We start from the raw sequence: 144,179 nt of genomic DNA, 5'->3' as shown, positions 1-144,179 counted from the left end.
TGGTACAAAGATTTAATGATATAACGTAGTTAGTTCTTACAATTCGTAACTAGGATACGGTTAATATCCGATTGTGTGGTCGTAATGATCGATATTTAAAATTAAAGAATGAATTTGAGATCCATAAATGTGACAAAGTGTGTTCATCGCTAGTTTTAGTGAAAGTTTTAAAGATATGGATGTATAGAGACCAGAAAATGACCGATGAAAGATAAAAATATAGATTATGGTCCGGCTTATAATGTTTGTAATGTTGACTTATAATGATTTTTTTTGTATAAAACACTCACACATAAAAATCAAGTTCTCAAATTTGTCATTAATCGAGCAATATTTATTAACAAAGTACTAACTAGTTCAATTCCAAATGTCAGAGATAAAGTTTCCAAAAAGACAAACGGTGAAGGTAGTCATCACTTGGTATTTAGTGTATTAATATCGTATTCGCTGGAGATGTGTTGACATAACAAGTTAACTGTCCCAGCTTACAAGTATCAGTTTAATAGAGAAGTTCCGACATTACCGCCCCACTTTGTAGTCACGATGTTAATATCGTATTCGCTGGAGATGTGTTGACATAACAAGTTAACTGTCACAGCTTACAAGTATCAGTTTAATAGAGAAGTTCCGACATTACCGCTTCACTTTGTAGTCACGATGTTAATATCGTATTCGCTGGAGATGTGTTGACATAACAAGTTAACTGTCACAGCTTACAAGTATCAGTTTAATAGAGAAGTTCCGACATTACCGCCCCACTTTGTAGTCACGATGTTAATATCGTATTCGCTGGAGATGTGTTGACATAACAAGTTAACTGTCACAGCTTACAAGTATCAGTTTAATAGAGAAGTTCCGACATTACCGCTTCCACTTTGTAGTCACGATGTTAATATCGTATTCGCTGGAGATGTGTTGACATAACAAGTTAACTGTCACAGCTTACAAGTATCAGTTTAATAGAGAAGTTCCGACATTACCGCCCCACTTTGTAGTCACGATGTTAATATCGTATTCGCTGGAGATGTGTTGACATAACAAGTTAACTGTCACAGCTTACAAGTATCAGTTTAATAGAGAAGTTCCGACATTACCGCCTACTTTGTAGTCACGATGTTAATATCGTATTCGCTGGAGATGTGTTGACATAACAAGTTAACTGTCACAGCTTACAAGTATCAGTTTAATAGAGAAGTTCCGACATTACCGCCCCACTTTGTAGTCACGATGTTAATATCGTATTCGCTGGAGATGTGTTGACATAACAAGTTAACTGTCACAGCTTACAAGTATCAGTTTAATAGAGAAGTTCCGACATTACCGCTTCACTTTGTAGTCACGATGTTAATATCGTATTCGCTGGAGATGTGTTGACATAACAAGTTAACTGTCACAGCTTACAAGTATCAGTTTAATAGAGAAGTTCCGACATTACCGCTTCACTTTGTAGTCACGATGTTAATATCGTATTCGCTGGAGATGTGTTGACATAACAAGTTAACTGTCACAGCTTACAAGTATCAGTTTAATAGAGAAGTTCCGACATTACCGCTTCACTTTGTAGTCACGATGTTAATATCGTATTCGCTGGAGATGTGTTGACATAACAAGTTAACTGTCACAGCTTACAAGTATCAGTTGAAGTTGCTGGAAATATGTTGACATGTAACAGGTCGAGTATGATAACATACAAATTTGGACTATTTGTTAGTGTTCACAATAATTTAGATTTCCAATAGGCAAGTCGATTTTGAATTATATTCGCAAATTCCAATTAAAGAGTAGTTTATTTTTAATATATCGGGGAATAATTATAAATATATATATATATATATAAATATATATATATATATATATATATATATATATATATATAAATATTTCTCTTGGTAGACTCCAACACTCAATAGTTGATTAAATATTCTTATGATTTGTAATCCAAGCGATTATTTTTTGCTATTTTATTTTTGAAAAAAAAAGATATTTTACGAATTAATGTGCGTTATGTTTTCACATATTTGTACAACTTTTAATATATATTTGTTACAATAAAAGCGAATCGTCCGTTTAATTTGACATTTAAAATATTAAATTATGGTTTTTACACCTCGTCATGGATAAAAAATAATTTAATTTGATATAATTCTTATTGCTGATTTTTGCAGAACAGTGGTAAGTGCGTAGTTGCAGTAGGCTTCACATTGAACGATTTCTCCATAATAATGGATACGATGGTACTTCAAATCAAATCAGAATTTTATTGCCGGAACATTCTATAATGCATGGCAAAAGTCAACTGTTTACTTGCTAGAATTTTGTCATACGCCCCACAATAGATCTCATTCAGACATACAATTTACAAATTTACATACATCCATTCATTCGCCAATGATTCCCACTTCCAGCGACGGATTCAGTCAGTCTTTTTAATTGGTGGTCTCCCAATCATATGCTAAAAACTCGTCTACATTATAAAATGCTTGTGACACTAAAAAGCGTTTCAAATGAGTTTTTAACACCTTGGGCGTAGGAGCGTTTTTTATTGAATTTGGTAATTTGTTGACGAAATGAACACCTGCCTGTGAAGGCAAGCGTTCATAAACCACCGTTCTGTGTCTACCAGTTCGGTAGTTATCTCTGCCTCTAGTCTCATACGCATGTATGTTTCGGCCATTCGTCATGGTACATTTAGACATACAAAACAGAGTTGTTTCCAAGATGTAGAGACTGGGCAGCGTCAACAGTTGTAAATTTTTAAAGGCTTCCTTGCACGACTCTCTAAATTTCAACAGAGCGATAATGCGGATCGCTTGTTTTTGCAGCTTGAACACTCTCATAAATTGATTGTTTGCACAAGCTCCCCACAACACCAACCCGTAAGTGAGATGGGGGTAAATCAAGCCATAATACGCCATCATTAGAACCTGAATAGGACAGTATTTGGCTAGAGACCTCAAAACATAAATGCCTGAGGCCAATCTGGAGCAAACGTGATCGATGTGATTATTCCAAGTCAACCCTCGATCTAGGTATATTCCCAGGAATTTCGAGCAGTAGACTTCTTCCAGCATTGTGTCAGCCAACATAACAGCTGGCTCGTCATGCCTGTCTACTGATCGCAAAGCAAAATTTAGAAAATTAGATTTTGCAGAATTTGTCTTAAGATTGAGGCTGTTGAAATGTTGGACGCAGTTGTTGATCTCAACAAAACTCTGCTGTTCCAGAATCAGTTTTGATTTGCTAGTGAAACAGAGAGTCGTGTCATCAGCATACTGCACAAGTTTTCCGTGCAGAAGTGATGAACCTACGTCATTGACATAGATCAGGAAGAGAATTGGACTGAGAATTGAGCCCTGTGGGACACCATAGCTCAGGTGAATTGGTTCAGATAATTTGTTTGAGATCTGGACAATTTGGGTTCTGTGGCTTAAAAATGACTTGAGCCACTGGAGAGGCACGCCTCGGATGCCATGAGTTTCAAGTTTGTCAAGCATTGTAACATGGTCAACGCAGTCGAATGCTTTCGATAACTCTAGGAACACACTCAATGTGGGATCCCGACGTTCTAGCCCCTCTACAACCATATCGACTAGACGTACAACTGCGTCTATTGTCGACTTACCCTTCCTGAAGCCAAACTGGTCTTCAGATAGCTGGTTGTGCTTATTTAAAAATTGAAGCATTCTTACCAAGAAAAGTTTTTCGAATATTTTGCTCAAACTACTTGCGGTCGTTACCTATTTATAGCGGACGAGTATCTCAATACGATATCGTTAATATTTAGAGCTGAGGCCAGAGAACCCGATGTACCCGCTGCGATATTTTTCACGTTTTGCTACAGCGATACAGGTCAGCTAATTGCACGTGTTGTCGAGAGGCCACGCCACAGAACCCGATGTACCCGCTGCGATATTTTTCACGTTTTGCCACAGTGATACAGGTCAGCTAATTGCACGTGTTGTCGAGAGGCCACGCCACAGAACCCGATGTACCCACTGCGATATTTTTCACGTTTTGCCACAGTGATACAGGTCAGCTAATTGCACGTGTTGTCGAGAGGCCACGCCACAGTACCCGATGTACCCGCTGCAATATTTTTCACGTTTTGCCACAGCGATACGGGTCAGCTTAATTGCACGTGTTGTCGAGAGGCCGCGCTTGTACTGCAGCTGCATTATGTAGTGACTGTTGGAACCCCACCTCTGATCGGAACCAATAATATGGTAAGCAGGTTCCCACTTCAAAGCCGATAGTCGTAATAACGGAGCTGGCTTGTCGGCTTGTTGAGCTTGTTGTGCCTTTATTGAATAATCTACTTGCATTAGAATAGACCAGGTATAGTACCAGCTCAATATCGCCCCGTACAATACCGGCTGTGTGCTTTGGCGTTTGATTAGTCCACACCGTCCAACACGGTCAATCCACTCAGTAATTTGTTTTATATTTATAAACCAATTATTATCACTGAACTGTTTGCTTGTTAAATTCTGTATTAGTAATCTAGTAATTAGTTGTATTATTAAGAACAAAATACAGAGTTAGGAAATATACAACAGATTTAAATTTACTCTATCCCATTGGAAATTATTGGTGGAATATGATATAAAAAAATCATTGTTTACTTAAAGTAATTTACCTGCTTGTTTAATGTCAGAACTTTCTTGGTTTTAAATGGATCCTGTTATAATCAGGTGCTACATTGTTGTGCAACTTTTTGATATCAGATGTGCGACATTAATTATCTCTTATGTGAACATGACTTGACTTACGGTGTACTAAGAATAAATAAACAAACATAAATTGTGTTATTTTGATAAAACCTTTAATTTGGTGTTCAAAAATTTGTCCTGCCGCTGTTTTACATTTACTCTTCACAGTTAATACGAAAATAAAACGAAGGCAGATTACTAACAATGTTTTCAAATTTAAATGAGACATTTTTAGTTAGGGTTAGAGCCAACAGATTTAAACCCAAAACTGACAATAATACATATTCGCCGATACAAATGAGTCGGTGGGAGCAAGCTATCTTCACCTTTACTCTTATAATTTTCTGTGTATATACAGGGTGTTTGAAAAGTATGGGTACGGCTTAATATTTTAAAAACCATAGGAGATAACATCTATAAACTTTGCACAGTGTCATATGGCTATGTAAAATATTTTTCCTTGCTATTACCATGACATATATCTTAAATTGAAGCATGGGTCGAGTGATAGCTCATTTGAAAGAGCTCACTTAGTAGAGTTGAATGCCGCAAACGCATCTCAAAAGGTTTATCCAATCAGAAATGGGGGTTGTTTTAGGTACACATTGTGAAGTACATTATGCGCTGCCATTTCTGACTGGATCGTCGTATTCTGATGCGGTAGGCGGCGTTTCACACCCAATGTGTTTTCACTGACTTTTTTTAATTAGCAAATTATGTTATAAATTTATAACACAATAAATGAAGCAATGGGTACCGATGTTTTTTTTAGTGATAAATTTATAACTAATTTGCTAAAAAAAAAGTCAGTGAAAACACATTGGGTATTAGAGTTGAATGCCGCCTACCGCATCTCAAATACGACGTTTATCCAGTCAGAAATGGCAGGGTTGTACTTCACACATTGTGTACCTAAAACATTATGCGCTGCCATTTCTGATTGGATCGTCGTATTCTGAGATGCGGTTTGCGGCGTTTCAACTCTACTAAGTGAGCTCTTTCAAATGAGCTATCACTCGACCCATGCTTTAATTTAAGATTTCCATGTTTTCCTCTGTGGGCCGCCCCCCCCCCCCCCATGGTTGGCATGTCATGGTAATAGCAAGGAAAAATAGTTTACATAGCCATATGACACTGTGCAAAGTTTATAGATGTTATCTCCTATGGTTTTTAAAATATTAAGCCGTACCCATACTTTTCAAACACCCTGTATAAAATTTACACTATTTTTAGCCATATTGTTATGTTTTTCTTAGTTTATTTATATCTAGCTTATTAACTGCTGTTATCTTAATAGTTCTGAATAATTTATATTTATTTAATTGTACCATTGTGACCGTATTGTCATTTTTTTAGTTTAAATTTTGTTAACTAGTTGTGAATTACTTGCTCATATCGATGTTTTTCTTTGAAGTGGTTTTAATAAATGCAGAACTATTATGCTAATCAATCTCATTTCGTATATTTATTCACATTTTACCAACATATAAATATTTCTATATTTTCACTATTACTGCAACAAAATGTATTTTAATATTATTTTCATCATGCCGACTTACTGTATTTATTCAGTTTGTTGAACATGTCATGCAGCACATTCTACGTATTCTACTTTTATCAATGTTATTTATTGTAGCGTATAGGAATAATGAATAACAAAAAATAATGATAAAGCAGTTTCGAGTTTGGACAACCTATTATTTATTAATGACCCTGTTTCCATTTAAGGATGTCACTGCACAACTTAAACAACAAATATTTCCTTTAATGTTATCCAATGTCTACGACACGGAAGCCATAATAGATTTATTTGTAAGCCCACACCGCTCACTTCGATATGATTTCTACATAACAATGTGCTTTAACTAAAGCCAGAATAGTGATAATCACTTTCCCTTTACTACAAAGTTCCTTTTTAGGCATTAAATAAAACACAGAATCTGAAATATTTTAGCTCACGTAAACCCGTATTGGACGTTGGATATTATTTATTATTATTATATATATAGAAGTATTTTCACCAAATATATATTAATTGAAGTAAATTTTAATACGTGTTTCAAGAGTTTAAATATTCAGACATTTATTGACCATCTACCATTTAGGAATAATCGATTAAACCGGTTTTACGGACCTGAATCACTTTAGCTATTTTGAAAGTGTTTGGAAATTTCCAGTCTAAAAATTTAGTCAATAATTGCAGCATAGGTTGATAAAATAATACATATTTTTTATAAAATATACTGGGACGGAATCCCAATCATAGAACATTGCACCTTGAATAACACTCTAGCAAGATCAATGGCTTTCTTAATAAGTGAAACATCCACACTGAGAGCATTTACCGAACCGGTGAGCCACCAACACTGAGAGCATTTACCGAACCGGTGAGCTACCAACACTGAGATCATTTACCGAACCGGTGAGCCATCCACACTGAGAAAATTTACCGAACCGGTGAGCCACCCACACTGAGAACATTTACCGAACCGGTGAGCCACCCACACCTAGAGCATTTACCGAACCGGTGAGCCATCCACACTGAGAAAATTTACCGAACCGGTGAGCCACCCACACTGAGAACATTTACCGAACCGGTGAGCCACCCACACCTAGAGCATTTACCGAACCGGTGAGCCACCCACAGTGAGAGCATTTATCAAACCGGTAGGCCAGTCACACCGAGAAACATTTACCTAGCCAGTTAGCCAAATATAACTAAAGCATTTACGTTACCGGTGAGCCACTCACACCGAGAGTATTGACTGAACTGGTTAGCCACCCACAACGAGAGCATTGACGTTACCGGTGAGCCACCCACACCAAGAGTATTGACTGAACTGGTTAGCCACCCACAACGAGAGCATTTACCTAACCGGTAAGCCACCCACACCAAGAGTATTGACTGAACTGGTTAGCCACCCACAACGAGAGCATTTACCTAACCGTTGAGCCACCCACACCGTGATTAATTACTGAACTGGTGAGCCACTCACACTGAGAGCATTTACCTAATCGGTGAGCCACCCTCACCGAGAGTATTGACTGAACTGGTTAGCCACCCACAACGAGAGCAATTACCTAACCGGTGAGCCACCCAAACCGTGATTAATTACTGAACTAGTGAGCCACTCACAACGATGGTGAGCCATCTACACTCAGAGCCTTTACCGAAACGGCGAGCCACCCACACCGACAGCATTTACCTAACCGGTGAGACACCCACACCGAGAGCATTTACCTAACCGGCGAACAACCCACACCAAGAATATTTTTTGAACTGGTGAGCAATCCACACCGAGAGTATTTACCGAACCAATGAGCCATCCACACCGAGAGTCTTTACCTAACCGTTGAACCACCCACAGCGAGAGAATTGACTGAACTGGTGAGCCACCCACGCCGAGAGCATTTGCCTAACCGGTGAGCCACCCGCACCGAGAGCATTTAGCTAACCAATGATCCACCTACACCGAGAGTATTGACTGAACTAGTGAGCTACCCACACCGAGAGTATTGACTGAACTAGTGAGCCACCCACACCGAGAGCATTTACCTAACCGGTGAGCCACCCACACTAAGAGTATTGACTGAACTAGTGAGCCACCCACACCGAGAGTATTGACTGAACTAGTGAGCCACCCACACCGAGAGCATTTACCTAACCAATGATCCACCCACACCAAGAGTATTGACTGAACTAGTGAGCCACCCACACCGAGAGTATTGACTGAACTAGTGAGCCACCCACACCGAGAGCATTTACCTAACCAATGATCCACCCACACCAAGTATTGACTGAACTAGTGAGCCACCCACACCGAGAGTATTGACTGAACTAGTGAGCCAACCACACCGAGAGCATTTACCTAAGCAATGATCCACCCACACCAAGAGTATTGACTGAACTAGTGAGCCACCCACACCGAGAGCATTTACATAACCAATGATCCACCTACACCGAAAGTATTGACTGAACTAGTGAGCTACCCACACCGAGAGTATTGACTGAACTAGTGAGCCACCCACACCGAGAGTATTGACTGAACTAGTGAGCCACCCACACCGAGAGCATTTACCTAACCGGTGAGCCACCCACACCAAGAGTATTGACTGAACTAGTGAGCCACCCACACCGAGAGTATTGACTGAACTAGTGAGCCACCCACACCTAGAGCATTTACCGAACCGGTGAGCCATCCACACTGAGAACATTTACCGAACCGGTGAGCCACCCACACCTAGAGCATTTACCGAACCGGTGAGCCACCCACACTGAGAACATTTACCGAACCGGTGAGCCACCCACACCTAGAGCATTTACCGAACCGGTGAGCCACCCACAGTGAGAGCATTTATCAAACCGGTATGCCAGTCACACAGAGAAACATTTACCTAGCCAGTTAGCCAAATATAACTAAAGCATTTACGTTACCGGTGAGCCACTCACACCGAGAGTATTGACTGAACTGGTTAGCCACCCACAACGAGAGCATTGACGTTACCGGTGAGCCACCCACACCAAGAGTATTGACTGAACTGAACTGGTTAGCCACCCACAACGAGAGCATTTACCTAACCGGTAAGCCACCCACACCAAGAGTATTGACTGAACTGGTTAGCCACCCACAACGAGAGCATTTACCTAACCGTTGAGCCACCCACACCGTGATTAATTACTGAACTGGTGAGCCACTCACACTGAGAGCATTTACCTAATCGGTGAGCCACCCTCACCGAGAGTATTGACTGAACTGGTTAGCCACCCCACAACGAGTGCAATTACCTAAGCGGTGAGCCACCCACACCGTGATTAATTACTGAACTGGTGAGCCACTCACAACGAGATTATTGACTGAACTGGTGAGCCATCTACACTCAGAGCCTTTACCGAAACGGCGAGCCACCCACACCGACAGCATTTACCTAACCGGTGAGACACCCACACCGAGAGCATTTACCTAACCGGCGAACAACCCACACCAAGAATATTTTTTGAACTGGTGAGCAATCCACACCGAGAGTATTTACCGAACCAATGAGCCATCCACACCGAGAGCCTTTACCTAACCGTTGAACCACCCACAGCGAGAGTATTAACTGAACTGGTGAGCCACTCACGCCGAGAGCATTTGCCTAACCGGTGAGCCACCCGCACCGAGAGCATTTAGCTAACCAATGATCCACCTACACCGAGAGTATTGACTGAACTAGTGAGCTACCCACACCGAGAGTATTGACTGAACTAGTGAGCCACCCACACCGAGAGTATTTACCTAACCGGTGAGCCACCCACACCAAGAGTATTGACTGAACTAGTGAGCCACCCACACCGAGAGTATTGACTGAACTAGTGAGCCACCCACACCGAGAGCATTTACCTAACCAATGATCCACCCACACCAAGAGTATTGACTGAACTAGTGAGCCACCCACACCGAGAGTATTGACTGAACTAGTGAGCCACCCACACCGAGAGCATTTACCTAACCAATGATCCACCCACACCAAGTATTGACTGAACTAGTGAGCCACCCACACCGAGAGTATTGACTGAACTAGTGAGCCACCCACACCGAGAGCATTTACCTAAGCAATGATCCACCCACACCAAGAGTATTGACTGAACTAGAGAGCCACCCACACCGAGAGCATTTACATAACCAATGATCCACCTACACCGAAAGTATTGACTGAACTAGTGAGCTACCCACACCGAGAGTATTGACTGAACTAGTGAGCCACCCACACCGAGAGTATTGACTGAACTAGTGAGCCACCCACACCGAGAGCATTTACCTAACCAATGATCCACCCACACCAAGAGTATTGACTGAACTAGTGAGCCACCCACACCGAGAGTATTGACTGAACTAGTGAGCCACCCACACCGAGAGCATTTACCTAACCAATGATCCACCTACACCGAGAGTATTGACTGAACTAGTGAGCCACCCACACCGAGAGCATTTACCTAACCGGTGAGCCACCTACACCAAGAGTATTGACTGAACTAGTGAGCCACCCACACCGAGAGCCTATTTTTCAGATAACCTATTTTAAATGTCTTTGCCAAGTAATTGTTCATAATGTAATTGGAAATGATATGGGATTTAACATTTTTTTTAATTTATCACGAATTTTGGGGAATCTTAAAAAGAGCAGATTTTATCCAAAGGTTTAATTTGTATTTTTTGCCGTACGCTCAAAATTGTTTTGGTACTTAAGTCGATAATGGCTCTTAATGTCACAGTCGCAACGTAAACACCTCCTTCCACTACAACCTCATTCGAATTTTGCATCGATAATGAAGCGCAGAAATTCTCCCGATCTGTCTTGGATAAATCGTCCTGACTGATTTTGTCTATTTATTAGTTTCCATAATTAAAAATACGGGATTAGGTAACTGTGATGACAGCTGTACTTGAAAATAACAGATTTGAAATGTTTATAAAAGTATCCAGACAAGTGTTACTACTACTGTGGCTTGACACATGGTAGTAGCCCGTATCATGGAGTACTCCCATGTAACTCTCTTTCTGATAACTCTGTTTTGAGTGGGGAATGTAGCTGTTTATAAAAGTATCCAGACAAGTGTTACTACTACTGTGGCTTGACACATGGTAGTAGCCCGTATCATGGAGTACTCCCATGTAACTCTCTTTCTGATAACTCTGTTTTGAGTGGGGAATGTAGCTGTTTATAAAAGTTCTGTAGTTTTGTACTCAGTTGAAGGTCAACTGATCAGGCGGTGGGTTGGGTTGGGTATTCCACCCAGCAACAGGTGATTACAGGCCGGATTGATTATGCTTTTGTAGGATATAACATGCTGTGCCCAGCATGGTATAAGAGGTTGATTACATCATAATTTAGGCTTTGATTAAAATTATAGATAATATGTCAAACTCATGTCCATAAATATACATAAATGTTTCCTATCCTTCTATTACGAGGATCATTCAATAAGTAACGATACAAATTACTACTCCTCAAAAAAAAAAAAAAAAAAAAAAAAAAAAAAAAAAAAAAAAAAAAAAAAAAAAAAAAACGGTTGATCCATACGAAACTTTCAGGACAAAAAGTTCGGAACCATGCGGTGACATCTGATCAGCTGTTCAATCATCCTAAGATTTACTCAGTTAACGATGGCGAGCAACTTCGAGAATTGCACCCTGGAAGAGCAACGTGCCGTGATCAGCGTTTTAGTCGCGAAATGTAAGAAAGATTGTAAAATCTGATTGTAATGGGTAGTACAGCTTCAAATAGCAGTAAAAGTGGGTAGTGCAGTTTCAAATAGCAGTAAAAGTGGGTAGTACAGTTTCAAATAGCAGTAAAAGTGGGTAGTAAAGTTTCAAATAGCAGTAAAATTGAGTAGGACAGTTTCAAATAGCAGTAAAAGTGGGTAGTACAGCTTCAAATAGCAGTAAAAGTGGGTAGTGCAGTTTCAAATAGCAGTAAAAGTGGGTAGTAAAGTTTCAAATAGCAGTAAAAGTTGGTAGTAAAGTTTCAACTAGCAGTAAAAGTTGGTAGTGCAAGTTTCAAATAGCAGTAAAAGTGGGTAGTACAGTTTCAAATAACAGTAAAAGTGGGTAGTGCAGTTTCAAATAGCAGTAAAAGTTGGGTAATACAGCTTCAAATAGCAGTAAAAGTGGGTGGTACAGCTTTCAAATAGCAGTAAAATTGGGTGGTACAGTTTCAAATAGCAGTAAAAGTGGGTGCAGGGATGGGTGCCCAGACGACTTACGGACGCTCGTAAAGAAACACAGCTTGAAATCAGTTAACAGTTGAAAAATCGATGTTAGACTGAAAGATAAGGTCTGTGAAAATAATTGTAACGTGTGATAAAACATGGATCCCGAGTGACCCAGAGTGAAAACGACAGAGCCTAGAGTGGAAGGATACGACTTCTCCCACTCGCACAAATTTCAAGACCAAGTCATCTGCCAGTAAGGTCATGCTTACAGTATTCTGGGATTTTCAGGGGCAAATTTATTGTGATTTTCTTAAAGACCGAAGAACAATCAACAGCCAGTACTGTTGGTAAACAAGATAAGACTTGACATTCGAAAGAAAAGCTATGGCCTTCTGGCTGAAGGCGTTATTTTACTTCATAACAACGCCCGTCCACATACGGCACAGTTGACTGAAGAAACACTTCAGAAAATGAGGTAGGGAATCCTTCCACATCCCCCTAGATCCCCTCCATGAGATTGCAGTGTTTAAACCCCTTAATGAGGGAAAAATTTTCAATCCAATGAAGTGGTCAAAAATCAGGTAAAAAAGTGGCTTCGAGATCAACACAAGAATTTTATGCCAAGGACATTTACAAATTAGCAGAAAGATGGGACAGGTGTATAAGTGTTGCTGGGGACTATGTTGAAAAATAACCAAATATTTGTACTGATCGAATAAGAATAAGAATAATTTATTCACATAATAGAACTCAAAGGTTTTCTGTGCAAGTCAAAACGTCAGTATCAAAAGTAGTTATAAAAAAGCATCAGAACAGCATACAGTTTGAAGGTAAAAAACAATAAATTCTTGTAACATTTTAAAGTTATTCCTACTGCAAAAAACCCCAAATCGGTCTAATCAAGACATGGGTATCACGAGAGCCTCGCGGTGACTGTAGAAAGCCTTCCCAATCAAGTAAGTCTTTAAATAATTTTTGAAACTGTTTAAATTTGTTTGAATTTTGATTACATTTGGAAGTAAGTTTTACAGTTTAGGACCAAAATAAAAAATTGAGTTTTGGAAAAGGTTGAGTCTGAAACGGTCTGAAATTATGTAATTTCTGTGCCGTGTGTTATGATCATGATTTAAATTTGGAAAAAGATTTTTATTTTGATAAACAAAAATTGTCGAATGAAAAATGAGAAGGGAGGCCAAAGTAAGCATCACACTAGATCGGAAACGCTCTCTAAAGCTCTCATCTGATCTCATTCCCCAGACGACCCTCAACGCTCTCTTTTGAAGAGTGAATACTCTAATAAAGTTGGTGACACTAGAAAATCCCCAAAATATTATTCTGTACCTCAGTTTTGACTCAAATAAGCCTAAGTAACCCAGTTTAAGAACTTGTTCTGAGGCAAATGTAGAAAGGCACCTCAGGGCGAATGTAGCTGAATTTAGCTGCTTCGACAATATGTTTATATGAGTATTCCATTTCATGTCAAAATCAAGATGGACCCCTAAGAACCTTAAAGAAAAATTTCTACTTATTTGATTGCCACCAAATGTATTGCCACCAATATTAGGAACATTTTGGGAGGGTTTGGAATAAAATTTCACAACGTTTGTTTTAGAAAAGTTTAAGAACAGGTTATTGGTGCAGAACCAGTCAGAAATCAAAGATGACATTGCTGTATAATGTTCTAACAGGGTACTAAAGTGACAATTATTTAGAATAACGCTAGTGTCATCCGTGAAGAGTGACAGCAGGTTTTATGGTTCTGTTAAAATGACTATCAATGTGTTTTGGAAGATCATTAATGTACATGAGGAAAAGTTAATAAAAGTTTTTGAGTAGTAATTTGTCCCGTTACTAATTGAATGACCATAGTAAAAATAAACTATCGAACTCTATTCTACTCAGTATTACAGCAAAGATGGAACTATTATACCTGGTACTATTGCTGGTACTATTTGGAAAATATTACTTAATTCCGATGTAGATCTGTAAAAGTTCTGCAACTTACCAGAGAGTGTTCTATTTTATCGTTAACACAAATATTATAAAATATATTAATACTGCAATCCAGTGTGAAAATCAGTAGTTTAAAATCACTAGACATTTTATATTTTAATTATTTGCAGGCAGTTATAATAGTAATGATACTCCAAATAGGAAAAGAGAATCAATAAATAATTGTACAATGAAATGAAAACGATAGAACATTGTTGTTATCGGAAATGTGAAATGAGAATTGAAGTACAAATTCACAGCATACGAACATAAATTGTGCAATCATTCCAAAAATAAAAATCAGAAATATATTATAAAATTACTCTCCTATTAATGAAAGAACATTTTGTTTTATTTAATACAAAAAAAAAGTAAGCTGGAGTGGTAAATGGGGTATTATGTCTAGTATTTGGGTGTAAATAACGTGTTATCAAGTGGCCTGATGTGTATAAAACACGGCAGATTGGAGTCACAAGACATTCTGTGTAGAAACAAAAGACGTGGAGGCCATCCTCGACAGTGTTTATGGCGGGTCGACATGGACATTGACCATAAAAACAAACTGAAACAATAAAACTGAATTCACAAAACAAATGTTTTTCAGAAACGTCAGTTATCATAAATATCTCAATAAACATTAAAACGACAAAAATGCAGTTTTAACATAAACCCTTCGTTTGATTTATTACAAATAGTATAATTAACCAACTTAAATTAAACATTTTGCATCAAACAATAAACATTTCAATAACAATAAAATTCGGCATAAAATCGATTTCAGCTAAGATCATGAAGACCATTGTTTGAATTGTCAGCATAGCTTAAACCTGTCTTATCAATGAAAAAAAAACAATATTATGACCTTTTATGATAAATAAATTTTACATACAGCATTATTGTTTCGGAAACTAATTCATTTAACGATACCAAAATTATTATTAGTGGTCTATACTTACACTTCTTTGACGGGAGCTTTCCTAAAACCTTGTTTCCGATTAAAAACTTACACTATGTTAAATACTCCTGACTCCACGCAATGCTTGGCAACATATTCATTTATATTTATATGGAGAAACAAAAGTTTATTATGAAACAAAAATGCCATTGGATTTATCCAATGGCATTTTTTATCTGAATGAGTTTTTGTCTCGTAAGCTTCGATGAATGAAAACCTAGAGATTGATCTGCAAAGAAGACGTTCTTTTGGTCATCTATATCTCTTATACACCGGAAAGGAATAAAAAAGGTTAAGTATCCTACAGAACTGCTTTTTTTATCATTATCATTATTTTGTATCTAAAATAACTGGTCAATAGCGCAGTGTAGTGGGTACGGCGGTTATCACGAGATGTTGCTTGGATGGGACACCGCTGAGCGATTCTTTCCTTGCAAGCAGCTCGCCTGCCCGCCCATTGGTGGTTCGGAAGTCACCTTTAGCCGTTGGTCCTCATGTTCAGTGTTAGAGAGGGCTCAGATGACCGGCCGGAAGTAGGCGAAGCTCCTGATGGAACGGTACAACCGCGGGAGAAACGATAGGCGACGAGTGGAAACACAGTGTCGTCATTGGCTGAAGGGTTTCGAAGCTCATCACTCGAGAGGTTGGACAAGTTTCATTTCTGTCTGTGTGTCCACACGATACCTTGAAAAAAAAAAAAAAAACTCACCTATAGTCATGAAAGTTTGCATGAAGCTTAGTTATCACATGGGCAACACTGAGTTAGAAGACGGTGCATGTCACTCCATGTAATTTGCCTGAGCGTCAGTGAATATTTTTCCATTGTCTTATGGGTAACCATAATGGCAATGGGATTAAATAATTTTTTTAGAAACTGAGTGTAACCATATGAGATTTTAACATCGAGTTAAAGAAATAATATAATTTAAAATAAATGTTAATGATTTTGTTTTAACGCTATCTTGTGTTGTAGTGCCATTCCTAGGTTACTGAAACTTTTATTATTTAACCACTGCTATGGCATATAACTTCACTAACAAAAGTGATTGCATCATGTGTTGGTAGATATTTCGAGAAAGATTTCTCTAAAAGAGTTCTATGATGGTTCATGTGCGACCGTGGAATTTGGCTTAGTGACGTTAAAGCGTGTCACTTAGGAGGCTGAGACTATGTTTCATTCGCCTATAGGAGGTAGTAAAAATTTTTATTCTGCATGGTTTTGTACATGTATGTCTATTCGAAAAACACCTCAGGAAATAAATGAGCTATAAGTATTTGAAAATTGTCACTGAACCTCGGTGAAGCTCGTTATGTGAAAGGTGGTGTGGGGGGGTGGCGTACCCCTACCTTGTTTATCGTGGTCTTTACCGGTATGGTTATCCTTTGTCTAAGGATTTTTGAATACTCTGTATATAAACTATTAACTCAGGTAGTTTTACTATGGATACACAAACAATTCGAGCTAATAAGAGGCATATCCTCGGTCGACTGTCATTAATATCAACATTAAATCTATTAGCTTTAGATTTATTTTAAGTACTCCTATTCGGGTATCTTACAAATCGCATAAATATTTTAATAACTTTAAATGCGATAATCAAACGTATATAAGCTATATTTTGTAGTTTTAAACTTATATTACAACGTAAGTATTGCAATTGTAGTAGATTAAAATGTAGGGAATACGACATAAAACTTGTTTACATGTGTCCCTTCTTGCAGTGATTAATAATGTGCTACACGTTAATAATGGCATAATATACAAAGTGAATGTTTCAAATTAACCTTACAGTTTACTTCAAAATATGTGTACTGGCGCAACCATTATTAGTAAATATAGTCCTCTTTATCACTCAATAAAACTATTTTATTTTATATCAGATACAATTCGGTACTTGTTAACCGTGCTTCAGCGAATAAGTAGTCTTCATAACTGAATTGAGCATGGTTGAATAAACCAACACTCAGTAAGCCTTGCAAGCCTTCGACGAAGTTCTGTAATAAATAATATAGAGTTCCCTAGAACTTTGTCTCATTCACTCCTTCGCCGCCGGTCCAAATTTATCCTAAATGGAAGTGGAAAAGCAGCTTAATGTACTCCTTGTGCAAAATTAATTAACACGAGGAAAGTACCTTACAATACTAAGACTTTCAGTTTTATATATATGTCCATTAAATTTAGCCCGGTGTAACTTATATGGTACAAGGTAGAAGTTACCTCTGAATTCAAAACTTCATATAATTTTATTCATTCTCATAGGTCATAGGTCACTAGATGTCCGGCGGACATACAGGCAAAATGACGCATCATAGATATATCATGCAAAATTAAAAATATACAAGCGAAATATTTTTCGTGGTATCTTGCCACATGATAATAAATTCAGATTTTTAGTAACTAAATCATGTTTCATGTTCATGTTAAACACTGATAAGTGTTTAAATAATATAATTCTACAGACCGTCACTATGAAATGATGTGTGTGTTCGTGTTGGGATAGTTAGGCTACATGTGTTGGGATAGTTAGGCTACATGTGTTGGGATAGTTAGGCTACATATGTTAATACGTCACATTTTTGAATCTCTTGTGGGTGCATTGAGTTTATTTACACATTTTTTATTCTGTATGTTACTGTTACAACCTTGGTTAATCGTAAACCCTATGTAAACATATTAGTTAACGCACATCAACGTTCCATTGAGTGACATGCACCATTATGGAACTTAGTGTTTTTCATATAGAAATAAAGTTTCACGCACAATTTCAAGATATTTCCTTTTCCAGATATTGTGGACAGACAGTTATGAAATTTGTTCAGCCCGAGTGATAGACTTCAAGCTCAGTTTATAATAAACCCACACTTTTACTAGAAGTACTTGTCGATTAGAAATACTGATAGGCTACATTTTGAACGTTATTAATTTAGAAGGAGTGTAAAAAGGGTGGTATAGATTTCATAATATATGACAAGCAAGAGTATTTTTCAACTTTTGTAGTTTGGTTATGTTAGTTTGTTTTAAAAAAGGTAACTAGCAGGTCTCCTGTAACGTATAACACGAATAAATTTTCACTTTATTGGTTACTGTTTATTTTTTCATTGAAAAATAAAGAACATTAAATGTAGATAATTATTTGAGAAAATCTTTTTGGTTTATTTTAAAAACGTTATTTATTGATTTTTACAAGATATGATAAAAAAATGTCTGAAAGGAATTGCTCCCTACCTTTCCTATTTTGGAGAAAGGTAGTACTAAAACGACGGGAATACCCAAATAGCCTTCAGCTTGTTTCTAGAAGATATCACAAAGTTTTTTTTAAATATTTTAATTAACTTAATAGCTACTATAAAAGACTAGAATAATTATTTATAGTTTTAATTTCTGATAAACAAAACTCTATAAAGAGAGAACATGCAGAGTTAGTCAAGAGTACGGATTTAGTTACATATATTCCAGATATTCCATTTGTGGACATCGTTTACCCTAGAATAAAAGAAAGTGCATAGTCAATTTATATGTAACTTTATACCTACTTTTGGGCTATGCCCGCACAAATTGTTTTAAAATTGAGTTGGATATCGATTTTGTGTACTGCGATGGGTTAGTACCTAAGTTTGAACAATATTAACAACTTTTAGTTCTATCTCATTTTAGGAAAATAAATTTATTATTGTATTGGACACAGCGTAGACATTTTTTTATTTCCAAACTTTGAAGAGGGGGTATAAAATATTCCAATTAGTATATCATTAAATAGTTACTTAAATAATCACTTCCAGTCCTGCTTGTAAAGTCGGGTTTACTTCACTTCAAAATGTAAATCGTTCCATTGAGATATAATTTTTATGAAATGTTGCCAAGTTCTATCTGTACTGAAGTTACTTCACTTGATCCAGCTGTCGGTGTTCATGGCATAGACACGGTCACTTCGCTGATTTAGTAATGCCAAATCAAAGTCACGAGTGAGGAGGTGCTAATTCAGGTTCATCACCCTGTTGAGTTACAAACAAAAATTGTTCAAAGTTAGTAGATAACTGAAGTTCAAACCTCCATTTACAATTGATAAGTTTAGAACTCTAAACAGAAGTAATAGTTGGTGCCTCTTTGAACTTAGCCTTTACTATAAAACATATGCCTATATAAGTATTCACACAATTTTCATGTTCTTGCATCATGGTGCACTGTTAATAATGTTTGTAAAATTCCAACATTGTATCAACAAATACTTTTCAACCGTTGCTTTTACGAATTCGTTATTTAAGAATCCTCAGTCTCACGGAGGAGAGACTGGGGGACCAGTTGCGTCCATGGCTTTGGCTCCTGTGTGTGAAGACGAGGTAGCACGTGTCATACAGAGACTGAAATCAAAAAAGACCGGTGACGCCAATGGGATGTCAGTATGGCTACTCAAACGATGCTTCAAGCACATTTTGAGTCCTCTAACAAAATTGATCAATTTTTCGTGGGAGACTGGAAGTTTTCCATCTCTTTTAAAGACGGCCAAGATCACCCCAATTTTCAAAAAGGACGATCCTTGTCTTACAAGCAATTATCGTCCAATATCAATTCTTCCAGTGTTCAGTAAAGTTTTTGAAAAACTTTTCTACGAAAGGCTTGAAAGCTTTCTGGAAGAATTCGAAATTCTGAATCCAGAACAGTTTGGATTTAGAAAAAACAAATCCACAATTGACGCTGTGAACAACCTTTTGGACAATCTTGTCGATGGTTTGGATAGACGAGAGCATGTGCTTAGTATATTTCTCGATTTGTCCAAAGCCTTTGACTGCGTGCACCACGAGACACTGTTGCACCAGTTGGAGAAATGTGGCATTCGGGGTGTCCCGCACTTATGGATCGGTTCTTACCTTAAGGATCGACATCAGTGCGTGGAGATTTCGAGCGTCATTTCAAACAAAATTAAAATAGCCCACGGTGTTCCTCAGGGTTCTATCCTTGGGCCTCTCCTGTTTTTAATTTATGTCGGCGGATTGAATACAGTTATCCAGCATGGAAAACTGGTTCAATATGCCGATGACACGACTCTTTGTTTTAAAAGTAAATCAATAGAAGAACTAGAAATCACCTCATTCATGGAACTGAACACTTGCATTCAGTATTTCACTGAAATGAATCTGAAAACAAATCAGTCAAAAACAATCGTAGTAAATTTCGGCCTTCGTCAGCATGATCGAGTGGTGCGTCCGGCCGTATTTATAGATGACGACCTTCTCGAAGAAAATAACTCCACAAACTTTTTGGGAATGATTCTAGACAAAGGACTGACCTGGAGCGATCATGTTGACAGGGTCTGTGCTAGAGCTACCTCAGGTATATATGCTCTGCGCAATCTAGCAAAATTTTGTTCCCCAGAAGTTTTAAAAATGGCCTACTATGGCCTAATCCATGCTCATTTTGCGTATGGGATAAGACTTTGGGGAAGTTGTGCAAAAAACAAAATGGAGCGCGTCTTTAGACTCCAGAAAAAAGCTGTTAGAATCATTAAAAATTTAAATTATAGAGAGTCGTGTAGGGAATCTTTCGGGGAGTTGAGATTGCTGACTCTGCCTTGCCTCTATATTTTTGAGGTGATCGTGTACTGCAGATCAAGGTGCACTTTGATTCGTGGCGGGGACGTTCATCAATATGAAACTAGAGGCAGGGACAACTTTCGCACGCATCAACACAGATTGACATTAGCGCAAAATCTACCGCAAGAAGTTGGTGTCAGATTAATCAACAGGCTCCCTGAAGAAATCAAAATTTCCAATAATCAAAATCAATTTAAAACGCGTCTCAAGCTCCTTTTGGAGTCCAAGGCTTTCTACTCTGTTGATGAATTCATGTCAAGCCGCTGGGATATTTGAGATTGCTGGATCTGAGGTCAATGCGATTGTGACCTGAATGATTGCAAGAATTGTGAGTGTGAGGTTGTGTGAATGTGTGGATGATCTCGTGTAAATGGACTTATAAAAACTGTTGACGATTGCGATACGATGTAAAAATTGTTAAAAGAATGCAATAAAGAGATTATTATTATTATTATTATTATTATTAGTCCTAATAAGGTTGTAGGTTCCTTCCAAACCACTGGTATACAGTTTTTACTATACAAATACCTGTCTCTTCATGTAACTCTTATTTTTATATTTATTTCACGAAAGAATAGAAAAGGACTTAATGAGTGTATTTGATAAGTTTCCAAAAGAGACAGACGATGTAAAAAGAGCATTGTTGTCCGTTGGAGTAAACAAAGCACAACTATAAAAAGTTTATAAAACATGAATAATAATGAGAAGTCATAGATCAATTATTCCATTAACTCGTTATTGTTTTAAAATAGTAATTATATAAATTAAATTTTAAGTAAATTATGTGATGTAGACATGTTGTTACATGATTGTATACACGTTTCACTCTGCGGCACACAAAAAATAGTGTTTTATATAGAAAACCAATAAAAATCATTTAGATAAAATAAAATAAACATTAAAATTTGATTACTCTAATTCTTTCAATGTCGTAAACGTTTTCAACCTAACATTAATTTTTAAACAAAGTAAAAAATTTCGTATTTATTTCAGTATTATAATAAAAAATGAGAATTAAATATCCTACCTTTTACTCGTGGAGGGGTAACTGGTAGGACCGTAGGTAACCGCTGCGTACCACTACCATCGTCAGAGAACAGGCAGAGACCGACTACGGCCAACGTCTTCAACGTCCGTTTACCAATAAACACATGATAGCAATCGCGGCTCCTTCCGTGTTTCAAGGGTCAACACGCTTTAAACGAATAAAACGCCGTTTTGTAGTCTGTAAAAACTAGCCTGGAGCTCAGTACGTGCCTAGCAAGTTTTACATCATTACAGTAAAACTTGCAACTCCCTGAATCGATCCGTGGATTTAACGTCCGCTTGCTGATCAAAACAAAATTGATCAACTCTGAATCAAATCCAGATCTGAATTATGTCCATATCACCAATTTATTGAGATGTAAATATGTGGTAATATTTTCATTTCGTAAGTAATCACAAGAAAGATAGTGTCAATTAACGATAGGGCTCAGTGCTTCCAATAAGCTTCTGAACTGGACAGATACATTCCTCAGCAAATAACAATTATGCAGTACGCCGGTGATATAAAACTATATATTTTAGATACAAAGGAATTGTCCAGATTCATTATTCATTAAAACACAGATTGAATTTTGATACCTAAGGTACTGGAATAGGAGAACGCTACCAGTCTATATAAAGCTGCAGACATAGATTAGTAACAATGAGGGTGGACGTTACTACACTCACTGATGTCACTTTAAACCATCTTATGAGTAACAAAATTCTTTGTAATAGAGTAACCGAACTACATTCTTTATATGTTATAAATTTCTGAAAATTATTTGTAAGTTAGTTGCATTTAATTATAATAAAACATTATTTATTCAGTTACATATTTAATAAATATACTATATTTGTATATTTACACAGTATTGTACATAATACGAATATTATTTAACTTAATAATAAGTTAAGTTACATACTTATGTTATCTTCCTGTTATTATGAACTTATTAATTGTTGGTCCTGAAAGATATTTTGCTGTTTCATGTAACGTCCGTCCCGTCCGTCCCGTCCGTGCCGTCCTAGACAGTTGTACTCGCGCATTTATAATTGAGGCACTCATGAGAATCTATTTGACGGATTTCTAATTTTTACAATATTATACATAATTCTTAAAGACTCTTCGTATGAAATATTAAGATACACGATATTCTATGATATAAGAGAGGTTTAGGTATATTAAAGTGGTTGTTTTGAGGCATCGTGGATATTTTGTAACCATGGAATATTGATCGTGACTTCGTCTCCTGGTTTCAGTTTGGATGGTTGTTCTTGAGGCATCGTGGATATTTTGTAACCATGGAATATCGATCGTGTCTTCGTCTCCTGGTTTCAGTTTGGATGGTTGTTCTTGAGGTATTGTATTTTTTCTGAGGTTGTTGATCTTTTCAACATATTTCTGAAATTTATTTTTAAATTTCTTCAATACTTTCTGATGTTTTGACGGCATTTTTGTATGCCTCTGGGTGAAGATGGAGGCTCCTGAAGATGCAATTGAATGACATGGCCTTTATTTTCAGGAGGTGGAGGAAGGACTAATGAGTCCTCTCTGTCAATCAACTTCATCGCGGAGTAATATAATAAGATGCAATACTTGCAAATCTTAATTATTACTTAACAAAATTTCCTCATTCACACTTAACCCCTCGCCACTGCCAAAGCACCACCAATGCACAAACCAACCTTAAGCCTTGCCCGAATGCCAGTGCGGTTTTCAGTGCTTTTGTTGGTATCAGGAAGGAAGTTCCACAGCCAAAGAATTGTATAAGAGTTTCTGGAAATAGTTGTTTGATGGACAGAAATTGACTCGAGAAGACCCTTGTCAGGTAGTGTGCGACGTACAGAAGATATGAAGTCTCATCACTTGAACAGCTGCAGAGGAGTAAGGATGTGATAGTTACGCAGCTCCCTCAGTTTAGCAATAGATAATTGCTTAAAATATGGTCACATGATCACATCATCTTAGATTAAAAATAAAACGAAGACAGTAATTTTGTGCGCGTTGAAGCCTGTCCGAGAGCTTAACAGTCAGTTTGGGGGATTATGGGTTATCCATTACCTAATTAAGGGTTATCGAGTCCTGCCTGGAACTTGGACATGATCCAGTATGAACAAATACGGAAATCCCTTACGATCGTAGTTTCATATCCATTAAGGATTATCGAGTCCTGCCTGGAACTTGGACATGATCCAGTATGAACAAATACGAAAACCTCTTACGATTGTAGTTTCATATCCATTAAGGATTATCGAGTCCTGCCTGGAACTTGGACATGATCCAGTATGAACAAATACGGAAACCACTTACGAACGTAGTTTCATATCCATTAAGGATTATCGAGCCCTGCCTGGAACTTGGACATGATCCAGTATGAACAAATACGGAAACCACTTACGATCTTAGTTTCATATCCATTAAAGGATTATCGAGTCCTGACTGGAACTTGGGCATGATCCAGTATGAACAAATACGGAAACCACTTACGATCGTAGTTTCATATCCATTAAGGATTATCGAGTCCTGCCTGGAACTTGGACATGATCCAGTATGAACAAATACGGAAACCACTTACGAACGTAGTTTCATATCCATTAAGGATTATCGAGTCCTGCCTGGAACTTGGACATGATCCAGTAAGAACAAATACGAAAACCTCTTACGATCTTAGTTTCATATCCATTAAGGATTATCGAGTCCTGTCTGGAACTTGGGCATGATCCAGTATGAACAAATTCGGAAACCACTTACGAACGTAGTTTCATATCCATTAAGAATTATCGAGCCCTGCCTGGAACTTGGACATGATCTAGTATGAACAAATACGGAAACCACTTACGAACGTAGTTTCATATCCATTAAGAATTATCGAGCCCTGCCTGGAACTTGGACATGATCTGGTATGAACCAATACGGAAAACCCTTACTTTTGTGAGAAAATTGAATGATTTTTTCCGAATGAGTATAGTTAAAAGGAAACTCGGTGTTTGATTTACTTGTAATTTTATACGCTTTTCCGAGTAACGAATTGATGTACCGCAGTTATGTTATAACGTTGAAGAGGATGTAAAACAAATTATCACAGATTCATACTGTGTATTTGACTTAGCTATGTACAGAAATGAAATTAAAAAATCTCCAACACGACCTTCAATAAACTGGGAAATCGAAACAAGTAAAATAAATAAAAATGTTTGTGGGCAGTATTCTACATGCTTGTCGGCCAATGTCTATAGACCGTTCTCTCTCCTGCGATAATGAACCCTTCCTTAATTAGTCAGTGTAAGTATGGAAGAGTGAGACAGGAAAGCCTTCGGCCAACAAGTTTGTTCCGTTTGCGAATTTCCGCCGGTAACTCCAGTGTCTTGCGGTCCTTATCTCCGCGTGGTGTTTACAAGTATTCATCCTTACTCTCGTTTGTGCAGTTCACTCTCGACTGAATATATCACCTTTCATATAGTGAACCCTCACACTCACTAATATATCAATTCCCATTCAACTTCAATGCAACATTTAAAATCTTTACAAATTTCAAGTTCCAGTGCCTGTCAGCAAGCATCTGCAAGGTTTTAATTTAACGGAATAAAAGCAATAAAAGGCCAGTAACATTATTTTACATTTCAAATACATTAAATGTAATGTGATTTTGCTTTATATCAAATATTAAAAGAGGCATAGGAAGAATGCCTAGTGATTGACTTGAATTTTAATCTGATGTTTTAATCAAATAAAGTGTTACTCTTTCCCGCACGTGAAAAGTTTCATTTGTTTTTTTAATGCGAAAGAACATTTTTAGTTTTAAATCCATAAATACTACGATTCTACTCTTTTCAAAGCCTCAGCATCTCTACACTTCATCTCTCATTTCCGTCCTATCTCAGAAGGCGCCTTCTTTCCCCCTGGCAGTGAGGCCCTTATTCCACCCATGCTCTTCACACTCTGATCTGCTCAGCAAGTCACATCTCTACACTTTATCTTATAGTCATTTCCGTCCTATATAAGAAGGCGCTTTCTTTCCCCCTGGCAGTGAGGCCCTTATTCCACCCATGCTCTTCACACTCTGATCTGCTCAGCAAGTCACATCTCTACACTTTATCTTATGGTCATTTCCGTCCTATATAAGAAGGCGCCTTCTTTCCCCCTGGCAGTGAGGCCCTTATTCCACCCATGCTCTTCACACTCTGATCTGCTCAGCAAGTCACATCTCTACACTTTATCTTATAGTCATTTCCGTCCTATATAAGAAGGCGCTTTCTTTCCCCCTGGCAGTGAGGCCCTTATTCCACCCATGCTCTTCACAGCCACAGCCTGATCTGCTCAGTAAGTCACATCTCTACACTTTATCTTATGGTCATTTCCGTCCTATATAAGAAGGCGCTTTCTTTCCCCCTGGCAGTGAGGCCCTTATTCCACCCATGCTCTTCACAGCCTGATCTGCTCAGTAAGTCACATCTCTACACTTTATCTTATGGTCATTTCCGTCCTATATTAGAAGGCGCTTTCTTTCCCCCTGGCAGTGAGGCCCTTATTCCACCCATGCTCTTCACAGCCTGATCTGCTCAGTAAGTCACATCTCTACACTTTATCTTATGGTCATTTCCGTCCTATATTAGAAGGCGCCTTCTTTCCCCCTGGCAGTGAGGCCCTTATTCCACCCATGCTCTTCACGCTCTGATCTGCTCAGTAAGTCACATCTCTACACTTTATCTTATGGTCATTTCCGTCCTATATTAGAAGGCGTTTTCTTTCCCCTTGGCAGTGAGGCCCTTATTCCACCCATGCTCTTCACACTCTGATCTGCTCAGTAAGTCACATCCCTACACAGTGAAAAAATCAGTAATATGGAAATCAGGCATTTTCATAGTTTTCAATATATATCTCAGCAACTGTTTTTATGCAAGATAATGTGTCACATGTTCATCCCCAGCAGTATAGGTTTTACTACCAACTCTGTCTGTACAAGTCTAGAGCTGTATTTATCGACTTATCAAAATTGAAGATGGTGTCCGTTCTTCAAACTAAAATTACGCAAAGTATCAAACGGTTTGATGTTACAGACGGTTATTGCGAAATTCTTAATTAAATACAGTAAATTATCAAACGTAATTTACTGTTACATGTCACTTTCAACATTGCAATATGAATGAATACATTTTATTTTCTGAATTCGTTGTTTACATGTAACTCCTATAAATAAACACATCTCATTTTATTTTTTTAATTGTATGGTTTTACTCCGTGTATTTATTACATATATATATATTATATTGAAAAAATACACGCAATGTATTTCATGGAAGTAAAACAAAATTTATATAACATATGTTTAAAACATGGACAAAATAGGATCTGTAGCACAATGGAAAATATTGGATAGTTAAACATGTTTCAAGTTCAAAAGTAAGTAAGACTTCCATTTAATTTACTAGACTTACACGTATTAGTTACCTCAAAGAATAATTAAAATACATTAAAAATAAAACAAAACAAAGTACTTTTTTATATTACAGTGTATTAGAGGAGGAGGGCTAAACAAGTAAATAAATAAGAAAAACATCAAAATTATAAATATGTTATAATTTTAAATTGTATATTATAATTAGAATGATATGAAGTACCAGGTATGGTGTTATGCTCTTTAAATCCTATTTAAGAAAACACTGTTGAATATTTCATTGTTTCAATTAGGCTTTATCTTATAACAGTGCGTGTCAAACTGTCTTCCTCACAGGAAAACAGTGGCTAAAAGTTGAATGTGTCAGAAACAATATGTGCTACAAAGGTAGGTTACAATTACTACTTTTGACAGCCCAGTGATTGTTCAGCCTCAACTGTAATGGTCAACTGAAGGATCCTTGAATCTATTTTGAACATAGTTGAATAGTTGATCAATGTATTTAGTTTTACAATTACCTTTCATGTTGCACAATTATTTATTTAATAAAAAACAGTTATTTGCGTAAATCAGTTATGTAAATAAAACTGATATATGAATACATTAAAGAAAGAGTTTTCATTATTTCCGAATACAAGTGTTCACGAGAAATTCTATACAATGTTTATCCGGCTAGGTATCATGTTAATCCCCTCCTATTTGTTATTACAATGAGAGATGTACTACAGAAGATCTGCTTTATAGTACATTACAGTTCTGGAGAGTCCAGTGACTAGCACTTACTTTTGAATTTAAAATGTCACGGTTACAGATGCTGAGAGCGGAGGTATATTAGGTAATGCAATTTATTTTTAGGTTAAAATAATGTTTTGAATTAAAAAACATTTGTTACAACTAACACTGTTTCGAAAGAGAAAAATTTAAATTGTTTTAATTATTAAACTAGGAATGGTAGAAATTTGAAACGTAATTTTGGAACATAATATAAGGAAAGCAGTTGAATTAGAGATATTGAAGTTTTCCAGTATGTACATAAAATGTGACAGGAGGGTGTAACATATTTATTTTTCTACAAAAAAATTAAATTTCCGCAAGGAAAGATATAATCTTCGTCAATTACATTAAATAAAAAATAAAATTTTCTTAAGTAATGCGATCAAATATATCATTAAATTAAATTCTCCACCAAGGCTCTAAATTACATAATGAACAATATAGCAAATATTATTTTTCACTTCCGCCTTCCCAGAATCGTGTTCACCTGCGACATTTAAACAAATTTTCCAACAGATAGAAGTTGATCAGTTAATGATCAGAGCTTCCAGTTAATATACTGGCGAGAAGAGCAGACACAGCCCTTAAAAATCTACCAGCCTAAAACCGTCACTCATGGTATGAAATGTTCCCCATTTTTTGCGAATAAATAAATTCAACAGCTCATCGTAGATGAAGGACACACTCATCCATCAGCTGCTCAGGATCTCCAAGACAAACGCTACGACGACGAGCTTCTAGGCAGCGATACGGAGGAAAACGCCCTTCTACTCCAGCAAGATATTTTCCAACTTCTCAAAAGGGTGGCTTCGAACTTCGCAAGTGGGCATCCAACAGCCAACTGCTTCTCAACTCGGTGTCTCAAGACTTCCAGGAACCTCCGCTTCAATTCAACTCGTGAGATCAACCGACTTTCAATGTTTTAGGGATGAAATGATCTCCTCAGAATGATGTATTTTCCTGCACAACTAGCACAACTAGCACACCTAGCACACCAAACCAACCCCATACCAAACGCGCCGTTCTCTCGGCTATTTCGCGTATTCATGATCCTTGCGGCTGGCTAATACCTATTGTACAGTGGGCTAAAGCAATCATGCAACGTAATTCGCTTCATTAATTGCTGTAAGATAAGGAAAACACCTGGTCCGCTAACTTCTACCGAACTTGAAAATGCAACGCATAAAATTTGCTGCAAAAATTATAAACACGTTTTAACTTATAAACACTGACATCCCGCATTGAGGCAATCTTGAACTCAAGACCCATCTTGCCGCTCTCTGCAGACCCGTTATGACCTCTTATCCCCGGGCACTTCCTGGTTGAAGGACCCCTCACATCCATCGTGGAGCACCAGCTTCTCACTACACCTTCAAAAAGACTGCGAAGAAGGCAGCTAGTTCAGCCGTTCGGCCAGCGCATCTGAGACATATGACAACAAGATTGCCTCCAGACGCTACAGTCCAGATCCAAGTGGAATACTCTCCAGGACAACCTCAAGATTGGAGACCTAGTAGTCATCCATGACTCCTACGCATTACCTCTGACCTGGAAACTCGGTCACACCATCGTAGCATTTCCAGGAGCTGACGGCGTAGTTCGTGGTATCCAGCTGAAAACTGGAACGGAAACTTTTAGCAGACCTGCTATCAAAGTTTCACGCTTACCTCTCAACTAGAACCAGGCTCAGCATACCCCCCAGGATCTTTATCTTTATTTATTAGTCCTTATTATAATGAGCCGGGGCTCAGTTTGGACATTTTTGTCTATTATTTTTCCACCTCGGCCACTTTTGTCAGTCGGTGGGGGAGTGACCGTATTGATTATTTTCTGCCTGGATGGACTGATTGGTCGAGGTCAGGTGGTTGACCTTGACTGATTACTGACCAGCTGTTTACCGGCCAGCGGCTACTGATCGGAGCGGTCGGACACGTTTCGGCAGAGGCGACGTGATTCTCTGGCTGTTGACTACTCGTCCTGATGTCCATGGCTGGCTAATTCTACTACTTTCGGCAGGTAATTGTTTTTTTTCTTTCTCTCTCTTAACTTAATATTGTTGGCGGTTTTTCTCTTCCACCCAGACACATATTTTCGTAGTTTAGTTAAAAGTGCTTATTTATTATTTTGTAAATTGTGTTCCTTGTGTACGTTTCGTGTCACTAAGTGTTCTATCCTGTCTTTTCGTACGTTCTAAATTGTTAATTTTTTAACTATGCCAGTTAAGTTTATTATATTTTTGCACTAGTGCTTTCTAACTGATCCGTTCGGCGAGCGGAAATTATTTATTTAATAATCACTTTGTCTTTATTTAGTGTAAGCGAGACGGTACAGACTTTGCAAATATTGTTACCTCGTGTTTTGTGTTGCGTGCAAAATTGGGTGGCAACATTCATGATTCCATTTTATTGTTTAATTAATTATTTGCCTTATAGTAGCGTGAACGGATTATAATTTAATTATTGTTATTTGGGAAATAAATGTTACTGTTATTATTTGTAAATTACATAATTATTATTAGGCATACCTTACAATTAATATTATAGAATGATTAAAATACAGTGAATTATTGTTGCAAGTAAATGTTACCAAGCTGAATAATTTAGTATTGCTGTTCTAGCCTATAAGTAAATGTTTTAAATATTTGAAAATTTGTTTTGTGTGTAAATATTTGATATTGTCACCAAGTAGTGTATCTTATAATACTTGGTGTCTTGAGTTAATTTTGGGAAATAGTCTTTTGATACTTAAAAGGTACTGTTAGTTACAGATGGTTATTTTTAATTGTTAAATTTAAATATTTTATATATACTTTGTGGCAAACATAATTAAGTTTTTATTATTTGTCAGGTTATAGTAATATTTTTTCTGAATATCTACTGGTTATGTTGGGATTCAATAGGGTCCCGTGAGTGCCGTCAGCGGGACTGGTGCGGCGAGTCCTGCCCAATGAAACAGTACTGAAACTAAAATTTGAATGCCCGCGGCCTGCCAGCGCTACTGAACCGTCATCCAACTGGACTGTCTGTATTCACTTCGTCTAGAACTAAGGTTGGATCTAAAATGTTTTTTTACTTCTTCTTGTATTGAACTTGAGAGGATTGGGTTTTAGGGAGCGCTGCCAGATATTATATCTGGAGGAGGGCCAGTGTTAAGACTAGTATGTATTTAGTTTAGTGACATGATCTGAAGGGGAGGATTTAATCTTTAATTCGGATTCGTGGCGGGCAGCTAAGCCCCCGCCTCCTTCGAAAATCGGGTTTAAATATATTTTTTTATTTTTTTGGCTACAAACCTGAAACCAAATTACTTTTTAAAAATAGTGGGCCTAGTAATTCTACAACCTTTTCCCTCCCCTCAGTTCATAATACTTACCAGTTAAAAAATTTACTACTGCCGTACCTGAAATTGTGTTATTTATATACAAAATTTCTATTTATTATGTTATTTATATACCAAATTTCTATTTATTATGTTATTTATATACCAAATTTCTATTTATTATATTATTTATATACCAAATTTTCTATTTTTTTATGTTATTTATATACCAAATTTCTATTTTTTTTATGTTATTTATATATCAAATTGCTATTTATTATGTTATTTATATATCAAATTGCTATTTATTATGTTATTTATATATCAAATTTTCTATTTTTTATGTTATTTATATATCAAATTGCTATTTATTATGTTATTTTATATATCAAATTGCTATTTATTATATTATTTATATACCAAATTTCTATTTTTTATGTTATTTATATACCAAATTTCTATTTTTTTATGTTATTTATATATCAATTGCTATTTATTATGTTATTTATATATCAAATTGCTATTTATTATGTTATTTATATATCAAATTGCTATTTATTATGCTATTTATATATCAAATTGCTATTTATTATGTTATTTATATATCAAATTTCTATTTTTTATGTTATTTATATACCAAATTGCTATTTATTATGTTATTTATATATCAAATTTCTATTTATTATGTTATTGTCAATATTGGAATTCTATTTATTTTTTGTTATTTAGTTTGTAAGGTACTCGGTGCACCGTGGGGCTGCAGTTTAAATATTTTATTTTAATTTGTAGGCAAGGGGATTCATTTTATTGTATGTTGTGTAAAAATGTTTGCCACCTAATTATATCATGTACTGGAAGTTTTGCCTCTCTTTGTCTCTTCCCACTAGTGGCATGTGGTTGTTTTTTTTTATGCTTTGCTCCGAGTTTGGGAGGGGCGCGCTTCCGAGACCTCCTGTTGCGGTTGAAAAGACTTCCGGTGAAGTCTATTTTCGCTAACTCGGGACAATAAGGAGGATTATATTTTAATTTCTGAGGTTCTTATTAAAGCTAATACTTCAAAGGCGGCGTTTTGCGTCGTTTACAGACATTTTTGTACATACTCCTCATTTTTAATGTTAACATTTTCTTTACAAATCTACAACCATTATATGATACACTTCAGATCAATACTGACAGGCCCGGCCTAACTAATGCCTTCCAATAACTGATCACTATCGCCATAACTAAACAACAATAGTTTCAGAAGCGTCTTTAACGGCTTCAAACGGCAACGCCAACTTATCGGCCACATACAAAGATGCAGTAATATTTTATTTTTCTATTTTTATTTTTTATATTGAACCTATCAAAACATTAATTACAACGCGAGTGTAATAATTAAGTCATCACCACATCTACCTGCTCTACAGAGAAAGGGTGCACCCTCCGTCACTTCCAGTTTCAACGAAGGTTAGTGCTACTCACGCCAAAATATTCGTTTAAAATTATTTTTACACTCCTTTGATACAGACAACTACTCTTAAAGACTTCACATAAGTCGTAAATGAATAAAAAAACTCTCTGGATCTATAATTCAAGTAGGAACTTTGACGATTTCATATTTTTATCTTGAGCAGGCTTGATTAAAATTCCTGATTTGAAAGGAGTGTGTAAGTTGTAGACTGCACGGCTCCCCCATTAGCGGTGACATACTAGATGTGATTTATTACTGCCCTTATAATTACCAACGCCGTCATTGAGGCGAAGCAATGACAATTAGTTTGGAAGCTGATCTATAACATGCTGCAATGTGGGTCAGTGCCGGCAGCCCACATGTACAAACTTAGTAACCTTCGCTCAGTCTCTTAGGCTTGGTTCACGACTTCTACTGCATTACCTGTGCAAGTTTGTGTGAATGAGCACCTAGCCACGCCGCGGCCGTGTAACTTTCAGGTACGTTTCCTCAGTCACTTTGACAATTTGAAGAATGGAAAAGCTAAAGGTAGCAAGTGCCAAAACACAAACTTTTTGGGAACAATAAAAAACCAGTATTTTTTTAAAAACAGCAAATATATTTTACAGATATCTTTTTAAGTATGCAGCCAGTTATAAAGCTATCTTATTTCATAGCTTAGCAATAGAATTATGAGGTGGGTCATATTGAATAAATAAAAAATATTAGCCAAAGCTAACAGACCTAAGTGCCATGAGACATTTTCTTCAACAATAACTGCTCATCTTAACTGCTGGGGGTGATTTAGTGAAAAGATCAGTTAGGTCTGCTAGCACTGCTAGACCTCTTGGACACCAAGCGCATTCTGTTGGAGACTTTAGAGACTATATTAAACATTTCTAACTCATAGGTCTATTAGTACTGCGTTGACATAGAATATTTTGCAGCGAAAGAATTAGAATTGTAAAAATGGAGTTTAGAGGTTTTCTAGTCTTGTCATGAACAATGAGGTGAGGCAGGATATAAAATCTGAAAATTGTTTTGAAATATAATGTTGAAATATAGTAGAATATGAAACTTCCTTTCTGATTCCATGGCATTCTGATATTCAAGACGGGCATCTATTAAATTTAAATAAATATATTAGTTAAGTACTTGATAGTGTTGTAGGTATTTTATTAATCAGAGTACAACTTTAGAATGTTTTCCAGTCAAATTATTGTTACATAATTCATATTTCACTGGATAATATATTTTATAAGTATAGTGTGTAATTTTGCCTGTAGATAACCTTTTGAATGTGCATTTTCTCGATAATGTCCAAACTATCAGTTATCTGCGGATTCACTCGCAATTTTGTAGGATTTTCACGTGTATGACGACTTCTGGTTAACTGAAATATATTTACGACGCCAATGTTGAGTTTGCCTTGTTGCGACGATAAAGAAAATATATTAAAAAGTGCATATGTATGACCATGTAATTTATTTTGTATAACGACTTGGAATGTAGATATTAATATTCCAGAGTATTAATATTTAATTTATCAATAAGACATCCAAGACGATATAAAATATTTTTTGATTAGTAAGCTCCTAGTGAATATTAAGTACAATTTATTACTAAATTTGTTAACTATTAGATATTATCTGGTTTGTCTAAAATGAAAATCACAGTTCTAAATAAAAATAATGAATTTATTTTAAACTGGCAAATTAATAAGTTCAACGTTTTAGAATTTTTATCACTCTATTTTCCACAAAGAATTGACAAACCTTTTAGTAAATTTAAAAATTCCTTTGGCAAGAAATAAAAATATTAATCAAATATATCAAACTAAAAATCAGAGCTCTCTTCTGAAATAAAATAATACATTTTTAAAATAAAAATAAAATACCACTTGGAAATAACTAAAATAAAAATGTTCACTTCTAAGTTCACTCAAAATTCAAAATAAAAATTTAAACTTATCTTTCCACTATTTGAACCTTAACTTTCAAGACTCTGCAGTTCAGATTACAACTCTCTCTAAAAATTATTAAAGTTCAATTAATTTCCAATTAATAATTCACACTAAAACAGTTCCAGTTAAATATTAATAAATTACTACTTTTCCAAATCTCAATTAAAGTTATTAACAAAGTTCAATTTTAATTCACTTCTCTTGGAAGCATGAACCAAATGTAACTTGTATGATTCTATTATGCTCTATTGTTCTTCGAGAATAAGTTATTCAAAATGCTCTGTAGTTTCTATGAATTTAATTTTTTCCTATAAAAAGACAACAAAATTAATTTAATATCAGATCAGGAAGACTATTTCAATAAAACGTACAATAAATTTGGTGCTTACCTCAAAAATCACTCGCGGAAAAAAATTTATGAAACACGGCGCACTGTAATCAACTTAATACACGAAAATAACCAAAAGAAGGGCGAAAATTATGAGCGGGCGCTTAAATACTTCCCTTTCCAACCAACTTTTCAGGACATCCGCGGTGTTCTCTCATTGGTCCAGCTGTATCAAACAAGGAGAACAATACTCGCAACAAGACAAGTTCTATAATCAATTCAAGGCAGTCAACCTGCCTTCCTAACAATTTAAAACTACCAGTACTAACTTGCCAAAGGATTACATGTTCGTTTTTACCCTGACATTTCACAATCTAATCTAAAATTAAATCCCAATATTTCGATCCCAAAATTTTCATTTAATTTAAGTTTTAATTAAAAAAATAAATCAATGTAGCTTTAAAAACGCTACATTTTTGTTTTAGAATTTTGTGCTAGAGTTAATTTGGCCTTGTTTCCCAGATCAAGGAAATATATATACATGCAAAGGTCTAACAAGCCTACTTCTGTCACAAGACAAGTAAGATTGGTTTTGTAACAGTTTTTAAATTTATCATAATAGTGAGATAGTAACTTTGTCTTTGATATCTGCATTGCAGTACTAATCAAGCGCTGCATACTTATAATTATTTGCTCAAATGTACACTAAAAAGTATATTTTTACTAAAAATTTTGATTTTCTTACTCTGTGCTCAAGAGTGATTGCAGAATAGTTTGAAATATGTGGTTGGTATGAAACCGTTCTATACTTTAAAGACTATAATATAAATATAAACAAAAAGAAAATTGTAAAGACTTAATTAAACTTATGGTCGTGCTGTCATAAAACAATTTCTGTACTATCTACAATCTATACTATTATGTAATAAATCTTTATATTTTTATATTGACTTTTTTCGTGAACTTTTACAATATTTTAATAGTTATTCTGCTATTCGGAACGGAGACGAATCCAACAAATCAGGGATCATCAGTCCCTGATCAGGGTACAGCAGTTCTTCAGTTTAAAATGGTGTAACTAATTTGACTTTGTTTTATATATAGATTTATATTTTGTATATACGTAATATTTGTTGAAACATTCCACCACAATTCTGTTTTTAATATGCTTTTGTGTATAAATATACAAATTTTTAGTACCATATAAGTCTTATCTTTAAATATACTAATAAAATGTTTTAACTGTATATATATATATATATATATATATATATATATATATATATATATATATATATATATATATAGTATAGTATATACATAATTCAGCCATAAATAATCATTTTCAGAAGTTATTTAGAAATAAATGTAGTTTTAAATCAACAATGTCAGCATTAATGAACCACTAATGAACATTAACTACATTCCTTTGTAAATCGAAGTGAATACTCCCTGTAAATTTCGAGTGTACATTGTAACTAAAATGTACACTGTATAAAATACAATGGTATGTTGTATGAAGTCACAACCTCACCTGGAAGTTTGGTTTTAACCTATTTCTTTGTTATATTTATGATGATTATATTAATATGACATATGGGTCTAAATGTGTTGCAAAAAACCCAATAAACTAAGTGTATTTAGTGTAAACTTAAATGATACATTTATAGATAAATGTACCATTTTGCTGCAGACCCCAATATTTGCATATTATTTAAAGTGATTGATTATAAAACGATATAACCAATTGATCATATATGTTTTGAATATAGATTTAATTGTAATAACATTCTTAATAGTATTTATAAAAAACATTTATTGTTTAGTTATTTTGAGTATATTTATCAAAATTCAATAACATTTTTTATTCTTTGTTTGAAGGTTATTTTTGACGATGGAAAGATTGTGAAGGAAACTGGTCAGTCGTAGGTGGTTAGTAGACGAATGAAGACATATTGTGACCTGTATTCCGTAGTTCAGTTTTAATGATTAGTGTTTTGTATAGTTTTTTATTAAGTGCATGTTTATAGAGTTAGTGAAGTTGACAAACAACATGTAGGTTGTAATTCCTGACCTAGGCGTGCCACAACGCTTTGGTAAGATTTGTTTATTTTAACCTAGTTTGTAATTATGTATTAGGTTAGTTCTTTACCTGAAGAAGAGATCAGATTGCAGATCTCGAAACGTAGTGTTACTGATTTCTTGTTTCACTGAACGATGGCAAATGTCCGGAAAAATCCTGTTTCCTTAATATTTTTTAACCACCTTTTTTAACAAAACAAAGCTTTTTTTATCCAGAATTACTATATTGTAACAAAATATACGTAACGTATTGAAAACACACGTTTTAATATTAAGTGCACTTTGTACAGGTACAGATGTACATAAACATGAACACGGCACAGCATACCTGTAAGTAATAACTGAGCACTTAATCACTACTAACTATAACTTGATTACTCGTCTGGCTTACCCAGCACACGCAATCCATAAAATTTCAGCCCTCTGAGTTTAACCAATAGACAGATCAAATATACAGCTGAACTACATGTACACGCAACCACAATAGGTATCGGAAACTATTAATATAGCTACATTTTTACTGTATACAACATTGTATCATTGGTAGATAAGAAAGAAATGAGACGTTTATTGAAAAAGTAAAACTAAAACGCATGTTTTGTACTACAAATATGACTTTTTTATACTAAGATTAATACAGCGTTTGTATATTAAGATGAATACAGCGTTTTTATACTAAGATTAATAATACAACCACATAAAAAACATACACAAATACTAACGGATAGTTTTAATATTGTTGGATATAAATTAATTTTGTACAAGAAGTGAATGAATACCTTTTCAATTGGTGGTGAATGAGTGGAAGTTCTACGGAACTCTAGAATATTTATTACAGAACTTCGTCAAAGGCTTGCAAGGCTTACTGAGTGTTGGTTTATTCAGCCATTCTCAATTCAATTATGAAGACTACTTACGCGCTGAGGCAACGGTTAAAGGCACTTATTCTTAAGTATTGAATATTGACAAACATTAAATAAATGTTTTTAATTAAGGACGGAGAAGACTATCTGGTATTTACTATTATTTTGCACCAATAAACAAATTAGTTTAAAAGACTTCGGTACAACTTTGGGGACCAGAAACTACGAGAATACAGTATAGATAGTAGGCCTACTAAGTATAAATGTGGTGTTTGGTGCAATATAAACTTATATTGACAGGGAACACAATTAAGAACTTCACAATTACCGCAGATAAAAATATACTCCAAAGTAAATGAGTAACAAATATCATTACGTGTTGTAAAATTTGGAAAGTCGATGGCCGAGCGGTCCATGACGTCGGACTGTGGATGAGAGTTACAGAATACATAGTTTAGCAATCGTAGCAATTTTAATCAGTACAATTAACCATGGTACCGGCTCTCTCCATTATTTTGTCGAGTAAGATCCTCGCACAGACCAGTGGCCCATGATGGGTAAATTAAAGGTTATCCAGGGATCAGCGTCTCTTTGAAAAAACAATAATAATTTTTAATATTTTTCCATTTTATGGTAAGATACATAAATAAGTAGGGTAGTAGCCTTGGACCTACACGATGAGGATGAGTTTTAACCCGATTGCACAATGGATGAGCCGGACATTATTATACTACGTGGGGCACGCGCATGCGCAGCGTGTTACTCTAATTGACCGACTGCTATTAAGACGAGCTTTAAATTGTCATGTTGTTTCCTGTCTGCCCCATCAGGTAGCCTATTGATCAGCTCAACGCCGTCTTATAGGCCACAGTCCTGTGTTGTTCAACTCGCAAGCTGATGATGAGTTTCTGGCATTCGACTGGGAGACCACGCGATGAGGAAACTGACTCCAGCGCCTAAAGTGGGCGTAATTGACATGGAATAAATGGGATGCGAATGTTTGAATGTTGTCAATGTGGCCTTGATTTGGGATGAATTAAAAAACTTAGGTATGCAAATTGACGTTTGCTATGCAATGTATATTGTTAACTGCAATTAAACGATTTGATTTTGCCCCTGCCTTTTGTTCTACACTGGTTTATATTACTGTTATGCATCGTAGCAGACTTAAAATGATACAACACAGTCATCCAAACTACGCGAATCCGTCTTTGCACGTCTTTCTTTGGTTTATCTTTGAAATTAATCCAACAGTTTTCTGACACTCTTAAACCAAAGCAGGTTTTAAATTCCACAAGTCTGTGTTTACCACCGTTACCACAAAGCCTTAGTCCATGCGCTTAGTGCATTAGGCCAAATATGCCATTATTAGGACTTTCAAGGAACATTGTTTAGCAAGGTTACGAAAAGAATAACCTCTTGATGCTACTTTAGAAAAGAACAATTAAACATGTTCCTCCTATGCTCTTGAACCTGGTAGAATCGGTAAGTTCTAGGCCTAATATAATTCATCATCCACCTTGATAGGGGGTTCGTTTATATTAGCATATTGCCTTAGACAGAACGTAATATTATTTGATTTTGAACTGAATTTGTTTATTTGTGAACCATGTTGGACAAAAGAGTTGAATGCAGCAGAAATTTAAATTTAGTACTGGATTTCTTATGGTTTATGAGTTTTCGCTCACTTTCGCCGAGCAGTCTTTCCCCAAACTTCTCCACGTACTAGTGTCCTGCTCAGTCCGTATTTGTATTTATCAACATTAATGCATAGCTTACGATTTTAGTCTGACCCGAATTCTATAAACAATGTTTAGCCTGCGATGTGGGGTATTTTCAAAGTGAATGAAAGTGTAGGCAGAAGACGCAGGGTTGGGGTAAGAAGAAGTCCCTGCAGATTCACAGATACAGTTGTATGTTTAGCCTGCGATGTGGGGTATTTTCAAAGTGAATGAAAGTGTAGGCAGAAGACGCAGGGTTGGGGTAAGAAGAAGTCCCTGCAGATTCACAGATACAGTTGTATGTTTAGCCTGCGATGTGGGGTATTTTCAAAGTGAATGAAAGTGTAGGCAGAAGACGCAGGGTTGGGGTAAGAAGAAGTCCCTGCAGATTCACAGATACAGTTGTATGTTTAGCCTGCGATGTGGGGTATTTTCAAAGTGAATGAAAGTGTAGGCAGAAGACGCAGGGTTGGGGTAAGAAGAAGTCCCTGCAGATTCACAGATACAGTTGTATGTTTAGCCTGCGATGTGGGGTATTTTCAAAGTGAATGAAAGTGTAGGCAGAAGACGCAGGGTTGGGGTAAGAAGAAGTCCCTGCAGATTCACAGATACAGTTGTATGTTTAGCCTGCGATGTGGGGTATTTTCAAAGGGAATGAAAGTGTAGGCAGAAGACGCAGGGTTGGGGTAAGAAGAAGTCCCTGCAGATTCACAGATACAGTTGTATGTTTAGCCTGCGATGTGGGGTATTTTCGAAAGTGAATGAAAGTGTAGGCAGAAGACGCAGGGTTGGGGTAAGAAGAAGTCCCTGCAGATTCACAGATACAGTTGTATGTTTAGCCTGCGATGTGGGGTATTTTCAAAGTGAATGAAAGTGTAGGCAGAAGACGCAGGGTTGGGGTAAGAAGAAGTCCCTGCAGATTCACAGATACAGTTGTATGTTACGCCTGCGATGTGGGGTATTTTCAAAGGAATGAAAGTGTAGGCAGAAGACGCAGGGTTGGGGTAAGAAGAAGTCCCTGCAGATTCACAGATACAGTTGTATGTTTAGCCTGCGATGTGGGGTATTTTCAAAGTGAATGAAAGTGTAGGCAGAAGACGCAGGGTTGGGGTAAGAAGAAGTCCCTGCAGATTCACAGATACAGTCGTATGTTACGCCTGCAGATTTTATTAAGCTGTAAGCGTAGTTGTAGCAGACGCTGAGGGGAGACGTTCAGATAAGATAATGGTAGCCGCTGGGACACATGATGAGAGATTTGATCCGGATCTGACGAAGAGTGGAATGGAAGTATGAGTAAATATTAGGTGTATGGTGAATGTGTAGGCTACCTTAAGAAATAAAATTACTATTGTGATAAAAGTATATACTGTTTATATGAAGTAAAATAATTACTATTATCATTACATCACTGACTCCTGTGTGATTTTCCGTGCAGTAGTCTCCCGGACTCCATTGATCTCCCAAACATCAGATCGTTTTACTCAAACTGACGAGTTGAACAATTCAATGAGCTAATAACAATTTATGAACTAATAAATATATCAGGGAAATAGTTTGATTGGTAGAGTCCTAATTTTACTTACGATGAAAGTATTAAAACAATGTTTATAGGAAGAAAGTAAATGTAATTAACATTGTTACCTGAATAAATAAATATTTTGACTAAGAATGATAACATTTAAGATCTTGAGATAGTTGTAGTCTCATCCGAAGTGATTAAATTGCCGATAATGAAACAACATAAAATCAAAAAACAACATAAATTGTTTGAATATAACAACATTACAACCGATATGCAAGATACAACAACGAACTGTGCACCTGATAAGAGGACAGGAACACTTACTTCTTCACCTAGATTACACTATATTTTGTCTCTGATGTCAATACGATGTAAAAGGTATGTTATGAGCTTCTTCGCCGCCGAATTTTTTTGGATTCAGATGAACATGAATCCAGATTTCAGGAGTGAAATCCTTACTCTGAACCATGAGCAAGGCAATCTGAAGCTAAACTCAACATTTAAACTTCCGTTCTACTGTACATTACATTACACACTGTGATATTAATGGACGGATAATATATAGCATTCTGGATAAAACAACATTGTCTACAGCGAGTTCTGTAGCCCGGGGGCTCCTGAAGCAGAAGGATGATTATGAGGTATGCATAGTTGATACAAACAGCACGAATAGCGGTTCACCTGCTCGGCCGTTGGTCCCCAGGTTAAGTTTTAGAGAGGGCTTCTTAGCCCTAACTTCAAGCGATAAAATAATACGGTCTTTGACTTTTTTGATAACTCGTATACCGCTAAAACAATAGAAACATTTACAGCACCTTTCAAATATGTTCTCCTGATGTCCGACGAGGTTTGCTTATCAGCGCCCGCTCCTTCTGATCTCCAGCCTGAAGGGTCACCGCCCTGAACACTGTAGACTTCCCACTGCTGCCTTTGTCCCGTCCGACCCCAGTCACTTCTCCAGCAGCCCGCCCAATCCTCGCCTTCTGCCGACCTGCCGATTCGAACGTTGGGCACCACCCACTCCAGAACCGAAGACTTTCTCGTGAAAGCCACGCAGGGGCTGCCGCGCAACCTACTATTTACGAGAGCCGTGTACAGGATCTTCCGGAAGTAAAGCCGACGATGAGTGTTGTGACTGGTCTTGGTGATTCGTAGCAGTCATGAGAATCTGTTTAGAAGAAGCAATCGGAGATCTGTCAGTATCTGTAACCATAGTCGCTTTGGCTCGAAAGGTTTCTAACGATACAATTCTATTGACTTTACAAATGAAAATAATTTACACCACTTAATAAAAAATCGGGCAGGTTTTAGTATAGATCACCTAATATACGGGTATGTAAACTGTTTGGATACAAATCGAGATCTTGGCCTGATCATCCAAAAATGTGAATTGTTCACGACAGTAGCGCGCGCCTGGAAAGGCTCGATACACTTTAACATCAGCTTCAGAGTAGCAGAAATTGCCTACCCTCCCACGCGGGCGCCGCAGATATTCTATCAGGCATCGCCTCGGCTGGTAGCTTTTACAATCCATTAGGTGAGTGAGTCTCCACCTGTAGCAGCTTATAAGAGTTTCGTTGTTTGAACGTTGAGAATCACTTGAGCTAGATCCTTTGTATCAACCACTTGGGACAGAGGGTTTATCTTCTAGTCGGGGATTTTCAAAACTTCGCTAATAAGGAAAACGTGTGAGGCAGAATAGAAAATGTTGTAATTAATTTAATTTAATTGTTGATTTGACATAGAGCTGTTTTCTTAGTGTAAAAATGTAAACTCTGATTTCGTGATATGGACCAATTTACTCAATTTTGTTATAACTGGATTGATGTTTAATTAATTCTGAGTTAAACGAAACTCAATCAAACGCAATAAAAGCTGATTAAATATTGATTGTTTCTATAAGAGGATTACTGCTATTAAATAACTGTGTAGGGTATTTACACGGCAGTATTGATGTCAATAATATATTAAGTAGATAAAGCATTCATGAACATGCCACTATTGTCACTGAGCTTCTGACACATAGAGGATGACATAGGTAACAATTTTCTTGATTGATACAAAATAAAACTGCATTAGTCAAACGTACATTAGAGTTGGCTATTACAGTATCCGTCAATTTTATGTAAGTTTTGCAATTACTATTTTTATTGAAGTTTGAATGCCACTAGACTATTGTAACTTCGATACGCGTTTTAGTTGTTTTTAAATAAAATTAGTACTTTATAGATTTTAAAATAATTTAAATATGTTTGAAACGCATTTTTGTTAGCTAAATGTATATATAAGCGGCCTATAGATTTTAACTATTTGAATATTATCTAGCGTATACTTACACATGTCTTCATATTTATTGATTACAAAAATGGTTAATCCAAATTTTTCTTATGTATTGGGATATTTACAAAGAGTGTTACTATTGGGATTAATAAAAGTTGTTCTGTATTCATACTTTCTAAATCTTAAAAACGTTAAAAATATTTCATCCTAATGGCTATGTATGAATTTATACCTTAACTTTAAGTTAATTATGCTATAACTTATTATGAACCTTAAAAATGCTTATAAGAATATCCATGACAGATCTTTTATGAATAAAAATAACATACTGTGGCAGGATATAACCACACACAGGATATAACAACGATCAGGACCCGTCGTCTGCTTTTGACTCTTTCATTGACTTATTTCAGATATATATAAAACAAAGTGAAGAAATATTAACTTTTAATAAAAAAATAAAACAAATAAAACCTTGGATAAATGATTTTATTTGTAGAAAAATTAAAAAGAGAAACTCCTTATTCAAACTTGTAAAAAATCATCCTAATAATATTAATCTGAAAAACTATTATACCATATTTAGAAACAAGTTACAAGATGAAATAAGAGCGCTAAAAAATAATTACTATAAAGTACAATTTGGAAAATGTGAAGGTAATACAAAAAATACTTGGAAGGTTTTAAATGGCATAACTAATCAAATGAAAGTAAATTCAAAATCTGTTGGATTGTATATAAATGATAAACTTGAATACGACTCAAGGACTGTAGCAAATGAGTTTAATGAATATTTTTTGAACATAACTTAGATTTAGATAGCAATTTGCCTATGAATTTTTCAACTTTAAGTTTTAAAAGCTATTTTGACGATGTGTATCAAGTCAGATCAATGTTTTTAGAAGCTATTTTCAAAAAAGACGTAACTATTGCTATAAATTCCTTAAAAAATAACACCTCTCCTGGTATAGATAATATAAGTTCTAATCTTATCAAAACAGTTGCACGGGAAATAGTTTAAATTCTTGCGTATCTGATAAATTCAAGTTTTGAACATGGTATTTTCCCAAACCAATTGAAGCAAGCAGTTGTAATTCCTATTTATAAGAAAGGACCAAACAGTCAATGTAGCAATTATCGCCCAATCTCATTACTTTCCTGTTTCTCAAAAATTTATGAAAAAATAATGGAAAAGAAGCTTTTAAAATTTCTTAACAACACGCGTTTTTTTTAGTCAAAATCAGTTTGGTTTTTAGAGATAATATGAACACTGAAAATGCCCTAATGCATTTCATGTCAAACATTTATGACGGTTTTAAACCTAAATAAATGTACTAGTGGCCTTTTTTAGATATAAAAAAAGCTTTTGATACTGTGGATCATGATATTCTACTTGATAAAATGCATAAATCTGGAATCAGAGGAGTAACAAACAAATGGTTTGAAAGCTACTTAAAAAATAGACGTCAATGTGTCAAGTGTGTGCCACATACAGCGAACCTGGTACAAGTTCTCACGGTGTTCCTCAAGGATCCGTTTTAGGGCCAATTCTTTTCATAATATATATAAATGACCTATGTAATGCAAAATTTGAAGGTAAAGTGACGTCTTTTTCGGACGACACTGCGCTCAGTTACGTAAAAGATAATTTGGCTGATATTCATATTGCTATGAATAAAGATCTGACAGCAATACAGTGGTGGTTCAAAATGAACCATATGTTACTTAGTACTGAAAAAACGATGTATATTAATTTTAGCTTAAGAAAAGATGTATCGTTTGAAACACCCATAATTTATAAATGTGCAGGTTGTATTATGGATTCAAGCTTAAGTATCTGTTTAACAAATAAATGTTCAATCGTTGAAAAAACTAAAAATTTAAAATACCTAGGTGTTATTTTAGATCAAGAAGTTAATTGGAAAAATCATATAACAAATATTAAAACAAAGTTAAATAACGTAATTAGACTCTTTTATTTTCTGAAAAATATGTGTTGCTCAAACATACTTAGAATGCTATATTTTGCACTTGTACAAAGTCGTATTGAATATGGATTATTTCTTTGGGGTGGTACTTATAACATAAATATGAATTCAATATACTTACAGCAAAAACATTTTGTCAGAATAATAACTTCAAAAAAAAATAACTGAACCCTCTCGTCCACTATTTAAACAGTTGAAAGTTTTTCCTTTGAAACATTTATTCGTTTTTAAGATTTTAAAATGTTATTTTAGTATGATAACTTCTGTTCATCAAATTAATGAATACAAAAGTAAACTTAGAAATGCAGATAATGCTGAAGTTCCAAAGCCGAAAAATACATTCTTTACCAAATCTTTTATTTTTATTGGACCTTGGTTTTTTAACAGGCTGCCAAGCCACATTAAAAACTCAACAAATAAAATTGTATTTTTAAAAAAACTAAAAAAGTGGCTCCATGATATAGATAATATAGATATCGTTCTAAATATTCAAGTTTAGCTTTTAATATTATCACTTTGGGTTTTTATATAAATTTTCATTATTATCCTCTTAATCATTTTGACAAACACATTAGTTCTAAGTAGATGTAAATTCAAATTTAAATCAGGTTATACAGATTTAAATATCTTGTTTTGAATAGTTTTATGTAAATATATATTTCTTTTCCTTAGCGAAAATTTGGTTTATTTTTTGTGTGATTTTTGTTCGCTGATAACTATTTGTTTATTTATTGTTTTTATGCTGGAACCTCCGAACAGGCTAGCCTTGGAGGCCCTATATTTCTCTATATATAAAAAGTAAGATGTAGTTGATAATTATCTTTATGTTTTTGTTATCTCAGTATATTTTTTAGTTTCATTCTTGTACTTAGATTATTTACTTTTATGTATTCTTACGAGTAAATTTGTTTAAGTTAAAAAACCTTGTAAACTTTTTCATTGTGTTTGACATGTTTTTGTATTTAAAATATTGTAGATAAACTTATAGTTTTGAAGTCAGTCCTGGCAAGACATAAATACGTAAAACTGTCTACTATACATATATAAAAAAATTGTCAACTATATGTATATTGTATATATTGTGATGTAAAAAAGAGAAATAAATTCTTTATTCTTCTTTTATTTCTTTTATATAAAACGAAAATCTATTTATTTTTTTGTCTCTTCCATGGCGAGTATACTTGACAAAAACCGCGGGTTTCTTTGATTTAAACAAAGCCTTTGACTAAGTGGATGACAACTTATTGCTAATAAAGCTTGACACGCTAGGGATAAGAGGTGTTCCCAATCCTGCATTAACAAGTACGAGTATATCGGCGACAGAAGCTTGTCCGTTAATCCTTTTGTAGATAACGATTGTGTTCCATGGGCTGAATCCTCGTCTGCAGTTCCACAAGGATCCGTGCTCGGGTCTATGTTATTTATTTTATGCATTAATGACCTTTATTTTCTAGTATCAGATGATGACAGTAAGTCGTGTTTGTTTGCAGATGATACATTTCTATCACATGTATCTGATGGTCGGGCAGTACTCAGATATCTCATTTCAGTAGATCTTTCAAAGTCGTCTTAAATTTAATTGAATTTTACACAAATAATAAAGAACAAACTCGCCCTTTTTCCTGTTTAATTTGTGATTCACTTATCAATTCTCCCCATTTCACACAAAATCGTGGAATTTACATGTTAAAATGTTTCAAATTTACTGATCATATTGAAATAGTGTGCAAAACCTTGTTTCCAGAGTTTCAGTTAAGTAAACACGTCCTTCAGCTCAGAACGCAAAGGTTTATCGGCAGCGGATATACAGACTAATTTAAAATGTAAAAATGTAATGTAAAAATCTTGGAATACGAAAATAATTGCAACTCTGGTCTTTAAACTTGAAAAGGGCTGTTTGAACTATTTTTTATTTTCAGCGCATACACAAGGAGCACTGGGACCGCCGCAGCAAAACGCATGTTAGTGGTACGTAAGTGTAAATCGTTTGGAAACTGTTTGCTTGCCATACAGTGTATTGTGTTTTTGTTTACCATAACATTGAAAGTACAGTGTAACATTGATCCCAAAACTATGGGATAATCTCCCTAATCTCTTGTGCTTGGGAGTACTGAATATTTAGGATTGGAATTACTCACTATTACGATCGCCAGGGATTGGGATTACCGAAGAAGGGATCATCAGGGATTGGGATTGCCAGAGTTTCGGTTCACCATCAGTTGGAATCACCAGGGTCCAAACCGGCAATGTTTAATACTATGCACTGCAAGTACTACACCTGAAATATATTGCAGAATACAAATTATTCCACGGAAACTCAAGTAAGCTACCATTTATTTAAAAGTAGGTTTTATTAATACACAAATATAAAATAATTGTTAGTAAAAATTAAAACTTCACGTCTTTCCCGTCTGTAATTTGACCATTTATGACGAAACAAAAAAAAAGAAACATCCTTGTCATTTTTACTGAACATAAGAGACATTTTCTTCTCTATATTAGGGTTTCAGGTGACGGTCTTGTTGCAAATCATGAAATTCATCATAGCAGATAAACGTATTGAAGAGAACATGATGGGATTTCTCTCATATACCAATACTGACTGCTATGAAAAAATTTCAGAGTTTATAACAAATTTCGAAGTGATACTCATCTTAAAGGTGGGAGGCCTGTCATAGAGTCTAGACATGTTGCAGACATTTTATGATTGAGTTGAGGACATGCTCTTATGTTCATAGACATAAAAAGTTATATAAGAAAACATATCGATAAACAAATTTTGGCATGAAGATTTAGAAATTCATGATAATAATATTTTTAATATTTGATCGTTTTAAGGCGTAGGAACCAATTAACTGGCAAGTTTGGTGGGTAAACGTTGCTTTTATTGACATTAATTTCTGTTTTGAGAATTGAAAAATAATTATTTAGAAATATGCGCTTATTAAAGGAGGGAACCTTTTGTGCTTAAAACTTTAACTTATGCCCAATCAAGCGGCAAGATAAAGTATTAATATAACTGGAAGGCAAGTTGTCATCAAAGTTTTGCATGATCTGAAATTTCATCACAATTTTAAAAATTGATAAGTTCAAGGTCTGCGGAAACAATTGAGTGCACCAAGCTTCCTCGCATGCTCTCAAGGTAGACGTCACTCTTGTACTCGCTACAAAATAAGGAAAGATGTACTTATTTGGATGGAAAGAGATACACATAAATTTGAAACTTAGTTGCTCCGCTGTGATTTGGGACTCAATTATGTACTTGATGCGACAATGAAAACACCTCTTCACCTAGAGTCTACTTGTTTTTGTAGTCTGGGTGTCTCTGATATCGAAACACACAATGCACAAATTTCGTTATGAGCTTTTCTTCGCCGAATTTTTGTGGATCTCTTCTAACGAACATGATTCCAGATTCCTGAAGTCAAATCTGAAAAAGCGCCAGGTTTCAGACCCAGCACTGAGCGGAAGGGGAACTGAAGCTAAATTCCACATTCACATTTAATCAACCCTTCCCACTATAGCTACATCTCGTAGACTTTGGGAATATTTTAGATTCTTAAATTTACAACGTCATTTGAGTTGGACATTTCATCCTTATATATTTTTAGTTGATGTAAGAGAACTTTGGCCAAATTAATACTGGAGTACACGGATGACATCAGGTGCTCTCGTGAACTACGGAAGTGTGATGGACGCTGAGGGCTCTGCCAAGAAAATATGGGACATTAGTATCATAAAAACAAAAAAGGTTCAATGGAAATTAATGAGAATATATAATTACAAGACAATAAATAAACATATTGTAGATTATCGGATCTCTCTAGTTCGTGGTGGAGAATGTCAGAAGTACTGGAGATTGATTGCGATCGATTTTCCAATATTCTTGTACTGCATCTAAATTCAAGAGAACTGTAGGGATGGCAGGTTACTATGGTATCGACCTGGTCCCAAAAACATTGCTAAAATCTGTTATAGTCATTAGAAAAATTCCCCGTTTCCGCTCCATAACTCTCATGACTCATCAGACCTGTAATCTTGTGGGTCTAAATATAGTTGTTATTGAAAAAGTTAACAACTGTCACCACATGTTTCAATTTGCAGCCCATATACCCAAATGTACGAAGGGTGTTGAGATTTCGTGTTATTACGATTCTGAAAACATGAAAAAATGTATCTCAATCTGTAGGATTCTTTACCCAAATGACAGCTTTAATAGTCGTTAAAAGATTCTTAGCCAGCACCTAAGTGGAAAGATGAACATGGTAACATGTTCCATGTAATTCCGGTTGGTCGTTTCGAAGATTTCGTGATGATGAATAATTACAAATTAATACGATCGCGGCTTTTCGTAAAATTTCGCAGTCAGCGAAATGTTTGAAATAGTTTCTTAATGATGAAGACTCAGCAACCAGTATTTACGAACATTTTGTGATGCTTTAATACGTAAGTATTATCAATTTTTTTTTCACAAAGTCTCGCGATTGTTAATTAAAACATGCAAACAACTTTTCTTAGGCGTATCTATGGAACTCATGTAGAAATCTAAGGAAATTGAATATTTTAAGATTTGAACAATTATAAGCATGATAAAAGTTTTCATTAAAGATATAGCGGGTTTTTGGTGGATTTCCATGGTTAGGCTATGAAATGTTCAAAACCGTTTCTTAGAGAACACCCAATTAGTATGGCGAATTTCATGTGAATTAGTTCTTACTTCCGAAGACTTAGTAATGAATCAGCTAGTTATAACGGTATATACTTAAGGAAAAGACAATAAAAATATAAAATTAACTTTTAAAATTATTTTTTGTGAATTGGAAATTCTCAGTTATCACATCCGCTTTTCTTTGGACATCAATAAAGCAGCACAAGTGCTTGAATAAAGACATGACGAGAACAAAAATATCTTCAGATTAGTTTTATGTAAAATTTTGTCTTAACTTATGTTTGTCGTAAGATAGCTAACCTGAGTTTATTAAATATCTCTGCTACCTACTGATAGAAGATATATACAGTTTTGTTTTTTATGTTTATTGCAAAATTTAAACAATTTTATCTGCTCCCTTTGGATACAGGTTTTGCTGTTATAACATGTGATTGGACTAATAAAATATATTTATTAGTTATGTACTGATCCTCTGGTGGTGATTCTCCATGACAAATAATTATAACCAGCTCATTCTTCATTAATAAATAATAGTACTTAAATAGAGTTGGTGTTCTGGCAATTAAAATTATAGTCTTATAATGTGACCATTTTTTTGTTATTATCTCGTAGTAAGTTTTAATTTACAATTTGATTTCTGTACAAACTGAACTGGTACAAAATAATACTTTTTATGTAATTTGGTAACAACACATTTTAGAATAATTTTCGAACACTTAAATCATTTTATAATTCCTGAATTTACTTTGAATTGGTATATTCCAACAAAAAAATAAAATTCTTCTGATTAAAATTAACTAAAACAACTTGTCCAGTTTGCTGGAAACTTTAATAAGAAACAAATTAAAAATCTAATTAGAGTTTTATTATCGTTTTAAATTTTATACTTTATTACAAAAAATTAATTTTTCAGCTACTGCAAACTGAAAAGTTTTTCGTGAAGTTTTATTGGTATTTAAAATTTAGCAGAGTAAAGATATGTATGAATTTTTATTTAAGTTAAAACAATTAGTTGATTGGTTGAAAGTTCTAATAAAATGTACATACCCGCAAACTGGGGCCTTCTTTCAATGCAGATCTAACTCTGCCTACAAGGCTAAACTACACTAGAAAGTAAGTAGAGCTCTCCAGTAGTTTTGGTGTAGCAATGCATCACATGTAACAAACTGGGTTTGATTGTTTGCACCAATTAAACAAATATTTATTTACAGTCGATTGCCATTGTTTTAAATTTATAGAATTCAACTTGTCCAATTCAAGCTACTTCAGGCATTGCTTGCTTTAACGTTATATCAATCTTACATTTTATTTAGATTAAACTAAGCTTATATAGTTTACGCAATTATCTCTGCTTCCTCGACATACAGTTATTGATGCATAAAGCATTATGTATATTTTTTATTGCCCAGCGTAGTTTATGAAATTATCTGTGCTTCCTGTAGATAAAGTTGTTGCTGCATACAATTTTGTTTAGCGTAACATTCCCTCTAAAATTTGTTCCTTCTACGTAAAGATAGAGTAATTTATGATGACATTTTACTACAGTAAAACTGTAAACCTTCTTACCTGAAATATACGCTGGAACTTACTTGTAGAAGCTAGGTTGCGATTCGCACAATCAACAGGATAATGTGCTGTAATGAATGCGTTTAGGGAGAACGGAAATAATATGAATTTCTTGTACTTTGAATTTGAAGCAAAACGTACGTATTTTTAAAAGTAAATTTAAAACTGTTTAAATTTAAAACTGTTTACATTTAAACGATTAAATTTTTATCTTACTTTTAGCTGTTGTAATATAATACGATCGAATTCTGGCCTTTTAAATACAATTTAATTTAATTTAAATCGTTCGCTGTTAGATCTGATGCAGCTCAACTCTAGACTGTGTAGTAAGAGAGAAAGAGTAATAGTTTGCATGTTAATTATCTTACAGAACTAATAAGTAGTTCGAAAATCAGTATTATAAGTCTGAAATTTGCTAAAAGATAAAATTAAAGAATAATGGAATATATTTTGTTCTTTTTAAACAACTCTGAAACTGCTGAGAGTAGTCTTCTGTGGATCCCCAGATTGATTTTACTTCAGAAGGAAGAAACCAAACCGGAAGAAAATGTGAGTAACATTCAGCAAAAGGGGGGGGGGGGGTGATTAAATAAAACATCTTAAAGCTTGACAAATTCTTGTATTGTTGTATTCTATCTACAGGGGTGTATACGGCCACAGGGTCAGCCAAAGTATCAAAACAAGCATATATATGTACAAATAGATGTACATGTAGCCTCAGTCGGTCTACTGTACAGCAGAAATGTGAGCAAACAGGGGTTCCTAGGGGCGCCGGGCTCAGAGAGCGCCCCTAGGGGCTCTGTTTATAGCTAGATTACATTCATACATTTATACATCTACATTATTGTAACTAATATCAGTATTGTCATTTAGTTTTGTTGTAACATCAATGTATGATATGCGTATGTACAACAACTGCTGGAAAATATATTGGGAAATCTGTTACCCTGTAGTTTTATTGTATATCTATTCGCAACAAATTTTAATAAGCTAATCTAAAACATAACAGTTCTAGATATTTTCATGCTTACACGAGATCCGATCGTCGGTTCCGATACAACACAATTGTGGGTAAAACCGTTTTGTGGCGAACTGAGGAGTGCAATCATGAACATGATATTAACCGAGCAGACAATGATCGGCTACCATTGGAATCTTAGGACACTGACGACTGCTTTCAACAACATGGACTAACACTGAATTAGAAGATCGGTTACATCAGTTAACAAAAATAACACCAATATTAAAGTTACTTTACAAGAAAGTTTAAAGTTTGCAAAGAATATAAAAAAGCAATAAACGTAATTAAGAATTTAAAATTAAGTCATTTTGAATATTTTATACAAAATTACTCTCTTGTTTGACAACAACAATAGGTATCGGGTCTCCTTAGTCTTATTTGCTAAAATTTCCACAGAATCCAGTTCTAAAAATTAAGCTTACGAAACTGACCAGTAATCATGCCATTGCCGTTATAGATAAAAATTGAAAATATTGATTTTTTTTATAAATGACTAAAAATACATTTTACAAAACCTTTCTTGCTCTGAATATCGACCCTTTGACTAAACACTAACAAGCCGTGTTCATAAAAAATGTTACAAAATTATCATCTAGTTATAAAAATTAATATACTCGTATTATAATTATCAACATTATTTACGTTAATCGTCTATATATGCTTATAAATCAACATCATGATATACACAATTACAAATTAAATCAGCATACTGCACACTGCCGATGTCATTGATTTCCAATATTCACTTAATAATAAAATCATAAAATTTTAAACGAGTTCTATTTTTTATTACGTAAGGCATATTCATGTTTGGTTTTAAATTTCAATTCCAACGAACCGTCAGCGAAACAATGTTTTATAACTTCTCATTATATTTACACAATATTAAAATCTAATTTTGATTGTTATAAATCCACAGCACTATTGTTATTCATTAAAACAAAATAACTGGTATACTAGGCTTAGCAAATACTAAATATGTTATAAAATTCAATACAATACGCTTACAAACACAACCGAAATATAACAAGCATACAGGTATAACAAACAGCTAGACACTCTACAACGTTACGATACAATGACGATAAACGATAAACGATGACTATTGTCGGGGCCGGACCACGACACGAGACACGGCCATCCTAGTCCTACATCTAATACCGGTCACTGAACTCGTCCCAGCGATACAAAAATATATACTACACTTACTTAGACTAGAAACCTAGAACGGTTCGTAAGCTAGGGATGCCACACCCGGCCGGGGAGTGACTAAAGCGTAGTTTCAGATGGGGTAGAAGTTCTTGCACTGCCTGAAGACGTTACGTAGAGATACAGAATTCCTAAAATTTGAAATGTACAACACAATTAAATCTGTACACTCGATGAAAGAAAAAATAGACTGTGCTTTACGTTTATAACGTATTTCTGTCACAATAACACGCTTTTAGTGATCTTTATTTAATTTATAAGTATCGCTTGTATTTAAACAAGCGCACTCTTTAGAACTTATTTAAGACAATTAATTATTAAGAGGAGAAACAGTTTTAATTACAATACTACCACACAAAATTTACTCCAACGTATTTGGTTTATTACTCCACTACGTAAATAGTCAATAATTTTAGGCTGTAAAAATATGCTACTTTTTTGAATTTTCAGTGGACTTGACGAAGTTGAGAACGATTTATGAGCATGAGTTCGACAGTTCCCTACACGAAATAGGTAATCTAAGACTTAAAATATTTGAAGGAGGTCAAGAAACAGTAATACCATTCACGTCATATGGAAATCACCTTTCAACAGTCTGGTAAACGTCTTTTTAAACTGATGATTAGCGAGTGCGTAGCAGAAAGGATTCATAGGGCTGTTAGCGTAGCATAGGAAGTACGAAAAAAGATAAAGATACTCGTTAGTGCAGGGAGGATCGTTACAAAACCCTTCCACCAACGCTAAAATGTGGTAAGGAGTCCAGCAAGCGACAAAAGCACCTAATATAAATGATATCGTGCGGAATGCCTTTCGCGCCCTGTTTTCCGATTTTGACTTTTGCCTCTCGATACCTTTCTTGCCTTTGGCTTTAAGTCTTTTACCGATCGTCTTTACAAAGTCTCTCCTCGAGCCTTCTCTTTTTTCTGAAGAATCCTTTTTCTTAAGAGACTCTTTCTTTATTTCTGGCGTAGGAGGCGCCGATTGTATGTTCTGAATAGTGGCCACGGAGTTGGAGGTGGTCGATATGATTGTCGCTGGGGTCCCGCTGGCGACTTCTGTCGTCGTACATTCTTCCACGGGCACAACTGACGTGACGGGTTTTTGACTTTCTAGAGAATTGAGACTGACTTCAGTATTGACTTTGGTGATCGGAGGTGTCGCTCCTTTCGGAGGAGTACCGCCCACTTGCTGTGCAGCCGCGCGGATGAGCGCTGCTTGCAGAAGAGAAGTGTTGGTAACGGTCATCACGTTGTGAACGGGTGACGGTGGTGCGGTAGTAGAGCTTATGGGAAAGCTCAGGGAAGAAGGTGGGCTTTCCACACCGGGAGAGGCTACTATCACCGAACTTTCGTCCATGTACTTCAGGTCCGAGTTGTCTAAACCGACGAGTATGTCATACGTGACATTATACACACCATGTGTGTTGCTCACTAGCAGGCTTCTAGGCCGATCTGAGCAGATCAGAGACGCGTCTGATCCGGGTGTACTCCCTTGAAATTGGGCGGGGGGAGGAATTATTCCTTGAGACTGGTGACTCTGATGAGACGGATGGGACTGTTGGGATTGTAAAGACTGATGGGACTGCATCGATTGGTGAGAGTGCAACGATTGGTGGGATGGATGAGAACGTTGTGATTGGTGGGAATGAATACTCGATGCGGGTATAGATGACGCTTCTGAAGCCGATTTCACGCTCCTGGAATCTTCCTTGATAAAATCTTCCTTCATCGCCAAGACGGGGGTTAACGTTTTTGATGACAAGTTGCCAGGCGTAGCCTCTGACGGGTTGTCGGTATCTAGTAAGCTCGCTTCTGGGATTAATGGAAGACCACCAGTAGGAATGAACTCAGAAACAGGAGTTGTCGGGTGTGATACCGGTTTTGCGACCGCAGACGCAGGAGCTTCTGGCGACTTTGTGGGGATCGTCCCGTTGAGACGAGCGTTGCTAGCGTTCATGAAGGCCTGCAGGGCACCCGAACTCACGACGATGTTAGCGATGGATGATCTCTTTTTGGACCAATCAATTTTTTGAACGGTCAGTGATTCTTTTGGGACAGCTGTACTGTCTTCATCTGAGTCAAAAGCTGGACTACTGGATCGTTCGGATTTTTCTTGGTCATTTGCTCCATTTTGATTAGGTCTTTTCTCGGCTGAGCTCGATGTGCCATCCGTCATGTTACTGGAAGTACCCGTGATAGAGGACTTCTTCTGACTGGAAGTAGACTCTCCGCTGATCTGTTGACTTACTTGAGAGGGTCCTGACGTATTTCCTCCTATTATAGTAGATTTAGGCTTATCTTGACTTAGAAGTGTGCTCTGTGTCTTGGACAATCCGATACCAGCGGCTCTCCCGGCCATGCCTGACATAGCACCCGCACTCAAGGCCACCATTGACTGCATTTTTCTTTGTTTTGCCTCACTCTTCTTCTGCATGTCGTAGGCTACCTTGTAAATGCCTCCATACAAGATGAACAGCACCACGAGGGTAGTCCAGTAGTAACCGATGATCAAGGCTGTGTTGAACACTGGATCTTTGAGGAACTGCACAGTGCATTGACCTGATAAAGAGAAACAATATTATTGGTTAAATTTATGTTTATACAAACCAGCCATTAAAAAAGTACAAGCATGGTATAATAGAAACATTCACAATTAATATTCGATACTTTGTGATAGGACTTCTAATTTGAAAGACTGGTGGCATTTAGATGAAAAATAACAAATTATAATTTATTTTAAAATAATCTCTAAGTACTTTTTAAAGTACTCTTTAAATATATGTTTGTTTAAACATGTACATGTTTGTTAAAATTGAACTCAAAATAATGGTACAGTCTACTCAATACTATGAAAAATAAGAGTAATTTATGGAAATTCATTACGGAGAAAAACATAACGTGGTTTTAAATGAAGTAAAGCTAAAGATGTTGGAAATAAATTTGAGGTAGTATCATTTTATTTTACAGATGATAAGCTCTTATTAACAATAAACAAACAAAAATTTCCGAAGGATGAAGTGTACTGATTTATATGGCACATTGAATACACAATATTCAATAGCTAAATTTAGGAGGGTTAATTAGGACCTCCAAATAGAATTTTCCAAAAAAAACCGTTTCGTATCGTATTTTATTTAAAGTACTATTTTGACTACATGGTGAGTGCCGTCCTTCAATTTAAGAATGTCACCTCATCCTCCTCATCAAATCCTTATTATAATAGAGGGAACCAAGGTATTTACAATTTATGACCTACACTCAGGGAACAAGTTAGTATATACAGACCTGTTTTAATTACACTTTCTTATATTATATCCTTCAAAATTATTCGTTTTTATTATTGTAACGCGCAATACTTAAGCACAGACATAAAATATGTGTTGCTAATTAAGAGATTAAAACCACTGAAATTGTGTTTAAAACTAGACTTAAACTTTGTAAAATAAAATAATAAACAAGGTATTTCTGCTTATTGGTAAAAATGTGGGCTTTAAAACACGTTAAATCATTCTTCAGCTGGTTTATTTATTTTTAGTTTACTCTTTTACAGCTTTCGGATTTTACTCTGAGTAACTGTCCAGGTGAATTTACAGTTTTCTTATACCGTGTACATGTAAATATTCGTGTGTAGTTCTTGACAATAAAATTGTGTAAAATAAAAATTACTTTAAACTGTCAATTTAAGAGTGTAAATTTGATATTATTTGGAATTTAAAAATAAAAAGGTGACAGTTAAAAAAAACATGAATGCTAGCCCTAGATGAGGATAATCTGTTATTTATAACCTGTTCCGAGATGACAAAAATTATAAGTTTTGTTCTTTTGCAGCAGATGTTAAACGATTGCATTATGGATATAAAATATCAAATACAAAGAGCGGAGGGGATCGTGATATGGAAATGTAAAGTTACCAGTTTGTACTGTAATTTACTAGCTCTTACTCCTGTTTTCTTTTATATATATTGCTTTTTTCCTTTTTTTTTTGCTGTGAAAACAGGAGTAAGAGCTAGTAAATTACAGTACAAACTGGTAACTTTACATTTCATATTTAGTATATATATATATATATATATATATATATATATATATATATATATACTAAAAAAAAATATAAATATATATATTGTAATTTTACTTTAAGCTCAATATGAACATAACAGTAGTATTGTTCGTTTTACTTTTATAAGATATATGCTACTTTCTGTATTTGGTTATACACATTGCATACTTATAGTAAAGTTGATAGAACTTCACCTGGAAGTAGGTCTCGGAAGCCGACGAAATGCTCCCAACCGAAGATACTGATGAAGAACAACAGAGCTGGGATGATCCAGGTGATTGTTACCATCCAGATGACCCGGTTCTTGGTGCGCCAGCTGCGGTACTTGGCTGCGATCTTCACCGAGCAGAACCTGAACAAAGTCGACCGCAATCAGACTGATGCTGACTCAAGTTATAAAGCTCTATTTTATTTTTGTTGAACTTATAACAAGTATATCAACTAATATTATTGTTACCGTTTTGTAACTAAGAGGAAAATAGTACAAAACCGAAATTTACTGGTTGTAACGCATTATAAATTGAGCGCTAATTACAGAGCACATAAAATTATTAAATGAGATATGACATAAAAAATAGCAATAGGTAAATGAAACGTTTAAAAGAATGATAACTACTAACTTACAAAGAACTAACTATAAAATGCTTAATTTCTCTATAAAAGCTATTATTAGTGCAAAGCACTTAAACGTATCATATTATATATTACTGTGTTTATATCCTACTAAGATATTAAATTTAACTAATCAGAAAAATTATTTAAAAATATATTTTAATAAAATATATTAAATCTTTTAAAAGTACCAAACATGTGAGTAGGTAATATAATAGGTTCCAGCGGAAAAGATATATAATGAATTATGTACACTCCATCTTGGAAATTCTTATATTAGGTACATACTTATATACTCAAGACAAAACGTTTCTTACTAGAATAAGAATTAAAGGAAACGTTTAATGCTCTTAAACTTTTAAAGCCCTCTGTGTGGCTTCTGGAGTTACAGGATGTACAGGAAAGTGAAAGTTATGGATTCCTTGGAGGATCTACTTATACCTGGCAGTAGAAACTTAAACTGGTTACAACACAAACCCAATGTTTGTTACAGCATTAACGTTAACACGCTACACTACGTGGAAGTTGATATGGAGCCGAACTTGACATTCGTAAGAAACCAATGTGTCCCTTAGATAACAGCCAGCACATCACTAACCACAAATGTCAGATGGGCAATTCGATAGGTCCAGTCTACTGCGGGAGATGACTGTTGGAGTTGGTGGGGTTTGTTCCCTAACCTCAGAGGTTCTTGCTAGCCACAAAAAGGTCCCCCCCCTGGCTGCTTTGACTGGTGAGGCTGATTCAGAGCTGGCCTCACCTTCTTCCGGGGGACATGACTTTGAGATTAGTGCCTTAATTCTTTCTCATGGATCTGGATAGCAGGCGGTCCCTACTCCCTATCCCTAACCTTACCCATCCTGAATATCCTGTCACTCCGGAAGCAGCGCTAAGGTTCTCATAGGACTATGTGCAATTTAGAACTTCCTGTCTCCTAAGAGAACAAAACAAAACAAACAAAAAAACCACAAGTGTTGAGATAATCGGGTAAATGGGTTGGTCATTAGATCGGCTTAGTACAAAGGATTTTTGAAGTGGGTGGGACTTTCTTGGTATTAGAGGAATTTGTAAATCTAAACACGATCGTGTACTAGCCCCTACCTGCTTTGAATAGCTGGTGACATACCGGACCTAGTGACATAACTGTGATAGTACCTGCCTCCTTCCTCGTGGTACAGTTCGAGGACTGTAGCTGCGCGCGTGACATTGAGTGTGGTGATAGGCGGGAGGGGTGGCGGGGTAGCGTTATGCGCTGCGTCCTGTGACTCACGGGTAAAAACCCTCCTTTCAGGAATCTTACTGACCCAAATAACTCATCACACTCGCTACAATCAGTCTGTTTTGTGACAGTGCTGATTGTGGTGGAATTAAATAATAAGAGGATACCAAATAATATAAATAATATGACTTATCCTTGTTTTTCAGTTGTTAGAGTGTTGTTTAACGTGTTTTTGAAAATAACGTATTTTTCAATACTAATCTGCAAATCGAAATCGTGAGTTTAAAGTCGTAAAAGAGATTGTTGCGCCTTCATCTCAGCAGCTAGCACGTAAACGCAACCCGCCACACAGATAGCGTTTATTTGTTGAAAGGGTAGTATTTGGGCCCTAAGAGCACAGTTAAATTCCTCCAACTGTAACCGCAAGATATTGACAGGAGACGGTTTCTACACCACGTCAATGGGTTCAGTGCTCAGTTTTTGTTGTAAGTTAACAAAAAACAAAAAGGGTACGGGCTGGATTGCCTTATTAAGTGATCCAAAATACAGTTAAAGCGAGATGAATGTGGTCTGGAGTGCGAACTACCTCTATCATGAGACTTTGGCAGACTCTGATCCTATCTCCTCAAGCGAAAGATGACAGGGAATTATCCTCCCTCATGGTTAGACTTTAACACTAAGAGATCTCCGCTGTGAACTGGACCTATAATTAAAGTTATCCCTCTACAGAAATAACATATTCGCTTTTGCTGTATCTAGTGTGGGTTACTGGGGGTGTACTATAGGTACTGTACCTGTCTATAGTGATAAGAAGTACAGTGTATTGAGAGACCAGACAGACTGTGTAGTCTACACTGAGCCACAGGTCACACAGGATAGGCCCTAAGTCCCAGTAGCCCATCAGCACGTAAACTGTGTAGAACGGCATTGACACAGTCCCTAAACATTACATCAGTCAGTATTAGTGAATATTGTTCACATTGGGTTGCACCTTACATAATATTGTCTAGCATATGCCCGGTGCACAATTGATACATACTATAAAATTAAATATGCGCTAAGGAGGCATGCCGAATCCTGCAGCAAGTATTTTTTCAAAACTAATTTTTGATTAGTTGAAAATATGAAAATAAAAAATATAAATCATGAGGTTTAACGATGTGTTCTAATTTGAAAAATATAGTTAAAAATATTGCTTGCGATATATTTTCTGCTTTTGAAAAATATATCGAAGGTTTTTACTCTATAAATTGAATAGTTCAACTTTTACAAAAGATAGAGTCAGGGTTATTTTTGTCTTGTTTACATTATTAACCTCTGTGATCTCCAGGATAATTTCTAAAAGAAACAAAAAACTTTTTATTTTGACTTAAAACTAAGGTTTAAAACACACACTCTCTCTCTCTCACTCACAAACACAGATATAAATGTTACGAATATTTATTATTAAGATAATATTGAGTCATCCTAAACAGGAGGGGGGGGGGAGAGAAAACCAACACATGTACCAGCATCGAAAGTAAAACAACCTTTTGTTCTAATTTTGTTTCTGGAACCATTAAAGTAACCATACTCGTACGTAACAACCGCGCATAATATAGAGATGCAAATCTATAAAACATACAATATATTGCTCATGATTGCTTGTCATGATAACTTTAGTAGTTCAACATGATCGAAGTTCGCTAGTAAATTTCTATCTCATAAACATCATGGAGGGAAATTTTACGGTTATACATATAAATCAAAGTACAAACATAGGTAATTTATTTTATTTATCTATTTTTTATTAAATTTCGTTTCGCGGGAATAGTAAATATAAAAAGGTATAATTACTGACAAGCATTTTTTAAATAAGCCGTGAGTTTTAAAATTTCATTTTAGATTCCCAGTAACAACTTGTTCAAGAATAATTATCTAGACAACAAATATTGACAAAATAAACATATATTACAAATAAACTAAACATCCTAAGTTCATAATCTCTCAAAATGTAACACGATTGCTGTACATAATCTATGAACTCGTATGTTTGTGGTTAGGGCACGCGCAAAATCTCAATGGGAAAATTGCAGCCGAAAGGGAAGCTTTTGTCAACCCGAACTGTGATATGAGAGGTTTAATGCCATTGGAAGCGTTATTCTGGAAGGGCAGTTCATTAATGAGTATGAATGGCTGTTGAGGGTGTCAGCATTTAAACAGAATTCCTGGTACACTTATGGGCAAGTGAGTAGCTAGTCTATTATTTCAATGACCAATCCCGGGCGCTATTTACCATTCGTCACTCGCACGGTATCCTACCTTGGAAAAATGCTCATGAGGATATACTCGGTCTAAGCATCATGTATAACATCTACCTCTTTTTAATCGGTTCAAAGATAAAATATTCTGATATTTAAAAATTTTTGGTTTGTACTATTATAAGGGAAAAAAGACTACGGGTTTCCTATAAAAACGACTTACAGAAAAACTTTTACTTTGGGTTATATACAATAAGCTTTAGAATTTTCTTACATTTGGGATATCCTGAGTACAAACTTTGCCTTACTGTAGAACCATCACATAACTATATATGAGTGGGTGTACTGAATCTGTTAATTAATTTGTACTAAAACTTATCTCATCTTGACATTTTATGTTGAAATAACACCTAGCCACCTCAGTTTGTTGGGAAATAAATCTTTACGTGTTAGCATAGGTTTATTTCAATATTTACTCGTAAAAGCTTTAGTGATACGAGGTTATGTGAAGACTGTAAATAGATTATCCTGACGGTAATGTTCACAATGAAACGTTTTTAATAACATATTTGAATTTATCTATATTATATAGATACAAATGCTAACAGAACCCGGGCTCAGAAAATGACTTGGAAACAGGAAAAGGTGAAGCACGAAAATTAAATGCCTAATATTTACGGAGAGGAATTAGTCAAATGTAAACACGTACAACATTGGTTTAACCAGACGCTAAGCTCAAAATAAGGTGAAAACGTTTCTCTATTGTTATTACTCTAAGAGTCCTAATCAACATTTTAAGAAAACTTACGCAAAATGGCATTTTTAAAGATTGCTTTTATTTTAAGAAATCGATTTTTGGTTGCCAAGTATACAAAGGTTATTCATGTCCCTAATTTTCCACCCACTCTCCAAAAACTTTCGATAGCCTCTAATTTAGTCGAGAACGATCAAGTTCCATTTCTTCCATATACCTCTTTTATCGTGAATGGTGAGTGTAGCTCCAGTTCATCTTTCTCTCAGTGCATCGTCTGAATCTAACTCCAGATTTCAGGAGTCAGATTCCAGACGCTGCACTAAGAAGAAAGTGAACTGGGTGAAGCTAAACTCAACACTCACATTGAATCAAGCATTCCCACCATAGCTACGTTATGTGTACCTCGTTCTTGTAGGATTATAAAAAACTTATATTGTGCTTATTTTAGTTTTTAATTTACTCGATACTTTGAAACCCTATCAATAAGCTGTTTGAAAACTGTTGAATGTCAATACCTTACAACTGCATTACATTACATGAAACGTTCTGGCGGATTATGTACAATTAGTTATGAACTGACAAGATTGAGATACGTCTATTACCGATGAGCATGTCGGTGGCTGCTAGGGAAGCGATGAAATAGTTGCTGGGTTGCCGTATGGTGCGGTCCACGATGAAAGCCATGAGCACAAGGATGTTGCCCCCCACCGTGAGGACGATGCAGACTCCGATGAAGAGCGCGATCAAGAAGCTTTGCCACGGCTCGAACACCGGCAGTACAGGAGTGAGCTCAGTGACCCCGGGAGTGGTGGTCAGGTTGTCTGACAAGGGGTCTGTCGTGTTGGCCGCCGAAGAGTTGCTCCATTCGACCACCCCGGAGTCGGAGTCGTAGTCGGCTACCATGTCTCCGTTGCCCCACGAAGCATACCTGTCACCACATTTGGCACTTAACTCATGGCAAAATATATAACAAATGATTGTCATAACTACAGTCCATTAGCATTGAAAGACTAAACTCTAAGTCACTAAAGTGAAAAATGTATTATGTGGTTCTATGTATGACTCGGTTTCCAACTTTAATCCTAGGTTGAAAGCGAAGAACCTGAATAACGTTGAATCTTAGTAACGCAAGATTCAGAATTAGATAAATAAATGCATATTTAAATAACTTGATTTATCAGATACTTCAGCTAACAGATACAAACATATATAGAAGTAGCGTTTAGGGTAGTATGTGACAAATCGTCTAATAATTTAATCTGCCGATTTTCGAACACGTGAAGAAGATAGAACGGTTTTACTTTTATTGTATAGGAGCTTTCTTTCGGTGAATAGATTGTTTCGCTTGATTTCATTCCCTAAGAATGAGGCAAACTGTATTCTTTTTACTATACTTTGTATTATATTTGTTGTCTTTCTTATTTTGATATATCACTTAAACGAGAAACAAAAATAAAGAATGTCTTCACAATTAAACGAATTTTGTTTTTCATTTTTCCTAAAGTTAATAGCATGTCAAAATTTGAATTGCAAACATTCCAAACATTTTGGTTACTTTAAAATTCAAATGACACTTTCTAAATATAGTATACTATAGGTAAGTAATTAAGACAATATACAGGACCCCTATCAAACTGTGTCAATCCATGTCTCAAACCTTCGCAACGTAGTTTGTTTTTGGCTTGCATTTGTTAAACATTGACAGACGAGGTGGCTGTTACCACCCTGAACGTGAACACATAGTGATGACGTCACAAGCAATAATATGTGGTACTGACCCACTGCCCTGACTCCAGAGGTTACCGAACACATTGGTCATGTTGTAAGTGTATCTGCATTGCTCCGTGAAGAGCCTCTGGTACACATATCTGCACAACCTCTCCCGCTGCTTTCTCAGCTTCCTGAAACATATAAAAAGTTATTAACAAAATGTTGAACATTTAAGGAACGCATTTATTTAATCTACCTAACATTAAAATCAAGCAAATACATTTCATGTGAATGTTTTGTTACCGCTGTCACTGATTTTGTTTTAAAGGAGAAGTCGATCTCCTCAGCATAGTACAGTAAACAAGATAAAGAGAGTTTCAGTGTGTGGGCTCTATTGTGTGGTCAGGAAGCTATATTATACTTAAACTTGTGAAAGTTTGATCAGTGAATTAGGTTTAATTTTTATCGCAATATTTTTTGAGGCGTTTTTTTTTACTTCAAAAATCCCCTAAAAAGTAAAAAATAAGTTCTAGACGTTTTAAATATTTCGATACTTGCATGAACGTACAAATTTTTCAAAAACTTACATTATTTAAAAGTATGTATATACATTGAGCAGTTCTGAGAAATGCATCTGAAAAATGCCCTTAATACTTTCTGCGCCAGACTTAATTTTTTCCTTAACAAGTATAAATGAGTTGACCATGGATAATGACATGGGGCTGAGAATGTTAATGAAATCTCATTGAAAAGCTACATGAACAGTAGTTACCGTTAACTTGACCATGTTTAAAATGATAAATATTAAACCAGTAACAGATTGGAGTATGAAGTGCGCATGTGCACACACGGAGCTTGCGCAGACCACTATTGTTGTTTCGTTATGGCTTTGTTTACATTTGTCATATACCAATCTCTGACTGACTCAGTGATCTTAGTTTGTACTAGATCGGAAGAGGGCTTGAAAGATCTCGTGCAAGGCACGAAGTAAGTATCACTGAACTTATGCTAGTCAGCACTATCATTACACTAATATTTATGTACAGTTAAATAGTTGAGGAGTCCATGAAAAACTGTCATCAAGGAGGCTGTAAATAAAATGAGTGTAACTGGAAGAATAATATTCCCATTGCTTATGACGGTTGTTTGTAAAATAAAAATTGTGCTTTAAAGTCTAAGAACGGCTAGGTCTCCTACACATGCTGTTACAGGTTTAGACATTCAGCATGGTAAATTATACAGAAGTTTTTATAAAGCAGTCAGAAAGCTAAACCTAGAGACAATGCTACAAAAGTCATTTGCAAGGAAGATTTTAGTAAACCTTTAAGGGAGAGACAGAGACTCTAAAACCTCCTAAACCAAACAAATCGTTATAAAGACTAAGATATCAATATACTTCTGTGTAAGGAACGCATAAAAACAGGCAGGCAAATATTTGCAACAATTGAATGGCACTGTGCTGAATTATAGTTTCAAATGATAGACAAGACTAACAGATAAACACTTTTTAGATTCATGAGTGTTATAGAACGCATATAAAAAAAATCCAAATAATCGAGAAGTCATTAGGAGTACTGTATGGGTTACATTTTGTGGTTCAATTGTTCAATTCTCAGAGTTATTGAACAATACACTTGGTCAAAATACAGAACATCAGACTAAGAATGTAATGTTTGAACCTTTAAACACGAAAAGTCACTTCCTGGAGGCAATCAGGCTTGTGTGCAAAGATCTGCAAGCCCGAGTTTACTGCGCTGTAAAATGCCGAACGCAAATGAGTCGTTCAACAATGCATAGTGGACACGCGAAGTATGGGAACGTTCATACAATAGGTAAAACACATGGGAACTTGGTATTTGGGATGCTGTTTTGACTTTTATAATGGCAGCGCCAGAACGTCAAGAACTACACGATAAAAATACTGTGTGAAGTTGATGTTGCGAAGCTTAAAGCTCTAAATACGGTTATACAGGACATGAACAAATATGGCGTGGTCAAAGTAATATGACAGATGCTACGTGAAGTGAACCACGATCATACTTTCTGTCTTTGTTGCTTTTAATAAATTTAACGGTCAATAAATTTTAGTTATTTAATTAAAGATGTTACTTTTACCTTCTGTTATATTGAGTTTGTTTTTGAATGAACGGATATAGAATTATTTTTTTATTTTTTGTTTTAGGAGAGGCCGATGTGTTTTTAAGCCTTATTCTGCCCGCCCTCATACGAGGACCTAATCAAGAAGAATAAGGGGGATTATCCATAGAGTACAAGGTCGATGGTACCGATAAAAAGTGTTAACGTTCGCATACAGGATTTGAACCTGCGCTATCTCTAAACTCGGACCCAAAATGCAGCGTCTCAGAACGCCTGACTATCGGTACTACCACAATTAGTATTGTTAATGTTGTGAAAATAACATTCAAATTATACACACTAATGACATTTGAAACCAGTCTTTTTCTAAATGTTAACACGATCTTTCAAATAGTTAGGTTTCGGTGGTAATGTGTCTCGTAAAACAAATTAGGCAGATATGAATTTCATATCTGTATGCGATAACAAAAGGTTTCTTAAAAAACTATAACAGCAGGAATATAGGTTGTATTGCAGTTTACAAATTTGCCCTGTCCAGAAATTGAAACGTTATCATCATGTCTACTGGCTACTGACAGGTGTAGGCGAGTAGACTATGACAGCAGGAATATAGGTTGGATTGTAGTTTACAAATTTGCCCTGTCCAGAAACTGAAACGTTATCATCATGTCTACTGGCTACTGACAGGTGTAGGCGAGTAGACTATGACAGCAGGAATATAGGTTGGATTGTAGTTTACAAATTTGCCCTGTCCAGAAACTGAAACGTTATCATCATGTCTACTGGCTACTGACAGGTGTAGGCGAGTAGACTATGACAGCAGGAATATAGGTTGGATTTTAGTTTACAAATTTGCCCTGTCCAGAAACTGAAACGTTATCATCATGTCTACTGGCTACTGACAGGTGTTGGCGAGTAGACTATGACAGCAGGAATATAGGTTGGATTGTAGTTTACAAATTTGCCCTGTCCAGAAACTGAAACGTTATCATCATGTCTACTGGCTACTGACAGGTGTAGGCGAGTAGACTATGACAGCAGGAATATAGGTTGGATTGTAGTTTACAAATTTGCCCTGTCCAGAAACTGAAACGTTATCATCATGTCTACTGGCTACTGACAGGTGTAGGCGAGTAGACTATGACAGCAGGAATATAGGTTGGATTGTAGTTTACAAATTTGCCCTGTCCAGAAACGGAAACGTTATCATCATGTCTACTGGCTACTGACAGGTGTAGGCGAGTAGACTATGACAGCAGGAATATAGGTTGGATTGTAGTTTACAAATTTGCCCTGTCCAGAAACTGAAACGTTATCATCATGTCTACTGGCTACTGACAGGTGTAGGCGAGTAGACTATGACAGCAGGAATATAGGTTGAATTGTAGTTTACAAATTTGCCCTGTCCAGAAACGGAAACGTTATCATCATGTCTACTGGCTACTGACAGGTGTAGGCGAGTAGACTATGACAGCAGGAATATAGGTTGGATTGTAGTTTACAAATTTGCCCTGTCCAGAAACTGAAACGTTATCATCATGTCTACTGGCTACTGACAGGTGTAGGCGAGTAGATAAGTGGCTGTCCTATATCTAATTCATAAGGTCCGTCTGAGAAGTGCTTCTGCGGTTCATTATAAAGGTCAACAATAACAGAAAATCCTTGGTTAGGTTAAGGTCAGTTCGGTCGCTTATCCCATCTCTCAATTTTTCAAACAAACGATTTTGTTTTTAACTATCTTTCTATTTCGAATACTCTTTGCATTTCCTTACAGACTGAAATCTCCACAGTTACTAGCATTATTTCTCTTCATTCGTGTTAAGCCCGCCGTAATATTTCCCATTTGTAATTTTATACAACACATTATCCCATTCTTAGGGGAATATACTTGTTTGTTTCAGTTTCAGTGTATTTTAGTACAATTTAGAGCAATCTTTGGAATATAATTTGCTACATTACGCACTACATTACTTGCTACATTACTCACTACATTACTTGCTACATTACTCACTACATTACTTGCTACATTACTCACTACATTACTTGCTACATTACTCACTACATTACTTGCTACATTACTCACTACATTACTTGCTACATTACTCACTACATTACTTGCTACATCACTCACTACATTACTTGCTACATCACTCACTACATTACTTGCTACATTACTCACTACATTACTTGCTACATTACTCACTACATTACTTGCTACATTACTCACTACATTACTTGCTACATTACTCACTACATTACTTGCTACATTACTCACTACATTACTTACTACATCACTCACTACATTACTTGCTACATTACTCACTACATTACTTGCTACATTACTCACTACATTACTTACTACATTACTCACTACATTACTTGCTACATTACTCACTACATTACTTGCTACATTACGCACTATATTACTTGCTACATTACGCACTACATTACTTGCTACATTACGCACTACGCTACATTACGCACTGCATTACTTGCTACGTTGTCGGGTGGGTCGTGTACTTATCTACTAATGCCTCCGGACATCGATACGTAATGTGGCAGGTAACCCACACCGATGGCTACGACAGAAGAACATGCCACGAGATCGTCCCTATCACTTAACGGAATACAGTTCTATAGAAGTTGATCTCAAATGTCTCTAACAGCAATAAAATAATAGTAGTAATAGTTAACCTGTAGAAAAGTGTGGGTGGTTTTGCATGACATAACAATAAAAGATCGCAAATTTTAGTTCCAATCAATTTAAGAGCTGCTAGATAGTCCAAGTTAATTTAAACGTTTTTATTGTGTATAAAAATTTATTTATCACAGCAATGCATTTGTTTTTCAGTTTTTTTTATTTATTCTTATACAAAATATAATACAACCCCTTTAAATTTGAAATTCTTTGTCTTAAAAAAATCATTACAATTACGTTGTGTTAATGACACGATATGCCTGAGTGTCCTGTATCAAATTACAAAAACATTTTCCACCACTTCCCAACATTTGTTTAGCTGTTGATAATGTATATTGATTATTGAATCATTATTTACAGTCTAAGCCTGCTTCTCTAAATGTGAATCTAAGTATCACCTAGGAAAACCGAGCTAGTTTGTACTACGAAAAACCACGGTGATATCAATGGCGTGCCCCAAGGGTCAGTATTGGGAGCAATCCTTTTCATTATATATATAAATGATCTATGCGATGCCAGATTTCAAGGAACACAGATTTATAAGGAACATCATAGCTCTTAGCTATGTCAAAGATAGCTGGACTGATATCCACGTTGCTATGAGCAAAGATCTAGAAATAATTCAGTGGTGGTTCACAATGAACCATATGCTTTTAAGTACGGAAAAAACAAAATATGTCAATTTCAGTCTCAGAAAAAAATGACATTATATTTGAACCTGTTTTCTATAGATGTGCTGACTGTATTTTGAAATCAAGCCAAATCAATAATTGCTTAACAATGGATTGTTCAACTATACAAAAATCGGATATTATAAAATATTTGGGAATTCATATGGATAGTGAATTTAATTGGAAAATTCACATATCGAACATTACAAAAAAAACTCAATAATATTATAAGAATTTTTTTATTTTTTAAGAAACATTTGCAATTTAAAAATACTTAGAATGTTATATTTTGCGCTTGTACAAAGTCGAATTGAATATGGCATATTTCTTTGGGAAAGTGCGTATGACTCAAATTTAAACTCATTACTTATGCAGCAAAAGCACTTTGTCAGATTAATAACCCACAGTCATAGATTTGAACACTCACGAACATTATTTTATTAGCTTAAGATTTTCCCTATCAAGATGTTATTTATATATAAAGTATTAAAACAATACTATGATTTGATAAATACTACTAACTTAGAAGCAAATGAATACAGCTTAAAACTAAGAAATTCAGGAAATATAAGAGTTCCCAAAACCAAACAATACTTTTTTTACTAAATCATTCATTTTTATGTCACCGTGGATTTTTAATAAATTGCCTAACAATATAAAAAACTCAAATAACAAATTAGTATTTAAAAAAAAAAATTGGGAAGGTGGTTGTTTGAACTAGAGGATATAAATTCAGTTTTATATATTCAGACATAGTAACTGGTTTTTTACCTCACGGCCCATATATATATATATATATATATATATATATATATATATATATTTATATATATTTTCAAATAATTTGAAAAAATCTAATCTAACTCAAATAAGCAGGTTTATTACAACTATTATTATATTTTGTTTTGATTAAATAATATATTAATTTATATCCTCAAGAGAGATCTAAATTGTTAAATTAAGTTGTTTGCTGATGTTTTTTATGTGTTAAAATATAATAAGGAACCTCCAAACAGGCTTAGCCTTGGAGGCCCTATATTTTCTCATTGTAAAGTATAGGCCTAAGCGCATTTAGTTGCAGGTTATATTTTAACTATAAGTTTAGTTTATAGGTATTTCAAGAAGTAATTTTTTATTTCCAGTCTTTTGTAATGGTGCAGTCAGACCTGGCAAAATTTAGGAAATTATAACTCCATTATATTAATTTACCGTTATGTATTGATGTATGTATGTAGCCTATAAGAAAATGAGAAAATAAATCATTCTTTATTCTTTAGAATACTTTACAGCTTAGTTAGCAAAAAAGATACTATGTCCAAAATAAGAAAGCAAATCTCTGAGACAATCCTTCCGTAGATCTAATTCAATTTTTAGGAAGAAAGAAAACAGTTTTCTACAAAAATACAGTGCGCAGTCGTACACCGTCCAGTTCTATTTGGTTGACCGGTGAATGCAGACCTATTGTGACCTGTATTCTGTAGTTCAGTTTCAATAATTAGTGTTGTGTTTAGTTTTGAATTAAGTGAATGTTTTAGAGTTAGTGAAGTTGATACACGACATGGTGGTTGTGATTCCTGACGTACACGTGTCACAATGCTCTGGTATGATTTGTTTATTGTAACCTAGTTTGTAATTATGTGCTAGATTAGTTATTTACCTGAAGAAGAGATCAAGATTGCAGATCTCAAAACGGAGTGTTACTGATTTTTTGTATCACTGAATGATGGAAAATACATTTATTTTAGCAATTTCCTTGTGCATTTTTTATATGCATGTTTACTATTCAATGGGAACTATAGATAAAAAATAGTTTAATTTTAGAAATTTCCTCTTGAATCTTGTATGAATATTAGAAAGAGTACAACCATAGATTTTCTATTCAATGGACTAATTTTAGCTGATCCCTATCCATATTCTATATACATGTCTACTAGAAGTGGTACAAATGGAAATTTTACTTTTAAGAACATACGGGTTTGGGCAATGGGCAAAAGTGTGGAAATGGCTGTATATCCTTGGAGCGGCATTCTCTACAAATACCAAATTCAGCACACTATAACAACAACAAAAATGTGATTTTTAATGACCTTTGGGTCTTTTCCCCTTTTTCCAAAATGGAGGATATGGGGGTAACCTCAAAAGTTTATATGGCAAGCCCATCACGCGATACCTCATTAGAAAGGTCTTGTTAAAAGAAGATAAATGGTGAAAACTAGAGGTGTCTATCTTGTCCCATAGCAAAAATCATATTTCTATCAGCACAAAAATAAGGATAAGGTTAAAGGATAATACACTCCAAAGTTACACATTTCTAAAGTTGTGGTATTCTTTTTGAATCACCCTGTACATTCCGAAAAAAATGTTCCCGAAGGGAAAAAAACACATAATTTTCAAAATCGCTAATGAAAATAAATGTAATTGAAGTTTGAAGGAATTTTACATTTTAGTACTGTCCTGGAGCATGGGATGGGTTTTCAGGGTCTTCACCTTCTTCCTCACCATATAATAGCATCATTTTCAATGTAGTGTCTTTTCGGCATTTCTTTACTATTTCGTTGACGGCTTTTTCAATTCGTACCGCGTCATCTTTCTTTAGTGCCGTTACGCAATTTTGGCCCATTTTGACGTAACATGTTGCCAGCCAACATTCTTCCTCTTTTTAAACACTCTTCCTATTCTAGGCATTGTCAAAAATACCTGACAAAAATATTATCATATAAAACCTCTTGAACACTCACAAACAACAATTAATCAAAACACAGACAACTAAACTGGACATATGATGTTTATTTGCAGTCGTACCAATACAAAAAAACATCAGCTAGGCATAAAAAGTAGTATTTCTAAAGACCTCTAAATACAAAGAGGCATGGACAGAATTCTATGGCGTTCATCGACGCCGGATATGTAACTAATTGTTTATTAAACGTCATAAAATGTGTTGAGTTCGTTAATATTACACATGATACATGAGTTCGTAGTAAGTCATGATATTCACAGTATAAGTTATCGCATGTGTTACTTACAGTTTTTATAGTTCTACTTCTACAGAAAGCCCGTTTTCTACGCAAATTAAACCTGATGGTGGTTTAGTAGAAGCCTTTGACATTGATAAATATTATTTCGCATCGTGTTAGTAAGAAGCGAACTAAATTGATTATTTACTTACAATTAACCGTGTTTGTCCATAACAACACAATACATACTATCGTCCATTAAAACCTAACTTATTTTTAGTTCTAGCCAGAATTTCAGAAAAATGTTATTGTACAGAATTAATAAAAACAGATGTCTTTAAAAATCTATATATTACTTACAATACTGGCACACAATGGAAAACAGAAATTTTAATATAATAGCTTAGATGAGGTTTATATTTTAAGGGTTGTAATAAAGTTTAATGGTAAGAACATACGGTAAAACTCTCAAATAAAAGCAAAAGCCTGACAAGCTAGGGCCCTTAACAGTATTATACAATTTGTAATTCCAAGGAAAATAGAAGTAGTTTGTATGTAGTATACTCTGCATGATTTCAGTTTTGCTAGACATGAAATTGTAAACTAAGTTCTACTTAGAATAGCGGTCAGCTTTATGTTCATTATGTATGTGAATTCTCTATCAAACAGTCTAATATGAGTTTAGTTCAAATCTAAATAAAATCAAATCTTTAATTGCTCGTATCAATTTCACATTGTATGGCAAACGTCATTATTAAGTCTAAATTTTAAACTCTCATACCATATTACAACCACGTTAAAACTTACACAATTTTTCATACATTCCAGTCTCATTCATCTTTCGCCAATTCTCAACCCACTTCCAGCGCTGGAGTCAGTCATAGAATTGAGTGGTCTCATAGTTAAACGCCAAAAACTCTACAAAGCTGTAGAATGCATTTGACACCAGAAAGACCTTCAAAGGAGTTTTTGACTCCTTGTGCGTTTGGGCATTTTTCATGGAATTGGGTAATTCGCTGATGAAATGAACACCTACCTGCAAAGGCAAGTGCTCATAAACCACCGTTCTGTGTCTTCCAACAAGAACGGTAGTTATCTCTGCCTCTAGTCTCATACCCGTGTATGTCACGTCCCCTGGTTAGGGCACATTTAGACAAACAGAACAAAGATGTTTCTAAAATGTACTAAATGACTGGGCAAAGTCGACAGTTGCAAATTTTTGAATGCTGTCCTGCACGACTCTGAAATTCAACTTTGCGATAGTACGAATAGATTTTTTTGAAATTTGAACACCCTCAGGAAATGATTGCCTGTACAGGCCCCCACAACACCACCCCATAGGAAAGGTGAGAGTGAATTAGCCCATAATATGCCACAATCAATACCTGACTGTGGCAATACCGAGCCAAGGACCTCAAAAAATATAGTCCTGAGGACAGTAGTTAATTTCATTATTCTGACAGTCCATTCCAATTCCATATAGTTTAATAACCAGATACGAGTATATGCACTCTTTACTTAGAATTTCTGAACTGGAGACGAGAACGCCGAGAGTCTACGAAATCCCATGAAGCTGTGGCGCAGTGTATTGGGAAGACAAACTGGAAAATAGGCCATAGCAGAAAAGAGTTTCAAGACCAAACATGCAATAGAACTCGAAAAAACGAAAGTACTTGAGAAAATTCCCTAATTGGAAATTTCTAATTGGAAAGTGCAATAAGAGAAACTTCAGGAATAACCTGAAGCAAGTAATAAGAAAAATAACTTCAACAAAGAAGATAGCGTAAAAATGTTAAAACTTGGTAACCAGTGATACCGGAGTCATACTGATCATAATTGGACTGTGATTGGCTAAGCTCCAACCAATGGTGATAAAGCTCCGCCCCTTGAACTCGCCTGTATAGACGAATGCTGATTATCGGCAGTTTCGGTTAACATCTGTTAACAAGTTAATTGTGTAAGCGAAGTTTCGACTCGCTGTAAACTGGAATACTTTATGCCAGGTATGTTCATTCATTCAATGAATACGAGACTGAGATAGTAGCAGCGTCACTAAACCAAGTTAATAAGTCCTAAGAAGTCTCTAGCTCTTTTATGTCTTCTGGACGTTCTTAGTGATTTAATTTTTAGGAAGGATCAAAATTAGGTTCAGTTTAATTTAAAATTATAGGAAGTTTTGGATACATTCGGATAAATTATTCTTAGTTGAAACAAAATAGGTTTGATTATGTACATTGATATTTGCTAAGATTTTGAGATGTTGCAATAAAATGGAATTTACTTTTAGAGCACTGGCATACCTTTAAACTTAATCAAAAAATGATACGTATTACATTGTAAGAAGAATGAAGCTTAAGAATAGTAATCAGTGAAAAATAAATGTCGGCAAATCGATGGTGGCTGTGAGCGGTAAGAGGCTGCCAGCTGAACACCAGCAGCGCGATTCAGGAAACTCAAGCAGCGTATTGTAATTACTCAGCTGTTGAGTCATCAGTGTCTGGAAATTTTAATCCCACCTTCTCCTTCACTTTAGAAAGTGTTTTGTCGCTTATCTGACCCTCCATTACGACTTTTTAGTAATTATTGCGTACTCCCATAATTAATAAATATTCGGTAGTCAATAGTCAATTTATTGAACAAAACGGAACTCCATGCTCCCTCATATCATGTATGCAACAAACAAACAACATTGATACTAGCAGTAGAGATTATATATTAGTAATATCCGTCGAGAACAACTTTACCTACGTTGAACACCTCGCACACACCTACTCAAGGGCCTCTTGTAGGGTATAGAACGCCTTCACATCTGCTTTGAATGTATTCAAGCTAGTAACAGTTTTAATGTTACTAAAATACGAGTACTTATAGCAAAGATGTGGATTTTTTACATTTTATTTCTCTATTCTCGTTTTATTTTGATTCAAGCTATGATAAATTATTTATTTCTTGATAAAAAATATCAAGCGATTCGTACTATCGCAAAGTTGAATTTCTGAGAGTCGTGCAGGACAGGATTCAAAAATTGCAGTAATATTGTATTGTATTGCTAATACAATACAATAAAATACAACTTTAGATTAATATTGTATTAATCTAAAGTGTAACTTTTCAGATGCACGTTGGAGAAGTCAACTTAGGTAATTAAAAGATCTAGAACATTTAACTCTTCATGTGACACCTGATTACATACAGCTGTGTTCTAGACATGACCTGTTGTACTGACATAACTATGTGTTGAGGTGACATAACTATCCTACTGAATCCGAGTCTCATTACTCATGCTTGTTAAAGACTAATGGTACTTGAATTCTCATTAGACCCATACAAAGAAACAGTTTCGCGTGTCACTTAGAAGTTTTAATAACCTGAGAGCGATAAATATCATTAGTGCCAAGCAAACTAAATTTCTATGCAGTCCTCCAATCAAAAATATTTTCCAGTAAACTAAAAGATATCCAATATTTAGTAAGGTAAGATCAACGACAAGAAATGTTTAGTTTTATAAAGTAATTATTCGTAAAAGTATTTTCATTGCTGTATCCCCAGTTGCCATTCGTTTAAACTGTATACTCTACAAAATTAGATTTGATAGGGAATTCTACATCTATATTCAATTAAATATAATTCGAGATAAATCTTCTCAACTTATCACCCACTCTTTTACAATAATCTTTCTTCAATCAGAATATATGGAATTCTACATTGACATTCAATTAAATATAATTCGAGATAAATCTTCTCAACTTTTCACCCACTCTTTTACAATAATCTTTCTTCAATCAGAATATATGGAATTCTACATCGATATTCAATTAAATATAATTCGAGATAAATCTTCTCAACTTTTCACCCACTCTTTTACAATAATCTTTCTTCAATCAGAATATATGGAATTCTACATCAATATTCAATTAAAAATAATTCGAGATAAATCTTCTCAACTTTTCACCCACTCTTTTACAATAATCTTTCTTCAATCAGAATATATGGAATTCTACATCGATATTCAATTTAAAATATAATTCGAGATAAATCTTCTCAACTTTTCACCCAACTCTTTTACAATAATCTTTCTTCAATCAGAATATATGGAATTCTACATCGATATTCATTTAAATATAATTCGAGATAAATCTTCTCAACTTTTCACCCACTCTTTTTCAATAATCTTTCTTCAATCAGAATATATGGAATTCTACATCGATATTCATTTAAATATAATTTCAAGATAAATCTTCTCAACTTTTCACCCACTCTTTTACAATAATCTTTCTTCAATCAGAATATATGGAATTCTACATCGATATTCAATTTAAATATAATTCGAGATAAATCTTCTCAACTTATCACCCACTCTTTTACAATAATCTTTCTTCAATCAGAATATATGGAATTCTACATTGACATTCAATTAAATATAATTCGAGATAAATCTTCTCAACTTTTCACCCACTCCTTTACAATAATCTTTCTTCAATCAGAATATATGGAATTCTACATCGATATTCAATTAAATATAATTCGAGATAAATCTTCTCAACTTTTCACCCACTCTTTTTCAATAATCTATCTTCAATCAGAATATATATTGTATATCATATTAGTGGTGTGAGTGTAGTTATAATATGTAGTAGTAAGTATGTAGTATTTGTTGTTATAAGTAGGTAATGTGCTACCTATAGAAAACCTTTGGAGCAAAACGGTAGAAATTTTAATCTAATCTCCGTAAATGTATTTTATTATATTTATTTTATTGTAGTATGTAAATGAACAGAAAACAGTTCAAATCTGCATTACTTGAGATAAAACAGCCAAATACTGTTAATGTTAAATTTAATAAAAAATGAATGTAAATGAATATAAAATCTGTTAAAAACCATTACAAGTTTTGTCTTGAATAATGAAAATCTCTCGAAATTAAATAATAGGTCTCTTAAGAATTAATGAGAAGTTTAGTTAAAAGTTATTGAAAAAATAATATAGAAAAATTAAAATTGCCTCTTACAACACCGTATTTAAAAAAACTCAGTTTTATTATAAATAATTGTTTCAATTGTCTGCAAAACCAACATATTTATTGAAATTCTATCACTTTGATTTTTAAAACATATAGATTCATACAAGGTTTTTTTAACTTGAAACTTTAATTTTTTCTATTATTATTGTTAAATGATAATGTTTACTTTATAAATGGCGAATGAAAAAATTCATTGTCCATTTTGGGATAAATAATTACTAATGAAAAGTTACTATAGGCATTACAATTCTAAAAAACGAAAAATAACTATTTAAAATTTACTCTAAAATTTACTATTCAAGTAAATTATTTTTCAAAATTTTTTAATGTCGACTATTTATTTATTCCAGGAAATTCGCTTGATAGATATTTACTTATTAATTCGGCTGTAGGATATTTACCGTACAACCGCGATCTCTTCATCAGACCAAGAAAGAGGAAATCACTCAATGACCAAGAAGTTCAATCGCTTCCCAAACGACCTAGGCTGATGTTGTAAATATATTTGTTAACTGTTATTTATAACATTTCAATTCTGTAATAAAGTGTTTTTAAATAATCTAGTTGTTTTCTTTATAATTATTATTTCTGTTCAAAACACGTATAAAAGTCCTATATCTTGACATTGAATATCAATTAAAAATCTAAGGCTTAAACCAATGAACTTCCGAGTGGCAACCATGTTGTTTCTGGTATCTTCTCATTGGTTAACTTTATATGAATCCAAACTCTGGGCAAATAAAAATCAATGGTTTTGCTATGGAAATTTAAGTCTTAACAAACTGAAGGAATGAAAGAAATACTAAAACAAAGTAAAAAATAATTTGGACCTGTTTAGTATTAAAAATTACAAGACATTGCAAGCAAAGTATCATTTAGAAAATTTATGGATTAATACGAGAAACATATAAAATAAGTTAAAAAATTCCTAATAGGCTTGGTTTAAAAATTAAAAAAAGTATATTAAACACTTAGCTGTTCAAAACGATATTAAAATACCTAAACAATCTCTGAAAACTTGATTAGTGAGCTATACAAAGTTTTGCGAAACAAGGCAAAACCTAAAGAGAACGTCCTAGATGTTCAAATATTATCTATAAAAGGATATTTTAGAGAAATAGTTCTATCTAATTCAGATGAAACAGTTGTTGATATTTCTTCACATTTAGAATCTCGAAGAGCTGAAACGAAAATTTTGATTGGAAACATATTAAATGAAAAAAAATATTTAATGGTTGGGAAAGGAATTTCTCAATGTATTAACATGTATTTTAAAATTAATAATACAAATTTATAAGATTTTAATAAAAGAAAACCTGAAAACTACTTAATTTATGTTGATGTGAATAATATCTATGGTTGGGCTTTATAACAAAATGTACCACACGATGATATAAAATGGTTAGATATGTATCCAATATAAGAATAAAAAGAAACAATTTTAGAACTTACAGGTGACGAATCTTAAGAGCATATTCTTGGAGTAAATCTACAATATCCTACGAATTCACACAAATATCACAAAGATCTGTCACATTCTTCAGAAAATTATAAAACTAAACTATCCACTTAATAAAATAAACTTAATAAAACTGAATATGACTTGTATTTAAGTAATTCACAATATTATCTAGAGCGAGGGATAATATTTTAAGAAGAGAGTAATTATGGAAAATGTTCAAATAGATTATGTGGTATTAAACTAGGAAATGAGGGATTTTCAATGCGTGAAGAATAAACAAAACCTGACATGCTTGAAAATATTTGCTACATATTACACATACACACAAAATAAAATTTAACACACCTATTTACTTCGAATTTTCTGTTCTAGACCTTTAAATTGTTGATTTACGAGTTTTATACGATAAACCAAAGACATTTGATCCAACCATAATTTTTGTTACATGGACATAGACAGTTATTTTGTTGAAATAAAATAAGATTCGTGTAACATTTTGAAGGAAAATCTTTATGAATTTGATGCAAGTGACTATCCAAAAAGCTACGAGTGTTTCAATAGTAACAATAAGAAAGTTATAGGAGAATTTAAATATGAATTGAAAGATGAAGGAATATTGTGGATCTAGATAAAGAAATAATTGAAATTGAAGCTAAAGAAATTCACTTCTTAGAAAGAAATTTAAAAAAAGAAAAATTATAATTTTTTGAATCGACTATTGTGTGGGTAGCATGTTTAGTAATAATGTCTAATTATCCAAATCAAAATTAAGGATGTAAATGTATTAAATGGTACAGATACATTTTCAAAATATGTTTGGTCAAGAGCAATTAAAAGATTCATGAACAAGATGTTTTAAACGAGTTTGATGATATAGAAAAAGTGTACCACAAAACCCTGGATCTCTTACATACAGCAAAAGGGTTTAGAGTAAAAGTGAAAATTTAATGAAGTATTGAGAAAATACATCAAAATTGATCAAACTAAAAATAAGAAAAAATATTGTATTGTAGAAAAACATAACGGAACTTAAAATGAGAGAGTGAAAATTATTTTTGAGATCAATAACATTGCGCGCAGCAAATTAAGGATAGTTTAAAAGAGTATATGCAAAGGAGTTATGTTGACGTGGTTACCGTTGATAATTACTCTCTCCTCGATTCATAATGTGAAGCAAATACATACTTAATTGATTGATAACTAAGATTTTTTAAACTAATAAGTATTTTATTAACCACATTTTATTTAGTTATCTACAAATTTAAATATTGATAAATATAATTTCATGTTCAAAATCAACATGGCATAAAACTCAACTCTGTATAGCAAAAAGTTACAGATTTAAAGTTAGCGTTTTACTTGTGATCTGTTTTATAAACAGCTAAAACACGGTTCGTACTATTAATCGAAACTTAAAAGTATTTAAGAAACATATCACATGATCGTATTTGAATTTGAAATATAAAACTAATATAAAAATGGAAGATCAATACATTGTTGATACACTTGAAAGTTGTAGAACTGAACTGCATTGCAACATTTTTCATGGACACATACTTCACCGGTAATTCGAAATAACCAGTAGCATACTTTTATGGGTATCCCATCTTGTATGTGCAAATTGTACATTAATATTCAAATTCGAGTATGAACCTCTAAATCAAACAACACATTCTAACTTTTCAGTATAATATTACACAAACCAATGGACAGTGAGGCAACTCATCGCCACGTATAGGGACAGAGGATTAGACTTGAGTTTAACCAATAAGAAGTGGTTATTTCCTGGTTAGTGAGCGATTATAGGTTGGTGATTATTGGGAATGAATCCTACATGAAGTAGTAACAGATAATTACTTTTATTTAATCAATGAGAAATGGTTACTTCCAAGTTAATGAGGGGTTATAGTTAGGCGTGTCATCGAAATGAATCAGAATCAGAAAATTTATTGTGGTAAACATTTTCACAAATGCGACACAACGTCATGCTTAGGCTTAATGATTATTTGACTAATTACTAAGTCTATCTACCTCACTTATTAAACTAACAAACTCTTCAATATTGTAACAGCAGAAATCCAACAACAAACATTTAATTTTCATTTTAAAAGGTCTTAAGCTAAGTTGTTGGATATGGTTTGGTAACAAATTATACAGTTTTTTGCCTATTTATAAAAAGTTTGATTTAGTGGAATGATAGTTGTACTGATCTAATCTAAGCATATTACAGTTTCTTGTGAAATAACCATGTACAGAACTATTAGTTGGCACAGAATTTAAATGAGTTTTTACATACAACAAACATTCCAATATAAAAATAGAATAAACAGTTAAAATCTTAAGCTGTCTAAAATATGGTTTACAGTGAGTTCTATTCCCCACCTGACATATAACTCTCACAGCCCTTTTTTGTAATACAAGTGCCCTTTGTACATTCCCATCATTACCCCATACTAAAATTCCATAGGTTAAATGGCTATGTATATGGGCATAATAAACAGCTATTAACACTTCTCTATTAACAATTGATCTTAACCTACACAACATAAAACTTCCTCTAGCCATCTTTTACAGCTTAAGCCCCAGCCTAGCTTAAGTAGTTACAGATGGTTAGACTTGAGATTATCCACTGGGAAGTGGTTATTACATAGTTTGTGAGCGATTATCCGTTCCCTTTTCAACGGAATGTATCTAAGTTGAAGTATTAACAGATTATGAGACATCTATTTAGCCAATCGGAAATGGTTATTTCCAAGTTAGTGAGCGATGAGAAGCTAGTCATATCGATTATTGCTGATTATCAAACCAATAATCGCTCACTAACTTGGAGATAAATACTCCCCATAAATTCAAGAGTATCGGTTGGCGATTATTGGAAATGAGTACAAGCTAAAGTAGTAACGAATGATTGGACTTGAGATTAAGCGGGAAGTGGTTATTACCTAGTTATTGGCTGCCGTGTCAACGGAATAAAACCAAGCTGGAGGCTGGAGTAAATACAGTGGCATAAACTTGAGTTAACCAACGGGAAGTGGTTATTACCTAGTTATTGGCTGCCGTGTCAACGGAATAAAACCAAGCTGGAGGCTGGAGTAAATACAGTGGCATAAACTTGAGTTAACCAACGGGAAGTGGTTATTACCTAGTTATTGGCTGCCGTGTCTACGGAATAAAACCAAGCTGGAGGCTGGAGTAAATACAGTGGCATAAACTTGAGTTAACCAACGGGAAGTGGTTATTACCTAGTTATTGGCTGCCGTGTCTACGGAATAAAACCAAGCTGGAGGCTGGAGTAAATACAGTGGCATAAACTTGAGTTAACCAACGGGAAGTGGTTATTACCTAGTTATTGGCTGCCGTGTCTATGGAATAAAACCAAGCTGGAGGCTGGAGTAAATACAGTGGCATAAACTTGAGTTAACCAACGGGAAGTTGTTATTACCTAGTTATTGGCTGCCGTGTCTACGGAATAAAACCAAGCTGGAGGCTGGAGTAAATACAGTGGCATAAACTTGAGTTAACCAATGTTAACCAAGGGAATGGGACCAAGCTATAGTAAATACTATGGAATCGACTTGATATTAACCAATGGGAAGTGGTTATTATCTAGTTATTGAGCGATTATTGGTTGCCGTGTAAGGGAATGGGACCAATCTGCAGTAAATACTATGGAATCGACTTGATATTAACCAACGGGAAGTGGTTATTATCTAGTTATTGAGCGAATATTGGTTGCCGTGTCATGGAAATGGGACCAAGCTGGAGGCTGGAGTAAATACTGTGGAATCGACTTGATATTAACCAATGGGAAGTGGTTATTATCTAGCTATTGAGCGAATATTGGTTGCCGTGTCATGGGAATGGGACCAAGCTACAGTAAATACTGTGGAATCGACTTGATATAACCTGTAAGCCCTCCGATATTAGCCAGAGAGGCTCATGGTTAATAAAAGGGATAGCGTTTTTGCTGCCACCACCCTAGCTCGTAGGGAAATTTAGAATAGTGGTTGAGAAGGGTCTTGAAATAATTACTCACGTTTCTCCTTTGTTTGAGTCCAATCTATATTCAAAATGCACTAAAACACTCGTAGGCGCACCCAAACTACTATATGTGTACCGGTGTGTTCGCATCTCACTCCACCAAAATAAACTTACTTCACACACTCTACATTGCTAATCCCTCCGCCTACCTCCGAGCCCTCAACTCGACTGCCGACCCGTGCTGACGAGTGCTGACCCTTGCATTTCCTCAGCACGGCCAGTCACCTCACATCACGCGGTTAAAGGGACTTGGGTTAGTCCAGTTAATTTACACACTGTGTAATTACTAAAATACCATCTAAAAATTACTATATTAAAATAGTAGTGTGCGTGCGCGCTACATCACTCTCCCTTTCAGGAAAGATGGAATCATAACAGAATTTTCATGGTGATACATCTTAGATTCTCAGAATATAACAAACATTTACAATACTTCAAAAAAAAAATGTATAGGATAACATTTTACATTACATCATTTTTTCACACTTAAAAGGACAAAATAGTATTTTAGGCTGCGTAAGTTCTTATAATCTACAATTTAATTCTACTTGACATTGACAATCACTTAAGATATATGTCCTCCTAACTACATTACATTTCTTGAGCTTGGCAAAGTCCCCACATATTTATAACAAATATAGTCTTTGCAACACTGACCTGACTGGTTCAGCACTACAATGAATTTCACAATACCGTACTTCAAGGCGGGCTTGGTGTATTGAATTGAACAAAGGAAGACTCCTGAATAATTTCTGCGAGCGGAGTTCCATGTTCTACTCGAATGGTTGGGGCTTGCCGCTCAGCAACTGAGGACATCCTCGCACAGGTTGGCAATTTTCCTGTGACAAAACAAAAACTACGCAAAGTACACTATTCAAAATGAACAAAATAAACATTGAAACTATGATAATGTAGAAATAGTTCAGTGGGGTTTCTATACTTTCTTTGATACTAGGGTACAAAACATGTGTATCATTTAAAAGCTTGTTAAGGTCTAGTTCTATGTGATTATCTTTAAGATTGTCCTTGACTTTTTGCATTGTTTCAAATAACAAGCTACTGTTTTTAAAGATTAGATTTTCTTCGTGAGATAGCAACAGATTAATCTTTGGGATGTGCAAATGGTTAATGTCAAATTTATATTTTATATTTCCTTGAGTCCTCGAGAATAACTTATTATATTTACCAAAGATAGCGCAACTTGAAGCCTGTTTTAATATTCCAGACTTGTTTAAAGTTAATTCTAAATAACCTAGATGTGGTGGAGAGATAACTGAGTTTTTTCTCCATCAGAACTCCTCATACAGTTAAGTATGACTTTATATGGTTCCTTTAGGCTATAGATCCAATCATTGCCGTTTTGGATCCATACAGGTGAAGTTACATTTATGGTTAAGGTTCGTGAACATTTTTCTGTGACTAGGTTAGATCCCATGAATAGAGCGAATATACAATCATTAACGCTATGATGCAATACATTTATAGAGTTAGGACACAAATAAAAATGACTTAGTCTACACTGACTTAGTGTGTTAAAATCGATAGGTGCATAATACTGTCTCTCTTTGGAGATCAACAAATAATCAACTTGTACATTCCATTTTAACCAATGTTGAAGGTTTGTTTGGTACAATGGAATAACTTCTACTTTATAATAGTTCAAGACGTCTGTCTTGCGAACTTAAAAGGTACAGTTACGATCAATCTAATTCCTGTCTTGGTGGCTAAAGCATGAGCAGTGCAAAAAGGTGTAATACATAAATACGTCCTCTTCATTAAACTGGTATAATTAGTTTCAAATGACGAGGTATGACTTTTCCTATGTCAAGCAATATGTTTACAAAACTCATGGGGTGGTAGTAATTTGCTGCTTATTCTACCTGTGTTTACTAATTCTAAAGCTTGCCTAAACTCAACAATTCTTAACTTTGCTTCATCTAATGTTTGACTAAATGACGTGCTAGACTGACAGATTTTAAAATGTTTTGTTAATGAACGATGTAGCATAATGTTTTCTTGTTCGAATCCTTGGAGTGAAGTGATTAACATGCTATTTGAATGAGTAAGTTTTAGTCATTATCTCTGATATGGCTTTAGTATTTGTTACCATCTTTTCATTCATGTCTTTCATTAAGGTGATTTGGTTTTCTCTAGAACTCAACAGTGATCCGCTAATCTTTTTTATCTCTTCAACTTTACTATTAACTTGTTCCATATCTTCGCTAGTGGGCACACCAAACAACCATTTCAATGCATATCCTCTGCATCAACTAGTCCTCGCTTGGAGCGTTCTGTAGGTAGAAGTCTAAATAAGTCACTTACATCGGATTCATACTGGTCTATCCCGGTCTTAATTCTACTATATTCGAAAGCAAAGTCCTCATCCCACACATTTACACTAGTGTTCGTATAATAAAACTAAGTCTGTGCACAATGTCTTAAGTGACTCAAGTTCGTCTCTTATTTCTATCATATTAAAATCTTAATACAATCTTCCATTTCATCCTCGGAAATAATTGTGTCATGAAGTTTCTTGAAAACGATTCCCTGTGTCATTTCATCTCTGCCATTCCTGTCTCGACAAAGAGTACAAGTATTCCTGAAATCATCATTTAGATCCTAATAATTGTTTACTTCATGAATATCCTGACTTATTCGAATTTATTTTATTACGTACAAGCTTGATCTTATGTTTCTTATCTTAACCTGCGTAGATATAACTTCTTTTCCTTATAGTGTACTCAATCACACATTTGAATTGTTTGGATCCTTTAATTTGGCTTTTATTCACACACCTTGCATACCCATTCATCAACATTCGTTTCACAGTCATACAACATTCATACTCACGCATACAAACCCATTCAATTCGGAGTAACTATTGCATTCTACTTTGTACGTGGTACTCTAAAACATCTTTTACTTACACATCAGACAAGAAGCATAACATACTAACGAGGAATATTTTAGTGTATCATGTAAACATCCTCAAATAACAAACAATACATAATTATTCAATACATTGCGTTTTACTTTTAACTACTAAATAAACGATGCAATACGCGTTCACTGTTCATAACAATATGTATATAACATTCCTATTATTTAATAAACTTCATAGTCTTTGAATCTACACGGTTTTCTTCTATCTCTTATGGATCTAAAAAGGGCCTGGTCGCTCTTCTGCGGTTCCTGGGCTTGGTTCTCTCCTGTCTTGTTCTTCATTTTGTCCGGCTACTCTATTGAATGCCTCTTCATGGTCTTCGATCTCTTCAATGATTTCTTCCTGTTCTTCTTCTTCTGCTACCTGAGCAGCTTTTATTTCTTCTAAAGTTGTTGAGTTTTTACATTTTTCGTCTGACTTTGCAAACTGTAGAGCACTGCCTGTTAGTTTAAGTTTTAAAACTTGAAGTTTTTTGAGCTTCACTCCAATTGCTGAGCTCTCCAATTCCTTCGATGTTGTCAAAGAAGGGGCGACTAGATCTGCTTTCTCTCCATCGTAATGGGCTATACTTGAGACAAGCTCAAATGACGGCTTGCTGTCTGCAAGGGTCATGTCCATCGGGGACGGAGATGTTTCAGTTTTGTTCACCGCGGAGGTAGAAGCGTTGGCTAACGTTTCATCTAGTGTTACTTGAAGCGACCTCACTTTATTCGATATGGCATCAAAGGCGTCTTGGACCTCAACGGTCTTCCCTTCTAGGTGTACAGTGCCCATCGTTAATAATTTTAAAAAAAATTTGGTTTTCCTCTTTGGAATACAGTAGCTATACAATTCTCTAGGTTATCAGTGATATTCAATAGTTAAACTTAAACGCTCTAAATGAAATCCCTAAAAGACATTGACAGCAAACAATGTGAATAACTAGTTTCCCTATTTTTCAGTAAAATAACTTTTCCCCTTTTTTTTTTCAATTTTCGATAATGGATCAATCAAACAATAAAGTTTTTCGATTTCCAAATGATACCAATCACTAATCGGTAGTATTGAGTTATCAATGGATCAATAGTCTAACAATGCCTCGATATACAAGTATATCAATACTGTAATGTGACTCAATACAGCTGCAATAATATTAAATAATCGTATTTGTTATATGATATACTATGTGCTATTACTTATATACTCTAATAGTTAATCACATTAACTGATGATCACTTTGTTTTCAGTATAATTCGAAATTTAACCCTTTTTATAAGTCAGCAACAAGTTACTTCCAACAATTATTGCTATTATACTCTTTTACACTTATATTAAAATTTCTACGGGTTTCTTTTTTGTATACAGATATTAATGAATTATCAATCAAATTGAACAGTAAGCTAATATAGAATCATTGGCATATCCCTAATTTCCAAGCAAATGATTTTAATCAACACGTTATTCTGCTTATATTTACGCTGAAAACATGATGGACTGAATGCCCTGGAGGTGACGACCTGACATGGAGGCTTTGGCAAAATAAAATACTAGGATGTTATCCTTTTTAATTTCTCTTATTTAAATAATTCTGAATCTGTTTGTCAATAAAGAAGTTTAATGCTTAAAGCCTGCCTCAATGCTGCATTCACCATTTATTTCCAAAGCATTTTGAACCATATTATTTAACCAACTATTTACTAATAATACGTAGTCTAATCTTAGGTTTCGCCAATGATTTAATTTAATTTAATTTAACAAAGTTCCCCACTGCTCACCAAATAGTGACAGGGCTGCCATCTCGAAGGCTGTGGATGATCGTGACTGCGTTGACGGAGATGACAACATCTGCGTAGACAGTGGTCGGCAGTTTGGTAGTTCCGGTCTGGATCACTGGATGTCCGGTGACGTATGCCCTCCTTGTTCCTTTCTATGTTCTATGATGACGTATGATGATGGCGTCCAACTTCCGCTTCATAGTGTAATGGCGTTGCACATGGTGTAATAAGCACACAGATACTAATCCAAGTCCATCTTCGTTCATATAAGTTGAATTTTACTCGAAATTTAGAAATATAACATTGCAATTAATTTGTAAATGAATTTAGAATAGTAGTCATTTGGATAATGGAGTGTAAACTGAAATGTTCTAATAATTTTCTCAACCACGTGGTACACTTCTTTATTTCTTTTAGAGTTCTTTTAAAGTTTTGAAATCATTTTGAAATAATTTGCTGGTTTAATTATCGCATCCCACCGCTGGTCACCACTGTAAGCCCTCCGATATTAGCCAGAGAGGCTCATGGTTAATAAAAGGGATAGCGTTTTGCTGCCACCACCCTAGCTCGTAGGGAAATTTAGAATAGTGGTTGAGAAGGGTCTTGAAATAATTACTCACGTTTCTCCTTTGTTTGAGTCCAATCTATATTCAAAATGCACTAAAACACTCGTAGGCGCACCCAAAACTACTATATGTGTACCGGTGTGTTCGCATCTCACTCCACCAAATAAAAACTTACTTCACACACTCTACATTGCTATCCCTCCGCCTACCTCCGAGCCCTCAACTCGACTGCCGACCCGTGCTGACGAGTGCTGACCCTTGCATTTCCTCAGCACGGCCAGTCACCTCACATCACGCGGTTAAAGGGACTTGGGTTAGTCCAGTTAATTTACACACTGTGTAATTACTAAAATACCATCTAAAAATTACTATATTAAAAATAGTAGTGTGCGTGCGCGCTACAAACCAACGGGAAGTGGTTATTATCTAGTTATTGAGCGATTATTGGTTGCCGTGTTCAAGGGAATGGGACCAAGCTATAGTAAGTAATGTGGAATCGACTTGATATTAACCAATGGGAAGTGGTTGTTATCTAGCTATTGAGCGATTATTAGTTGCCGTGTCAAGGGAATAGGACCAAGCTACAGTAAATAATGTGGAATCGACTTGATATTAACCAACGGGAAGTGGTTATTATCTAGTTATTGAGCGATTATTGGTTGCCGTGTCAAGGGAATGGGACCAAGCTATAGTAAATAATGTGGAATCGACTTGATATTAACCAATGGGAAGTGGTTGTTATCTAGCTATTGAGCGATTATTAGTTGCCGTGTCAAGGGAATGGGACCAAGCTATAGTAAATAATGTGGAATCGACTTGATATTAACCAACGGGAAGTGGTTATTATCTAGTTATTGAGCGATTATTGGTTGCCGTGTCAAGGGAATGGGACCAAGCTATAGTAAATAATGTGGAATCGACTTGATATTAACCAATGGGAAGTGGTTGTTATCTAGCTATTGAGCGATTATTAGTTGCCGTGTCAAGGGAATAGGACCAAGCTATAGTAAATAATGTGGAATCGACTTGATATTAACCAATGGGAAGTGGTTGTTATCTAGCTATTGAGCGATTATTAGTTGCCGTGTCAAGGGAATGGGACCAAGCTACAGTAAATACTGTGGAATCGACTTGATATTAACCAACGGGAAGTGGTTATTATCTAGTTATTGAGCGATTATTGGTTGCCGTGTCAAGGGAATGGGACCAAGCTATAGTAAATAATGTGGAATCGACTTGATATTAACCAATGGGAAGTGGTTGTTATCTAGCTATTGAGCGATTATTAGTTGCCGTGTAAGGGAATGGGACCAAGCTGGAGTACAGTGGAATAGACTTGAAAGTAAGTAGATAATTTTTAATAAAAAGCTCATTCATGTTAAAATGTAAAGTTAGTTCCATTAAATAAATTAGTGAGGACTCTAATTATTTGTAAACTATCAAATTGTAAATACCATAAGTCATAGGTTTAATTTATTTCAACATGATAATAAAACACATTAGATAAGTCACTTTATTGAAATATAATCGAAAAGATTTGTCTTCAAATCTATATACTACGACTACGACTACTATTTAGAAATAGCAATACGTTTAGTAATTGTCGAAACAACAAACCTCTTTATGTAAAGTTAGTTTTAATGTCCCGAGTTAACTGCTTAAACAAAACTATTTCTAAGTCAAATATTAACCGTTAGTTTTATAGAATTATTTTATGTAACACTCATGTGTCCATAGCTATTACGAACTTCTCTGTGGCAAGCCGCGGTATATACCTTGACGAATTCAGTATACACCAACTTGTGTGCATCGTTTCATTTACTAACCCACCTTATGTATAAATATTTAATAAAAAATCTGTTTATACATTTTGAAGAACATTAATGTTTTAATTTAAAGCAGTCCCCTGTCTGTTACACGACCATAACAAAATGCAATCTTAGAGAAAATATTACATATAACGCTTTTGTTATCTAAAACCATAGAACTAAAATATACAATTTTATAGATGATATTTTACGAATCGAACGCGTTTTTGAATGGTTTAGCACAAGAAACAATCCATTAAACGTAATAGAGCTCGTTAAAGCCAAATGGTGCTCCGATAAGCAAACCTTTCGGTTGCGTAATGGATAGACAAATAATATCTTCAATCTCAATCACTAAGACCACACCATTGCATTAGATTAATTTTAGCACAGTGATGAATATTTTAGTTCATTATGTAACATTTCCCCACTATTAGTAGCAATATTGCATTGTTCTTCCAAGGAAATCATTTTGTACTGCCTTTTTTTACATGAAAGCCATATACTTTTTTTTGTAAGCATATAAACTTCATGAACAGCTAAAATCACTTTCTGTTTTACTACAGTATTAGTGAAGTCTTATTTAAAAAAGGTTAGGTTCCTGATGGATTGTTGTGATGTATTTAATTTATCTAGGAAATAATATATACTAGAAAATTTCAAAGCTACAAACATATTTATGAGAATTAAATTATTAAACAAGTCACATGTAACTCATGTGGGACTAAAGAGTATTTTGTAGACAAATATGTCGTTTTAAAATATAAAAAATAAATAATAAGAATACCATATACTTTTTCCATTTCTCAGTACATTTTAACCGGTTTTCAGAACAGCTAATGTGAAACTTTACAAAAGAGAAAAGGAAAAAGAAACAGAGAAACAAACAAATAAAAGTAATAGGTGTAAACTAATACAGGACTTAAAATAAACTGTCGATAAAACTAATTTACAAAGATCTCATGACTGCCAAATGAATAGATTTACTGCCTTAATGACCTGCTGAGATTATCATGTTCTTGTCATATGAAAATACCAAAGAGCTATCATATTATATAAAGCTTGAAAAGAAAGCGTATTGACAGTTATTATATACAGAGTGTTTCAGATCACTAGTGCAGTATCAACAACAGTCACATAATCGTTTTCAACGGATACCCCCATTTATGGCCATAAAGAATTCAGTAAAACTATTTTTAACACAGAGACATTTCCCAAAAGGGTACTTGTTGGAGATAGTGGTCGCTTTTAGAAAATTTTCAAATGGAAACATATGTCATATGATACTGTATTTTTAGGGTATATGTATATGACTTATTTTATCATTTGCAAATTTTTATAAAACTACCCCTGTCTCCGAAAATGTGTCATTTTGAGCAATCTTCTCGGGTTAAATAAAAAAAGATTTTACTGATTGAATTCTTTGTGTTTTCTGCTTTGTATCCTTGATGGAAGTAAGTTGGTTTTAATGGAAAAGACATTTTTTGTATACTTCCACATAAAATTTATTAAAATAGCGCTTTCGCCGGTTAAGGCATCATCAGATTGACATTATTTACAGAAAAAAAAACATATGTGTAAAATAGAATAAACATATGATAAAATAGAATAAAATTTAAAACTAACTGTAAAGACCAAAAACTAATAAATTATAAAAGAATTATGTAGAAAAATATGGTTTGCAATTCATAATTTTGGAATGGATTTCTTTTTTCACTAATGGTATAAAAATATCACTGAAATTTACGGAAGGTTGGGAAATACAATTATCTTTTAAAACTGTCATACACGCACTTTCAATTTTATTTCTTTTAGTCCAGGAAGATTCTTTAAACACTACACTAGACGATTCAAAATTTATATGATGATTTTCCTTTACTGCATGTTCAACTAATTTAGATTTTTCAATGTTTTCTTTTTTATAATTATAAATATGTTCTCTTACCCTAATTTCCACAGGTCTTGATGTTTGGCCAATATACGTCTTGTTGCAACCACAGTCAATTTTATATATCACATTCTTGTTTCTTGATGTTTGTTTTTCGGTTTTAATTTTGTTAAGTAGCTTCTTATATTATTTTGGGACTTAAAAACAGTGTGGATGTTAAATTTATAATTTATCCTACGAATGTTTTCTGATGTTCCTTTTACATAAGGAATAGTTACGGTAGTGAGATATTTAGGATTGTCTGTTTTGGTAATTTGCTTGCAACTTTTGTTTTTAGCCTTAGCTCGTTCAATAATTGATGGAGGGTAGTTGTTTTTAATCAAAAGTTCTGTAGTATGATTTTCTCCTAAAATTTTATCTTTGTTATCAGTTACCAAATTATTAATCTTCTGGAACAAATTTTGTACTAATCCAATTTTTACATGTTGAGGATGATTTGAGTTATAATTAAGGTACTGTCCACTGAAAGTCTTCTTGTAAAATAATGTTGTTTTAATTAACTATTTAAACTATTTAAGTGTGATATTACCGCCTTACGTCTCCCACCGTGCTTCAAAACAAGGCATTGCCAGAGTCAAAATGTCTTTTACAAATCCCGAATATTTATACATTTTCTTAGCAACCATGGTTGAATCTTGATGAACTCATAAACACTAACACATACGTCGATGGTGTTTTAGACCACCCGTGCAGTATCTACATCGGCCAAACAAGCCCAGCTGCATGATCGTTTCAACTGATACCATCATTTATGAGCACAAAGAATTCTAATGGAAAAGACATTTTATGTATACTTCCACATAAAATTTATTAAATAGCGCTTTCGCCGGTTAAGGCATCATCAGTTTGACATTATTTACAGAAAACAAAACATATGTGTAAAATAGAATAAATAGTTAAATAGTTTACTTAACGGGACATGTAACCTCAGAAGGCTGAGGGTATGTCTGTTGCAAATGTAGGTAGTAACTCATTAGTACGATATATTACAACTCAAAGAACATTTATTTACTTAACGGGACATGTAACCTCAGAAGGCTGAGGGTATGTCTGTTGCAAATGTAGGTAGTAACTCATTAGTACGATATATTACAACTCAAAGAACATTTATTTACTTAACGGGACATGTAACCTCAGAAGGCTGAGGGTATGTCTGTTGCAAATGTAGGTAGTAACTCATTAGTACGATATATTACAACTCAAAGAACATTTATTTACTTAACGGGACATGTAACCTCAGAAGGCTGAGGGTATGTCTGTTGCAAATGTAGGTAGTAACTCATTAGTACGATATATTACAACTCAAAGAACATTTATTTACTTAACGGGACATGTAACCTCAGAAGGCTGAGGGTATGATCACGTACACTTTGAATGTTTTATTAGGAATGAAATGTTTTGGTTAAAATATTATTTTTAAGGTAAACTTATGGTTTTTAAAACTAAAAAATATTATAAAATTGAGCATTTTCAGTAGTTATCCATAAAGTAGGCGAGTACACAGAATGTCAATAAAGTAAATATCTACCTGTGCGTTCTCTGGAATAAAAATTGCTACCAATTATAAAAAACTAAGGATGTTTGGATACTGCATATGCATATATTGTCTGTAATTTTTGGTCTGCTTATACGTGTGCACAATCAGACACACGTGCTCGAACTTTAACTGCTAATACAAGTAAAAAGTATAAGAAGAACCTTGTGCTTGATAGGTTACAACATTTCATACAACATCGGTTACAGCTTTTGGTAACAACTGTTAGTAAATATTGTGTGACTCCTACGTTTAGGCCTTTGGAGAAACCTGTATAATTTAAAAGAAATGCTAAATTCGCGAGAAACGGGTTGACATATTAACGAAACGTAAATTACTCGCCATGAAGTTTTTATTTCTTTACGTCAGGTACCACTTACAGAATACATTTAACACATTAGACTAATTATTAAGAATTTAACTTAAGAATTACTGAGCACTCCAAATTCGTGAAAAAACTTCCTTAGAAGAGAACGCGATAATTCGCATAATAAATATTGATTAAGGTCGGTTATTGTCATAATACCGGAAATATCAACTGAACCAAAGGACATTGTGGCTTACACATGTGAAGATCTTCACAAGATAACGATACGGCGGCATGTGCTACCTAGGGTGTTTAATAGAACATACGATATAACAGTATGTCGCTACTCACCACTGGGCTATGAAGTCCGGCCCGATGGAGTATATGGGGGTGGTTTTATTCCCGTAGTCTGTCCCATTGCCGGGAAGATCTGTGTAAGCGTCAGTCGTATTCTCCCAGTCCAGATCTTCTCTAGAGCCCATGACTCTTACTGGGATATCACCATCTGCACATATAGAACCCATATCACAAACATGAGTTTAAACAATTATGTTGTCGACCTAATTGCGAAATCAACGTAGATCCCTCTCTCTATATACATACAGGGTGTAAATGTCCCGTTTGGGCTTGATAATTCCCGAACGATTACAGGTAAAGCAATACAACTTGGTACGTAATTACTGCACCTATAAATGCACTTTTTGAAGTAACTGACATATTTTTTTCATGTCAGGGGGATGGGCCGCAAGGATTCTGAAGGGAATCTTAAATAAGAGTAGTAGAACGAATTAAAGGTCTTTATTAGTAAAGTACAATGCCGTAAAACCGACCTCAAAGGGTTCAATCTTTAAACAATTATATTGGTTTAGAGGTTGAAAAATTAACAATGTAAGTCCTATTATAGATGGTGTAAGTTGTGAGAGTCAAACTTGGTAAATGAATAATTGATTTATGGAAAAGTCCCATTCATCTGTAGAGAGGAATCTTCGTTGCTTTCACAATTTGTTCAGCAATATAATTATATATATATATATATATATATATATATATATATATATATATATATGTGTGTGTGTGTGTGTGTGTGTGTGTGTGTGTGTGTGTGTGTGTGTGTGTGTGTTCTGTCTATCAGATCGTCTTTTAAGTTAGGCGTGGCCCGGCCCAGCAAACAAGAACAATTAAAGATGTACTAGTCAAGGACAAGTAACTTGCTACTGAGTGGTAGCAAAGTGGCAAGAAACAACAGGTGACTCTTCACTTATCAGTTCAACACACTCTACTTATTTGAATACTTATACTCATGGGTAAATTATACCATATGTTATACGGTGCCGAGAGTATAGTAACAACATCCTGTGCATATTATTAAGACGTGGACTGTGAGTTCTTCAACCTTAAATAATTCTCATTAAAATTGGCAGTTTCTGTATATTTAATACTAGGAGATACGATATAATAGGCAAAATATTTAACCAATGGTTCATGTAAATTGTAAAACTATTTGAAGGACATTATTGTTTGAAACACAATTCAGCAAGCCCCTTTTATTTTATTACTAGTGTTAATCGATTGAATATTAAAAATACCATCTATCGTGCTTCTTATTTACGCTATATCTTGCAAATGTATGTATTAATTAACATCATACAAAACATGAGTTAAGACAATAAATACGGTTTAAAGTAGCAAAATTAAACATCTTTGCCTTTTTTTGACTTTCCTTATGTCACAGCGTCAGAAAAAGACACAGAATTGAACAAGAAATAAAAACACTGAAAATATTGATAAGTAGCTTTATAAAAGGTAGTGCGTGTCAATTTAAATGTGTATATTTTTGGCAGACTCTACTAAAAAATGTTTGTACAAATGCATCTAGGTACCGAGCAATAACTGCAAATAGAGGGCTGTCTGAGTATGGGGAGATGTGTAAAAGTTTCCGTTCATTACCACTACCTATACTGAGGAAAAATTAGGAACAATCAGAAAACAAGATGGCTAACCATTTCAACAGCCAATTCTAAAATGTTTCACATACTGCTACAAGTGCACATTCAGGGTAAGCATATGATATAAATTTCTGCTCTCCACTCGGTTCACTTTTTCAATCGCTAAGTTCTTATTTAGAAGTTGAGCAGGTTATCTTATAATTAACATTAAAATTATCTGCTGGTATTGAAGATATATCCTGAACTCTTTTGAGCAAGTTAGTATTACGAATATTGATTATTTGCTCCATTTCACCTTCCGCTCGGTGCAGCAACTGGAATACGTCCTGAACTCTCTTGAGCAAGTCAGTATTACGAATATTGATTATTTGCTCCATTTCACCTTCCGCTCGGTGCAGCAACTGGAATAAGCCCTGAACTCTCTTGAGCAAGTCAGTATTACGAATATTGATTATTTGCTCCATTTCACCTTCCGCTCGGTGCAGCAACTGGAATACGTCCTGAACTCTCTTGAGCAAGTCAGTATTACGAATATTGATTATTTGCTCCATTTCACCTTCCGCTCGGAGCAGCAACTGGAATACGTCCTGAACTCTCTTGAGCAAGTCAGTATTACGAATATTGATTATTTGCTCCATTTCACCTTCCGCTCGGAGCAGCAACTGGAATAAGCCCTGAACCCTCTTGAGCAAGTCAGTAGAGCAAGTCAGTATATATTGATTATTTGCTCCCATTTCACCTTCCACTCGGTGCAGCAACTGGAATAAGCCCTGAACTCTCTTGAGCAAGTCAGTATAACGAATATTGATTATTTGCTCCATTTCACCTTCCGCTCGGAGCAGCAACTGGAATAAGCCCTGAACCCTCTTGAGCAAGTCAGTATAACGAATATTGATTATTTGCTCCATTTCACCTTCCGCTCGGAGCAGCAACTGGAATAAGCCCTGAACCCTCTTGAGCAAGTCAGTATAACGAATATTGATTATTTGCTCCATTTCACCTTCCGCTCGGAGCAGCAACTGGAATAAGCCCTGAACTCTCTTGAGCAAGTCAGTATTACGAATATTGATTATTTGCTCCATTTCACCTTCCGCTCGGAGCAGCAACTGGAATAAGCCCTGAACTCTCTTGAGCAAGTCAGTATTACGAATATTGATTATTTGCTCCATTTCACCTTCCGCTCGGAGCAGCAACTGGAATAAGCCCTGAACTCTCTTGAGCAAGTCAGTATAACGAATATTGATTATTTGCTCCATTTCACCTTCCGCTCGGAGCAGCAACTGGAATAAGCCCTGAACCCTCTTGAGCAAGTCAGTATAACGAATATTGATTATTTGCTCCATTTCACCTTCCGCTCGGAGCAGCAACTGGAATAAGCCCTGAACTCTCTTGAGCAAGTCAGTATTACGAATATTGATTATTTGCTCCATTTCACCTTCCGCTCGGAGCAGCAACTGGAATAAGCCCTGAACTCTCTTGAGCAAGTCAGTATAACGAATATTGATTATTTGCTCCATTTCACCTTCCGCTCGGAGCAGCAACTGGAATAAGCCCTGAACCCTCTTGAGCAAGTCAGTATAACGAATATTGATTATTTGCTCCATTTCACCTTCCGCTCGGAGCAGCAACTGGAATAAGCCCTGAACTCTCTTGAGCAAGTCAGTATTACGAATATTGATTATTTGCTCCATTTCACCTTCCGCTCGGAGCAGCAACTGGAATAAGCCCTGAACTCTCTTGAGCAAGTCAGTATAACGAATATTGATTATTTGCTCCATTTCACCTTCCGCTCGGAGCAGCAACTGGAATAAGCCCTGAACCCTCTTGAGCAAGTCAGTATAACGAATATTGATTATTTGCTCCATTTCACCTTCCGCTCGGAGCAGCAACTGGAATAAGCCCTCCTGAACCCTCTCTTGAGCAAGTCAGTATAACGAATATTGATTATTTGCTCCATTTTCACCTTCCGCTCGGAGCAGCAACTGGAATAAGCCCTGAACCCTCTTGAGCAAGTCAGTATTACGAATATTGATTATTTGCTCCATTTCACCTTCCGCTCGGAGCAGCAACTGGAATACGTCCTGAACTCTCTTGAGCAAGTCAGTATTACGAATATTGATTATTTGCTCCATTTCACCTTCCGCTCGGAGCAGCAACTGGAATAAGCCCTGAACTCTCTTGAGCAAGTCAGTATTACGAATATTGATTATTTGCTCCATTTCACCTTCCGCTCGGAGCAGCAACTGGAATACGTCCTGAACTCTCTTGAGCAAGTCAGTATTACGAATATTGATTATTTGCTCCATTTCACCTTCCGCTCGGAGCAGCAACTGGAATAAGCCCTGAACCCTCTTGAGCAAGTCAGTATAACGAATATTGATTATTTGCTCCATTTCACCTTCCGCTCGGAGCAGCAACTGGAATAAGCCCTGAACTCTCTTGAGCAAGTCAGTATTACGAATATTGATTATTTGCTCCATTTCACCTTCCGCTCGGAGCAGCAACTGGAATAAGCCCTGAACTCTCTTGAGCAAGTCAGTATTACGAATATTGATTATTTGCTCCATTTCACCTTCCGCTCGGAGCAGCAACTGGAATAAGCCCTGAACCCTCTTGAGCAAGTCAGTATTACGAATATTGATTATTTGCTCCATTTCACCTTCCGCTCGGAGCAGCAACTGGAATAAGCCCTGAACTCTCTTGAGCAAGTCAGTATTACGAATATTGATTATTTGCTCCATTTCACCTTCCGCTCGGAGCAGCAACTGGAATAAGCCCTGAACTCTCTTGAGCAAGTCAGTATTACGAATATTGATTATTTGCTCCATTTCACCTTCCGCTCGGAGCAGCAACTGGAATAAGCCCTGAACTCTCTTGAGCAAGTCAGTATTACGAATATTGATTATTTGCTCCATTTCACCTTCCGCTCGGAGCAGCAACTGGAATACGTCCTGAACTCTCTTGAGCAAGTCAGTATTACGAATATTGATTATTTGCTCCATTTCACCTTCCGCTCGGAGCAGCAACTGGAATAAGCCCTGAACTCTCTTGAGCAAGTCAGTATTACGAATATTGATTATTTGCTCCATTTCACCTTTCGCTCGGAGCAGCAACTGGAATAAGCCCTGAACCCTCTTGAGCAAGTCAGTATTACGAATATTGATTATTTGCTCCATTTCACCTTCCGCTCGGAGCAGCAACTGGAATAAGCCCTGAACCCTCTTGAGCAAGTCAGTATTACGAATATTGATTATTTGCTCCATTTCACCTTCCACTCGGTGCAGCAACTGGAATACGTCCTGAACTCTCTTGAGCAAGTCAGTGTTACGAATATTGATTCGCAGAGACTGGAATATGTCCGTCAGAGACTTGACACCTGAAATCTCAAGTTCACGTCCGCCTTCAGACATTCCAAAAGACTTGTCTTGGCCCCAACGCATTTCAAAACTTGTTGTATTTCAGGATGCGTACGATAGCTTTATTTAATCCAAAAAGCATTCTTGAATTTTTATAACAGAATAAAACTACTCGAGCTGTGTTGGGCGTATCCGTTACCTTCGTGCAGAGGAGTTTTCCTGTACAAAAACGTTTTAAAATTTGCTTCTCTTTACATTTTTTAACCTATGTTATTGTCTCTAAAGAATTACTAAGGCTATTCTGACAGTAAAATCCAGTAGACGCAGATCAAAAGTTACCGAGTATATACGGAAAATGTTGAGCTCCATTCTCTACAAATATGCGGAATACTCACTTTAATTAGTATCCTCATAAAATAAAAATGTGCTGATGTAACAGAATTTCGGACATTTACCATTCCTCTATGTTACAAAGAGAAACACTTAGGTACAGCTATTCAGTCTGGACTTCATGCTGTTTGTGTACCAGGCAGGTATCACGTGAACCTTTCAGTGGCAGTCATTGGTCGCACTTTTTAATTTTAGATTGTTTGTGATTTAGTAGAATTGTTAGACCTGAAGAAGAGGGTGGATTTCGATACTCGAAACGTAGTGTTATCCTTTTTGTAACATATAACGATGGGAAGTGTACGAAATCCTATTATGCTACTAAATCATCCATCGTCAGTAAAAAGGTTAAAAAAGTAATACTAAGGTAAATTATTAAAAACTAATTGAAACATTATCTAATACAAAAAGGCTTACTTATATCGTTTTTCCTGCGTGCCATTTAATAACTTCACTTATTTGGCTTGTACTATGTATATTATACATTTTACGGCGCAGATATGGAAATGTACTGTATTGGGTAACAAATAATTAGAATAATCTGTTCAACTGCACACTTATAGCAGACTAATTAAAATTAAATTACCAGCGCAAGCGAATGTAAACTATAACAGATTTGAATTGTGGTTCTGAAAATCGTATAAATCTTCTGAAACAATTCTGCACTTAAAAAGCATTAAGTAACACAAAGAATGATGTTTCTTGCGTGAGTAAGCTGTGCAGCACAGGTGAAGAGCTACAGATTAACTAACAGATCAGATCAACCCCATGCAATTATTCCTCCTGTAAAATAACACCCGAAGCCCGTGTCGTTTTCACTTTGACATGGAAATGAGTGTGTGCGAAACACGGGATGTAGAATCTCGCTAATTTAAACAAAATGGAAATGTCAGTTTGCCGAGAACTGCAGTCAACATTGTGCTCTAACTGGAAAGAAATTATAATCGGAGTCGAAAGGGAATTCTTTCAATTAGTGATATCGCGTATTAGCTCAGTGTAATTTACCGTGTGGACGGAATCAGCAGCCGAAGTTTGATACACATTATATAACTTAAAAGTCGTGGTAACTTCCGAAACTATTGTTGATTTGAAAAAACTGACAAAATACATTTTTGTTTGAAACGTATAAAAATATTTTAAGATTTACGACTGCGAAAATGATATTCCTAACAACGCCTACCTCTTCACCTGAAGAACAGGAAGAAACTTGTCCAGCAAAGTTCGGCGATGAAACGAAATTCTCAATGTAAAGTGGATTGAAACTAGTGGAATCTCTCATTGCCAATACTATCTGGCCATCCCCTTGTACGAGAACCGAAAAATAAAAATATAGTTTACTACTAAGCATACTAAGCATTGCCGATATTGTATTGTGCGTATTTAACCGTATATTATTGCCTAGGGTATTGGTTGTGACCTTCTTTCACCAATAAAACTGAGTAATCGTAACAATAGATTTTTCCCTTATGGGCTTAGCAGTTTCATCGTGATACCAATATTTTTGGGAGGGATCAAAATCAGTTTTAAGTATTAAATTGAACTATAGTAAAATTATTCAAAAGATCAGACATGTGTTACATTTTGTCATTGTTTTCTGCTATAAACATTCTTCCGCATCAAATAGTAAAGCCTCAATAGAACAATTTAGTAATCCACCCTCATTGTTCCAGCAAACAATGAAGTTGAGCTATTCCACAGGCTTGTTTATTCTTCATGTGATCACATGAGCTTTCAACAAGGCAAGCTTTCAACAAGGCAAGCTTTCACAAGACACACGGAAAGCCTAGTAGATGATTTTTTGTGATAGTTTTCTTTTAGTCTTGGTCTGTTTAGTTTTGATAAATTTAACTTAACAGAATACATCTGCAGCCGATGTAAAGTTTAAATTATGTAATTAAGTTCTCATCGTTGACTTAAGCCAAACTATTAGAAGTCGTGTTAAACGGGGGCCTCGGGTAGTACAGTGTTAGTAACAGTAGTAAAGTTCATTATTCATGACGGATAATTTACTAAAGGATTAACAGAATTGAGTACACATACGAGCACAGAGAGGATTATTATATTGACATTGTTGTCTTGCAGATTATTTGTTATTTTTGTATCAGAGATTTTTTTAAAGGCCTTAAAACCGTGTCGGTGCCTGACATTCTGTCTGCATGTCTGTGCAATAACTCTTGGCAAAAAGGTACGGAAAACTATAAATAGGTTCCTCTTTGCCCAACGAACAACTCTGTCGATTTTTGAGTCAAAATATAAAAATTAAGGGTTAAAATAAAATAAAACATTTTACAATTTGTCTTGTGCTTAACCATCATGGTATCGATCATAGTATAAACAAATTTGTAAAGTAATATCATATTTATAATGATAAAATAAATTATAAATAGATTTTATAATGTCACATAATAACACTTGTGATGAAGATTTTGTTGTTGTTTCGGTTTGTTTGCAAGAATTCGATTTTGTTCTGTCGCGGACTTTGATACTTCGTTGAATCGAATTTTTGGACTTCCTACCAGAGCTACACTACTATTCAACTTAATGAAGGTTTAGTAACTGTTTGCAGAAATATAAATATTTTGGTGGAATATTAAACACTTTGGAAATGGTTCTCATAATCAACCCAGTTTTTCATTTATAACATGCAAAGGAAAGCCCGAAATAAAAAATTTCTAATATGCTAAACAATTTGCAGGCTGTGAATGTGTCAGCTACCTATATGGGTAAAGTGCATATGGCCGTTTCAACAATGTGACCAGGATTGACACTTACTATATTTCCACAGAATATGATTTTTTATGTTTTAAGTATTTTAAAAATTTAATCCTAACAATTAAAAAAATATAGTGAGTATTTCGAATATATAAAATGTTTTTAAATTCTTCTAAATTACGTTATATATTTGTAAATCTAAGTTTTGACTTAAGAAGAATGAGGAAAAGAAGAAGTGGATTTAACTTAAGTAAGACCTTGTTTGAGTTAACCCTAGAGTATTTTTGAATTCTAATTTTTTTAAGTACGCTTGGAATCCATTCAACTTTTTACGATTTGAAAGAAATTTTGGATAAAAGTTAGTCGTATTAAACAATGCTAAATAATAAAGAAATAATGCTGCCTATCATGTACTCTTATAAATTATAGAACCGAGCAATACATCAGGTAAGCAGTGCAGTGGTCGGTTAGTTAGGACTAAAACCGTCAACCAAGTAATTTTTAACTTAGTGAATCCTTAATCGATTTATCAATCCACCTTTCAATTCATTAGAGTTATAATGTATTTCCAGTTTCCTAGTTAACCTTCGTAGTGTTTTATAAATAACAATCAAAATTAGATTGGTTCATATGTAAAGCCTATCTTTTAAAAATACAAAATTTAAACGCGTTACATTATCTTGCACATGAAAATTGAGTAACACATGTAGTATTGTAAAACGATAACCCTTTGTAAAGTGTGTACAAATTTGTTTTTGATTTCTGCCCTTTAGGAGAATTATGAAACGCTGCTCGAGCTGTTATCTGAACTGAGCTTTACTCAGTGGTTTATTATATTATATAAACAACGTATTGCTGTTGCTGATCTGTCATGATACTTAACAGTGAAGAGACTTAAGATTGAACGCGTTATATAACAGTATTGTAACGTTATGTTAAGTTTAATATTATGTAGCCCACAAACGCTTTCATTTGTAAAAATGAAAATTTTTTTCATATTTCCAAGTGGCAGCCTGTACCTTGGAAACTAACAGTAAAGAAAATTACACTAAAATCTTATGAAACTAAACTGAAAAGTTAAAAAGAAGCTTAGAAAATGTAATTTGAATCTCTTGCAAGGCTAACTTGCTTGGTTGGGCCGTTTTAAGCCTTCAGATCAAAAGAAGCACTTTGAAATGCGTTGCTTTGATGCATTTAAACGTAAACCACCTTTATACTCGTATAAAAGGCTAAAACGAACATTGTGTTTATTTAAAACAGTGGTAGAAGTACAAGGCTAATCAGAAAAAGACATAATGTCAAGTTTATTTCACTTAGATGTTGTTTTAATTGTTAATTGTTTGCAGTCATAGAATAGATATCTTACTTCAATAATCCATTTTTAAAACTGTGGTAGAAGTAAGAGACCAATTAGAAAAAGAAAATTATGTCAAGTTTGTTACTTTTCGATTTGTTTTGAAGTTTGCATTCATAAAATAGATATCTTACTTCAATAATCTATTATTAAAACTGTGGTAGAAGTGATAAATCAGGAAAAGAAATTATATCAAATTTGTTTCTCTTTGATTTGTTTTAATGTTTATAGCATTAGAATAGATAACTTACTTTAATAATCTATTTGTAAAACAATAGCTACACATATAAACACGCGAGGCATACACGTGCGGTCACACAAAGGATATTAATAGTAATGATTTTATTGCAATAAATTCACAATATACGTTGTATCGCAATAATCATCAAATTTAATAACTTCATCATGTCGAATTATACTTTGTATCGACTCGGACTTCGACACATATTTCTAGGTGAATTGTTCAGCAAAAGTCTCCAACATGAGCATACCTCATGATGATGCTTACCGAAGAAAGCGAATACGCGTCACGCTCTTTGAGCAATGAGCTGAAATAGATTAGTGCACTATAGAAGACTTTTGCTTGTTTTCTGACTTCACTAGTTCCATATCATCCGACCAGTTGTAAGACACGATGAGACCATTCCTTTCCAAACCTAACACGAATTTTGAGCAATTTATGCACGTGTCACGGTTTAGAGGATGATAACACAATGTTTTAGTGATAGGAATGGTATTGGTTGTGGTAATCACAGCCACGTGGTAGGAATCAGGTGGACTGGAACGTTGGGAGTTCACAACACCGTGGCTTTACGCTTCGGATGTATAGGGGAACACTAGTGATTACATCAGTGGTATTCCTAGATAACCATTTGGTCCAATGTCATTGCCTTTAAAGTTTCTTTAGGTTTCAATGAATTGGTCATAACTATTTTAAAAAGCTTATCAAATTAAGGAACCCCTTACACATTCTAAAAATGGATGTGATTGTAGTTAACACTCAGTTCACAACTCTAGTCGGTCTGTGGACAGAAGTTACGAGTTGCTGCTACTCAAACTTGTACTTCTCTAACTGACCGGCAACTGGACGTTGAGACCGGACCGGTGCGGTGGCGGCGGCGAGAGCATGAAGCAGACAAACTTGCCGGTGCTTCGAGTGGCCACCAAGTTTTGTTCGATTACCGGCCACGTGGCACATCAGTAACCACGGCTCGAGTCACAAATCTAGTCGGTCTGTGGACAGAAGTTACGAGTTGCTGCTTCTCAAACTTGTACTTCTCTAACTGACCGGCAACTGGACGTTGAGACCGGACCGGTGCGGTGGCGGCGGCGAGAGCATGAGGCAGACAAACTTGCCGGTGCTTCGAGTGGCCACCAAGTTTTGTTCGATTACCGGCCACGTGGCACATCAGTAACGAGTTTAAATATACTTTTTATATTACAGAAATATTGACTAATCTTCTAATGCGATGTTAGAGTAACCCAGAAATCTTATGTAAACCAGAGCAAACCACAATCCGTCAGATATTAGGTTTAATACCCGCTATTGGCTTGCAGGTGGCACAACTGTTATTGACAATACGTCACTGTTGCCAACATGACAACAATCACTTGCCGCTGAACAAGCACAAATGCTGCCACCACTAAAATATGAAATAACAATTTCGATGATAGGTCTGAAATAATAAATTAAGTGCTTTCGTGTGTATTTGATGTGACTGATTGAAGCTTTGTACGGTTTCTTGTCGTTTTTTGTATAATCTGATTTTTTGACTTTTATTATTCTCTATATCAACTGAAATATATTCATTCGTTTAAGAAACTGGAGTATAAGTTACATACGCGTTGTATCTATTGTTCCACAAAGTGGGTTTAAACGTTAAAGCTTCTATAACATGCTTATTTCCTGGTCAATCAATTTGAAAATGTCAACATTTTCCAAGTAGAATATTAAAAGTGGTATGTCAAATTTGAAACTCTCCCATGTTTGTAAAAGCGGAATGGTAAGCGTTATCGAACAGGAGCTTCTGTTGATACCCCAGACTGTACCCCAGAGTATTTATTAACAAATGGCACACCTTATTTGTTTATCATTGTTTCCATTGTGTCTTATCTTTGGATGTGTTTCGATTCGAATTAATTAATTGAAATTTAGTTCCAACAAATTCAAATCATATTTTATTTTTGACAGTAATAAAAAAATATTCACTTGATTTTTAATATTTTTCTTGCGGCCACCTTTGCACTCATGATCATCATACTCCTGTTGATGCCGTAACTGACTATTCCGCAACCAATATTCTTCCTGTAATTTAAACTTTCCCATTCGACGCTGTTACGACTAAGCAACACCTAATATTGCAATAGCATGTCCATAGTGATTTTCTTAACGGACTGAATTGTATATCTATTATACAAAATGTGTACCCTTCTAAGCAAACCATTTTCTTTTACTCTTACTGATGAATTATATAGAAGTTTTATGTATTTTTGTTGGAAATTATAATTAAGTGATTTAAATTAAAATTATGTTAGTTTTGTATTTTATGATAACCTAGATGGAAGTCGGCTGTCAATTTCATACGAGCCAAGCACTTGTAACATTATTTCACTGCATCCTGTACTCATGGTTAAACATATCGATAAGTTTGGTTATGTTTCAGAACAAATTGTTTATAATAAAAAACCCAATATTAGTTACGAAACAATATCTAAGTATATTAGTACATTTAAGGCAGCGTGTGCCTTTCAGTATGACCGTTAGTATGACACAAAATATGAAATATAAGCACATTTATTGTTGGCCTAGTCCTGCAGCAGATCTATTTGATGGGCAGATTACTTGCAATATCGAGTCAATTACCAACAACAATGAAATTCGAATTAAAACCAAAATTAAAATATCGTGTCTACATACAAGTTTCTGCAATAATGACAGACCTAGATTTATATATTTCCATAATTTTCATTTCTTATTAACTGGTAAAATAGTACCAGATTTTAACTTATCTGTAAATCTGTATACAAAACGAAACTAAGGACTTACCGGAGATTATCATAAACACTACTACAATTTTCAAACAAAATGGAACATTTCCATGTCCAAACCTACTGAATTTGTGCTTTTGTTAATATTGCAGCAATTATGTTCAATTCCCCTCGCATAAATAGACCAATTTAGTAACTCATTACTTAATTATTAATTTAAATCTTCCTGTCTGCAATCATCATGAATTAAAACATTAAGGTTTTATTGTTCATTGAAATATATCTGCTTTAATTTTAATGCTATTTTCCATCTAAAGAACTTAAACTGATTAAACTTGTAAAATGTTATATATAAAACAGAGGTGTAGAGAATGACATTGAGTAGACATAGCGTTTTCATATTTATTTTATAGTTAATAACTATATGTCGTAGCTAATAATTTCAATATTTCTAAATTTTATGATCTCTCAAAGACACGGTAGTTGTGATATTCTGTTTCAGTCCGTACAGAACAGTCTTAGTTAATTCAGCCATTCACAAGCTACCCTTGTACTTGTCTTTAAATCTTTCGGCATTGCTCGCGAGTTGCTCGATAACTAAATGTATTAACAGGTACGAGAGTAACAGTGACAACAAGATCATCACTTCAATAGTCACTAATACGGTGTTCTGCAGGAATCAATACACGAATCTATTCTGCTTCTGTTTTGTGTAACGATGCTGAATAATGGGAAAGTTTAGTTACAGTAGCTCATTATGCTGACGACAACAGTCTCAGTTCCGTATGTGAAGGTAGTCACACGAGTATTTGTGAATAAAGAACTTTTAACTTCATTCATTACTTTAACACAACACAATATTAACGTAAAAAACCACAATGGTGTCATGTATAAGTGACCGTCATTAGATATGACATATCAAATGAAGAAGTCTTAAGTGGATTGTAGTGAATTCCTTGTGATATATCTTAAAAGTTAATTCCTATTTGGATGGAATTGACATCAAAAATATTTTTAAATGTCTATCCTTTGAAGTAATGGTCGTTTGTATAGCTGAAATGCATATGGTATGAGTTTTTGGCAATTTGAATTAATGTACTATGCTGGTACTCTGCTTACAATCTCTAATCTTTAGCTTTAGATAATTTCAGGTGTAAGATGGACTGTGGTGGTGATGTTTATTTCTTAGGTACACGGAATGAAGAAAATCATAGATTTGCCCGACACGGGTTCAAAACCCGTGCCAAATATTTTCTCAAACAAGGCACAGGGCTGAAATTTGTGCTTGATGTTTCTGAGCTTTTCGGCTTAACTAGAAGAACAAATTGCTAAATGAATAAGGATATACACAGATAACAGAGCTTTGCTGGGCTAAACCATTTTAATGCTCATATTCTTTTGGGAATTACTTTACAGCAATTACAGGTAATATCCTGGAAACCTTGCAGAGCTCCTGAGATATGGTATCTACAGAAATAATGCAGTTTTTGTTAATTGCATATAAATTTAATATTAGTCTTTACATCCTCACTTCCAAAGCGAAATCGGCTGAGGAGATATTACTTGAACTTAAAATATATTTTTTCAGTATAAAATTTATATATAACGTGTGTTTATACCCTTCATCAACAATAATTATGTATTTCAAGATTCCTATAAATATCAAATCGATATTTTAAAAAGTAATATTTGTTTAAACTTACTATCAAACTACGCTAAGGAAATATTGATCTTAAAGGTTACACGTACTTTGTGCGGCCAAGATACGTTAAATTTTTTTCGATAACAGTTTATGATTTTTTTTTGTTTTCAATAGCCAAAGTTTGGCTTAAGTGATTTTATTAAGAATTCAGTTTTACTTGCGTTACAGTGAGTTTCTATAGTTACCTTCCTCATGTAAAATGGTTTTAAAAATGGTTTAACTCAATTTAACGATTAGTGAAAAAGTATTACGCTATATATAAATAGATTGAAACTCAGCACATTAAATTTACAACATAGAGTTGCTTAATGCTATTTACGATAGAGTGGCATGAGTTATGGTCTGATATTTCCATGCAGCGCAAGGGATATTGTAAACTTTCTACGAGCTCACAAAAAAGCTGTAACAATTATTTGAAGCAATGTCTTAAATGATCGTTTAAAGGCAATTGTAAAGTCATAAAACAGTTTAAGAGTAATAAACCCTTATGTTGTACTAGTGAAATGGGTTCAAAGGTACACGTAACAGCACTATTAAATAGCTACTCTAAGTAATCTAACTCATGTAGGTTTCACTGGTCTATTCTCACGCGTTTGCGTTACACTTTAATACCTAAAGTCAGGTCCTAACTTGTCGTAATGCAGTTGGGAGAATTAATCTTCAATTTGCTTATCAACACTCGGAATATTAGTTTAAGATTAAATAAAAATCTAGTAGAAATATTTTGTTGTAATCAAACGATTTGTTTTCAATAAAACTGACTCAAGGACAATATCATGTTGTTTAATCAAAGCTCATGCTGATATAACGTTTACGCAAGTCTTAAGAATTTATTGGGAAATAATCAGTAAATAGTTAATCATAATCGCTTTATAGGCTTTGAAAAATATTTGATATTTAGACGGAATGAATAAATTTCCAGAAAAATATACTTAATAGATGGGCCTAAATAAAAAAAAAAACAAATTATTCTAATTTTACATTTTACAAATATTAAACATTCCTAACGGGTTTCATTAACAATTCGGTATAGTAATAATAATTTTTATCAGAGTAGTTACAGCGGATTTTAAAGTTATATTTATGGCTAAGAACGTGGATATGGGCTAGAAAAGTAAATTATATTCACAACCAAGGTACTTGCATACACTTTATATAAAATATGTAGTAGTAATTTGGTAAACTCGATCCGTTTTGTGTGGTCGAATGCAATTCTCATGCATAACTGAAAGTTTGCTAGTTAGCTACTTCAACGAAATAGAAACATTTGATCTTTTACTGTGACGATATATTTTCATATACTAAGATGTATGTGGGTCAACATAAAAATAAAAATCCGAAACTATAATTTTGGTAGTGTAACCTCGTCAGAGATTAAAAGGCAAAATAGATTGGGCAGTAGAATACTGGCTAGCTCACTGGAGGTCAAAATCTATAACATGTTTCTGGCAATGTAAACTTCCCAGAGTCGAAAATAAAAAAATATCTTGGTGGCGACAACAAAGATTGAAATTAGAGAAAGTCTGGGGCAATGTAAACTTACTAGGGACCTACGACCAGGTTATCTAACGGAAGTCAATTAAATTCAAATATGTTTAACGGTTTTTGCTAAGGTTGTGTAATATGTTTGGTAGAATGAAATAGATCACTTTTGATCATATTATTTATACCTTGCTTAGATTTAAACCCAAAACTTGACCATGCCAAATTAATGTTCTTGGATTGTCCTTGATATTTACATTTACAGTCAAACGTTACCTAGTCTCATATCTGTCCAATTATACAGTTCACCCTTTTGTAACTGACACTGAACCAGTTTCACCGAATTCTTTAATTAATAGAATTGTTTATTAATGAAAAATGACTCTTTGACTTCTTTATTTTTACCAAAGGTCGCATGGAGTTGCCGCGCTGTTTTAGAATAACATTGTAATGTACTTTAACTATCACCACACCTTGATCTGTGGTATCTCTTAGTGATCTATAGTTGAAAGTTTATTATGCGTTTTGAACACACAACATTTTTGTGCTTTTTGCATATTTTCAGTTACGATTATTAAAAACTTACTTTACCATAATTGTCCAAAATGTGTATAAAATGTCCTAATTTATCCATAACTTGGCCTACCTGTATCTTAACCCTCCATCCTACCCAGGGTAAATATATTGTTAATGACGAAAAAAGAACAATACTTACCTAACCTAACGGTCTGATTGTCAAGCACGTGCTCTAACAGTTCAGAACTGACGGTCAATGGCACTATTCCGGTGAGGGTCAACCCAAGAACAAAACCGACATACTTATTCATTTACATTTCTTTAATTATGGTTACGTACGTTTTTTTTATTTCCAACTGAAAACATTAAAAAATTTGATATTATTACTGATTGAAAGTTTGGCCTATCAACGATTGGCAATGTCAGTATTCTTTATCTAATAGATATAAGATAAAATCTTTTATCTAATAGAGATAAGATAAAATCTTTCCTTTATCTAAGAGAGATAAGATAAAATATTTCCTTTATCTAATAGAGATAAGATAAAAATCTTTCCTTTATCTAATAGAGATAAGATAAAATCTTTCCTTTATCTAATAGATATAAGATAAAATCTTTCCTTTATCTAAGAGAGATAAGATAAAATCTTTCCTTTATCTAATATAGATAAGATAAAATCTTTCCTTTATCTAATATAGATAAGATAAAATATTTCCTACGTTCTTATTGGGTTACGATGTTTAAATATGTATCGTATTAAAACTGTTTATTTATTTTATCAACCTAAAAGCCTCATAATATAGAAATACAGATTTCAATCTCGTTTCAAATGCACGTAATTTTATTTTCAGCCTGTTATAAGGACAAAATCCTGTTTATCTGTCCTATAATTTAGCAAGTGGACTATAAAACCCCACTAAGCTAAACGGAGTGTTCATGTGGAACTTGATGTGTTACTTTACACGGCAATGAGGATAATCAGTGGTTCATTCGTGTTTACCCCTCATCAGTGGTTTCCTCATGAATACCACTCATTAGAGACAACCTCATGGTTACACCTCATCCATCAGTGCCTGCCAGAACTACACGCCCAGATATAAAAGTAAATAAACATTTAGGATAGAATAGACGTATATTCTCCACATTGATCTTTGTATTTGAAACAGGTAAGGTCTTTGACTTCCGATACAGCTAAGTCAGTTAAAGGACCACAACTGTAGTAACCAAACCAAATTTATAGACACATCCTTGATGGTTACCCTCATTCCATCTGGGTAATTGGTTTTGATTAATTAGACATAAATTAACGCTTTTTTGCTGATTAGACAAAAATAACGAAAAAATGAAGTTAACGATAAAACAGTCTCATTGTGGTATTTGCCAGTTTCATAATCAGTCAAACTTCGTTGATGTTTAGCCACGATTTTTATTCAAGAGAGCATGATTAAACCTATTTTAGTTCAGCCTCAATTGATTATAAAAAGGTGGGTATAGATTGTATGTACAAAACATAATATTTTTAGTACACGTCGAACAAGCATTTAGACATGTATAAGTTCACCACGAATAGTGTTCTTTGTTTAGTTTGTTATTGACGATGGAAGGTTTCAAAAGATTATAATATTTTCGATTTACATCGTTATGTGATATAGACCTTAAACGTTACGTGTTAACATACACAAGTTAAATGTGATCTTAAGTACTTTTTTTAACATATAACGATGGAAAGTCCAAAATCCTATAAATCGGTTTGTTTAGTTTTTGTATATTTCAATCCATCAATCGGAGTCTTCTCAATTATTATATTAGAGACAATTCATTATATTAGATTAATATTCTGTGGCAGTAATTTATTTTTAGGAGGGAACTGAAGAAATGCCTTAGACTCCATGCCTTATCAGTTTTAGTTTTACTTATTCTTTTCAGTAATAAACATCAGGAGCAGATTAGATGTTCTAAAATAATGGATTCCTCACATAGCAAATTGTGCAGGCGGTTTACACGATAGTCAGCGATACACGTTTCAACCCGAAAGTTGTTATGAATGTTCATCAGCTCGTGTTCGCTAAGGGATGCAGTTGGACTGAGACTGCTGGGCGGTGAGGTGTCTTTGTCACTCCTGCCGGAGACCACAACAAAACCCTCAGTTGTGGATTTGACAACAATGGTCTTTAAAGAAGCGAACTGTAGACTGCTACCTCAATGTGGTGCATGATTAATGATCGCTTTTGTCTCTCATTGAACAAACTCTTGATTGACTGTCAACTGTTCGGTTACCGAACATCGCCCACCCATCGTGGCACGCTTTGAAAGCTAAACCAGCTTTCATAAATATAAATAAACATAGCCAGCTAAACTTTCATTTGAGAAAGAAAGATAGATGTCACATACCATTCATAATATGTTAGGTTTGGAAAGTCCAATGAGATATTTCTATAAAAAGTTACTATAACAGTAAATAAAAGTGTAAATATGATAAGCTCATTTTTAAAGGACTGTTGATGTTTAGTGGATTTTGACTGCAGAACACTTAAAATCCTTCGATATTGCTAAAGTAAAATGTATACAATAAATCAAATGAACTAGTTCTTTTTGAACTAAGAACGAAATTGATTCGTGTGAACCAACCAAACAATTGTCATACAAACACTTTTAGATCCAGTTATTATACCCAGTTGGCCTTACTAATGTTATTGTTACTATACCGTTATCACTATTATCTATTTTACTGTGGGTTCACACTATTATGATTTAACTTACTATAATTTTATAAAAAATTATAATGATAGTCAATATCTATTTTTACAAATACATAAAATTCTATTATAAACTGTTCAACAATCGATGTGGTTTACTTGAAAATTTTACAGATTAGTCTGTTTAATTCATTCCAATCGCTGATTTATCGAGTGAGTTATATATCATGTACAAGGAGATATTTTCAAACAAAAAAACAAGTATGTATGAACAGTTTTTGCTCTGGACTTGGTGATCTGTTAATGCAGATAGTTTATACTTTGAACCAGTTTTTGTCCATTTCTTCTCTAACAGATACAGCATAAAAGTTTCTATGATTGCTTTTCTTCTGCATAGTATAATATACTGTTAGTGCAATAGCATATTTTAGCTACGTTTGGCTTTTATTTCTGTTCAGAACGAATTGTTATTACCCTATAAGTGATTATTAATCCACTTTCAAGTAGTGGGTAGTTTTTTAAACATATTACTTGGGTTATTTAAACGTTGATTTTTCAAAATAATATTGTAAAAACATAATTCATTAAATATAAACTGTTCATAAGATAATGCTATGTTAGATAAATAAACCGTTAACACTTGTTTTTTTGCGTTACAAATTAGACATTGTTGGATGGCCTAGGCATTATTGAATCATATTAATAGTATTTCTACTTCCATCCGCCTCACAATGGAAGTAAAAGTCCAAAATAAGCTTGCTTTTTGTATGTGCGTGGATTAAGAGATAGGGATGTCCTTAAGACTACGGGGTTTCAAAAGAAAACACATACAGGAAATTATTTAAATTATTAGTGAAAACATCAACAATATGTCAAAGAAGGAGTGGCCTACTCGTTAATTGATTGAGTAAAGAGCTTATGCTAAGATAAAGATAGACTAAAAGAGGAATTAAAAAAAGTGGAATCGGACTTTAGACGCAACGGATACCCTCAATCAATAATAAACGAGTGCAAACGAATCGGAAGACCATTCCTGAGTTAGGTAACCAGAATAGTGATAAATTTGCGTTTATGTCAATCCCTTATGTGCCGGGATTATAGGAGAAAATTAGAAGAGTAGGTAGAGCATACAAAATTAAAAGCGCGTTTTAAACAGAAAATACACTTAGACAAAGTCTGGTAAAATCAAATAAAAAAAAGGCACACAGGATTCCAAAAACTGTGTTTACAGTATAAAACGTAGTTGCAATAGGGAATACATAGGTGATACAAAAAGACCATTAAACTTAGGGATAAAAGAATACAAAGAAAACATGAGAGAAAAACTAACAGAAAAGTTCATAGTTGTACATCATTGTTCGTCCGAAGGCCATGAATTGGGATAAAGGTAACACAAAACATCGGGCACCTCATATTTTTAAAAGGAAATTAATTGAGGCTCCATACATTAAACTAGTAAAACAAACGATTAATCAGCCATCAATTGAAATTAGGCCGCCATAGTTGCGAATTCAGAAAAATAAACTAACAATAAAACATAAAGTATCAAATTAGAAAGGTTTTATAAACCAATGCGTAGTAACAGGACGGTTTTAAGAAGTTTATGTAGTATGAATAAAGTTTATGTCGTATGAATAAAGTTTATGTAGTATGAATCAAGTTTATGTGGTATGAATCAAGTTTATGTAGTATGAATACAGTTTATGTAGTATGAATAGTTATGTATATGAATCAAGTTTATGTAGTATGAATGAATAAAGTTTATGTAGTATGAATAAAGTTTATGTAGTATGATAAAGGTTATGTATGAATAAAGTTATGTAGTATGAATAAAGTTTATGTAGTATGAATAAAGTTTATGTAGTATGAATAAAGTTTATGTAGTATGAATCAAAGTTTATGTAGTATGAATAAAGTTTATGTAGTATGAATAAAGTTTATGTAGTATGAATAAAGTTTATGTAGTATGAATCAAGTTTATGTAGTATGAATAAAGTTTATGTAGTATGAATAAAGTTTATGTAGTATGAATAAAGTTTATGTAGTATGAATAAAGTTTATGTAGTATGAATAAAGTTTATACAGTATGAATAAAGTTTATGTAGTATGAATAAAGTTTATGTAGTATGAATAAAGTTTATGTAGTATGAATAAAGTTTATGTAGTATGAATAAAGTTTATGTAGTATGAATAAAGTTTATGTAGTATGAATAAAGTTTATGTAGTATGAAGAAAGTTTATGTAGTATGAAGAAAGTTTATGTAGTATGAATAAAGTTTATGTAGTATGAATAAAGTTTATGTAGTATGAATAAAGTTTATGTACTATGAATAAAGTTTATGTAGTATGAATAAAGTTTATGTACTATGAATAAAGGTTTATGTAGTATGAATAAAGTTTATGTACTATGAATAAAGTTTATATAGTATGAATAAAGTTTATATAGAATGAATAAAAAAGGCCCACTTTCGTCCTTTTTTCCCGCCATTAATTCTGCCGTGACGATCGCAATGTAATATGTTCGTGATGGCCTATGGTCAGTTTTATGTGGTTGGCCGGTGAGTGCAGACCTATTTTGACCTTTATTCTGTAGTTCAGTTTTAATAATTATGTTTTATTTACTTAAACTAGGTTGTTTTCATGCATTAGCTTAGTCATTTACCTAAAAAAGAAATCAGATTGCAGATCTTGAAACGTTGTGTTTTGCTGATTATATTGTATCACTGAACGATGGCATATTTCCGGAAGATTCCTTTTACCTTCACAATCGTTCCGTCGTCAAAACAACTTAAAACAAAGAAATGTCTTCTCGTATCGTTTTTTAGGGCGGAATTGGTTTCGTTTGACCAAATCCACCAAATCGTGGTTTTCGGTATAACTTTATGCCACGTCCACCTGGACTTTCTTACGTCCAGTCCATTACGTCACCCTTAACCCAATAATTTGGAAATAAATTCACTTATGTTAGTGGTACGGATCGTATTTAACGATCCAGAGCATCGAACAAACTGGTTGAATCACCTAGTAATGTACATGATGTGGTCTGAACGGTAACCGAATCGGAATCCAGAGGAAGTATTTTAGGATTGCCTTACGTGGGATATGGTGACGTAGTATTAATGATTGTGGTCGTATTACACGATAAGTACTGCCAAACCTTACAAACGGCACGAGAAGAAGTTATAAGGTAAAGTGTTCTTTACAGTTTTGTTTTAAGGGTGTCTTAATTCGTGTACAATAGTAAAGTATATTTCGGCCACAATAGTTTTAAACAGAATAGGGTACTCATGAATTGTCAGGGATGCATACTAATGCTTTTCAGTTAATTTTTTAGACATCCTTAGATAAACCCATATTTAAATATTGTTCTTTAAACGTAAAATATAATTATATTCATCGTATTGAACGTGATTGTACAGTCTGAGTGTAAAAGTACAAAATAATGCTTACATTTCTATGAATTTTGCTAAAATGAAAAAGAAAATAAGTTATTAAAAATAATTAGCTTTCCAAAATATTTAGATATAAATAGGGTTTTGTCTTTTTGCAATATTTACAATAACTTTACCTCTCGGTTTTGTTCTCTAAATTTAAAATTGTGAATGATCTAAAATACAGTTTATTTATCTAGTGAAAGGGTTAAACTGGCAATACTTCTGCTATCCAACCTGAGCCGCCCGGGCAGTGGCGCGCGCGTCGTGGCGCGTAGGTCCGTGACGGGGCCACGTCGTTTCGGCGGCGTGGTTTAAACCTCGTGGCGTTCTTCCTACGGCGCGGCGCGTTAGCGCGGCTGACCCTGTACTTATCATTAAATACATAATAAGTGTAGTTTTATTGTACCTCGAACACTAATCTAAGTGTGAGAACGTTCCACGGATCTGCCAAACAATGCTCGTTTAGTAATTAAAAGTTTCCGACACGACAAGTATATCTCTACAGAAGTTAAAATATATTAGTTAATATCATGTAAAATTTTAGATGATTATAATATGATGGTATAAAATATTACTTATTAAGAATTTACCATCAGTGTTTAGTTATAAACTCGAGTCTTCCTATAAACGGTTAAAGTCCTAGTTCAGTGTTTAAAGTTTAAAGTAAGCTCTGACGGTCGTTTCCAGTTTCAGGGATAAACGGATTTGTTTTCTGTATAAATAACTCTCTTTTTGTGGCTTTTGAATCTCATTCATCTGCAGTTTCATCATCGCTATTCTAATACACACGGTTTCTAATTTCTTCTAAAATATTGAAGCGAGAAATATTGTTGGCAACGATTAATGTATTGTTAAATTAACTTTATGGATTAATGTAATTAATCTTTATTTTAAATGTAAAAAATTAATTTATAGTATTTTGTTCTTGCAATATGTTTCAACGCTGAATACAATCAGGCTGCTTTAAAAAATAAGACACATTTAAATGCCTCCCTGCAAAGATTTTATCTTTATCCGATATCGAACGGTTCACCACCATATATTGTTTGGTATAAATAATTTATTTCTGAATCTTTCACATTCTCGACGGCGATCTTGGATCCCGCGTGTTTGAACTTACTTATTAGTTAATATTGTAGACATACTGCCATTGTACAGGATTTAGAGCGAATTGTGTATACTAGACGTGCTGCAACCAGGATTAGTTTGTCTTCTTATATTCTCACAGTTTAAGACCTTTAAAAAAAACTACTAATTATGCATGTAATATTAAAAAAGAAAAAATACTTCATATGAATATGCCCAATATTCCAGCATATTAAAATCCCATTGATGTAAAACATGATACGTTGCTTCTTTTTATGAATCAGTAATTAGCAGTAGAGCAGAACCTTCGCTTCATTTCAACCGCTAGATGACCACCGCTAGATAACCACCGCTAGATGACTTCCGTTAGACTACGACCGCTAAATTACCACCGCTAGCTTGCTAAAGCTAGATGACCACCGCTAGGTTACCACAGCCAGATGGTAATCGCCAGATAACCACCGCTAGATTAACAAAGCAAAATGAACACCGCTAGATGACCAATTCAAGATGATCACCGCTAGATTACCACAGGTAATGGCCATCGCTACATTACTAACGGTAGATTATCACCGCTAGATAACCACTACTATATTACTACCGTTAGACTACGGCCGCCAAATTACCACCGCTAGCTTGCTAAAGCTAGATGCCCACCGCTAGATTACCACAGCCAGATGGTAATCGCTAGATGACCACCGCTTGATGAACAAAGCAAGATAACCACCGTTAGATTACCACAGCCAGATGGTATTCGCTAGATGACCACCGCTAGATGAACAAAGCAAGATGACCACCGCTAGATTACCACAGGTAATGGCCATCGCTACATTACTACCGGTAGATTATCACCGCCAGATAACCACCACTAGGTGACTACCGTTAGACTACGACCGCTAAATTACCACCACTAGCTTGATAAAGCTAGATGACCACTACTAGATTACCACAGCTAGATGGCAATCGCTAGATGACCACCGCTAGATGAACAAAGCAAGATGACCACCGCTAGATCACCACAGGTAATGGCCATCGCTACATTACTACCGGTAGATTATCACCGCCAGATAACCACCACTAGGTGACTACCGTTAGACTACGACCGCTAAATTACCACCACTAGCTTGATAAAGCTAGATGACCACCGCTAGATCACCACAGTTAGATGGCAATCGCTAGATGACCACTACTAGATTACCACAGCTAGATGGCAATCGCTAGATGACCACCGCTAGATGAACAAAGCAAGATGACCACCGCTAGATTACCACAGGTAATGGCCATCGCTACATTACTACCGGTAGATTATCACCGCCAGATAACCACCACTAGGTGACTACCGTTAGACTACGACCGCTAAATTACCACCACTAGCTTGATAAAGCTAGATGACCACTACTAGATTACCACAGCTAGATGGCAATCGCTAGATGACCACCGCTAGATGAACAAAGCAAGATGACCACCGCTAGATCACCACAGGTAATGGCCATCGCTACATTACTACCGGTAGATTATCACCGCCAGATAACCACCACTAGGTGACTACCGTTAGACTACGGCCGCCAAATTACCACCGCTAGCTTGCTAAAGCTAGATGCCCACCGCTAGATTACCACAGCCAGATGGTAATCGCTAGATGACCACCGCTTGATAAACAAAGCAAGATAACCACCGTTAGATTACCACAGCCAGATGGTATTCGCTAGATGACCACCGCTAGATGAACAAAGCAAGATGACCACCGCTAGGTTACCACAGGTAATGGCCATCGCTACATTACTACCGGTAGATTATCACCGCCAGATAACCACCACTAGGTGACTACCGTTAGACTAAGACCGCTAAATTACCACCACTAGCTTGATAAAGCTAGATGACCACTACTAGATTACCACAGCTAGATGGCAATCGCTAGATGACCACCGCTAGATGAACAAAGCAAGATGACCACCGCTAGATCACCACAGGTAATGGCCATCGCTACATTACTACCGGTAGATTATCACCGCCAGATAACCACCACTAGGTGACTACCGTTAGACTACGGCCGCCAAATTACCACCGCTAGCTTGCTAAAGCTAGATGCCCACCGCTAGATTACCACAGCCAGATGGTAATCGCTAGATGACCACCGCTTGATAAACAAAGCAAGATAACCACCGTTAGATTACCACAGCCAGATGGTATTCGCTAGATGACCACCGCTAGATGAACAAAGCAAGATGACCACCGCTAGGTTACCACAGGTAATGGCCATCGCTACATTACTACCGGTAGATTATCACCGCCAGATAACCACCACTAGGTGACTACCGTTAGACTACGACCGCTAAATTACCACCACTAGCTTGATAAAGCTAGATGACCACCGCTAGATCACCACAGTTAGATGGCAATCGCTAGATGACCACTGCTAGATGAACAAAACAAGATGACCACCGCTGTATAAACACAACTAGAGGACTACCTCTAGGTGACCAACGCTAGATTGCTACCACTACATTACCACCACTAGATGTCCACAGCTAGATGACCAAAGCTAGATCACCACCGCTAGATTACTACAGCTAGATGACCACCGTTAGACTACTACCGCTAAATTATCACCACTAGCTTGATAAAGCTAGATGACCACCGCTAGATTACCACAGCTAGATGGCAATCGCTAGATGACCACTGCTAGATGAACGAAACAAGATGACCACCGCTGGATAAACATAACTAGAGGACTACCTCTAGGTGACCAACGCTAGATTGCTACCACTACATTACCACCACTAGATGTCCACAGCTAGATGACCAAAGCTAGATCACCACCGCTAGATTACTACAGCTAGATGACCACCGTTAGACTACTACTGCTAAATTACCACCGCTAGCTTTCCAAAGCTAGATGACTACCGCTAGATTACCACAGCTAGATGGCAATCGCTAGATGATCACCGCTAGATAACCACATGCTAAAATACCCAGTGTGATATGACTAGGGATTACACTTTTAGATTACCTTATAGAATTAAGTGCTTAGACGGAATACATACATGTAATAGAATATACCAGTATGTAGTTCAGAGATGGGTAGAAGACGGAGTAGGAGACGAACGAAACACATAGTATCTTTGTGAAATCATAAATCTTTATTTCTGTGTGATCACAGATTACAAAATATAAACAATGTGCCACATGGGATAAATTCTGTTCGTGGCTATAATTTCTATTGGAACATTTTGTGGTCACTAAATAGCTAGGTGTTAGAGGTTCTGGAATAAGAAGAAAAAAATAGCAACAGTACTGAAAAATAAAATACATTTAGAAAATATGTACAGTTAACATAAGTTCGTACTGAGGCTGCAACAGAATAACCAGTCTTAACTTCACCAACTGCCGTAATCGACTACAGAAATACTTTTATATCTTCATTATGTTGACAATTTCTTTTTACTTGTTAATACATTAAAACAAACGGAAAAATAAAAATGAAACCGTGGATTGAAATTTAATTTTAATCAGCCTAAAACGTGTTAATTCAAAATATATTAACATTTTCTTAAATGTATGAAGTGAAAGTTTCGCTTCGTAAACATTTAAATAGTTATACAATACGAGGGAAGAGCAGTTGTAACACAGAGATCGTGCAGTCACGTAGCCATTTGTGATTTCAAACGTACTCGGAGCAAGTTAGTAGCCCATGGAGCTGTTTTTCAATCAATAATCACTACTAACATGGAACATTAACGTCAAAATAACTAACGGATACAGCTATTTTGTCTGACAGTTCGACAAGTGAGAGACCCTCAATAATGTGATCCTCTGTATGCCAGGACACGCGAGAGGGAACGAAGAAGCTGACCAATTAGTGGACCACTTCATCGCTAACAGCGCCTGGATAAGAATGCGGCCCGAGCTGCAAATTCATTAAAAGGAAAGTAAAAGAAAGAGTGATTAGTTGGAAATAGAGGGAGGAAATAAGAAAACAATATTTGTAAGAGAATCCAAAGTTCAGACACGCCAAATAACTATTTGAGAACTATGACCTGAGGCAATCTGAGAGTTTAGTACTAAGCTATGACTATTCGAGGTCCTCTATTTCAAAATATGATGGTAACTATGATGAATAGGAGACACGTCATGGCATACTAGTGGAATATGATGGGGGAGTGAGCTGATATATGGGCTATTAGGTTCCTGAAAGAAGCGGTGTTGGTAGAACTGCTGGAAGTGGGATTTCTTCCGATTAGGAAGGAGCACAATACATTTTTTATGCCTGACAGAACACAATACATTTAGTGAGCATGTATTATTACACATAATACGTGCAAACTATTTTAAAGTATTTTTCAACATTTAACTGAAAAGCCAGAACGACATCAAATGTACGTTACTACAAGCTTTAAATCGAGGTGTTTTCTTAAAGAATAACTTTTCAAAATAAAATCATTTAAATTACATGAATTACCAAATTTAAAATACATGTAAAATCTTTTTGTGTACAAACGTACTTATTTGTTTAGATACAATAAGTGGGAATAGAAAGTAAATACGTCGGAGAAATTAAATACCTGCTGAAGAGTTGACATTCTACTTATCGACGTTCTGTCAAGTTTGACGCGACAAAACATATTGTCATTCTGTCAGCTAACCGTAAAATTAGTTTCATTTTAAGGATAATCTACTTTAAAGCTAATTATATGTTTTTATGGATAAAAAGTTGTTTTTTTTATTTTATAAAAGACAGGTCAATAGATGAGGGTCTTCGTAGTCACTTGTACTTATGGCACTACTTTATTCAAGCCACTAAAAGTATTTGGATTGTATTTTTATTCAAAACTGTATAAAGTACACAGTAAACCGTTTTATTGATTTCTTTATCTAGAAACATGTTTTCTCATTTTACGTAAAAACGAAATTCTTGTAAAAAGGTCACAAGAAATATTCAATAGAAATTATTAATCCTTTGGTTGCGCCGATCTTGTACAACGCAACAAATGTTATATGCTTGCTTATGAGGATAATATAAAGAATCATTCTGAGCTCTTTCTCTTTATAAATCGTTATCTTGTTTAAAGAAAATGCTATTCAGAGTCACACAGTACTAGTAGACCAATACTCCACCTCTTCTATTGTATCTATACATCAAACTAAAGGAAACACATAATACTATGTTGTAAATAACAAATGACTGAGGATTTATATTTTAATTACATAAAAGTAAATGAGTTCAAATAAACCTAGTTACAGGTTGTACTCTAACTAGCCCAGGAGCCTTGAGCCGATCACAAGCACACAATCTAGTCTTTCGTGGAAACCGAAGAGGATCGATATCTCCTGAGAGAGGACTAGTTGTGGTGGGAGGATATCGAGAGTTAAATCAGCGTCAGCCAACCATATGAAGACCGACAATTTGGCTGAACACGGAGACATCCAGTCTCTTATCTCGCTGGCTGAATGTAGTACAACTATCGTTTATATGCCTCACGGTTTGTTTTAAGGGTATTGAGCTAAACAATACGATGGAAGGCAAAATTATAATTTGAGATTTTGAACCTATCGATGCCTCATTTTATCCCCTAGCGGGGACGGCAAACAATATTTTTCTTAGACCAAATTCCTCTGTAAAATTTATGGAAACTAAGTTGCGTTCGTAGTTATTATAGAGCAAATTTGTTTTCAGCTCTCATAATAAACTGTAATTTTGGACAGTAAGAAATATAAAATCTTTTTCTTATTTTGTGTGCAGCGTAGATAACTGCTATACTACGAAACATAAAATAATGTTGTGGTATGTATACAAAGAAATACATTTGTTAAATGTATTTAAAAAAATAAATCATAGTGTATCTAAGCTTTAAAATTGTATTAGGTTAATTTTAAACATATGGCGAACATTTTTTTCCATTGTTTTATTTTTTAATGAAGATTTTGTAACGAGAAACTTGTAGAGACAGGTTCAAAGTGACATTTCATTTGAAGGAATGAACATTTACAGAATTTCCTTAATCAAACTAATCACAAACAATGTTGTGCGGCGCCTACAGCAAAATAAAAATAAATATTAAGGTATTATTCCCGTATAAAAAAATATTTTTTATGAAATTAAAACCCTGTAAAAAACGTTCACTTTCAATTATCAATTAAATTAAATTAATACTGGACAGAATAATTATTAATAAAAATCGGTGAATTCCACAAAAAAATATTAACGATTCCAAATTATTAAATTATTTATATAAATTATAACATAGATTATGTAGTCTTTAATTAAATTAGGGTTAATTTACCAATATATACGAGTAGGAATTTATTTGGTACTAACTTTCCTTGGTGTTTAATCATGAATTCATCTACCACACCCTATTTTCTTATAATAATAAAAATAATTGTACGTTAAAAATAACACTTTACAACAAAATATGTCTGCAAAGGGGCAAAATAAATTCAACAAGTTAATCGGTGTAGAGGTATTGATTCACCGATATCATATGACAGGCTTGTTTATCACTCACTTCTCACCTAGTTCAGCATCGTGTGTAATGAAGCAAATTATTCACTCATCTTTAATTGTTCTCAGCGATATCATATGACAGACTTGTTTGTTACTCACTTCTCACCTAGTTCAGCATCGTGTATAATGAAGCAAATTATTCACTCATCTTTAATTGTTCTCAGCGATATCATATGACAGACTTGTTTGTTACTCACTTCTCATCTTGTTCAGCATCGTGTATAATGAAGCAAATTATTCACTCATCTTTAATTGTCCTAATATTCAATGCTACACAGATCTTCAATTTGGCTTAGTTATTAATTAAACGCTAAATAACAAGATATCAATATTCATTGAAGATGAAATGTTAGAAATGGTCGCGAGATCATAATTTAGTCTCCATAAGGAAGAGTCTCATTATATTCTATTCTCTCATATACTAAAACTTTTACTATTTAACATCAGCAATAACTGTATGATACTTAGTACCTGAATTAGAGAGATCTAAAACGTTTTGTACGTTTACTATTGTATCCTATATTAAATATCTGAAACTATGGTGCCTACACATGAACCCTGGTACATAATTGTGGCATTTATATCAGTTACGTTAACTATTCATTCACTAGAACATATCTTGTTTAATATATTAAGAAAAAATTTAATCTATAATGACAGTAACACAGATAAACTTTGAGTATTTCAGCACGAGATGCACGAGAAACTATTCAGTTATTAAAAAATTAACGATTTTAGTTTCTAGCTTGTACATAACATCGATAGTTTCCCGAGATTACCGTTCTAGTGTAACACACTACCATGGAATACTAACTAACCAAATATATAAGCTCTGGGGAGTACAAATGATAAAAACCTCAAAAATATGGATTTACCTGTGATATCTATCTCCAATTAAGATGGCCATCTATTACATTAATAACAGAAATAGCACATGTAGATCAATCATCCAAATATTGTCTAATGCGATTGTTGCTACAGTATCGATTATCAAAACTCTAACGAATACCTCACTATTTAGCTCGATTTTCCCGACGTTAATTCCCTAGTTTGACACATTTATGTGGAATGTTACTTAAAGATTTTCTTTCGGAATCCTTGCTGGGCTTTTTCGGATTTAACAACACATTTTTAGTCAAATTCAAATGATTTTTGTAAAGTTGATAACTTTTTTATGTAATATTTCTGTGTTCCTCAAATAAGCCTATATAAAAGTTATCAAATGTGACGAAAATGAAATTGTTTATTGCTGCAATTACAAAAAAATCCGAGTTAATACCTATGAGCGGAGTGTTATAGACGTATTGTAGACGTATACAGAATTATTCATTCGTTCGATGATTTATTAATTAGATAGTAATATACTGCTGTTTACTGTTTGTTTCGTAATTATAATTAATTTATATTCCAAAATCGGGGAATCGAGGGTCTACGACCCATAGACTTTTACATTTTGCTTTCCTAAGTACTCTATCTTTTATCCAAGCCCGAGAACCTTTTTATACTTTCCGTTCCTCTGATGTTTGAAACGGCTAATAAATCTTGGTGCTTACACATGAACCTGGAGATCCAGAGTCAGTGAAGTATTACATTTAGATTAATTAATTTGACTAGAATAAAATTCATTAACTATAATTTCAATCCAATCCTAATATTATTATAAATGAAAAAGTGCCTTTGTTTGTTAAGTTTGCTTTCACACGTAAACTATTTTACCGATTGTACTGAAATTTTACATGAATATTCTTTGGGTCCCTGGTATGAATATTCTTTAGGTCCCTGGTATGAATATTCTTTAGGTCCCTGGTATGAATATTCTTTAGGTCCCTGGTATGAATATTCTTTAGGTCCCTGGTATGAATATTCTTTAGGTCCCTGGTATGAATATTCTTTAGGTCCCTGGTATGAATATTCTTTAGGTCCCTGGTATGAATATAGGCATATTCAACAATCCCACGAGGCTACGCCCCACTGGTCTCTAAAGTGTCAAAAAATAACATATTGGTCTCGAAAGTTATTAATTGAAAGAACCTATTATTCGTAATCAACTGTTCCGTGTAAACATGTTTTATGACCACAAAACCAAATATTTAATTAATTTACCTACTATTTTAAATTTATTTACATATATATTGTGAAAGCATAGAGTAACTTGATAGTAAAGACACTTCTTATTTGAATCACTTCTGTAACCGTAGTTGACCGCAGGGTTAGAGAATATCCAAATAAGAAAATTAAAAGTTGTAGTAACTGTGCATTTCTGTAAAATATTAAGTATTAGGTATAAAAAAATAAAGCTAATATCTAACTTTTACTATAAATTTAAAGATATATATATATATATATATATAAGACCAATATAGTTCTCATTTGACAGAACTAGGGAAAGAAGAAAAAATCGGAAATAGAAAGAAAAAATAAGACCGGAGTAAATTTAAATTACAACCGGATAAAGAGACCGGGATTTATCCTGAATTCAGGTATGATATTCACCTTTTGACAAAGTTTTTTGATCGTGGAAACAAGGCAAACACATCACTGGAGTTGTAAATATAATTCAGCCGAAGCACTTATACATGTGTAAAGCCTACAAAATCGCGTACAAAGCCATGAGTATTACAGCCTAGTTAAAAATATTTGATTAATCATAATTACAAAACACAACTATTTATGTTATAAGTTTTATCCATGCAATGATCATTGTATTCCTACTATTTTTGTCCAATTTTGATCGCGGGTCCAATATCTGGTTTAATATGATATTTCTCGTGAAGATTAAATTCGGTAAACCGAATTGAAGATTATTTCGACTGAACTACGCACTTGACTCTTTGATGTGATTACAATACAATATGAGTATGAGCACAATCGTTTATTAATAAACATGTTAAGCAATCAAATGCGTTTCAAGCGAGCAAATATTACAACTGCGTTAATGTACAAGTGGCATGTTACACTTTATTGTGCCAGTATTTGTTTTTAATAACAACTGTTCAATACAATGCGAATTCCTGTTTACAGAAACACTAATATTTAAAGCAAGCTATTATTTTAAATGTTTTGAAATCAAAACTCTCAAGAGCGATCACGCAATTTGGTTTTAGAACATATTTAGTATAATTTTGCTACTCTAAATGTTCTCGACTTATATCTAAGTCCATGCATTTCTGGATTTTTTGTTCTTTAGATCGTTGAAAAAGACCAACATTGGTTTTATTATCTTTAATTTTCGTTTGAGTAAAACGTTGCTAATATTTACTAGCTAAGCAATACGATATACGAGTGCAGTGAAAGCGTCACTAAAGAGAAGAGTGTTCAGATAGAAATACTAATATACAGCCAGGTCAGACTTGGAGAGTAGGATCGGTAGTCCACAGGTGTCGGCGTGGACTCTCTGTCCCACCCTGTGGAAACGTCACGTGGACCTGCGATCCTACAATCGCTTTACAACTATATGATTTAGTTTCGAAGTGTCGCAATATGGTGAACCGCTGGTGTAAGTTTCGTATGCTCTTAATGTTCGGTAAAAGTATATATGGCAAATGTAACATATCTAAATCAGATTAAATAGGTTTTATATGAGTTCTAAAATTAAAAGTCCATAAAATGTTGGATTTTATTTAGCGCTAAAGTTATAAGTGGAAAGATAGCGCTGTCCAAAGATTTTATTATTACCCCCTAGGCGACTTAATGGGTCCGTGGCCCTCCTTACTGTATGCAGAATACGTTGCTATTTCAAGCAAAATTATATATATATAGTCAAATATTTATTTCGGAGACAAAAAGTAGACTTGTATAGCAAACGTCAAGTATATAATAATTTGGACACACAAGCCACATCGAACTCTCCCACTCAGTTTGACACTCACTCTACTCCATTCATAGCCAATTTTTTCCCACCTCAATTCAAGAGTGTCTTCTGATTGTGCGGTCTCCCAGTTAGACGCCATAAATTCGTTCATGCCATAAAACGCATTCCACACTAGGCAGTTTCAAATGCAGTTACAAACGAGTTTTTAATGCTTTAAATTTTTAAATTAATTTGGCAAGCTGTTGATGAGATGAACTCTTGCCTATGAGGGCAAACGTTCATGAACTACCGTCCTGTGTCTCCTGGTTCGGTAAGATTTCTCTGCCTCTTGTCTCGTTCCAGTGAAAATCCCGCCCGTTGCTCAAGGTCCATTTCAACATACAATATGACGTTATTTCTAAAATTTAGAGAGACTTGGCAGAGTAAACAGTTAAAATCTTTGGAAAACGGGGCTTCAAAATTATGATATATATATATATATATATATATATATATCAAAAAAAGATCGTACATTGTAAATAAAACAAATTACTGGTTAATGAATTAACGCAGATTGAAATTATATATATATATATATATATATATATATATATATATATATATATATATATACATAATTTAAAGCTGCGTTCATTCATAAACCAGTAATTGAAAACAAATGTAATACATTGTTTTCTTTAAAATTACAAGTAATGCATCAGTTTAAACAATCTCCAATGCGGCTCTATATTGAGTGGCCTCCAATAGTCTAAGACAGCTGGCTCCTAACCACACTACCGCATCATCTCAGAATGTTAGTATAGGAATCAGTATAATAAATTGTTTAAATTAAACTGTTCCTAATGTTTATGATTATTTTAAAAATTATGCGCTTCACACTGTTAGCCACTTTCCACATGGTGCCGGACAAGTAAATATTTTATCGTCTCAAAGTATTATGAATAACTTTCTTTGAAGTCATGTAACGATTACATAAATACACCATTGAAAAATGTAATCGTTACAAGAATGTTTCAAAATCGAATAATTTGCAATAACAACGAATATCTTACTTAATATTAAAGTTGAAAAGACAAAATAAGTAGTCATTACTCACCTCAGACTGAAATCCCAGCCAGTTCATTGTCTGCAACAAGAAACCTAGTATTAATTGTGAGTTTTGTCACTGAGTATACTCATCGATGTTAATACCAAATGAATATCTAATTTATATTATATGACTATATTCTATAACTAACTAAACTGAAATAAGCAACGCTTTCATAATGAAAATATATTTTTATTTTCAATGTTACTCAAGATTTGATTTCAGATGTTAGATCCTGAACTAAGACAAAAAAAATTGTAAATTGTATTAAGTAACCAACTCCGCAGTGAGGTAAGGTAGATCCTAACTTGTAAGAATTGCTCTCGTACTTCAGCGAAACGTTCAAAATAAGGTACAGATGGAGAAAATCGAATTTGAATATTAAATCCATTCCACTCACAGAAATTCCTGGTTGGAAAAATGAATCACTTAAAGTTAATGCAGTATTAAGTGAATTACGTTTAGTTGATTGCGTTTTCTGAAGAGTATCAGACAAAACTGTACACCTCTTTCTCTTATAAACAACATTTGTACTTATTGTCGCGGCAAAATGTGTAAGAGGTTAAGATTACAAACTCAACTTACCATGTAGTAATACATTTTATTATTATTTAAATCTTTAGGAATTTAGTATTTAAGTTGAAAACTCATCATTACGTTACTTGAATATCTACGAAAGTAAGGCGTCCAATAGTGTGGTTTAACCAAGAGTAATCAATTACAGATGTGTAAAATTTCATATTTTATACATTACTCACAGTCGGATGGATTGTGCGCACAATAAGACTGCAGGAAAGTGCTCAGTGAAATCGAACATTTTAATTTGGCTCCATTACAAAACGATCGCATGAGTAAATTAATTGTGAGCTGTAACTATTGTTTTATTTTTATCTGACACGACTGCGTTTAATTTTTCGAGTTACATTTTAAAAATATTCTTTATTGATTCACCATACGAAGTCTGTTGAAAACTCTTTAGCCGCTCATTAATGCCATTAAAATGTATAAGTAAAACGTTTGAGGTTTACAGTGTCCTGACCCTAAGATCTACCTATGGTCTACTATTTTAATATTTTAATTAAATGGAATTTTAATCTTGTGGTGAGGGCTTAATCGAGTGAGCCAGATCGTTCAGCTTTACACGATGGTATAAACGGAGCAATTAAATTCAGTTTTGCTTCAAACGAGGTACTGCGGCAAAAATAGACGGTTCGCAATTAGCCAGCAAACGGAAGAACGGAGGCGGAAGCAGATGTACGAGTAGACTGAGAGCGAGCGAATCAGTTGACAATTTCCCGCTGTACAGCCACGCGCAACCTTGTCATCTCCGCACGATGTCTGGTGGCGAACCGTGCTACTACGCCATCTTTATATTCACATGGAAACAATCACAATAACATTCCAAGATTCTTTATTTAACTAGTTTGCTTTTGATGCAGGATATAAATGTTTGAAATATTAAGATTTAAAAAAGTAATTATTTTGATATACAGGGTGATTCAAAACTAAACGGCAATCTCTCGAGAGCTTATTCTATAGCTAAAAAAAAGTAAAAAAGTTCATATAACCATATGCCTGGAAACGCTTCGTTAGCGAGTTACGCCTAGCGAAAGATTTCGCCCGGATTTCAGAACCCTTGGTGAAGTCAGGCCGTATAAAAATGGTAAAGGTAGTTACAAAGATACAGATACGATTGTTTTTTATGTTTTTATATCTGACAAATTTATTAAAATTCGTCCCAGAGCTGTAAATGCAATACTTTCAGAGATATCTTACGTAAAACACAAGAATTGGTACAAAGAAATAACACATTTTTGTGTTTAACGTAAGATTACTTCCATAAATGTTAAATAAAGGTCATTTTTTTCTTAAACAGATTTGTAGAACATTTAATTCTGAAAAGATTCATGTGAATTAGTTAGGAAAAAGATTAATAATAGGTATTGAAATTTAGCTTTATTTAAAAATAAAACAGACGCACAAAAATGCATATTCTTATCTGCATAAAATATTAACTAATGTTTAGGTTGTGAGTAACAACTGATCATTTATTCAACACTTTTTATCGTCATATTTTCTTTGCAAAGGTTGGCAACATCAGCTGATCAACAATTAAGTTCATGAAGTAATATTTGAATAACCTTCATGGAGGTTTTTGTATTGTGGCGTGTGAAGATTGTATTTTGTGAGATCCTGTGATTATTTGGGAATCTTTTATACAAGTGTAAAATTATTTTATTAAATATTTATTTTTAAAATATTTTATTAAATATTTTTATAAAAGTGTATGTAATTATCTTAGTAAAATAATGGCAGATAATGTAAATGGTATGTATTCGTTTGAAGAGTATACGGGCATTATACTGATTTACGGCAAAGTTAACAAGAATGGTTTAGCTGCAGTTCAGGAATATCGTGATACTTTTCCACATCGAAGAACACCTGATCGCAAAACATTTGAAGCTGTGGAGAGACGACTTAGAGAAACTGGTAGCTTTAAAACCGAAGCGAATAGATACTGGTCGTCAACGTAGCGCAAGGAACTATAATAATGAACAAGCAATAATAAATGCTGTAGAATTATCACCAACCACAAGCACCAGACGATTATCACGTCAGTTAAATATTTGCCAGTCAAGCGTATGGCGGACACTTCATGAAGCACAGTTGTACCCATTCCATATAACACGTGTTCAAGACTTATTACCGCAAGATCTTAATAAACGGAAGATGTTCTGCCGCTGGTTAAAAAGAAATTGTTTACGAACATCAGTATTTTCTTCGGCATATTCTCGTTACTGATGAATCCTGTTTTAACTAGAAATGGAATTGTAAATTTTCGTAATACCCATACTTGGGCGTACGACAACCCACATGAAACTGCGACGAGGCATTTTCAACATACATATTCAGTCAATGTATGCTTGGTGTTCTGGGTGATAATTTGATTGGTCCATTTTTCCTTCCTAATCGACTTAATGGAGTAGCGTACTTAAATTTTTTAAGAACAAACCTGCCTACCTTCTTGGAAGATATTCCTGTTCAAAACAGAATAAATGCATGGTTTATGCACGACGGAGCACCTCCAACATTTTTCTAATGATGTGAAAAAACTATTTAAATGATACATACGGTAGACAATGGATTGGTCGAAATGGACCAGTAAAATGGCCACCACGTTCTCCTGACCTCCACGCCAGCAGAATTTTTTCTATGGGGTTGGATGAAGTCAATTGTTTATTTCAAAACGGATTAAACACCATAGAGGAGTTACGTAATCGCATTACAGAGGCGGCAGAAACTATCAAGAATGCTCCAAACGTTATGAAAACGCGCTAGAAAAGAGTGGATTCGTCGTGCGAAAACGTGCATTGCTAACAACGGAGGACACTTTGAGCAACTATTATAGGTGATTATTACAGTTTTATAAAGGTAAATACATTTTATGTTAATGTTCAGTCTAGAATAAATGATCAGCTGTTACTCACAACCTAAACATTAGTTAATATTTTATGCAGATAAGAATATGCATTTTTGTGCGTCTGTTTTATTTTTAAATAAAGCTAAATTTCAATACCTATTATTAATTTTTTTCCTAAGTAATTCACATGAATCTTTTTCAGAATTAAATGTTCTACAAATCTGTTTAAGAAAAAAATGACCTTTATTTAACATTTATGGAAGTAATCTTACGTTAAACACAAAAATGTGTTATTTCTTTGCACCAATTCTTGTGTTTTAAACGTAAGATATCTCTGAAAGTATTGCATTTACAGCTCTGGGACGAATTTTAATAAATTTGTCAGATATAAAAACATAAAAAACAATCGTATTTGTATCTTTGTAACTACCTTTACCATTTTTATACGGCCTGACTTCACCAAGGGTTCTGAAATCCGGGCGAAATCTTTCGCTAGGCGTAACTCGCTAACGAAGCGTTTCCGGGCATATGGTTATATGAAATTTTTTACTTTTTTTTTTAGCTATAGAATAAGCTCCCGAGAGATTTCCGTTTAGTTTTGAATCACCCCTGTATAAGAAACCTTACGTTTAGTAAGTGTGCAATTATTATTAACGAAATGTTGTTTGCCTAGAATTTATTGTAAAAAAATATAACTTAATGGTTTTATGCTAAGTAACAATTAATAATTATCTTCAACTCGGTTCATTTTTATGAAATAGCAAGCCATTATCTAAAATTCTTTAAACATGTGTCTCGCCGCGTGATTATTTGTACAATGATATGGAAACTGGTTGGGGGAATCGTTATAGGTTATTGTGCCTGGCAACATTTAAGAGTGTTGCAGATTCCTGACATACGTGAAGTGTATTACACCCTATGTCCAGTTTCAATACCTGGGATATCAAAGTACATCCAATGATTTTAATATTACCTCACTTCACTTGGAAATGAACTTTAATCTATTGCAACATTTAAAAGTCTGTTGTATATCCTATCACTCGATGCATTTGTAGCTATCTGCGGCCTCCAAGTTTAAAACGATAAGATTTGTTTAGGATTACAATTATCCTTTGTTGGATGGAAGGATTATGAAGAAAAAAAGGATTTTCCATATATTGGCTATTATTGTGGGATGCAAGAAATCAGTAACACTACGTTTCGATTTGGAATCTGATATCTTCCTCAAGTGGATAACTAACCTAACACATAACTAAAATCATACAGAGCGTTGTGACACGCATAAGTCAGGAATCACAACAGTCATGCTGTGTGTCAAGTACATGCATAGTAACTCAAAAACGTACTTTATTATTAAAACTACAATTAAGGATACAGTTCACAATAGGTTTACTCTGGACGACCAACCACTGAGAAGTAATGCAAAAGGCAGAAACCAAGGTGGCAGTAAAACAGGAAACGGAAGTGAACTTTGCTATAATTATTTCACTCTAGGCGAAATTCTCAAAACTATACTATGACTCTGCATTAGAAATATCTAATCTGTTTGAAACTTCATGTTTTCTTGTTGGTTCATTTATCAGAATTGGCAACCAAAGCGGCTTAATTTTGACTGATTGTTGACTGATCGGTTGTCCGCTAATTTATATGCACAAAGCTTCGATTAATTTCCTTTTTTAAATTTCCGAGAGACTCATTTATTTAAAAAGAAATTCACCAAAGCTTCGTACATTAAATTATTGTATTTATATGTTAGGTCAGCTACCCACCTGAGGAAGAGATCATATTTCAGATCAGATTTTCTATCTCTGATTAGAACTACTGTACGAGATCCACATTTCTTTCTACATTGGCGAAATTTCAAGCTTGTCTCATATTTATCCTTCTTTCATAAATAGTCTACACGAAAACATATTCTCACCTTAAGAGGAGTACTGTATGGGTTATATCTGTGAATCTAATGAGTCAAGGTACGAGTAAACCTGTTGCGAAACGAACATTGGATAAATGAGATTTGTGCGTGAATAATCGCTCAGTTGATATAAGGATATGTATCCTTGTATTTACTCAAGACACAGGAGTAATCACTTCCTCAAAGAGAGGCTATTGCTTCCACCAAGGCAGATACTTCAACCTCTCCAATATTTAATCGAAAATAAAAGTTGTTTATTCTTTGACTTTGAAGTAACCGCCATCGTTGGTGCAAACATACTCTTTAAATAACACGAACTGTATTACTTACTATTGTACACATGCCCTTCGTGAACAGAGTTTACTGAACCGATTTAAAAATTTATTAAGCTAAAATTTCGTAAGTTCGAAGGTTTTAAAAATAATTATGAGCAGTATTTATAATTGTGAGCGTGTTCCTTCTTTCCATAATGGAATTGGCTGTTTCTGCCATGGAAACAACACGATGGCTGCGTAAATAATAAGCATCTAAACAAAGTTTAAACAGCTGTAATGGAGCTAATTTTACAGGAAAACAAAGAATTAAGTATTATTTTCATGAATTGTTCCTGAATTTGGAAAGTCTAACCAGTAGTTATAATGTTATACGACCAAACCTTACATTAGAGCGTGGAGCTGCCGTTTATTTAACTTTTGTATTGTTGAATATTCACTGGAAACCTGAATATGGACAGTACTATTTCACAGTCACTGTGCTCTAAATCATTTACTTATCATTCTATTAAAATTTTTGTTTAATTATATTTATGATAAAATCTACTAAAAAAAGGTATTCATTTAAGTAAAATGGCCGCCATTATGAATATATAAACGATAATATCATAACATCCTTTTGTGTAGTTGACATTGTTATCCTATACGTTTGACCGAAATTTTGTATGATTTAATTTATTAGTTCCTAAGATATTTATTTTTTAAATAAAAACACACATAGAAAAACTAAACATAGGAGCCCCATGTTTCTATGGCGAAATGTATTTGTTTTGATCTGAGCAATAATGTGATATACATTGTCATAAGAATTACGGGACAGCCTGTATATATAAATACGTATAGAATCACATATGCTTAAAATTGGTTCATGCACACTGTAATCATAGCGATGACGTTAAAAGCACTTATACAGATATCTCTGTTATAAATATATGGATGGAGTAAATATAATAATTTCAAGAATACCTTCTAAAAAATGAATAAGGATTGATAAGTAGCCCAATAGTTCAAAATAATGAACACGGCAAGTCAACCGTGTTGTGGGGGGGGGGGGGGGAGAATGGACTGGACTTGTGCTGGCTGGTACATGGTGGACTGTTACACTGGATAATCAACCTATGGCCAATACATCGGGACGTTCTCTGGATCTGCAATGAAAGATCGAACGGGGCATTAGCGGGAGTTGAAGTGGAAGTGGAAGTGGGGAGTGGATGTGGCGGTAGGTAACAATAAACTCCCTACGCTGAGATGCGCTCCCCAGTTTGTTCTGGAATTAATTAATAGGGTATTTGTCTCCTCCGTTTATATTGTTCTAAGCCACGATTGTCTGGGGTGTGATATATCTCGGCTATGCCTTGACCCTCTTTCACTGGTAAATAAAGCTATTGGTCAATTCCATGTAAACTATTAAGTAAAGACTGGGGTCTCCAGCAGTCATACTCAGGGGAACAACTCTGGACGCCACGTGACGGTATGTGTTACGCAGAGTAAATATTGTCTTACAACTAGTTTACATTTGATGTAATGTGCCAGGGCAATTCTCAATATTCATTCACTGTTAAATAAAGCTATTTGACAATTCCATGTAAACTATTAAGTAAAGACTGGGGTCTCCAGCAGTCATACTCTGTGGAACAACTCTGGACGCCACGTGACGGTATGTGTTACGCAGAGTAAATATTGTCTTACAACTAGTTTACATTTGATGTAATGTGCCAGGGCAATTCTCAATATTCATTCACTGTTAAATAAAGCTATTTGACAATTCCATGTAAACTATTAAGTAAAGACTGGGGTCTCCAGCAGTCATACTCAGGGGAACAACTCTGGACGCCACGTGACGGTATGTGTTACGCAGAGTAAATATTGTCTTACAACTAGTTTACATTTGATGTAATGTGCCAGGGCAATTCTCAATATTCATTCACTGTTAAATAAAGCTATTTGACAATTCCATGTAAACTATTAAGTAAAGACTGGGGTCTCCAGCAGTCATACTCTGGGGAACAGCTCTGGACGCCACGTGACGGTATGTGTTACACAGAGTAAATATTGTCTTACAACTAGTTTACATTTGATGTAATGTGCCAGGGCAATTCTCAATATTCATTCACTGTTAAATAAAGCTATTTGACAATTCCATGTAAACTATTAAGTAAAGACTGGGGTCTCCAGCAGTCATACTCTGTGGAACAACTCTGGACGCCACGTGACGGTATGTGTTACGCAGAGTAAATATTGTCTTACAACTAGTTTACATTTGATGTAATGTGCCAGGGCAATTCTCAATATTCATTCACTGTTAAATAAAGCTATTTGACAATTAAATGTAATCTTTTAAGTAAAGACTGGGGTCTCCAGCAGTCATACTCAGGGGAACAGCTCTGGACGCCACGTGACGGTATGTGTTACACAGAGTAAATATTGTCTTACAACTAGTTTACATTTGATGTAATGTGCCAGGGCAATTCTCAATATTCAATTCACTGTTAAATAAAGGTATTTGTCAATTAAATGTAATCTTTTAAGTAAAGACTGGGGTCTCCAGCAGTCATACTCTGGGGAACAGCTCTGGACGCCACGTGACGGTATGTGTTACGCAGAGTAAATATTGTCTTACAACTAGTTTACATTTGATGTAATGTGCCAGGGCAATTCTCAATATTCATTCACTGTTAAATAAAGCTATTTGACAATTCCATGTAAACTATTAAGTAAAGACTGGGGTCTCCAGCAGTCATACTCTGTGGAACAACTCTGGACGCCACGTGACGGTATGTGTTACGCAGAGTAAATATTGTCTTACAACTAGTTTACATTTGATGTAATGTGCCAGGGCAATTCTCAATATTCATTCACTGTTAAATAAAGCTATTTGTCAATTAAATGTAATCTTTTAAGTAAAGACTGGGGTCTCCAGCAGTCATACTCAGGGGAACAGCTCTGGACGCCACGTGACGGTATGTGTTACACAGAGTAAATATTGTCTTACAACTAGTTTACATTTGATGTAATGTGCCAGGGCAATTCTCAATATTCATTCACTGTTAAATAAAGGTATTTGTCAATTAAATGTAATCTTTTAAGTAAAGACTGGGGTCTCCAGCAGTCATACTCAGGGGAACAGCTCTGGACGCCACGTGACGGTATGTGTTACGCAGAGTAAATATTGTCTTACAACTAGTTTACATTTGATGTAATGTGCCAGGGCAATTCTCAATATTCAATCACTGTTAAATAAAGGTATTTGTCAATTAAATGTAATCTTTTAAGTAAAGACTGGGGTCTCCAGCAGTCATACTCTGTGGGAACAACTCTGGACGCCACGTGACGGTATGTGTTACGCAGAGTAAATATTGTCTTACAACTAGTTTACATTTGATGTAATGTGCCAGGGCAATTCTCAATATTCATTCACTGTTAAATAAAGCTATTTGTCAATTAAATGTAATCTTTTAAGTAAAGACTGGGGTCTCCAGCAGTCATACTCAGGGGAACAGCTCTGGACGCCACGTGACGGTATGTGTTACGCAGAGTAAATATTGTCTTACAACTAGTTTACATTTGATGTAATGTGCCAGGGCAATTCTCAATATTCATTCACTGTTAAATAAAGCTATTTGACAATTCCATGTAAACTATTAAGTAAAGACTGGGGTCTCCAGCAGTCATACTCTGGGGAACAGCTCTGGACGCCACGTGACGGTATGTGTTACGCAGAGTAAATATTGTCTTACAACTAGTTTACATTTGATGTAATGTGCCAGGGCAATTCTCAATATTCATTCACTGTTAAATAAAGGTATTTGTCAATTAAATGTAATCTTTTAAGTAAAGACTGGGGTCTCCAGCAGTCATACTCTGGGGAACAGCTCTGGACGCCACGTGACGGTATGTGTTACACAGAGTAAATATTGTCTTACAACTAGTTTACATTTGATGTAATGTGCCAGGGCAATTCTCAATATTCATTCACTGTTAAATAAAGGTATTTGTCAATTAAATGTAATCTTTTAAGTAAAGACTGGGGTCTCCAGCAGTCATACTCTGGGGAACAGCTCTGGACGCCACGTGACGGTATGTGTTACGCAGAGTAAATATTGTCTTACAACTAGTTTACATTTGATGTAATGTGCCAGGGCAATTCTCAATATTCAATTCACTGTTAAATAAAGGTATTTGTCAATTAAATGTAATCTTTTAAGTAAAGACTGGGGTCTCCAGCAGTCATACTCTGGGGAACAGCTCTGGACGCCACGTGACGGTATGTGTTACGCAGAGTAAATATTGTCTTACAACTAGTTTACATTTGATGTAATGTGCCAGGGCAATTCTCAATATTCATTCACTGTTAAATAAAGGTATTTGTCAATTAAATGTAATCTTTTAAGTAAAGACTGGGGTCTCCAGCAGTCATACTCTGGGGAACAGCTCTGGACGCCACGTGACGGTATGTGTTACACAGAGTAAATATTGTCTTACAACTAGTTTACATTTGATGTAATGTGCCAGGGCAATTCTCAATATTCATTCACTGTTAAATAAAGCTATTTGTCAATTCCATGTAAACTATTAAGTAAAGACTGGGGTCTCCAGCAGTCATACTCTGGGGAACAACTCTGGACGCCACGTGACGGTATGTGTTACGCAGAGTAAATATTGTCTTACAACTAGTTTACATTTGATGTAATGTGCCAGGGCAATTCTCAATATTCATTCACTGTTAAATAAAGGTATTTGTCAATTAAATGTAATCTTTTAAGTAAAGACTGGGGTCTCCAGCAGTCATACTCTGGGGAACAGCTCTGGACGCCACGTGACGGTATGTGTTACACAGAGTAAATATTGTCTTACAACTAGTTTACATTTGATGTAATGTGCCAGGGCAATTCTCAATATTCAATCACTGTTAAATAAAGGTATTTGTCAATTAAATGTAATCTTTTAAGTAAAGACTGGGGTCTCCAGCAGTCATACTCTGGGGAACAGCTCTGGACGCCACGTGACGGTATGTGTTACACAGAGTAAATATTGTCTTACAACTAGTTTACATTTGATGTAATGTGCCAGGGCAATTCTCAATATTCATTCACTGTTAAATAAAGGTATTTGTCAATTAAATGTAATCTTTTAAGTAAAGACTGGGGTCTCCAGCAGTCATACTCAGGGGAACAACTCTGGACGCCACGTGACGGTATGTGTTACGCAGAGTAAATGTTGTCTTACAACTAGTTTACATTTGATGTAATGTGCCAGGGCAATTCTCAATATTCATTCACTGTTAAATAAAGGTATTTGTCAATTAAATGTAATCTTTTAAGTAAAGACTGGGGTCTCCAGCAGCTATACTCTGGGGAACAGCTCTGGACGCCACGTGACGGTATGTGTTACACAGAGTAAATATATGAAACAACTGGTTTACTCCTTTGTTGTTGCTCCACACTAGTGGTGATGAACGAACACAGAATAAATTTATAGTGGCTGATCACAAACGCTTGAGCAGGTATAATATATTTTCATGTGTTTAAATATATTTTTATAGGAAAAATATAAATTTTGCATTAGCTATCGTTCTTTTACCTCTATTTTTATTTATTATCTTGTAATACATTCTGAGTAAAAATAACATGCAACATGCCATAACCAACGTCGTAATTTTCACCCTAAATGGAAGAAACATCATTAAAATACTCATGCTTGACACTAGAGATGGGAAACACCGTTATTTGTTAATAACTTATTACCAAAATAAAGTAGTTAGTTGGTATTACATTCCAGTAACCTGTTACCGTGGTAACATGTTACCAGCCGACCCACGCTCAGTATTACCATCATGTTATTACTGAACTGTCGTTATTAAATTGCAAGTAAACTGAGTCAGACTAAATCTACATACGAGTATGTGGGGATATTTAGACATAGTATACGAAAATGTAACTAAATCCTTACAATGTGATCTTAGACTCGTATACTACTTTGAAATATACTAATTATAAACTGGTAATTCAAAATTTTCACTGTAAAATATAACTATTGCTTAGTATACAATACTTAACTACCTCACTACAACGTAATATTTAAATTAATTGACTCCTTTTAAATAAATTACTTATAATAAATTATAACTGAGAACAAAAATTTCAATTACGAATAAGTTGCGGTTTTTTAATTTTTCCAGAAATAAGTTATATTTTGATAAATATATTTTATTTATCTATTCTTATTTATTTAAATCAGATATTTTAGTTCCTGTTCATTCCGCACCATCTAGCTCTCTCCAATATGTTATTTGCTTCTTAGTAAATATACATCTGTCCTATCGCAATGCTCTTAAGCCTCAAGGGCCTTTGCGCACCCCGGAAGCACACAATAAGGCCTACCATATACGGTTTCAGCAGTTCCAAAAAACGCCGAAAACAACCTATCCTCATGGGGAAATTCACCACCCTTGTCCAAACTACCAAAGATGGCGTACCGCTCCCTTACTATTGTAGGACAATCAAAGAGCAGGTGTTTTGAAGTTTACTCCTGTTCATAACACATTCTATAAAGCGGATGGTCCCGAATTATACCGACTCTGTGAAGATGCTTCCTCAGGTGACCATGTCCCGTGATCAGACATATAACCCGAGAAGACATCGATCTACTTAGTGAGAGGTCAGACGCCACCCTGGAGGAAGTCGACTGTAGAACCATTCTGCTCATTCTCATACCCGGATGCAGCCTCCACCTTCTCTCATGTTCAGCGCGAACCTATTTCGAGGTTCACACCTATAAATGCCTCAGAACGGGTGAGGACCCTTCATATTACACGCTAAGCCCTGGCTGGTCAGGGTATCAGCTCTTTCATTCCAAGGGATCCCCTCATGCCTAGGAACCCAATAAATAGTCACATTGTTGATTCTGCCACGGGAAGAAACGACTCGATAACTATCCCAGACAATTAATTTTCGAGTTGAACACACGAGAGTCCAACACCTTCAGTGCTGCCTGGCTATGTATGAAAATAATATGGCTAATCGTCTTACTCCTATACTGCAGACGAATATTGTCACGAGCACACTCCATAAAGGCCTGAAAGACTGTAGGGTACACCACCAGATCTCAGTATGGTCTCACTGCCACAATTCCAGCGCCGCTGCCGCTTTTTTTTAGAGCCATCTGTAAACCATTCAAGCTCCGCTGGTGGAAGAGGTATCCTTCCCTCCGACCAATCGTCACTAGGAGGCATCACAATCCTAAAGGGTTTGTCAAAGAAAATCGTTGTGACATATGATCAGAGATCACGTGCAGAGCATTCCCCTGAATCAGAATGCTAAATATATTAAAATAACAGGATGCTACTGGTAACCCGTCATCCTGGTGAAAGGTTACCAATGAATAATGATGTTACCGACACTAATACTTTATATACTCCCCATCTCTACTTGATTATCTAATGATCTTCATAATTTTAACACGGTATAAATGCCTTTTGTATGCTAGTGATTTTAAGTACACAGAGAAATTCGAGGCGATAACGAGATTGCTGAACAGCAATTAATGCTAAATATACTTAGCATTTGATCTTTAGACATCAACTTATTTTTAAATGTAAAGAAGTGTTTTGCGATGACATATATATCAGAAGTTATTTCTACTAGGATACTCAATTAATGGCACCAAGCTAGAATTAGTGACTCAGATTAAAGGTCTTGGTATAAAATTTGACTCGGCTTTTACGTTTTACAATCACCTTAATTTTATAATAAATGGATGCCACAGGATGTTGGGTTTTGTAATTAGAAACAAAAAGTTTTTCCATTCAATTGATTTTATTATTAAACTATATAATGCATTCGTGGTTTTAGGCTGGAATATTTCGAAATAATTTGGAACCCTTTTACATTACATAGCATTGCTTCACTGGAGTTAATTCAAAAAAAGTGTTTAAGGTATTTATATTTTTTCAAATTTATTGTTTCTTGTGTGCGAAACCTGTCAAGAACTACCTTAAGAAGTATTTTTTCTTCTAGCACTTTTTTAACAAGAAGAGACCGATCCATTATTTTATTCACTCATAGAATTTTACATAACTTAGTTGATGTAACTTCTTCTGTATGTTCCAGGAAGTAATCTGAGACTCTCATTGGTTTTGTACACCACGTTGTCATACTGTGCAGTCTTCGAAATTTTCATTTCTTTAAAGGTATTAGGATATTAAACATGTGTAACAATTATTTTGATATATTGAATAATAATTTTTATTTGTTCATAAATAAGCTCAATACTATTATCTTTTTAAATTAAGGTAGAAATTTTTGTTAAAGTTTTATAATTATTAAGTACTATATCTGTATTTTTTCTAGAAACAATTAATTTTACTGAGCATAATAGTGATATTTCTAATAAGCCTTTTCATGTAATCATATGTTATATTGTCAATTTGTATTATTAACTTATATTGTCAATATGGCTGTTTTGGGATAATATTTCTGTAACTATTATATAAAATATATAAATAAATATTAAAAATGCAATGAAAATAATAATTGTTAAAAATATGCACATATAAATTCATTTTTGATATACAGCACGATGTTGTTCCTTACTTTTTTTTAAAATTTCAGACTGTAATACATTAAACATTGATGTTCTTGACATTATTGTTTAGACTCCAACTGGTGAACAAATTAAATAAAGGAATATTGAAAGTAATATTGTAAATACTTCAAATGCGCTTAAATGGATGGCTCATTCAACGGATTAGGGAGTTAGTAAGAACATTTCCCAACGAAATATAAACGATTTCAAAATTCGAAACATTTTATTATTTAATGAAGAGGAAGCTAACACAGTTCATGTAGAAGGATTTTCGAGAATAATTAATTTGCAAACTTTACTCTTTAACTTTAGGAGTGTTAAATAGGTAAAAAAGAGCATTTTAACACTGCACCTAGAGTACACAATTTTCTAACTTCATAAAATTATCTTAAGTATCTAATTCCTTCTTATGAATTGGACATAACAGAT

At 34.8% G+C, this 144,179-nt stretch overlaps 1 protein-coding gene across 1 annotated transcript; it reads right to left on the bottom strand.

Moving 5' to 3' along the window:
* Positions 1-52,468: 52,468 nt before the first annotated feature.
* Positions 52,469-129,604, bottom strand: LOC124370051 (dopamine receptor 2). The gene is made up of 7 exons (XM_046828371.1): positions 129,572-129,604; positions 94,852-95,005; positions 64,762-64,884; positions 63,586-63,911; positions 60,784-60,928; positions 58,353-58,510; positions 52,469-56,657 (listed from the first exon to the last, which is right to left on the bottom strand). Exons 2-7 carry the CDS (start codon positions 94,980-94,982, stop codon positions 54,664-54,666), a joined length of 2,877 nt encoding a protein of 958 aa, XP_046684327.1. The 5' UTR covers positions 94,983-95,005; positions 129,572-129,604; the 3' UTR covers positions 52,469-54,663.
* Between the last annotated feature and the right edge of the window lie 14,575 nt (positions 129,605-144,179).

Source organism: Homalodisca vitripennis, chromosome X, assembly GCF_021130785.1.
Source record: "Homalodisca vitripennis isolate AUS2020 chromosome X, UT_GWSS_2.1, whole genome shotgun sequence".
NCBI lineage: Eukaryota > Metazoa > Arthropoda > Insecta > Hemiptera > Cicadellidae > Homalodisca > Homalodisca vitripennis.
This window is presented reverse-complemented; position numbering and strand designations above follow the sequence as displayed.

Coding starts and splice junctions, on each gene's coding strand:
- LOC124370051 (XM_046828371.1), bottom strand. CDS start 94,982: ATGGGCTCTAGAGAAGATCTGGACTGGGAGAATACGACTGACGCTTAC. Junction 63,912..64,761: donor CTCTGGAGTCAGGGCAGTGG/GTCAGTACCACA, acceptor ATGTGGTGACAG/GTATGCTTCGTGGGGCAACG. Junction 60,929..63,585: donor AGCCACCGACATGCTCATCG/GTAATAGACGTA, acceptor TGTAATGTTTAG/GGACTGTGTCAATGCCGTTC.